Source organism: Poeciliopsis prolifica, unplaced genomic scaffold (assembly GCF_027474105.1).
Source record: "Poeciliopsis prolifica strain line A6 unplaced genomic scaffold, Auburn_PproV2 SCAFFOLD057, whole genome shotgun sequence".
NCBI classification, from domain to species: domain Eukaryota; kingdom Metazoa; phylum Chordata; class Actinopteri; order Cyprinodontiformes; family Poeciliidae; genus Poeciliopsis; species Poeciliopsis prolifica.
The window spans coordinates 2,135,939-2,280,117 of NW_026562432.1; the positions used below are offsets into that span (position 1 = coordinate 2,135,939).

The following is a 144,179-nucleotide window of genomic DNA, read 5'->3' on the forward strand; positions in this document are numbered from 1 at the left end:
ACAGGTATGAGTTTACATTATGGCTGAAATGATCAATCAAATTAATTGACGACTGAAGTAACGATCAATTAATTTAGTGACCAATTAATTATTAACTGGAGTATACAGAGTTTAAAATATTCCACTTTATGAAACTACAAAACAAAACCCTCAGAACAGTAACTGCCAGTTAATTGATTTATTTAGCAGTTTTGCAAAATTTTCGGCAAAAAAGTTAAGAAATTTAAAAAACAAGAAAAAGCACCATAGCTGTTTATCAAATTTATTTTCAAAATGTCATTTATTCAATTATTTCTCTTGTCTCACTGCGTTCTGCTGCTCCGTGCTGCACTAACAGCGTCTCGTCACATTTTGTGTCTCCAGAACGCCTACGACATGGCGGAGCTGCAGAAGTCCCTTCAGCCAAGCCCCGCCCAGTCGGTCCAGTACTGCCGCTCCAGAGCGCTGCACCACCCGCCGCCCGCCCACCACCTGCACCACCACCTGCTCCACCAGGCTCCGCCCGTCCCGGCCTCCACCGCGCCGCTGGACCCCCTCAGCCGGACGTCCAGCTCCACCACCCTGCCTCCCTCGGCCGCCTCCACGTCCTCCACGGCCACCACCACCACCAGCCTCCGTAGGGACGTGCCCCCCACCCGGCCCCCCGCCCAGGGCCAGGCGCGCCCCTCTCAGCTGGCGCGGCGCTCCCTCTCCTTCTCCAGCCAGGACCTGGCCCGTTACCTGTGTGAGATCATCCGTGACGCAGACCAGCACCCGGACACGGGGCCCTTCGACTCCCTGCAGGTGTTCTCCACCGAGGGCGGGGGGTCGCCCGCCGGCTCCCTCAGCTCCTTCAGTTCGGCGGGGCTGGACGGGGGGAGCACAGGGGAAGGGGCTGGGGAGGCTCGGCGGGAGGAGACGCTTGGGGAGTGGGGCCCCCGCTTTGAGAAACTGAGAGCTCTGTACGAGCGAGCCGAGGCCAGCGACCTCTGAGCGACGGGACGCTAATAACAGAACGCCTTATAAACCTTTCAGACGGGGAGGGAGCCGAGTCCGGTCTGTCTCATAACCCGCCGTCCAGGTTGATGTGGCCCTGCAGCAGGCGACTGCTTTCTGAGGACAGACATCATCTCCAGGTGAGATTAAGACTTCAGAGCGTCCTGAACACACAGACGTCACTCTGCAGTCGAGTCCTTCTGAAGACGTTTTTATTTCAAATCAGCACCAGTGAAAATGTATTTTGTATCTTGTTGCTGCTGAATGAGAGCCGTGTAAATAAGGGACGTGTTGCACACTGCACTAAAACATCATCAGTTTCTCATACAGACATAGAGCCTTGTTTTTTTTGTTTTGTTTTTGTTTTTTTATATATACTGTGTTATGTTTTGCCACTTGTCTCCACACAGTTTCTGAAGTTTGGTTTAAGGTTTTTATGAGGGGAAAACCTGAAGACGTGTTTCAATGATGAGACCAGGGAAGTTTTTCCTCTGGAAATACTTTTTCTGGATCCTTCCACACTTTACTGGCTGAAACTCAACCTGAATCTTGACCAATTCTTAACTCACAGAGGGCAAGAGGAAGTTTCTAAAGCCACAAAGTCAGATTTTCAGCTTTCAGTCTTTATAATTTACATATTGAGACGTTGACAGTATGACAGGATTATCTACAGGGGAGAGAGTTGCCCAGATTTAAAATAACTTCAAAGTCACATAAGTGTAGTAATAGTTGGATTTATAATAAATAAATCATAAAAGATGTTACTTAACGTAGCATTGACCACACACACACACACACACACACACACACACACACACACACACACACACACACACACACACACACACACACACACACACACACACACACCAACAGCATCTCCTGTCTTAAGTTATTGACAAATTTTGAATATGAATTGATTTATTATGAGGCAGCACATATTAACATGAGTGTAGTGAAATACACTCATTTTCATCTGTAGTTTCCAGACGGGTTGATGGTCAAAATGTAAAGACACACACACCCTCAAACACACTGTAATTATTTTAAAAAATCACAGGAACTGTTTAATATACTGAAATATGGAGCTCAGACTGAAGACACTGTTGGATTCATAAAACCAAACTCTCCAATAAGACAGTTAAAGGTTCTTACCAGAACCTTCTGGATGAACTTCCTGCCCTGCTGCTCAGGTTGGACCTGCTGGTCACCATGGAGAAAAGGCTCCTGCAGGTAATACGCCTCCAGGTGTCAAGGGTTGGACTTTTTTTCTTTTTATTGTTGTTGTTTTTTTTGCTCTTTTAGTTCAGTCGAGTGCTTCAGTGTTGGTGAAGTGTTTGGGGTTCCAGCTCTCTGTGGGTTGTAAGACATCAAGCCGTCTCTACTGCGCCCGCGTCCTCATTTCATTTCCTATTCTCATCCGCTCCGCCGCCGCCGCTCATTGTAGCTCACCCAAGGGGGCCGGCGGGGGCCGCACCAAAATTCAAACAGATCTCTAACAAAGAGGCGCGAGTGGACGAGTGGCCCGCGGGCCGGGATGGGGGTTGGGAGCGGCAGCTGCTGCAGACTGTTTAAACAGGCGATCGCTCAGCGGAATACAAACTACGCAGAGCGGCTTCCCAAGGTGACAGCTCGAGAAATTCAAATAAATGGAGGAGCGGATCGGAGGAGATTTAACGGATTATTCATACAGACGCCATAGCAGAAGCACCTGTGCATTGAAATCATTCAGAAATATCTGCACCGTCTTTCCCACATCGCAAGGGGATGACTGATCTAAGTCCCCCCCTCCCGACTCCTTTTTCTTAAACTACACAATCCTCCTCCTGATGCTTTTGACCCAGTGAGAAGCATTTATCTGGAAAAGAACAAAGAGGAGAAATAAAGCACCAGAAAGGAAACAGGGTGCAGGGAGACGGAAGGCCCAGCTGCTCTCACCTTTGATAAGAGAGATGATTACATGGTGGAGGGTTGGATCAGAGGGGCAGAGAGCGCTCGGCTCTGTGACAACAGGAAGGAGGTGTGGATGGAAATGTAGGCAGGAAGTGACACAGCAAACAGCCTGACCTCTGCTGTGGCCAGCAGGAAGCAGGCCTACTGGGACGACTGGTCACTCTGGCTGGCTTGAGGACACATTGTTCATCCTTGCAATAATTGTAGCAAAACATCATCGACTTTATATCTCAATTATAAAAAAATGCACAATAAAGCAAATCCAACCAATACAACACAACCGTCCACATAATAAATTTGGAAATGTTATGTGAGATTTATATCATATGTTTTGTACATATTTGTTAAAACTATCACCAAGTCGTGACAGTTTACTGTGAGACAGATCATCTGTGAAGGTCAATGTCCTCCACCACTTCCCTGAGCTGCTTCAGTCATCTGATGCACAACCAATCACAGCCAGGAGGAGGGGCTTAGCGCTGTCAGTCAATTTAGTAATTTTTCTAATGTGCTAATTCGCAACTTATTACATGTTCAATTGTCATCAGTGGCTAATTAGCATTAGCATTCACATCAGGCTCTGCTGACAGGGAGAAGCAGCAGCATAGCAAAGAAGGGTGAGTGGTGCATGTATGCGCAAGATGGACAGCGATAAGTCCCTCCTCCAGGCTCTGATTGGTTGTTTCTAGATAGCACTGGGAGAACTGGCAAAAGGCAGACTATCACCACAGTTTCAACAAATATGTAATAAAATATTTTAATAAAAGTTACATACTGCAGCTTTAATCAGAATTCTCCAGTAAATGGTCTAGTTAAAGAGTTTAACATCATGATGGAGTTGAAACATCACTACCAATAGTTTAAATGTAACAAATCACATCAGTGTTGAATTTATCAAGCACTAGTGTAGTGTCAGATGTTCGGAGCATCAATGGGTTAATTTAACACTGAATAAAATACACTTACTCTATGGAAAGTTTTAAACGTAGCTTAAAATAGAAATCTGATTTTTTTTATTGTAAATTTATAATCCCAGAATTTTCTTACCAAATCATTAGATGCCACTTGAACTGAAACTGAAAGTTAAAGTTTGAATCCAGCAGAATTTCAAAAACAAACATTATATAAAGCAGCACCAGGCGTCTTCAATCTTGACAATCCAAAGAGCCATTTTGACTCTTTACGGCTCTGTTAGAACCGTAAAGAGTCAAAATGTTACATAATTAAAAAAAATATATGTATTGGAATTTTTGTTAAATTCCAATTATTATTATCCAATTATTATAAGATTAGTGTTGACATTTTTAACGGATATATAATTTATTTCTATTTTTAGGTGTTGAAAACATAAAATATTTTCACAGAGCAGATCTATACACTTCTATAGAGTATTGATATTACAGAAAAATGAAGTGAAAAAATCAGCCTCGCTTTGACAAGAAAACAAATGACACCTTTTCATTTTGTTGTAAAAACAGAAAAGTGCAAATATTCTATTAAAATCTGTAAAACAAATAAAATCTCCATTTGTTTTTCTATCTATATTTGAAAACAGTTTGTTCTTTATCATTTTTAGCCAAAGCTATTAAAGACCATTGAAGGTTTAAAATGGCCACTTGCTGATATAAAAAAAAGTATAAATTTAATGACACACAGTTCGATCTCATGCTCAGTCTAAAACATAATGATAAGCTGGTGTTGTCAACTGGTCAACATAGGGTCACATCTGAAAGTTGCAGGACTCTGGACCTCGACCCCAAATCTGACCTCAGATAACATGAGGAAATGGATGGAAGAATTAAAGCAACTAGTTCCAGGAATGAAATATGAAATTAAAGAATTTTAAGAACTGAAACCCTTCTAGACCAAAATGTTTGATATATACGCCACCAATACCTGTTGATGTATATTCAACACAAACTGAGTCATTCTGGAAGCACTTTGGTTCAATCTGGTGATGTTCTGCCCAATCACCACTAATTTAGCTAACTTATAAAAAGATGTTATGTTTCTGACTGCTGGTGAAAAATCACCATATTCTTAAAAATGTCATTTTTAAACGGCCTATTTTTCTGCGCTTATTTATTTTTTTTCTGTCCTGCTGCACAAAAATGACAAAATACATCCTCACCTCATGGTTTTATACAGTAGGTTCCTACAAAATGACCGCCGCTAAGTGGTCAGGTCAAATGTGACAACAACAGAATTTTCCAGTAACAAGCGAAGTGTTGGATTCTGGTCCGGTTCCACCAGGAACTCAGCCACAGCAGTTTTCTTTCCTTCATGGCGGCAGAGCGGTGATGGTCAAGAAGTCGCTCTAATGAGACCGGCTCAGGTCGGCTCAGCTAACGGGAGCTGACGGGTCGCGGTCGAGCTGGACAAACCAAAGCGCCGTGTGAACTTTCACACGGCGGTCAAATCCCAGATCACAGCTTTCCAGAAATGTTCCGATAAGTCATGTTTTTGGTTTTTATTATCGTTTTTATCTTGCATTTGATTTCCTGTCAGACTGTAGGGACTTTGGGATGTCTGTGAATTAGTTTTTCTTCAGCGGACTGAGCCTGAGACAGGAAGGACTGGGTCGCCTTCCTTTCCATGTCTCCCCGACGATCCTCTGAACTAAGAACAGTTTCCTTGGTGTTGTGTTCCGGGTGTAAGCAAATGTAATGTTTTTACCTCATTTGTAAATAACAGAAAGAGAATTATGGCTTTTTGTCAAGAAAAGCAGCATCGGCTTGCAATGTGCAGGGTAAAAAGAAATAAAATAAATAAAAGTGAACATATTTTCTAGCGATATGATGGTGATGAGCTTTTAACAGTTATGTAAGTGTTTTGTATTTGCTTTCATCTCTTTTTCTCAATAAATCCATTTATTTGCACCAGAGACTGAGTGTGAACAAAACAGCTGGATATTTGGATACACACACACACACACAACACACACACACTGCCAGAGTAAAGTTTGCATCCCTGCATCGTCCTAACGGAGGACCTGTTCTTCTTTTCAGTGTAGAAAGATTATAAAAACTAGAACTGAATGCACAAGTTAGAAATGATGGTCAATTTTCTTGAGTGGACATGATGTCAGAGTTGTAGATATAGCCTCAAAAACGTACACAAGCCTCCATTAATATTTGGAGTGTTGCTCCAGGGGAAGTTGCGCCTCAATCACAAGCCTTTCGTTGCTGTCAGCTCGCTTCAGGCTGGACTCTGGATGTTGGACCACTCTTCTCATCTCTGGTGTTAGTAGGTCAAAACAATCTCATGTTGTAAGTCAACCTATAATATTCAAATTTAAAAAAATAAACACTGCTTTTCACATCACAGGCCCCAAAAATCTGGATCTGGAGCGAATAACGGAGGCTGACGGCGCTTCTGGAATGATCTTGATGCCAACCCTACTGAAAATATTTGGATTATAGTTTTTGAAAAAGTGTGTTTTTTCTGACTCTTGTACTTGAATCTTGCTGAAGACAAAATCATCGCCATTAAATTCAAACTTCAGCTTTAAATTTTTGTTTTTAGAACTGACAGAAGCTCTATATTGTAAGTCTATTCCACCCTGAAAAGAGAACTGTTCAAATTTGCCCAAAAACCCAGATTCAGACATTCATGACTATGAATGCAGGGAAGCTTCTGACCGGCACCGTGGAACACAGTAAAATCTGTTTCCAGAGTTTGGTTTTATCACTTTGTTTTTCTGATCATAATAAAGATTAATGCCCAGTTTTTCTGGGTTGTCATGTGAACCAGTAGGAGGAACCACGGAGGAACCACGGGGCCCCCGCTTCCTGGGGTCCCATCACATGTTGAGGGTTAAGAAGTGGCGCTCGGGGTCCTGACTGAGCGTCTGGACAAGACGGAAGCGATGGGCGACACCGGACTCCCTGCTGTGAGGGTCCAACATGCAACAGGAGGGAAAAGAAGAGAAACAGATTTCACCATAACAGACAAGGAAACGACACGGCGGGGGCGGAGAGGACTTTTATTGAGCAAAGTTTTTTGGAACATAGATGTGTTTAATATAGCGTACAAAATAACAGAGTTCTCCTATAACAATAGGTTTGGCACAAGAACCGAAAGTCAACTGACCCACTTCTGCAGGACTGGCTTCATGTGAGCTGAGTGGATCCAGGAATCAACATTCACAGAAACAGACGCCATGTTGTCATTACAGTCCTTACATTCTGAGGATGTCCTGAGTTATATTTCCTTAAAGTTTCCTGCAGGCGGATGTGTTTGTACTAAATGTATCCAAGAGACAAAGACCAACGTCTTACACATGCTCCTTTTTTACACTTTCATATTTGGCACAACACTGCATGATCACACCACAGGGAAATCACCACACAAATGTAGTGAAGGTGAAGGGCTCTGTCGCTCCTTGGAGATTCATCAGTTCATTTTTTTCAAAGCCTGTTATAACAGAGATCATTTATTTTATCAAGATTGTGTGTCACACCGACACAAAGTCGTGATGCAGCATATAGAAAACAATATTTGATGGCCATTTTGTCTCGACTCATTCAATTAAAAGAAAAGCTTTTATTTCTCCCAAAGGAAACTTAATTGTTGCCAGAACTCACATCAAATATTTGATATTTGGTGATGATGTGGACAGGAAGGATCTCCAGTAGCAGTCAGTCATTCAACATCTCTCTAGAAGCCTCTGACTAAAGACCACCTCATGACTGTCATGACATGCTAGAAGCTCAACAGGATAACATGCTAGCAGCTCAATAACGTCTAGTCAAATCCAGACATAAATCAATATGAAAATCTGTATCTAATCTCTTATGAGAGACCTGGAGTTAAATTGTTTCTTTACAAAATGTTGAAACCCATTTTGTTTACAGTCCATCTCTGAATTATACACGACTTTGTGTTGGCATTAACTTTTATGATTTAAACCAGGGGTCTCCAAAGTGGGTCCTGGAGGGCCGGCATCCTGCATGTGTTAGTTCTCTCCTTGGTGGTAGTGACAACCTTTTCAGAATGTCAAGGTTCTTCTGAGGCCTCTAACGAGCGTCATTTGATCCAGGTGCATTAAATCAGGGAGAGAACTAAAACATGCAGGACGCCGGCCCTCCAGGAACCACTTTGGGGACCCCTGATTTCAACAGAAAAATGTTTGTTTAAATTGAATAAATAGCTTAGCAAAGCCCTGATCCATTTGGCCAATGAGATGCTAGAACATCTGACAGTACGTATCTGTACTCGTGTTTAGATAGATGAAAACATCACCAGTGAACTTTATGCTTGATGCTCCAAACAAACTCAGAATATAATTAATTCTGGAGCAGCAACGCTTCCCAAATCATTCAGAAAAAAACAAAACAAAAAAACACTCCAGCTGAAAATTAAAATAGCCGTTTCAGAAATATATTCTAGTGTTTCATGAGTTTCTGCCCCCGACATGTCAGCCATGCTGAGCATCATCATCCAGCAGCTCATTGACCTTGTTGCTGTTTTCAGATCCACATCCAACACCTGATTCTGGAGCGAACAGCCAGGAAACTGTCTGAGCTTCTCTGTTGTTCTTCAGCAGGAATCATCCTGTTTGTTAACGATCACCATGGACCCCGACAGAGAACCACCAATCCCAATATGTATGGAAATGACTAATGCTGCAAAAATATCACATTAGTATACTCCTATTAAGCAAACATAATGGAATCACTTTCCTCTCAAATAAAGTGATCCGACATCTACTTAATTAAACATCCAGCATGAAGGCAGGACAGACGAAGAACAAGCGCCGCTGATCCGATTGGTATGCATTACAACGGGAGTTAATGAACGACACGTTTTCAAAAGCAGGAGAGTGTAAATTATCAAAGAGCGACGTTCCTATTAACATGCACACAAATACTGGAAAGCTGGTGTGTGAGGAGATACACACACACACACGCACACACACACACACACCAGCTTGTCTGACTGGCATCTACATCTCAGTTTCAATCAGAGCCTTTCCTTAAACCAAGAGGATAAAGGAAACAAGGTTTAAGATCATTATGGATCCGAGTTGTGATCTGCTCTCATCTCTACACTTTTCTTTAACATGAGTCTGTTTTTCCACCCTCCTCCTCCTGGGTTTCATCTGAGAGTGTTACCATACCTTGCAACCCTCCGAATTATTTGGAAATTGGAGGGAGGAATCAGTGAGGTTGTCAGCCTGCTGCAATTTCCTCACAGCTTCCATTATTCATGCGTGTTTGTATGCAGGAGCGACGGCAGTGGAAAGGTTGAGGCGGCCGCTGACGAGTCACACAGAGAAACATGACAGCAATCACATCAACAAAGGCGACACAAATATCTCCAAGAAGATGCTCTGACCTCAGATGTGACCAGAAAAAAGAATAATTATCCTCAACGTTTACCTTTTTGACAAATATGTTGTTCACACAGATGTTCAGTCTTGGCCATAACTTTCTTTCTCCCACCAGACAGGAAGAAAAAATATTTTAGTCATTAAAATATTTTAGTGTCACAGCAGTTGCAATGTGTTGCTTAATGTATATATAATGATGTATTTAATTTGGGAATATCGCCCTTTCTGAACAAAAAGAAAACAATTAAAAATAAATGAAAGGCAATTTGTTCAAATTGTGCTATTGTACTATCAACAATCCAAAAAAACAAACAACACAAAGATAAATAGTTTGGTGGATTTTACCTTAAGAAATGTTTTTATGTAATCTTGATATATGTTGCTGTAGTATGTTATATCTGTGAGTATTGCTGCTGCTGCTGAAGTTTTGTCATCAGATGTCAAATGTGTTTTTAGGAGTTTCCAATTTTGCTGTGAAATATTTTAATCAATACTGTGATTGGCTGCCAGAGGCTGAGATTAAGAAAGTGTTTCAGTATTTAAAGAGTGAATCTGACTCTAGTGGTGATAAAACATTTTTCAGTTGTACTGTCGACATTTTCTAAATTGGAATTTGACAGAAGAGCTGGTGACATTTTTTGGGGGGTATTTTTTTACTTTTTAAGGCAAGAACTTTAAATGACATCTTTAAAGTAGCTAGCATGATCCCAGTTAGCTCAGCAATCAGAGTTAAAAGTCTGCCTTCATGTGTGTCGTTAATTTGTTTTGAAACGAATGTTGTCATGTCCCTTTTCAGTGGAACCCTGACCCAAAAATGCACCTGGTGAAATGTCCAAATTTAAGGGCTGCGACCTTTGAGGTCAGCCTCTGAAGGCTGTCCGAACTCCCAGGCTCCTCCAAGTCACTAATTGTTCCCCTGAATTTCATGGACGAGTCTGGAGTGTCTTTTTTTCTCCCCCGGCCAAACAGATTTTTATTGAAACAACGGCGGAACAGTGGAAGTGCAATAGTGGAGTACAGTTTTATATGACAGTAGATAAAAATCTGGTGATTTAAAATATGAAAGATTAAAGCGATTGTATTGTTAGGTTTAGGTCATTTGATTTTGCAAAAAAGGAAAATAATAAAAATGTAATTTAATGATTCAATTGAAAAGGAAAAACATTTTCCCAGTTTGAGTTAGCAATGTCATTGTTGCTAGGCGACAGGGGATAGGGATTTATACATGAAAACTCCTAGAAGCAGTACGATAGAGATTAGTCTCTATAAATAAATAATTCACAGAGCTGGTTGATGGTTTTGCTGATGTTAGGTGTGAGCAGGTCTGCTGTACACTGAGGCAGATTATTTAGATGAACCGATATGGTGAAGATTCATAATGTAAGCATTGACACTTTGTAGAACATGGCAACATCATCTGAGATGAGAGGCAGGCAGAGAATGGCCTGGAAGGATTCAGTTCTTGGTGGAAAAACTTTGCTGCCTTAGAAAAAATCTAAAATCTCAGCTCCACAAACCAAGAAACTAATAAACCAAAAGATTTCCTCTATCAATCTCTGAATAAGTAGCCAAATCTATCCTATCACCACAAAACTAATTGTTAAACCCTGCATTTTTTTAATTCTATTTCATATTGCTTGAACTATCTATCTTCAAATAAATCATAACTGCCATATGTTTTGACTTTCAGGGCTCTATTGTGGTCATATAGAAACTCTTCATTTGTTTTAATAATTTCTGTTTTCTTAGACAAACATGATCTCAGTAGCAAACAGCAGCATTTTTAAGAGTTGCTTCAGCTCTCCGCTAATAACAAAATGCAACTCTGGACTTCACCCGCCTGCTGCGTTGACGCCACATTCATGGGGTCATGCTTAGCGAAGAACAAAGCAACATCAAAGTAAAAGTCGGGAGGTTGTGTGTTTCTGGTCCCACTACTGCTTCACGCCGGGCTCGGAGGACGCTTTGCTGCTTTTCTTACGCTTCTTCTTGAGCCTGTAGACGTAGAAGGTTTTGTTCTGGAATGTCCTGGTGAACAGAGCGCTGTAAGCCGCGTCGTCCGTCTTGATGGCCTCACAGAAGCGAGGGTGGGAGGCGGGGACGAGGTCCGGCTCGTTCTCACCTGGTCCGTCCATGATCTGAAGGGAGGAAATGTGTTGACATCAGCGGCAGCAGCAGAATGTTAGTAACTGCTGGATATTCTTTGTTAAACACAACATGGACAAATGAAGATGAACTGTGTGAGTGGACAGACGGCTTCCTGCTTTGTGATCCCTCAGTCTGCCTGCAATGAGCCTGGGAAAGATGACTACACTGACTTTCAGTCCTTATTGAGGAATATCGACTGATCCATTGATAAACCCTTTACCTCAGAAAGCCGCACCTGGACACACAGATACCAAGTTTATTAAGTTGATTTCTTAGAAAGCCAGGAAACTGTCATTTTAGTTAAAAAATAAAGGGTTTTATCACAAACTCTGCCAGAGGAAGTCAGTTTTACCCCATCAAAGCCACTGTTCATATACAGGTATTTATAAAAATAAATATCTCCGCCACATTGTTTTTAAAAAGCATATCATACACACAGAACTGTTTTCAGAAAAGCTGTCATCTACATGAACCTGCACAAATCTGCAACTGAGCGCAGTTTTAAACATGCCAAACCCATAGGGGGCAGTGTAACACACAGCTAAAACCTGTCAGCCAATCAGAATCCTTCAAAACAACCATGACTTTATGTTAGGAATTAAACAAGGTGGCAGGAGGTTCATTTGCATGGATAGATCTAAAGTTGAACTACTTTTAAACAGTGTATTAAAAATTTAAGTTATTGAAACTAAACACTGTTGATTTGTGTCAAAGCAAATATGTGGACATACTGGCGCATTATTTGTCACACACTGCAATGTGCAGGACCCTACAGCTCTAAAGCTTGTGAAGGGGATATCATTAAATGCTCTTTGTAATGGCTGGATTAGTAACGATGACTAAAACAAATATAGGTGAGATGAAATGAAGAACTGAGGCAGAAAAAGGCTAGTGAGAAATTAACGACAGAATGAGAGCATGAAATGTTCAGACACAAAGACAGCATCACTTCAATAAAGCTGTCTACATGTCAGGTGGTGTGTGTGCTGTGTGACATTTACAGCAGCACAAACACACACTCCGGCTCTGAGCTTCTGCGTTTTAAGTGTCTTACAGCACACTGGGCCAGACCAAGGCTTGACTCGCCTCTGGTAATCCAAGCAAGCCACATCCAACAAGAGTGAAAAGGGAAAAGTGCATGTGTGTGTGTGCGTGTGTGTGTGGTGAGAGAAGAAAGCGCAGCGGCAAGAAAGTGAGAAGCAGCACCACGCTGATAAGAAGTGAGACTATTGATCTCTCTGCGGAGGCTGAGCGAATCCACTGAGCAATAAACGTTGACTGAGAAGGCACACCCAACAACAACACACACACACACACACACACACACACACACACACACACACACACACACACACACACACGCCCAAATACACAAGTCAACATGAGTCACGTAGAATAAATGCCACCCACATGTCCATTGGCCAGGTCCAGCAGGTCCCGCAGTCTGCATCCTCTCTGGTGCCTCCGCTCATAACAGATGCTGTTCTCCAGAACCACATAGTCGGCCCCCACCGCCCTCAGGATGTCATACACTTCCTCTGGGGACCGCCGAGCATACACCTGGTACACCTGCTCTCACACACACACACACACACACACACACACACACACACACACACACACACACACACACACACACACACACACACACACACACACACAGTAAACAGTGGATTTTATTCAGGTTTCTATGGATCGTTAATTCTCAGCAATATTTCTGGAGGGAGGAACCTCTTTCCTGGAACTGAATTAACAGGCACATTTAACTTTTAACTACCGTTGGTTCAGCTTCAATTACGAGTCCTTTATGAAAACAAGTGAAAAAAAATTAGTGAAAAACAGCAGGATAGGGAAAAAATAGAAGTATTGTAATTTGTCTGTTACAGATGACAAAGTTGATCCAAACAACATTCTGCAAAAACAGGAAATGTGTCAATAGGAATATTTAAAAGTGTCATGTTTAACCACGGCCCTAAATTCACACAAAGATGGCAGATTATGGAAGATGATGAATCCTGGCAGAAGCCAAGATTGGTCAACCAAAATTACTACAAATCAACAATACACCCAGGAAACAGGAACAACAAATCTCAAATCCTCAGTAGATTTTAGCCAGTAACTCAAATCCTTGTTTTCAAGCCAAAAATCAAGACGTCGTTGTTTTATGACTTGGGAGCTTGAATGCGACTAAATATTCCCTAAAGGAATTAAAATGAGCAATTCTGGGAAGAATATATTTTTGAGAATTTGCATGACACACAAAATGTTCAGCTTTAACTTTTGTCTGACTGGCTGCTCACTGCTTTGAGCTGCCGGCTTCAAGGTAACAAGAAAATCTACATCAAATTCCAGACATGTGTACTGCAAGACAGGACATCTTTAAACTTAAACTACAACCTGAGGAATGAACAAATTGCATTAGGGGATTTCTTTTTGGACAAACAAACATGACAAAGAAGAAAAGATAGAAAAAGAAAAAAGACAGAAAAAGTTGAAAGGAGAAAGAAACAATTTTTTTACTTTTAAAAACTAATTAATTCACTCAGTCGTGATCCACATAAACACAGCAAATAGAACACCTTCATAATCCCAGATATTTTGATCACTCTTGTTCTAGCCATACTCTTGAAAAATCAGTTTTCTGTTCATTATTAATTTTATATTTTTATCTCAAATAATTTGTTAACTTTGCTGGACCAAGACTAAAATTCAACATTTTTTTTTCCTTTTATTTTTTTGTCATATGAAAAGCCAAAAATAAAAGAGTGGTCTGTAAAACTTTCTCCAAATGATTCCCAAATATCCCTAAGTAGTCGCAATAATAATAGAAATAAAAAAAGAAAAAAGAAAAACAAGAAGGAAAAAAAGAAACAAAAGAAAGAGAAAGAATAAAAGAAAGAAAGAGTTGATGGAAGAAGCAAAAAAAAAAAAAACTGGAAATAAAGATATGCAAGTAATTTTAAAACTAGTGTAATTCAGACTAAAACTGAGATTATTCAAGCTGTTTGAACAGCTGTGGTGTCAGTCCACCAGTTAACACAAAGTGTGTTTTATTTGTGTGGCTGGGTATGACTCCATTTCCAAAGTCACACAGATAAAATAGTTTATGTGACATGACGGTGACCCTGAACCCACTGTCTGTCCATGCTCTGCTTTCATCAGTCACCAGGTCACCTGTAGAATGGAACCAGCGGATTTTACTTGCAGAAAAGGAGATTTAAATGTAAGAGCTCCTAACAAACACGCTGTGGGTTGAAAACGCTTAAAATATCCTGAGTTACTTGATGTCAGTCGGTCTTATGCTTGATGGAGTTGTGTCAAATGGCCATGGATCAAAGTGTTTAGACTTTTTGTGGTGTGTAGCCATTGACACGCTTCTGCTGACATCTCTATTCAGATACAGAAGAACTCAGCATCAACACATTTCTAACCATCAACAAAGACACAGTGTGTTCGGAGTCTGTTGAAAAAACATTTCATTACAAGCTGCAGGTGATGTTTACATGTAAGCAGATACGTGGTGAAACAAATACATTTTGATCTGTTTTGGCCTTCCGTCCAGCCAAACACTCTGTTTAATATCACTAAAATGATTATCTCTGAAACTTTGTCACAATTCACACATAACAGTCTTTAGTTTTAATAACTTTATATTTTAATACACCATTTAACCCTCTCAGACTCAAATTACTTGCAAAGACTCGCTAAGTTGTTGCAAATCTGCAACACCTGCTTGGAGAGGGTTGAAAGTGGTTCAACCTTTATATCCATCCACACGAATGAACCTCCTGCAGCCATGCTTAATTCTTAACAGGAAGCCATGCTAATTTTGATTGGCTGAGAGGTTTTAGCTTTGCACAACACTGCCCAGTGTAGGTTTGGTATGTTTGAAACAATGCTCTGTTGGGGATTTCTTGTTTCCTTTATTAAAAATACGCGAGAAGAGTCTGAAAAGTCAAAAAACAGAGCGACGAAGTGGCTAAGTTGACAACATCGATTCTTTTGTCCAGCCGCGCTCACCACCTCCACTCATCCTCACACTCAGCTGTTTCTTAGCTCCGCCCACTTTTCTCAACTTTTTCAGAATTTGCTAGGGCGGGGTTTAGCTTTCACAGGGCGGTAAGTTACACTTTAATGATCTCTTTGGTTTACTAGTCAAGGTTTGTAGCAAATCTCTATGGATAACATCACATATTATGTAGCCAAAGAACAAAACCACAATGACAAAGATGGACTGCAAAGAATTAAAAAAGCCATCGTCATCCAAGAGTGGTGCAGGAATCTGTGAGGAGGGAAGCACTTTGGCTCAGAACCATAAATCCACTAGAACCCGATTCACAACACATGCCTGTTTATTTATACATCACATTATTTCTGAGATTCACTTCAAATCCAATGAAAAAAAAAAAGAGTCAAGCAAATCATTAAATTACACCTATTTTCTTAAACACACACATTCACACACTTTGCAGGTTGAGTCTACAGCAGTGTTGTGGGTCATTAATGAGGCCCCATGCGGGGCCCCCGCCTCGCCAGCACCTCAGCATGGCTCACTTCCCGCTGGGATGCAGAACACAGGCTCAGCTGGCCAGGAGATGACTTACACATCACTTCCTGTTCACTGAGAGGCACTGAATGAAGGAGCAGTCAGATCAATGATCAGTTGTGCTATATAATCATGAGATCTGAACATTATGGCACACAGGTCAAAGACAAGATACTAAACAGCGATACAGGAAAAGCCTTCAGTCAGAAAATAAAACATATATTAATCATTTGTTTTTGTAAAGGTGTTAAACCTTCAGCAGCTTGTAGAGAAATCCTGATAGCATTTCTGATCAACACATTATTGAAGCAACAAACTCCCACTTCACTGGAGCGCAGCCCTTTCAGACTGCATTTTTCTGCCCTGTATTGATTCTTACTTAATGGAAACACATTGTACTGTGTGCATCTACAGATCCATGTCTTTTTCTCATGTTCAGTGAAGGCCTTTACATCTGCAGGTTGATCTCTAATGGGCCAAAGAGGGACTGGATGATGGTTTAGCTCAAAGCACATTTAATGGCCTAATCAAAGCACAGACCTAAATCTGATTAAAAATCTGTATCAAAACTATAAAATCAATGTTCATGGTTGCTCTCTGTCAAGTCTGATTAAAATGACTGATTCTGCAAAGATTTAATTGTGTACATTGGGAAACTTGAAAATAAAACTTATCATAAGCATGATAATTTAAACTAGGCACTGTATAATTTTATCAAAACTAAAAACAACATTACATGGTCCATTCTTTCTGAAACCTTTAAAAAGAAGAAAAAAAAAAGTCTTTTACCTTGACACTCTGGAGTAAATTTCCCATAACAGAACTCAGAGTCCCCCTGGAGTTTTCTGATCTGATTGCTTTAGTTAAGTTTCACAGTTGCTGTGTAAAATAAAGCCTGCAGGCAGTCAGGCGGGCAGCCGTACCTGTCTGGTCCGCTCCCGCAGGTCTTTATCTTCATAATGTGGGTGGTTGGTGAGAACTCTGCCTGTGCACAGCTTGATGCCGGCCAGGAGCTGCATGCTTCCAGCAAACACGGCCTGTTTCGGGGTCTTCGTGCTGTGGACAAACATAGTAGAACAACTCAACACTCACATCTAAAAGTATGATCTATCATCAATCTAAGATTGGGCTTTTACCCAGCTAAAGGAAGAGAGGAAAAGAGGAGAAATAAAACGATAAAAAAGGACAAAAATGAATACAGGGAGGAAAGGAGGAGATGAAACAGTCTGAAGGTTATTCACAGATGAATATAGCCAGCAAAAAAAAAAAAAAGATTGAATTGAATTTCACTTTGTTTTCAACGTTGGTATTCAGCCCATCGACTCTTTTATCTGCAGCTATAATCTAAACACACTAAGAGTTTTTTTTTTCTTTTTTCCATTCAGAGAAGTGACTTTGAAGACAGCAGCAACAACAACATGAAGAGCGAATATAAAAGTGTTCATTGTTCAGACAAATTAAGCAACTCAACAAGAGGAACAAATACCAAGGACAAACACAGGGAGGCCGTTGTGTATTAATAAGTCAGTTTCATAGCATGTCTGATTATAAAATGATTACTTCATGTAAGCTTTACAAGGCCCACATATAGACAGCAGCTGGTCTGAAAAATATATGCATATAGCTGCAGGCAAAATGATCTTCTGTCAGGTGTTGGGTGGATTAGCAGTGGGATCAGTGTGACTGGTGATCAGTCAATATGAAAGTAGAGAATAAAGAATACAGGAAATCCAGTTTTAGTCATGGAAGCTACTCTAAATCATAAATTAGTCTTTGTTCTAAATGTTAGTTTAAAAAAAACTATGTTTACAACAAACTGCTCTCTCACATGCAGATGTTGTCATGTGATTCCTTTGCTCCTACCATCACACATCAGTACACAAAGGCTAGTGGTGAATTCACTGCAGAAAAATGCTTTGGTCCACTTGTTTGGTCCAGACCAAGGACAACTTTTTTTTTCCCCATTTGGTGCTGTTTGCACTTTTTTCAAACGAATTATAATTAGTAAACATAGCCATGCCGGTGACGATCATTGGACACATATGACGGGGGGCGGGACAGAGCACCGAGCTGGAAAAAAAAAAGTTTGAATGTGAAGAGGAGCTCATTCAGCGCTGGTGAAATCTCTAATTTTGGAACTGTGTCAGGAAATGCTGCTGCAAGCTGAATGAGACTCACAAAATGGTGACAGCAGCATCACTAAACAGGAAACGGGTACGATTTCAGTACATGTAGTAGCAGCTTCATCAGCAATACTGAAAAGCCTCATTTTTACCACGATGCCCAGCAACAGTGTCTTGTGAAGTCAAAAAAGACGTAGATGTATTGTTGGTTCGGATAAAGGTTGGTCTGTATTCACACCAGAAGTAAAAACGCACCAGTCAAAAAGTAGGTCTCTGTCCGATTGTTTGGCTTTGCCTGAGTGTATTCACACCAGCACAAAAGGTCTGAACCGAAAGAGGAAGCAACAAACTCTGACACAGAAGGCATTAATACTCCATAGAAAAAAAACAAAAAAACAACTCAAATGCTATTTTTATATCTTCTTACATTGTAGCCCTCTGGGTGCATTTACACCAGACCTGTTGGCCCCAGCAGCAGGTCACTATGGAAGTCCGGTTTGTTTGGGGAGACGTGAGTGATCCGCTGAGAAACATACATTACATCTTGTTCTACTTCAAGTGAACCAAATCCAGGAAGTAGATTTCAGTGCAGGGGGTTGTGGGTAAACAGTCAAGGAGATACAAAGGACAAGTTTTCTTACTATGAAGTACTGAATGTTTTTCTTGTTATTTTCAGTTTGGTTTCAAAAGGTCTTCTTTGTCTGACTAGCACTATTGTGAAAGCAAACTTTGACCAAGTTGCAGCAACTGAAGAGTGTCCGTTCTGTGAAACGGCATCAAAAAGAAAACAGAATTGGTTAAGTGACTGACAGTCACTGTGTTACAGACTTGTGAACAGTCTGTAACACAGAGAAGAAGAGTATTATCAATGTTTTATTCCATCTATAAAGAACTCTAATTCCAGTTCAATGGCTCCTGCATGCACAAAGGTAAGAGCTCCTGAGTGCTAATCAGGACAGTGACTGATGGTGAGATTCAGAGTGATTAGGGGTGACCTTATTGGACTCCTATGCAGGACTAGATTACTGAAGTCCCACTTGAAAAGTGAGTACAGTAGTTCAATGAAGGAAACCACTCAGACTCTCCCAGAGAGTTGAGACACAAACACCACAGAACAGAGTGCAGATTGAGCCTTTCCTCAAAGGACCAATAGGGGCCAAATGTTGCTTATTTAGACCATTTAAAAACACTACACACTACAAGCAGAACGAAGGAAGCAGAGGAGGGAGTCAAACAAAAGAGAAGCAGAAGTTGCACACAAAAAAAACGATTTCCATTGAACGGTTGATAGACAAATGAGTAGCGGCGCATGTTTCCTGGATAGAAGCGATTGACTAATTTGTCTTAATTATGCTGACAGATGAACACAGACCCAGCAAACAGGAGAAGCTGGAAGACTGAAGCTACCTGAATTACCAGGAGGAACAGCATGAGTTACTAGGCTAACCTTTTTCTTCGACAGGGTGAAAAAGGGAGACTGCTCCTGTCATAAAAACGTCAGCTTTGGTTAAATGGGCTAGCACTTAAAATAAGTTGTCTTTATGACTTTTTAATAATCGCCCCTCTCTGAATAATGGTGGAAGGAGATCAAATCTGGTTGCTGGTCAGTTATAAAGAGCATGTAATATGACTTAAATTAGCCCTGTATATTATTACTGGATTTTCCTTCACATGATTTTTGTGATTAATGACTATAAAATAAAGTAAAATGAGGATAACTCACTCTGGCATCAGCATTGTATGAATGCAAATATATGTGCCAAATATAACTGTTTCTTGAGTGACCTTTGAAGAATGGATGAGTGAATGGACTTAAAAGTTTTATTGTGATATTTTGTGTGGTAATAAGTGTTTATTGTTGCTTGTGACTGCATGGTAGCAACCAGAGTCCCACAAACAGAAAGTATACTTTTAAAAAAGATCCTGTTTATATCACACTCCTTTACAACACCAGTCACATAAAGAACTAACAGTCCACATAACACTGTTTGGGGGGAACCTTGGGGAATGTAGTCTTCTATTTTTCAATTATGTTCTACACAGAAAATCACCCAAAGCCAATGAGTTTGAGCTTGAAAAACTAATTACTGCAATGATAAAAAGAAAATGCTTCCCATAAACCCAGACAGCTTACAAGAGTTAAACACAGTTGAATATAAACAACCAACATTTTCTCCCGCACTCCATCCTGAACGACAGCCTTCAAGGATTTTGTTTTTCCCATTGTTTCCACTGACAGCTCTGTTGACAGGGCCATGGTTCCCATCAATCAGCTGATAGCAACAAACTGTTGCAAGCATTCCCTTAAACTACCCCCATTAGCATATGTAGATTTGTGTAAATTATAAGGTAGTTCTATACGTACCTCCTGATGTATATGACAGGAAAACTGTTTGAAGTTTTAAAAGTCAGAATCATTATCTCTTAACTGAAACACTTTTTTTCCCCCACAATTGGAATTTTGTCTCTTTACAAAACGTAGCAACTATCTGAGCGTCTTTTATGCTTTACTGAGTTTTTATAACAGGGGAGGTACAACTAGCTACTACAAAGTCAGTGCTGCTGCATGTTTTATGAGAACACAAAGTAGCAATGGGTGAGTGATGACAGTGTCCCAGTGTGACAATATCTACCTCTTCATTTACTGAACTCCATTTTCACAAGCTTCGTAGATCCTACCATCAAATCATGTTTGACCATGATGGGCAATAAGGGTTGTTTTGATGTTGCCAAATATATCATTGGTATGTCAGCATCAGTATTATGGCTGAACTCATCAGTCAGCCAATGATGGGTAGTCAAACAAGAAAACATTATTTTCCTTATAAATGCATCTAAACAGAACTCACTTTTTGCGAGAGTCAGGAAGAAACCTATTTTTGTGCCTTTTTGAAAAAATTACTGGCAGTCTGCCCACTAGATGGCAGTGCTGTCAATACAGTCGATGGTATGTGTTGAAAATGCATCAATAGGCATTACTGCTACACATATGCAGGGTTTACCATAGAAAACTTGCTCAGCCGTATGGTCGACCCACAGTGTTTCTGTATTTTTAAAAAAATGGTAAGTTGACAAGACCCGTTAAAATATCAGTGAGTAATTATGTTTCTGGAAGAGATTGTTGACAATACTTCAACACAACAATTGTCTTAATGACAACAAAGAAATACAATTAAAATAAATAATATGAATTTTCTGCACTTCTGTTAAATCCCAATTAAGTAATCAGCCAGAGGGTCTTTACTGCAGTTATAGCTGAACCAAGGCATAAGTGAGATAAGCAGCTGCTTAAGGCCCCAAACCCAGATCCTCAGGGGCTGAATAAATGCTAACATTTTAACACAGACCATACAGTTCAAATTTTCACAATTGTTTATCAAAAATGACATTGCAATACAATTTGATTTAATGGTGTTAGAATAGATCAATTGAAAGATTTTAACATTTACATTTAAGATTTAACAGTGTTGGCAAGTTTACTTTGCAAAAGTGCAAAGAAAAATCTTCGCAGTTTTAGTTTGTTTTGTTACCATAGCAACAATCTAATGCTATATGATTAATCTTTGTGTTTGAACTTAGCCTGTTCACAAACTTCTCAGGAAGTTACAATTATCAGTGATTACTTTTCAGCTCTGCCGATTAATCTTATCTCCCTCTCACAGATTCCAATAAATCTATATTGAAATGCTGTGAGTGATGCTGATGGAAACGGGGCCCTTATATCATGTCCTACTCAAGGCCTCATGCAACCTTAGGCCAGCTCTGCATGATGAGCTAGAGTCGCTACACTGCACATCGAGAGACCCACAAGAAGACGTATGTGGTACTACAAGCAGAAGCTCCATAAAGATATATATATCGGTAGGGAGCGCGCTTTACCTTTTAGTGACTGTTGGGTTTTTAATAAGCTCCACTGAGGCTGTTTGTTTTGTTTGTCTGGGCTCACTGTTACAGGTTTTTTTCTGATCTCCGCTCCTGTCAGCTGGCAGGCCCTGTAGCGCTTGGTCACATGTTGCAGGTTGACTCCGCAGCCATACGCTCAGAAGTGCCTGACAGGAGCGGAGCAGAGGGGGCATTTGATATCACGCAGTTTGATGTAGTGTCGCGTAATCTCTCTCTCTCTATCTCTTTCTATCTATCTATCTATCTCTATCTCTATCTATCTATCTATCTATCTATCTATCTATCTATCTATCTATCTATCTATCTATCTATCTAAAAAAAAAAAAAATCCTCTGAGCTCGGGTCCTCTACCAGAGGCCTGGGAGCTTGAGGGTTCTGCGCAGTATCTTGGCTGTCCAAGGACTGCACATTTCTGGACTGAGATGTCTGATGTTGTTCCTGGGATCTGTTGTAGCCATTGATCCAGTTTGCTAACAGCGCAACAATATAGTTGCGATTTGCATTGAGCCGAGACAAGCACAGCAAGCGCTGTCGCTTTTAAACTTGTTGAAGTATTCGCCAAAGAAAAAAACAAGTCCTCACAAGGGCGACACAGATGAACCTGCTCTGCAAGAACACCTTCTAAATTGTCCAGCTTGAGTGGAAGGTGAGTGATCTGCGCCAAGTTGAACCTCAGTTTCTACTTCTCATTGTGTGCCTACATGTCGTTACCCTGCAGGAAGCGCCTGTAATGGTGACGCTGAGACAATAGTAATGGTTTCCTTCAAAAGAGAAAAAACATTCATGTCAAATTGCTAAATCACAGGGAAACAGAAGGATGTAAAGTGTTAAGTTCATCTAAAGACAGAAAAAAGCTGAACATACACAGCATTGAAAAGTATTCACACATTCATTATTTTTTATGAATGTGTGACACATATATAAATCTGACTCATGGGATAAAATGGCAACTTACATAATTTTGAGGTGAAAGAAACAGAATACACTTTTAACTGTACAAATACAGCTCTAAAACTTGTGTCATGCTTTTCTATTCAGGCTGTCTCAGCCAATATGTTTCACAGCCATCTTTCATTTTAACCTCAAGCTTTATCACATTAAATAAGAAAATCTCTGAAAATCTATTGTCAAACCTGGCCACAGACTTTTTCAGTGAATTTTTTTTTTCAGTTTTTGTAACTCTATTTAGGTTTACACAATTCAAAACAGAACATTATGAGAGACAGGTGATTAAATAAACATATAAGCCTTTCTATAACCTGTGTACTTTAAAGACACAGGTATATTTTAACCATGCTCTGGGTGAAAAGATCAATTTCCATTTGTGAAGATTCAGTTATTTTTTTCCATCAGTTATAGTTGATACATTGTCTGCATCAGTGTAGTTCTCTAAGAGGCCAAAGCTGAACTCTAGAATCTAGACAAAATGTCAATTAATAATAATAATAATAATAATAATAATAATAATAATAACAATAATAATAATAATAATAACAGTAATAATAATAATAATAATAATAATAATAATAATAATAGTATTCAAGATGTGTGAACACTTTTATAAGGCTTAACTGAACGACTTTTTTTTGTAAAAAAATAATCTTCCATGAGTAGTTGTTGCTGAAACATCACCACTGGTCCTGGGGCACTGTAGTTTTCACAACTACTTGGACTTTTTTTTTTAAAGCACTTGCTGTATAAACAACTAAGTGTTACAGTGAAATTTGCTGACTGGTCCACAGGAGCCTGTTCCTCCTCTGAATGGCTCTCCATGCTGAGTAGCCAGATGAGCCTCCTGAATCTGCAGCAAAACTGCTGTCAAAGCTCTCATTAATAATTTCCACTGCAGACTTCATAATTCTCCAATGCACACCATATATATCTCAGCTCAGAGTGTTGAAGAGGGGGGAGTGCAGAAAAAAAAACTAGCAAAAGAATCTTTTACAATTAAATTTAGTTCATAAGGCTGAGTTTTATGTATGTTGTCTGCTTTTTGGACTTGTGAAACTTGTCAAAACCAAAGTGAAATGCTGACTTTCACAATGTAACATCAATCTGATTGTGTTGTGCACACAGTGAGGTGTGCTGGGAGCTTTCTGGTTGTTTCTGGCAGCAGTGTGCAGGAACTGGCTCGGTGGCGACAGCCCAGAGCCCTGGGAGTCCTGCAATCAGCCGTTTGTGGGAAGCAAGCATCTCAGCTTGGGTTGCTCCTCTCTGCGCTGCACCTGTTAACAAACCCACTGCCTTGACTTTTCTGTGCCCCGTAGCAGTCAGAGAGCAGGACAGAGAACAGCTTTTCATTTTCTATGACTGTTTATTGGGAGCTTAGTATCAGTCTGCAGCTGGGCTGGGAAATTATTAAGAGGAAAAAGTTATGCTGTTGCTAAAATAACAACAGTTGCCATTTTATCCCATGAGTCAGATTTATATATGTGTTAAGATTGCGCGTACTCTCACAGAAGTGTTAATAATACCTCATGTCAACCTGCTTTGCCATGCAAATGAGAGCACAGGGTGTGAATTATTAGGCCCAATGAAGGTAGTTTTATCTCCTTCCTAATAACTTTATCCTAATCCAACACCTAATCCTAATTGTGATTTAAAGGGCCAGTGTTATGTGTTTTCTATGCAAATAGTGCAATTTTAAAGCACTAAAATTGCATTAGATCCACCCGGTGATTGGTTGTTTCCATGGGGACGTAACTCCCCAGCAGAACACAACCTCCCTCTGGAACAGGCAGTTAGTTCTCCACCAAAACAGCAACATTTGTCAATCTAGATAGACTGTCAGGAAAATATTTTGTGTCTTTAGTGAATCACTATGAAAATACAGATGTTGTGCTCTGAACTGGCTCTGGAGCCAACCAGTTGTTGGCTACCACTATGAAAGTGTTCTGGTTACGCCACTGCCTGAGTCAAGTTCAAGTCGAAGTCATTGTTCTTCTTCTGGTCTTAGACATTTTCGCTTTGCTTTTACATAAACTTGACTTTGAGAAAATCTAAGACCAAACTAGGAGTACTCTGTCATGTGTCCTCCCCACCTGACGGCGTACCCAGAAGTCACCACTGATCATCAACCAGAGACAAGTATGGACTTTGACTGGGCCATCATAACTTGTAAATATGCTGTAATCTCGACTCATTACTTGAGCTTTGGTTGCGTGTTCAGGGTCGCTGACCTGCTGGAAGGTGAAGCTGAGCCCAGGTTGGCAGATTCTGCAGCCTCTAACAAGTTTTCCTTCACAGATCATCCTGTGTTCAGCCTTTGCAGTTCCTGGTGAAGGAACAGAGTCCCCACAACATGAAGCTGCTGCCAACATGTTTCACTATTTACTAATTGAGTGAAGTCTAAATTTTCGCACTGAATGTTATCTGGGCATATCAGCCTAAAATACCTTGCAGCATTTTAAATTATCTATTTTATACTTTCTTCTCTACAGTTTTATGCCTGGTTGTTTGTCTATGATATTAAATTCTATTAAAAAACAAAGAAAGAAATCTGTAAACTGTTCCATTACAAAATGTAACAAAATTCAATGGGATGAACACTTTCTCAAATAATTGTAAGCAAAGACATGAAGAGAAGCATCTGATAGGGCAGATTTTGCTCATTGCTCTTGTGCAGATGCAGCTTTTTTTTTTCATAAACTGGATCTTATACAACAAGAGTGCACTTTACCTGAGTGTTCTTATTTACTGATTAATTGACAATCATTTTTTGAGTCAGAGAAAACAGCTTGAGACTCAGGGTACTTCAAGTCTTCAGTGTTTATTAAATGTCGATTGTACTTGACACAAGATGGAAAGATTGCACAAACTGATTAAAATCTGTTTAGAAATGTTCTTTGGCCTAAAAGCTCCATTATACACTCTGTATCCACTTTATTAGGTACACCTGATCACTCGCAAAGAGTGAATCAACCAATCGCATTGCAGCAATGCGTCTGAGCACAGGAGAGACAACTTGTGCAAGTTCAACAGAAATATCTGAATGGGACTTTAGTGACTTTAAACATGTTGTGTTTGTTAGAACCAGAGCGGTCAGTCTTCACAAACTGCTGACCTACTTGGATTTACTGGTACATACACAACCATTTTTGGAGAAAATTTTGAAAAGAGAAAGTATTCAGTCGGCAACAATTAAATCTGCAGCACGTAATTAAAATAAGTCAGGCTTTTGAGCTATTTTTAAATCAATATGTGACAGCTTTCACCAAGTCCTGACAGTACAGTATGAGACAGATAATTGAGCTCCTGTTCCTCCTCCTTATGGTCCTACTGCCAAGTGCAGAAATACACTGCTGCTGGTACAAAGCAACCAATCAGACCCAGGGGGAGGGTCTCACAGTGTCATTCTCATGTACACACCGTCGTGTTTGCTATATATTTCTCATATTTTTTCTTCTATTTGTAGACTCTGGGAGGGGATTCATGATGAAAGAATATAATAAGATTGCTTGCAAGTTTTCAAAAGTACAAACACAAAATGATCATTTGGATTACAAAAATAAAATAAAATAAAAAAATCACTGTGACGAAGGAGCCTTCACGATCGGAGAGTCCGTGTTAGCAAACATGCACAGTTATTAACTTACCTGTTTCTTTTCCTATTAGTTTGGATTGAGGCGATTCATCGTGGGTGCACACGCGGTGATTTCGTTTGACGTCCATTCTAATCGGTTATTTTCAGGTAGATGTTTTTCCGGTTTTCTTTTGGGGGAAGTTGTTTCCGGCTTGGAGCGCACCGGGAGCCAATTACGTGATGTGTAGTCATCACAGTGTGCTGGTTGTTTTTGTTCTTTTGTTTGGGTGTATTTTGATTATAAATTTATTTATTTTTTCTTCCTTATTATTATTTTGCATATTTCAAGGATTTGAGTTAGAAATAATTGCATAGTTTTTGTTTTGTTTAGTTTTTTTTTGTTTGATGGGACTTCCTCTGGGCGGAGCCTGTAGCTATAAAAGCAGGGCTCTGTTTCACAGAGGGCAGTCTGCACCTAGGCGTGAGAAGTGTCACATTGGAGGTGATGAGCTGCGACTTGAAGTAATCCCTGGCCTTGGCCCGTCATTTTTTTGTGGTGGCCCAAGTCATAAAAGAACCCCGTCACAATCACAAAAACAATTTATCAACTGTCAGAGACTCGGGGAACTGACTGCAAAACTAACACTACTTCTGCCTTCTGATGTCCGTTTTAGACAGGAGCATTTTGTAGATTAATTCAATTAATCCGTCACTGGTGGTCTGCATGCAGATCTAAATACATTTGAATCAGATCATTCCTTCCAACTGCTTATTCTACTGCCCACTCATTACTGCCATTTAATGTACAACCCCGTATTTCAGTCTGGTTGAACTGCAGGAACCTATATTGCGTTCCTCATCTCATATACAGCCACATTATACCCCCTGCAGCTACAATTACAGCAATGAGTTCCTAACAGCTTTCCATAAACACACCATCTGGTCATAAACCATGCTAGCTGCTGTTTGCACGAATCTGTCCTTGTTCTCGCTCATCATTATATGAACCTTTCGTGTAAAACTAAACAGCCTCAGTTCACTAGGAGAACACAGTTTAACTTGAGTCCCTTTTCGCCTCTCATCTGGAATGTAATTAGCACAACAGCAAGAAGCTTAGCGCTGCCCCCTGCTCTCAGCCCCCGCCGAGGTAACCATGAGGCAGCCTCAAATCCCCACAGCCTGACAGGATTATCTGAGAGGGAAGGGAACCCATGTCACACACACACATTTACATTCGCAGTGCAGACCTCTTCTTCTGCTGCCTTAATATCCATGTCCTTCAGTCACTGTGCCATTCCACTATTTGTCTAATTGGATTAGATCAAAATGATCTTTTTTTTTTTTGCCCACTGCCTGGGTGGACATAATACGCATCAATAACTCGGGAGTCTTGAAAAAAGCAAGTGATAATCTATTAGAAACACCTCAGCCTGGTCCAGTTTGATGGGTTCTGTTCAACAGGAGAGTGTTACCCTGAGCTAATGAAAAAAAACCTACCAGCTCACGAGGAAATTTCTCTACAGTTCAAAGGATTCTACAAAATCTGACACCTCCAAATCCTGTGCCATTGTCATTTCTCCAGCCACTATTTTATTCACATGGCTTGAAAGCGGCGATGTGGCTAACATATGGCTAAGTGTTTCGAAAGGCTGGACTGCTGCATGATGAAGAGGACGCCACAAGCTTGAGAGCGAGACGGAAGGATTATTAAGAGTACGGCTGAAACGATTAATCATGATGAATCAATAATTGAAGTAATTATCAACTAAATTAGTAATTCATATACAGACTCAATAAATGATAATTTTCTGAAAAACAGCATAAGGCGGTAATTAAGCCAAAACTATATAAAATATGTATACATTTTGAATTTAATTTATTACAATATGTTTCACACAAAACACTTCCAGTAACAGTTTTACTTTCACCCGGTTCAAATTCACAAATAGAATGCTTCATTATTGCATTTTAGGCAAAAAAAAAAATCTTATTTAAAAATAATTGAATTATTTGTTTATTTTCACCTTGGAATTCATTTCCAGTATTATATTCAGAAAGGCTGAAGTGGTTAAATGAAAATTCTGTAGGACATGATAATTTTTCTATCCAATTAATCATCGGAATAATCTAGTGCTAAAATAGTTTAGTTGCAGCCCTAATTGAGAAAAACAATGGAAGAAAGACAGGCAGAAATGCACAAAAAACATTTTATAGTTACTTGATTATGCCATAAAATGGCACTATTTGCATGGAAAATACATAACACTGCCTCTTTAAAAGATTTCTTACTTAGTTGAACTTCAACCCAGTTTTATGTTGTCGAGTTCCCAAGGGAAAAAAATGGACCAAATGAAGCTTGCAACAGTTTTCTGACACACCCTCTTGCCCAAATTCTTTCCCCGGCTTTGGTTTTACTAATTCTCTTCTTTGCCCATTGTTTCCTTGGCGCCACCTCTTAGTTAGGAGCTAATCATCACACATTTACACTCAAGAAAAGTTTGTGTAGTCTCAGAAACGTGGCCTACCTCTGGGTGACCGGGAGGACTGTACATACCCTCATGGTGTGGTAAAGATGGCCAAACGTACGTGACACGGGTTTGGAAGAGCACCGACTGTCCGGTGGACCATATTCTTATGAAAGCAACGAGGGAATTCAAGATGTGGATTTGCATTTTGGCCTGTTTTTTGTTAAATGAATAATTAAAAGTGTCATGAACAGAATAGTTGTTCATCTGAGTCCATATTTCAACCCAATTCAAGTCTTACATGGACCAGATGTTTTATTTTATTTTTATTATGTCCTGGTTTAAAAAACCTGAGAGCCGAAGGAGCGTGTGGTTTCTTTTAAATAACATGCTCACTGGGGAGGTATATGATTAGGAGCAGCTTAATAATTCAGGGCCCTGCCCTGCCGCCATCTCCAACAATATGACCCAAATTAAATTGACTGAAAAAAAGAGGTTTCATAGACAGACGTCTGCTAAATTATTTTTCTCAGTTCAATAATGTCCAAATTTGAAACAGGAGTAAAACTTACCTTTTCAAGCTCAGAAGATTTTGATACATCATCGAAAATAGTCAACAGACATTCACAACTAGTAAGAAATCCGATTTTAAGTTCAGATGTTTCATCTTTTCCTACGGCTTGCCAAAGTCAAGCTGTGAATGAATCAGTTTGTTTCTGTTCTCAGTTCATGTTTTCAGCAGCACTGACAAGTTTCTGACCTGTGGATAATCCATACCCACATACCCAATAAGTACTTCTTACTACTCTCCACAGCACCAGTTCAACGAGAATCCTCATCAATCCATCTAGCAGAACAGTAAGCAATAGAGATGTCCATTAAAACTTTGTGTTATTAATCTGCAGACCTTCAACCCAACACCCTTTGGGTGCTAAAAAAAAACAACTGCTAACCAATTTTCCATTTTAACACCACAGACTATAACCCAATATGCATTAATACCCACAGTTTTTAGCACTGCAGCAGAAGTAATTTGGTAAAAAGTAGCCTCCGGTTCAAGGCTTGGCTTCATGCCGAGGGTCCAAATCCATGGCGATTGAGAAACAGTTGCTTCCTGGATGCATGGACTCTGTTGAAGGTGTAATGATTGGATTTGATTTTTGTAATGAGACAGCAAAATCGAGACAGAGGCTACACTATATTGTGTGCCATATTTGGTTACTCTTAACTCACAATTGATCTTGAGAGTTTTTGCAAGATTTCCTGACATTTGATATGTGTGGGGTCTCTCAGGCTTTGAAAATCAACCAACAATTTTAAAAGCTAAGTATATGGACAAGTATATGGACTTTCTGACTAATCACCTTCTTTCATGGTTCAATAAGAAAAGCGGTACCATCCATAGCAAAATCATCTTCATGCATGACAATGCACCATCTTATGCTGCAAGGAATACCACTGTGTTACTGATAAATTTGATGGATACTGTAATAGTTCATGACTTGAAAATTATACTGAAGATTATCTCATCATTTGCATTGACCATTTAAGAAAGTCTGAGAAAATGTCACTTGCATAATAATTAGGAACACGGTGTAAGAGTTGGAGCTCCAAAATACAGAGCAACAGCATGGGGCTGTTCCAAATCAGAGCACAGCTTCTGCTCCCATCAGGCTGATCTTCTTCAAGCCCAGAGCCCCGGAGACCCTGAGGTGGGTTAGAGCTTCTCCAGCAGCTGGGCTCCTTCCAGCACTCCTATGTCTTATTCATGGCGACCCATCGTCTCTCATCACTCGTCAGCCAGACTCCCCCACAAACCGGCTCACACACTCACACACATGCACACACATGAACACGCACACTAATCAAGGACATCAGGCGAAGCGAAGCTTGATCTAGCGAAACAAGCTAATCAAATTTGCATCAATAAAATGGGTGCTCCAGATCTGTAAATTTGGGTGTATGTGTGAGCATGTGTGTAAGTACCTAATCCAGGTCATCAGCTCCACTGTGTCTGGATCATAGAACTCCCTCAGCTCTGATAGCTCCTCCATCAGCTTAGGCCAGAACTGCAGAGGGAGAGAAGGAGGAGAGATGGAAAGCCATGGGTTTAGCTTCATTAAGACACAAAGTACAACAAACCTATTCACACTTACAACTACACTGTTTGAAAGAGATGCATCTCAACTGACTAGAATATCCTCAAAAAGTTAATGGCACCAGCAATTAAATCCCAAACAGTAAAGCTTTAAAATACAGCTGTTATATCAGCTCGTTATACATTTTATGTTTTTATATCTGCTAATATCAGGGTGTTAGTGCAGTGCACCAGCTCCTCACCAGGTTTATGCATAAAAAAAGGTTAAAGTTGACAGGAAATTTAAAAATATGACTCGGTAACTATGTGTAACCGGATGACATTATTGAAAATACTTCAACACCAACTATAGAGTTGTAAAAAAACACCAAAGCTTACAAAGAAAATTAAAAAAAACATTACTTTTTACACTTTGGTTAAATCTTAATTAAGTAATCAAACTGTGGATCTTAAAACAAGCTAGGTAATGCTGGTCACACTTAAAAGCAAAATAAATACAATGGAATGTTATATAAATGGACAATATTGACTATTTGTATGCCTTAATAATATTGTTAGGGTTCTAAACCTAGGTTTGTATAATATTACGTTTTCTTGTGTTTTCTTAAATTCACCATTTTGTTCAATAATGTCTGCAGTTTGATGTGAGATTTTGATTTCCTGGTTGTGATTGGTTGTCACTTTGACTGGATGAAAAAGACCTGTCTGTGATTATGTGGTCCATTACATTGGTTTTATCAAGTTACAGTGCAGTCACACAGCCAAATGTAACGAAAGTATGTGAGATGTAAACACACACAGATCTACATTTATCTTTGTTCGCAGAAATATGCTCTCACATCACCCTCAATGTACGCTCAACGCCAACGTTGGGACATTATCCTCTGAAAAAGACAGCCTTCATAGAGGCCTTCAAATCTTCATAGAGAGATTTATATGATCTCTGAATTACAGCATATTGCATAAAAACATAGAATATCATAGAATTTGGTTATTTGTGAACATCATAAACCAAATCTCTAAAGATGGAAGTGTTGCATGGGTGTATCCTAACAATATCCACAGTGAAAGGAGAACTAAGGAGAGCATGACTTCTCCTTCACACATTACGGACTAGCAATCTGTCCATTCCGGAAAATGACACACTGACCATGGCCGTCCGCCTGGATGGGTCAATCCCCAATAAGTTACACTAAGGACCCTCCTGGCTCTTTGAAGGAGAGCAGGACAAGCAAGGATTAAGTTAGCTGACTGGAGTGATCATAAGTTGAAGATGCAACATTATGTAAAATCCACTTTTTTGAGATTTACATCATGTTATAATGTTTCTCCCTCATCAAAAACATACTTGAAACGTTGCCTTGATTCTTTCATGCGTGGTTGAGAAATCCTTTAATCTCCATGGCAACCATTTAGCTGTACAAAATGCCTGGTTGGCTTCCCTTCAAGAGCTCCTCCTCAAAGTGGCAATTTCCAAGCTTCCACCTCACAGAGTAGCCCTCTCCCATGACTCCACCACCCAAATTCTTCAGACTAGCCGGTAGCAATTAGCAAACATCTGGTGGGACTGCACCAGATGTTTGCAGCTGTGGAGCTCATTATATGAGTGGAGCTCATTATATGAGTTACTTCTCAAAAAATGGTAAACATGTTAAAGCGTCAAAAGAGGATAACTTCCTGAAGTTGGAGTTTCAGAAAGAGCAGGAGATTTTAGAGAAAGAGGCACAATTTCAAGGAGCTAAATTACAAAGTCAAATTTTATTTATGTCATATTTAATATATACATTATCTTTATATAACATACATTATATTGTGGCATAAAATGGCACTATGAGCCTGGCAAACACAAAAAATTGCCCCTTTTAGAAACAGACTCCTAAAATAGGAGCTGTGCTTTGTGGAGAGACCATGTCGAGTGTTGTCAAACCTTTGAAAGGAATGATCTCTGCCTGTGTTGACTATACTCTGAAGGAAATATTAAGAGAAAAAAGTAAAAATCTCAAAGCTTTTAGGCCTCCGTCGCAGAGGCATATTCCTAAAGATCAACCAAACCACTGACTGATACAGCAGGATAGGGGAGGATTCCCATAAGCTGGTAATGTTTAGGAACGGAGAGCAAAAGCGAACTTCTTCTAATTTTCAACCTGCAGTTACAGACAAGTAGTCAGGCAGTGGCAGAAAACCCTCTCTGACTTTATACTACACATAGACAGTAGGTAATCCTAAAGAAACATGGGAATCACAACACATTTACTACACTTTAGCTTCAGCAATTTATCTAACTTATTCTCGTCTTCAAAGTAAGGCACTTTACATTGCTAAAAGTTTAAATGTCTTATGAAGTTAGGCTTTTTATTTCTTCCTTCAGGTGATTCAGCCTTGCTCACAGTAAGGGTCTGTTGAAACTGATCAAGGATTAGAGATGGGTCTGCCAATATGACAACGATCATAAAGCAGCAGAAAACAGCCTACCTTATAATACAGCCAGCCAATCATCAGCACTGGAACTGCATATCTGATAAACCGCAGCTGCAAACAGAGAGGATAACAAAAAATACTGAGGTGTAAAGTTAGATGTACAAAATGTGAAGAGTCAGAAATGTAGGTGTCTCTTGGAAAACATGTAAGACAACATAAGACAAGGATTAGAGACAGAGCAGCTTTGTTTCCCAACTATCAATAATTTAATTCCTGCTGTGGTCATGTTAGGACCACACTGACACCTAGTGGTGAGGCGCAAAGGGCAGCAGTATGAGTCACACTCACATTAAACCAACAAATCATTTAAAACTTTCACATAGGAGCACATTCATTTATACAAATCAATCTGATCAAGGAGGTCCCATTTACTGGAAAATTAAAGAAATATGAAACTGGGAAATACTTAATCAAAATGAAAAATAAAAATATACAGAGCAAACTAGACTTAGACATGAAAGAGAGGTTTGTACCAGAACTTTAGAGTTGCAGCGGAGAGCTTTGAGAAGCAGAGTCCACAGGTCTGTCCCACACACACCATACGCCGCGACCGCACACATGTGGCCTGTCCAAATGTATTTCATTCTGTGGGAAAATAAACGAGTGGAGTCAAGTTTCTGATCTGAAAACAGAAAAACAGGCCGAGGTCCCATCATGGAGAGAAAAATAAAAACGTAGCATGGAAATTTGAACTCCAAGCTCTTTAGCAACAGAAGCTAGGTACTGGTGTTGAAAATGGGGAACTTAAAGTTAGTAGCAAAAAAAAAATAAAAATGTTGGTCCAGATCTTATTTTTCGGCAGCAGCCTTTGAAGCAAAGGGAATGATGAAACAGGAGAGTGAACAAGGTGAGATATCATGGGACAGAAATTCACTGGTATGTCGAGGATGAAGCTGAAAGGGGTGCAGAAATAAGTCTGTTTAATGCAAAGCAGCTGTCTGACAGACACTGCTTTCTGCTCTTTTGGCCTTTCGTTCTTAATCAGCATGTCTGAGAAAGTGCTGACATCAGACGTGGCGCTTTTCTCCAAATACAACTTGCATCGTGTTAAAAGCTGACTTAGTTCTCTGAGAACTAAGTCAGAAGCTAGGACTGCAACAGGAATCTGTTTTATAAACTTTTTGCTTTCACTAGATTTTTCAGTAATTGAAGCATCCTCGACTTCAGTCTCTGTGGTGTCTTGAGTTGCTGATGTTTTTCGGTGGATTAACTTTTGGGCAACAGTTTTTGTGCCTGATGAAGGCACACAAAAATAAAGTTTTGAACATCATTGTCGATGTTCAAACCTTAACATTGGCTCCTCCTCTAAAGGTGGAACAGAGGAGGAAAGCACAAACAGCTCCTCATCAAAGCAGCTTCATTCTTCCAGTGTGACCTGCTCAACTTGGTGACCACATTGAAAGAAGCAGAAGGTGAATTTTAGTTGGTGCTGACCCAAAGTGGAAGACTGTAAATCTCATCACAACACACTGCTTTTTTCCACAGCTACAAGATTTTTACTCTTCTCAAAACTGGAATCTTATTTTGTAAGTGCACTGATAAGAAACCTCTGAATGCAAAATCCCTTATTGTGATTAAACATCCCTGGAACGATTTTATAGTAAAGTTCATAAAGTGGTTTTAAATTACAATTTTTTAGAATTCAGTACCAAATCTTTTTTAAACTAAAATTTGATGTACAGAACCACATAAGCTTGTCATTATCATTGACATGATAATGATATGACAATAATTGTAAAGATATTATTCATTATCATCAATAATAATATTTTTGCTCTTTTCCAGCTTTTGCATTTGTAAAATTAAATTGGACTCTTTCTGCAAACTGTCTTTAATTAAATGAAGCAAATGAGCAAAATTGACAGACAATTGTCCAAACATCACTGCTAATTAGCTATAGTCGATGGCAGTTCTTCATCCAACACAACTGCAGACAATCAAAATATGATTTAGCAAGTAGATTAAAGAATGCATATACACTCAGGTGATTGGATCTGTTTCAGTATTCACATTTCTGTTCCTAACGTTTGTTTTGTAGTTGGACTGAACATCATTGTCACATCAAAGCTGCAAAAAGTTTTAAAATGATTCATCATGGTTTCATATTTTTACATCACAAAACCTGGCACTTTAAAAGAGCTTTTGACAGACACTGTCTGTTTGACAGCAGAGTGCTTTTGGTGTGCATTAAAAAATGGCTTATCATTTAATATCTAGACTTAGTTCAACCTAAAATAAAGCGGATGAAAGAGAAAAGTAATTGCGGTGCTAAGCAGAAACATGACAGCTCCAGGTGGCGAGTAAAACTGATCAGAGCATATTTTTTAAATAATTACAAAAAATAATAAGTTTCCTCTGCTTTCAGGCTTTCACATAACTAAAAAAATGATGATGAAAACACAAAACTTATCACTCGATCTCATAAGTATTACAGTCCAACAAATGCAAAGACAAGTATACACATACCTTGGCATTTTGTTACATTTTCATGATCTAATTAACAAAGAATCTGAAGGTACTTCTTCTGTATCAGAAGCTCAGATTCCTCATAGACTAATTGCTGGCTCAGATGTCAGCCTCACAGTGAAGGTTGTGAACAATCATCTCTCATTGGTTGTAGAACACAAAATATGGGGATGAGGACCAATGACCAGCTTTTCTGTTTTCTTTGATTCTGAACGTAAAATAAAACTTGGAGAAAGTGTCATTTAAATCACACCCTAACATACAACTACTGCCACTGTAGAAGTGTGTAAAAAACACAAAATAGGAACATCTAAATAGGAACAAAAATTTGGTGTGTTTAACACTGGACAGTATTGTGTAATATTTACCTAAAACCCTTTTTAAGAGAAAAAACCTGAACTCCCACCAGCACTTGTGTTTCAATTTTCAGCTCAGGCCTTCATAAAAAAGCTCAGGTTTTAGGAAGACCTGAGCTGAGTCTTCATGAAACAGCTCTTAATAACAAAGGAAAAAAAATGTTCAGACATTTTTGTAACACAAACAGAAATTCTTAAACATGATATGAGCAAAAGTGTTCACACCCAAGACTTAATATTTTGTTAATGCTCCTTTGGCAGCAATTTCAGACTCAAGTCACCTTGTCTTGACAAGCTTGGAACATCAGCTTTGGGATTTTCTTTATTCTTCTCTGCAGAGACTATTTATCTCAGTCTTGTTGGCTGGCAGAATTGGCTGAGAGGTTCAATTGCACTGAATTGGGCTCTGCATGGGCCACTCATGAACTTTCACAAACCATTGCTAAAGACACTCCTTTGTTATCTTGGCTGTGTGCATTGGATCATTGCTCAGGTTAGTTTCTCTACAATTGGCTGGGATCCCACACTTTATGCAAACTATGGCCCTTTTCTCCTCAATTATAAGGGTTTTTCTCTGGTAATGGCCACACGGTACCAGCCACTGTTCTAGGACTTGCTTCGCTGGGCTTCCAAGCATGTGGAGTTGAATTAAAAATACAATGTCAGAAGACCAGCGGTCACTGATTGGGTAAAGGGTGGAGCCACTGTTTGCGTCACAAAAGAGACTCGTTTTACAATAATCTGAGCCACCATTTGTAAAAACTGACAACAGTCTGACAAAAGACCCAAATAATTATGCTTGTATCATGTACGGCTTCAAACCTAGCACAACAGAAATACTATGGGATGGTTGATTCTTTCTATCCCGTTCAGAAAAAAACGAGTAAGAAGGCTTTCATTCACTATGCTTCTCACTATGTTTCTTTTATCTGTGTAGGTTTTTGTGTTGTGCTTATTGCTGCCTCTTGGCCAGGACTTTCTTGACAAAGAGCTTTTCAATGTCAATGAGTTTTTATCCTGGTAAAATAAAGGATAAAAAAGTTTAACAGAATATGAAAAGATCACTTTGCACAAATTTTCAGACTCAGCGACCGCACAACTGTATGATGAAGAATTGAAATGGAAAACTACCCAAACTGAATAGAGTTCAGTTGTGTTGCTAGGTCACTGTGAAAAAGGGCTTGTCTCCCCCAAAACCATCCCTAAAGCATAATGCTTTCACCACCATGTTCTACAGTAGAAACAGTCTAAGGCTGTTTCTACTGAAGGCGTCTAAGATGAGAAATGCCTACCAAACACATTGCTTTAATGTCACTCCATAGAGTTCCATTTAATTTCAGATTGGTATAATAATCAGTAAGGTGTTTTTCTGGCAAAACTGAAGCAAACCTTCATGTGCCTTTCAGTGACACAAGTGCCATTCCCTTGGCCATTGCATCAGAAAGGCCTGACAGGTGATATGCATTAGCAATACATGACCTTCTGGATGCTGCTCCCACCTCACAACTGAGCACTGGTGCTTCGCCTTAGTGACTGTTAGGTTCCTGGCCATATTTGTCCCTGCTTGCTTAGTTTGGTTAAGGAGCCAGACATAGGGAGGGTCCTGGTGCTTGCAAACTTCTTCCATTTCTGACACAAGGAGAACACAAAGCTTTTCCGCTTGTGACCTTCTTTGTGAGGCCTAGAGATGCACTGTAATCTGGGACACCTGAGTCAGGCAACACACCCAAAACCCATTAATATAAAATAAAACCACCACAGTGGGACTCCAGTTGAGTCGTAGGAGAATGCTTACATCATGTTTTCACTTTTTTCAGTATGTTATTCAATTTTGTGTTGTATTTTTTACAGAAAATCTTTAGATCTGCAATGCAACATAATGAGAAAAAAGTGAAGGAGGGTGAACAGTTGCTGCTGCCTCTCTTAACTGTTGTGTATCAAATCTAATATTAATGGACACAGAGCACAGACATTAAACATAACTATCCTTGAGGATCTTTAGTTTTGCTGTGTCTTTACTTACCATAAAAACCCCCCAAAAAACAGCACAAACTGAAAGTACTTAGAGGTGATCAAGGCTTCTGAAGGAACCAATTAACTGACTTAGTAAAATAGACTGAAGAGGTACTTGTGCATGACTAAGACTGATTAAGTTATGAAATAAAAATAAGACTTGAAGCGTGTCTGTGTGAGAGCGAGACTGAGGAACACATTTATGTTTCTGCTGGTGGCCAGTCACTAGCTAATCAACCACCTCTTGTCCAGGCAACTGCATACTAATAACTGCAAAATAAACATTAAGCTTGAAAATATGGAACCGTAATGAACTGAATCTTCAGTTTGTGTGAAAAATGTTGATGTTCCTGATACACTTGAACTTAATCTCTGCTCTGTCTTAGCTATTTATGAAGAACTAGACCACAGGTGATAGTGTGCCTGTGGTCTTGAGCTATTCTTCACCTGTTTTTAGTGCTATTTTTCCTTTGCTGTGGCGAAATTTCTAAAAATTCAACAAACAATAAAAACTGCTCTAACTTCCTCATTTGCTTGAAGACATTACAAATATTCATAATAGTCATCAAGTAAGATAATTTTTTTCATAAGGTATTTAACATACTGTTTCTTGCTGTGGTAATTATGTAAAAATAAATTAATTGTCTAGATTAAAACATAAATTTGTTCAGTCCTTGAAAGAACTGATAATAACCAAAGAGTTTATAAGTTATATCTAGGATTGATACATAGTTTGCATATCAAAACAATAATTTTCACAGCTTTATTTTAAGCCAAGTTTTATGAAAACTGAATAATACAGTTTTCATAATAAAGTAGAAGTCTAAGTCTAATAAAGAACATTATAAACATTTGTGTGACAGATTCCTGCTCATCCTCCATCGGAACTATGGATTTGTGGATATGTCTCCACCCCTAGTAAAAGTGCCTGCGGCTAGCTTTAGTGGCTACTAGGCACAGTGGTATATATCAGTGGTGCTAGCCACGCTTGCATGACTGGTGCTCGAGAGTCAGTGCCTATGCCTGGAAGTATGACCGTATACGTGTTCTGCTGCCTCAGCAATTCAGAGTTTACCTCATGGTGCTGAAAGCCAGGAGGCCGTAGAGCACAGAGTGCAGCAGGTTGTAGGCCACATCTGGCCGGAAAGCCTCCACCTGTTCCCTTGCAGCTGCTCTCTTCTCTTCCCCCAACCTAATGGGAAACAAAAACCAGACATTAAAGCAGAAAAGAAGCACGTTACCAAAAGCCAACGGTAAATACATAAAACATCACATCCAGACGCTAGAGAGGAGAGGCAGGACGGACGGTAGGTGGGCGGAATTGATATTGTTCTGATTATTCGGATTTCAGTTGCTCTTGTTCAGATTTCATTAGCAGCTTGCACACAAGTGGACATGTAACGATGCACACCCACGGCCGTTTCTGTCTGCAGGAGTCAACGTGCATACAAACAGAGAGAGGCCCCGAAGGCGATGATATTACTCCCACGATGTGGCCTCCTGCACTGAATCAGACGGACATTGGCTTCCATTTGAATATAAATCAAATCCGGCTCCCCTGACTGTGTGAGGTTGGCTATACTGGATTAAATTAATTCCTGAATTGGCAAATAGCCCTTTGTTCTGTGAGGTTAGTATTCCAGCCGTCCAGCGGCGCAGGGCGAGTTGAAATGCTAATTTGATTAGTTGAGAGCAGCCTATCACCTTGCACCACAGGGAAATGAAGCTGGGAGAGGCAGCTGGTGGATGATGCTGCTTTTTCAGAGCATGGAGGGACATGTAGAGAACAACATGGCGATCTCTGATTTCGGTTTTCCTTCTATAAACAAAAACCCTCATCTCATCTATCACGCTGTATGTCTTTTTTTATTTTACAAAGTGGTGTCTGAATCATTAATTAGAAACATAACTTCTTTTACCAGTGTTACCAGTAAAAACAATGGCACAAAGGTATGCTTTACAGATGAGGATTTATCAATTATCATTTATTGTGAAAAATTTCTTATCATAAGAATTTATCATTTATTCTCGATAAATTTCAATTAATAATATGAACAAAAAGCTTGACGGAAATGTTATTTTTATTATCTTCTCCACTGATTGTCCCATGAGACAATCAGTAGATTGTCTCAACTAGTAGATTGTCTCATGGCACAATCCACTAAAATTTGCTAAAATTTTAGAATTTTAGTAAATCCTAAAATTTGACTCAATGCAGTTATTACATGCAGTTCACTTCTTTAAGAATATGGAGACCTGAATAAGCCTATTTCAACTGGGAATCTTTTTCAAGAACAATAATTGTGCTTGAGCCACTATATATGCTGTGCTATGCATTCACAGCCATACAGCTGCCTAAAAAATAAGCAATAAATAGTCCTGGCAACATTTTATTTGAAGGGGCGTGCATAAGACTGATATGACTCGAACATAAATATGACATAACACTTGTCATGAATATGAAGGAATCTTTATGAATATTTCTGACTGTTATGAAGTGGCATTCAGTAAAAAGTAGTTTTAGTGTAAAGTTGCTTTAAAAGTTGCAGTAAAAGTCCATTAAAAATCTCAACTTTGCCTTATTTGGTAAATGATGACATGTTAATGCAAAGTTGGCACTTTTAAAGCAACTTTTAAAGCAGTTAAAGTGCCATTTTTACCAAATGGCATTTCATGACAACAGTCATAAATATTCATAAAGCCTCTTTCATGTTCATAAGAGGTGTTATATCATATTTATGACAGTGTCATATCAGTCTTATGTACACCCCTTCAAATAAAGTGTTACCATAGTTTTTCATTGTCATTTTTATAGTTTATCACAATAGTACCAGAAAATATTGCAGTACATTCCAAGTCCATATCGCTCACCTCTTGAATGCATCAACAATTGGAGTGAACCGAAAAATCGGCTTCAATTTCCTTCATTTTGGGAGATTGGTGATTGATAGATGTTTACATGAGAAGCCAAACTTATTCACTGATTTGGAAAACGGAGTTGCCACATTAGATCATCTTGGATGTTGTATCTCCTCAGCAGGAAACAGTTTAACCCATTGTATTTGTGACAGTCTGATTAACCTCTTCACCAAATTTTCTGTTTTTGCTTACCAGGGGGCAGTACCTATTCCTAATACGTAGATTATTCTTCTCTGATTAATCTAATTGATTATTCAAGTGCTCTATTACTGATGTTTATATTAGTTTTCTTTTATTAGTTTAAGCAACTATAATAGAACGGGACAATTTTTTTAAATTCAATTACTCGATTAATCGTCAGAATAATTAATAACGAGAAGCCACTGAAGCAACCTTTTACAACAGAAAATATTCTTTGGCCCAGAGAGACAAAATCAGAACTGTTTCACAGATTATCATACAGAGAGAATGGGTTACCAGATCATATTCAGGTAGTAAAAAACTGATGTATTATTCAGCACAAGTTTCTGATCATGGCCACATTGTAAGACGGTCCACACACCTAACAATGTGTGTTAGGTGTGCGGATCTGTGAGTGAGACTTTCTGTGTTCCAAGATGCTTCAAATTTAAGAACTATACTGCATGAATTGTTACCATTGGAGGCTCAATAGTCCCATATGAGGTTCAGTATAGTTCAGTTTATCCAGCTCAGTCAGCCATTGAAGACAATCAAAATTAACTTGTTTTCATGTTGAAACTTCTCCCGCTGAGCATCACGTACCTAAGGTTGTGCAGCACTGCCACTGCCAGCATGCCACTGAGCAGCAGGACAGTGGGGACGTATGGGTACAGCAGCAGGGTGCCTGCCAGGCGCTCTAGAGTGTCCAGTGGCAGCAGCCCAAAGGCCTCCTCACACAGATACAGACTCGCATCAAAGTCCCTGCAGGAGAGGTGATATTACCTGATGTTGTCAACAAAATGTATGATTGGCTATACATTTGACTTAAAGTGCATAAACTCTGCGGATATGAATGCAAGAAGAGTTTATCTCTCTGAGTGAACAAGTTTGCACCAGCAGAGTAACACATCTGACAAAGCTAAGTGGTGTTAGCATTGCATTTCTCACCAAGCATAAAATACATCTGGGGTTCAACATGTTTTCATTTGATTACTTTACGGTCCTACCGTGGGTAAGTACGCTAATTTTTTTTGCAAATAAAATATTTCAATTTTATTTGGCTCACTTTCTGCCTCACTCATTATAATTCTGTCATTTTGCTCTAGCTTCAAAATAAGAGGTTTGTCTTGGTCAGACAGTCACAGTCGCCAGCAAGTCTTTGATGCAAGTCAAGGTGACTTGCATCAAAGTCACCTTGACTTTGATGCAAGTCAAGGTGACTTGCATCAAAGTCAAGTCACCTTGACTTTGATGCATTCTAATTGCTGTCTACACAATCTGACTCCATTTTCCATAGGACCAGATGCTAAAACAAATCTGATTGGTTTTGGGTCTAAGTATTGATGCTGTATTTCATCTTTAAAATGACTGTCAGCTTTTTCTTTCAGAATACTCTACTCTGAAAGAAAGTACCAAGATAAATAAAGGCTTGGAAAAGTACCTCAAACTGAGAGCTGTGCTACCACAAATGCAAAGCAGGACTGAAAGGACAGGAGAACAAAACAGTGGGAGAGCAGAAAGAAGTCTGAGAGAAGCAGAGAGAGAGAGAGCAGCTGAGGGTGGAGCAGAGCACGGAGTGAGCCTCGCATTTTCTACAATCTCCTGAATAATTGAAGGGCCAGTTGTGCAGCATCGCATTGAGAGCCGAGTTATTTGCTGGCCCGGAGCAGCCGTCCCGACACGGCAACATACTGATCGATGAGAGGTCTAGTGGCTTTACCCCGCGATCTATTATTCACACACATTAACGCTGCAGGTGCTATGACACTAGTGCTTAGTGAATAATGTAGTCACTCTAGATCAAGTGGATGTTTTGTAACAAGCCCACAGCACACTGACTGTATATATTCTCTCAGCCTATGCGAGTCAAATAGGATTTCAGAGAACAGGTGTCCGCAAAAAACCAAGCATTGGATTGAGGTTTGTGTGTTTTATGTGTTCATACCTCGTTGGCCCCAAGGCAAACTTTGACTTGATGAATTTGAAAATGTGCTCGTCTGATCTGAGCTGAAGCGCTTTCTGTAAACATAAGCACAGATAAGGTCATCACGACTGGGCCGAGATCAGCCTTCAGGAGCGTAAACAGGAGCAGAAACCAGGCGGATAATGTTGCATCATTGCTCTGAAGGTCTGAGGAGAGGATGAGAGGAGGGGAAAGAGAACGGAAAGACAACAGAGGGGAGGGACACGAGGGGAGGCAGAGGAAGACGAGCACCTTAGTCAAGGAGTTGATGATGAAGGTAAGCAGGAGAACAAGGATGCTGTGGAGGAGAACTTTGGCCAGACGAACCAGCAGGCCTCCAGTCTTCAGATCAGGCTGCAAGACGAAACACATGGTGTTGATTTCAAACCTAATTGACCAGATAATAAAGCCTTCAGTTTTTACGCAGGCTTTAAATTACACTCCTCACATGTTTTATATTTGTCAGAAAATATGGCATTTATTATAAATCCACCTAGGGTTAACCAGGGAACTGCTAATGGCAGCAATTAGACCCGCAAGTCAGCCCAAGGGGAATGTTGCTCCCTTCACCATGCCTGGGAGCCTGAGGAGTTCTGACCTCTTGACTCCTAATTAAGGCTTGGATCCTTTTAAAACAACAGGTTGAGGAATATAAAACACTTCTATAGTTCATGTATGTTAGAATCAGCCCCCACAGCAGGCCACATCACTTCTAAACCTGCTCTTACACATTCCTCTAGATATCTTGTTCTTCTAAATTCATTGCTACAGCAAAAACATTTTCTTTGTAGTTTGGGCACAAAAACACATAAAATGAACAGCAGCAGATATAAAACAAATAATTTCACTTAAGGATGAAAACATTCAACATGCTATTAATCTGCTTTGTGTCAAGTGAACCAAACACTTTGAGTAACATGTTCCCTGACTGGCAGACCCGCCCATCAAGTCACATCTGCACATCTGCGGTAAACAACAGTCACCGCACTGTAGATATATTCAGCAACATTTCAGACAAACAATATCTGTATCTGCATCTCAGGCTTTTTAAAGCTCGGTGATCAGCCAGAAAACTCCAATGGGTGCATCTCAACATTTAACTTTTGTAACTTAAGAGCAACTCAAGTCGACATCTCCGGTCGTTCAGCACGAATGATGCTAAATCCTTATGAAGGTTTGCAAAACAATCCTGTTTATGCTACAGTGAGCAGTACAACTGTGTATATAGAGGCAGAGAGCACATTAGCTTTACTCGGTATGTATGCATGTCACTGAATAATAACCGAGAAGGAAGGAAATTCCACAAAATCCAATCTGAGAGGAGTCAGAAACTCAGCTGAGAAGTGTTGCAGTGTTTTGCTTTCTGGTTGTGATGAAAACTTAAACTGCTTTTGTTCATTAGCATATGCAAAGAAAAACAAACATCAGGATCTAATTAACTATTTAACTCATCATTAATTCAATCATCCTGACAGCCAGAGTAGATTCACACATGTACTAACCTGGCAGTGTCTGATGAAGAGCGCTGCAACAATGAAGCTGAGCACCAGCGATCCCAGGATCATGGAGTTACAGAACTGCAGCAGCCAAATGCTCAGCAGACTGCTCACCTGAATCAGGTATAGGGTGGTCACCTGGGCAAAACACAGCTGGGAATGAGCCACGCACTGCTAACAATCATGATGCGGTTTCACAATCACATGGAGGATTCAGTTTTCAGTTCATGCCACTCCACATTTACATCCACTGTCTTTCCTTTTTTTGTCAAGGTTTGCATCATTCCAGGTCAAAAGAGAGCTACTGGTCCAATGAAAAAATAACAAGTGGAAATCAAAGTTTGGCTTGGCTATGAATAATTTAGGGATTGCTACACATGTCAACACAGCTGCCAAACTGCTCTTACAGTGAAATGTAAATGAGGACGGATTTTATTGGGGAAATGTAAGGCCTGGAAAACCTCCATGGGAATGCTTATGGAACCTCAGCCAGACCTGGACTGGCTTCTATCCTGGAGTCGGTGTGAGGAACGAACACACCCGGCTTCCCTCAGAACATCTTCAGAAGACATATGGATCAGATTGCACAGGACAGCAGCAGACAACTAATAATATACTAATATTGACGCGTCACCATGGAGTGTGAATTTAGAACACTCACCATATATGTTATAACATGCATAATGCTAAATGAGTTGACTGATCAGGGATTGTGGCATTTGAGCTACTTTGACTTGGCCTATCTGTAAAAGTCAATGTAAAAATGCTAAATATTACATATTGGCTCTGAAATGCATAAACATATTTTTATGCTTCACTACATATTCTTAGGATACAAAATTCAATTGAGTTATACTTTTGTTTTTCCTAAATCTTTACATTTTGTTTTGTCTTTGATGCTTCTTGGTGCAGTATTTTGATTTTCATCGTGATTGCTTCTTTACCATCCAACGATTACTTTAATCAGCCAAAACCAACCATCTGTGGTTGGCTAGAGATGTGGTTCATTTACATAGAGTTTAAGTTGTGAACACTCTTTATTGCACATTAGAAACATACTTTGCATGTGAAGGACACGTTAAATGTGTTTTTTGGCCCTCCAGGCACTCCGTATCTGAGGAACAGAAGAACCAGAGTGGAGTGACAGACGAGGTGGAGCACGAGTTCATCAGAGTCGAGTGCGGGTTCAGCAGATTCGTGAAGATTTAAATGCACACGTCACAAATGATCGTTCACTCACAGATATTTGTGCTCAAATCAGTTTCACTCCATATTCAGATTAAGTTTTTAAGCAAAAATGGAGGTGAAGTGTGAGTGTTGAACCATCTCACTTGGAAGAGTGTGCACTTGGTGCCAATTACAGATGTTAACACATCAGCGTAGTGGCCTGAATACAGACAACCCAGAAACACATGGAAGAAGTCTCACTGAAACCCATCACTGCTGTTCAATGCAACAAAACAATTTTAAAATTTTCTTAAAGGGTTTTTTTTTTGTGAACTTTATGTTGCTTGTCACTTGTTACTGCAAACACATCGTTGTTTTGATATGATACTGATCAATGGGACTGTTTGTCTTATTTAACTTCTGTAACTGACTATGGAATCAGTGAAGTGTGAGACTTGAGGAATGGTTGGTTGGTTGGTTGGGTTGGTTGGTTGGTTGGTTGGTTGGTTGGTTGGTTGGTTGGTTGGTTGGTTGGTTGGTTGGTTGGTTGGGTTGGTTGGTTGGTTGGTTGGTTGGTTGGTTGGTTGGTTGGTTGGTTGGTTGGTTGGATGGGTGGAATGGATGGATGGATGGAATGATGATATCAGTTGGTGTTATGCTGGGTGCCACAGCAACTGTGTCCTGCGTACCTGCGTTGTCGTCAAGAGGTCGACGATGTCCAGGATGTAAACAATGAGAGCTTGAACTAGTAGGATGAACTGGTTGAACTGCCACGTCAGACAGAAGCAACATGTGGTCACGTATATCAGCCACGCCATCACTTTCTGGTGAGCAAACACACAAAAACACACTATTTAGTCTGTGCTGCTTCTGCTTCTACCTTTCTTAAATATTATTCGTCTAGACTCGGTTTGTGTGTGCTGAACCTGCTGCAAGGCGCTGAGCTGAGGCCTTAGGTAGCAAGTGACAGCAGTGACCTGCAGGGCAAAGAAGGGCAAAGACCAGTTCTCCCTGAGGGAGATGGTGAACTCCACCCGAGTGGTATCCACCCTGAAAAAAGGAAGCAGAAGAGCAGCCCTTAGGTGGAAAATGCTGATTGTTTCAATCATCTTTATTTGGTTTGTGTGTCTCATTTCTCAGAAAACAACCTGAGAAATGAGTTAGAGTAATCATGTGTGAACATTTGTTAAGTTTTCAAAACTCTGGAAGATGCATCCTAAAATGCTCCAAGCTATGCAGGCTTGTTTTTCAGCTCTAAGTTGTTTTCCTAGAGTTGGAGACCTATACTCCGACTCTAGAGTAGAGCTGGAGTAGAGCTGCTTTTATTTAATATAAATAAAAGCAAATATTTTATTAAAAACATCTGCTTTTAATGTTTACTGAAAAAAATCCAACCAAAGTATCAATCTGCACAAAAAGTCAAAATAATCCTGAAATTTCTTCTAACTTTATGCTTGTTTTTCCAAAAATGGCTCAAAGCAAAATAAAAAGTAATACAACCCATCAACATATCTACTCTGTCAGACAACTACATCTACAGGCTCCCTGTGTCTTTCTATTATAATATACCGTAAGCTGCCAGAATACATTTTTGTCAATATCAGTTTCTATCTACAGACTTATTTACTGAAGTATACGCTATTATCCAAGTCAATCACATGTTGTCATGTTTCGTCCAACAGCTTTTTAAGGATTTAAAGCTTTAATACTTCATAATCAAACATTGCATCCCCACAAACGTTCCCATTTTTATTACTTTTCTTTGGGAAACCAGTCACATAATAGGACATTACAGGAGCTGGCCAATGGCTGGCTGTTTAAAAAAAAGTGGTTAATTGAAATAAAATATTTTGATTAATCGACATTGACATAGACGTAAACCTCTCCAGGTCATGGTCCAAGCCTTTTATGTCAGAAAAAAATGCCATTAATTATGATAAAATTAAAAAACAAGGAGTTGAAATCTAGGTCATTAATAAATTGAAATTACCACGGTGAAGTCCTGGACCTCGTCTAAACACAAATACCTCATGTGATTTTCAGATGTTTATTTAAAAAATGTGAGAACAGTGAATAATTTTTTCATCCACTACATATTTATGCAATAGTTACTCTGTCTGTCGCAAAAAATTCTACAAACTTTATAGAATGATTGACATTTTCTCTACTCTGGGTGAAGGTTTGAATTCTATCAGATATGTGCAACACGACTTCTACAGAAACTCAGAGTCATTCTCTCTCCTCTCCAGTGAGCATGCAGAACATTCTTATTACTCACCTATTAAGAATGTACCAGACTCCAGTCAGTACACCAGCCAGCCAGGAACCAGCCAGGAGCCATGCTGTGAGGTACAGAGCGATCACATACACGGCTTGGAGCGAGAACACTGTGTAAATGTAGAAATACACGGGCTCCAGATACGCCTGGACCACACACACATACGCACACAAAAGAAAATGGCTTATTAGGCACTGATAGGTAGGCCAACAATGACAGCAGAGGAACTGGGCAGTTTGGAAAATTGCTAAAGTTTAAAAGTTGGGTCAGTTTTAAATATGTAACAACTTCCCCACAAACTTATTTTTTTTAATTTATGGCTCAAATTGGAAAAAAGAAGCTTTCCCAGAGTCACTTTTTGCCACCAATGAGTAGAGTGGGTGGTGTGTTACCTGTAAGGGCAGCAGTCTGTACAGAACACTCAGAAACACCTCTTGGTAGATATTCATCCGCTGTAAGAGATTGATGGTCCTCTTTGATTCTGTCAAGTTGTCATGGATCAGTTCTGACAGCCCTGAGAACACACACACGCATGCACACACACACACAAACGCACACACATTTACATTTAGACTTACAATTTGCACTTTCTGAACCAATGAAGGATGTTTTTTTTACATCTTTGACCAAGCTTATGGAGCTATTGGTGTATTTAAATGTGCTGTACTGTGCAGAGTTATCAAGTAAACTTATAATTCAGTACATTTATGTCTGTGTTTAGGAAAAGAACATTTTAAGTAAACTCAGAACCAATTTCTGTATCTAAACCGCAGATATACAAATATATACTTATAAATACACACCACTTATAAAGTATGCTCCTACTTCGTAACGTCTCCTGACTGATAATTTCACCTCTTTTAGAGGAGCAACTACTATTGACAACTCAGTCATATTGGTGGATTTTCTTGCGCTACTTAGCAACAATTCAGACGCTTTTTGTAAATTTAAAAAATAAAAATAAAATTAAAAAGGTGTTTTAGGATACTCTTAATAGTTTATATAATCAATTTCGATGAGCAGAGGGTGATGCTATGTGTCCCCTAAAGCAGCTTGATGTCTCTTGAACCGCTTTCTATTCATCCTTTAGTTTCAGGATCTACAAAATTTTATTCCAGCTTCACATTGCCCAACATGCCCAAAACAGACCAATAATATACTCCTGAACCAACCAGACAACAGCGCCCTCTAGAGGTGGCTACATAACCTTCCTTTGTCCTTACTGTTTGTAGAGAATATATATCTCAGACTCCAATGTGTTAACTAGTAGACCAAAAATTAGAATAAACAAAGATTATTTAGAAAAACAAAAACATAAACATTACAGCATCTCAGCTAACACTAAACTTAAAGCTTCACATTGAAATACACCAATGGCTTCATAAATTTGGTCAAACATGTAAAAACAACTTTAATGTGTTTAATCAGTGCACTGAGAAGTGGATGTAAAATAAATGATAAAAAAACTGAAACTGACAAAAGCAATAAGATGACTAACGTACTTTCGTCAAACGTGAAAAATATAAACTGCAACAAAGCTTCATTCAAATGGTTCAGAAAGTGCAATTAGGAATTCTAAATGTAATATAAAATAAACAATAAAGCATGATGTCAGTCAGAGCACAAAGCATAGAATTAGATCAAATAGATCTGATGGGAACATTGTCACCAATACTCAAACTAGAATTTTTTTTTTGACATCAGGACCAATACATATGTTCATAGAGGACCGGTGCTTCTCTAACTACAATTTGTTACAGCTGTAAATAACTAATTAATAAAAGAGAGAATTTAGTAAGGAAATAATGAGCTGAACTGCAGATGATGATGAAGACTTGAGTGCTTCACAGTGAGCATACCTTCCTGTATGGATGGAGCCTGCAACATTTGCTTGTAGTATGAATAGTACAGTCCACATTCTGTCCGGAAGGAGATCTCCCTCTCCACTTCCTGAAAACAGAAATGGGGAATGTGGTAATATAAATCCAAGCTCTTTTGTTCTGCATGATGTGGAAAACAGATTTTCTGGCAAGACAAGACAGATCCGAGAAGGACCTGAGCAAAGCGGCTGATATACTGGCAGCCCTCTGAGGTAACAATCAGAGGGGTAACACAGACATCCCAGAAGAATCCCTTCCATATCTCCCACCGCCCGCCAAGCATGATTACTGTTCCTCTTCAGAAGGAGAGGAGACGGCACTGAGGACGTCCCACGCCACAATATTACATCAATTGTTGGTTTGCTACACTTAGTTTGGAAACATTTCCATTCAGTGTTTGATTAAAAGTGAAATCCTCTGACAACAGCAGCCTGTTTCCTTATTAAAATCCATTTTTATAATTCAGCAGGAGTCTGCCAAACTGTTCTCTGGCATTACCATTTGTTTAAAGATAAAAACAGTCCAAGAGTTCCTGCAATCCAGTCTGTAAAAAATGAAACCATATATCAAAGCATTACGACAATCTGGTTTCTGGTATTTTCCAGTAATAATGTCAGCTTTAGAACCATAAAAAGTCTGTAATAGGAACAGATTAGTTTTCCTTTCAATTTATCAGCAGATTAAGTAAGTACATGTGAGAGGGAAAGCCTGGAGCCATGTGGGTTTCAATTTAAAATATTACTAAGGTTTAAAATCCACCTTGAAACAAAAAACAGTCAAATGAACCCGAAATACAATGTTTTGTCATCATATTAGGATATTCCAAAGTAAAACAAAAGAATCCAGTGACTGTTGACCTCTTGGTCACTTCTCTGATTAATGTGGACAGCTGGGCTTTGAAGGTGAACAAACTAAAGAATCAAGTGAAGAACCAAAGTATAACCTAATTCTGAAAGAAAAATGGGAAAAGGGCTCCTGCTTTATCATCTGGCAGACATTTGGATTTTTGCAAGAAAGACATTAAATCCATCATTCAGGTTCCTCACTGCCCCCCGTCAAAGAATTTGTAGGCTGCTTTGCACTGAATGTTATTTTATTATTAATATTATGATCACTATTGTTGATGTTTTGATTTTTACAGTTGTTTTTGTATTTATCATCAAAAATAATCCCCCAGAGAACAAAAAAGTCATGGGAATAAAAATCTTTTTTAAATCGTAGACGCATTTTCGGCGTCTATAAAAAAATGCCATGAATGGACATTCAAGTTAAAATCGGTAGCCCTAACAGCAGCCAGAGTGGAAAAAATATTCTTGTTCTGTGCCATTTTCTGATGTTAGTTGTTAAATTTTGCACAAAATGACAAGATGTACACCAATGCCAGTTCAAAGTTGTATGTATTTGCATAAAGACTGAGCTCTGCAACATTAAAACATGTATAGAACTGCAACTATATTAATCATAACTCTTCTTCTCTTCAGTGTTTATGTCAGTTTCTTATGGTGCACTTATGTGCTGCCTTCAGAATGGGGCATTAGTTTATTATCCATAAAATGTCACCCACGTGGCATTCGCTGTCCAAACCAGAACTTTCAGTGGAAAACCAATGCTTCCAAATCCTTTCAATGCAAAGATTATTTAAAAAAAACAAAAACATAAATATTACAGCATCTCAGCTAATATTTGCTGCTAATTCTAGCAGCAAATATGGAACAGAAACATGGATTATATCTTTACATAGACCTGTCTATTGATCTATAGATTAACAGTTTTACTGGACAGAAATTACAAAGAAAAACCAGTCCTAAGAACTATTAGGACTGGTTTTTAATCAAGTCTTACTGAGTCAAATTGAAAGTGTCATGGAGTCACTTAACAGCCTAATTACATTAACACTGACATAAAAAATAAGCTCCTTGTTAGTGTTATTGTCTGTAAAATAGATTTATTCTTAGTAACAGATGTGGTCTCAATAAACAATTTGCTGATTAAACTTAAAAAATTATGTAGCTTTATGTTATTGAAGCTAAAGTTTTATCAGTAATACTTTTATCACAAATTTATGGAGTACAATTTCTTGGTTCATGTCAAGTTGTCATAACAAAGACATTTTCAATAATGTCAACTTTGTATTAAAAGTGTCCTTATTTACCAAATGACACTTTATGACAACAGTCCTAAATATTCATAAAGAGTTACTCATGTTTATGACAGGTGTTATGTCATGTTTATGATGGTGTCATGACAGTCTTATTCACAACCCGTCAAATAAAGTGGTCCCATTTTTCACTCAGTCACACCATTCAACATTCAGGTCTGAATGGTGTGGCTGAAAACACCATTCAGACCTGTGTCTGAATGGCTAATCTGGCCTCAGCACACCACATCTCACCGACATGTGGCAGGGCAGGATGCTGGAATCGAACCCACATCTTTCTAGCAGCAAGACAAGGACTCCGGTAAGTGAGCCACAGCTGCCCCAATGGGTCAGCTAGCAAATAAGATAGGAAGGTAGGAACTCCTGGTGGGAACTGTGATTGGCCAGCTGAGAGGTGTGACAGCTTTGTATGTCCACTTTATTACTGACCAAATCCACCCCAACCCCTTAGTGCTGCCGACTGTTCACAGCGACGCACGATGCGCCTCCCCTCATTTCATTTTCAAAGCGAGTCATTTTCTAGAATGCCAGCAGTGTCTCCTACCGTGAGCTGAGAGAACCACAGCAGATTCTCGTGTATGGCGTTGACACACCAAGCCTGAGCCACGGCCAGCAGCACCGCTAGAAACAGCCCTGCTGCCATGGAAACACGCCGTTGCCAAGGCCACCGGCGTGGAAGGTATAAACCTGATAAAGAACCGGATCGTCCAAGCGGGGAAACTCCTTCTCTAATCCTTGCTGGCTCCGTCCTCTTGCCACTGTTGCATCTCTCTCCAGATGATCCGGGTGGCAAAATTCCCAAACAGCTCCCTGCCTGGTTCACCTTCGCTCTTTTCCGAACATCCATTGCATGAGAAAAATGGAGATCATCTGTGTGTTCTCGGAACATTTGATGTGTTAGATCCAGGTAAATAAACAGGATGCTCCTGGTCCAAATCCATTACAGGGATAAATACCAACACGCATGTTTTTTTTTTTTTCTTTACTTGAAGTCGCTCCAAATAAATTAAAGAACGGTTTTTAATCGCTTCAAGTTCTTCGCCAGAGGAAATATGCAAAAGCTCTCTCAGAGGGAATGAGAAGCTAGTTTCCTTTCCAATCCTCTTTCGAGTCTACCCGAGGCAAAACAAGCACTGGCTTTTCACCAAAAACTATAAGGAATACGGCTAATCTCTGGTTTATATTGAGGTCAAAGAGAATAAGCTCAGTGAACAAGTTCAGAAGAGTGCCTTCCTTGTGAAAGCTACTTAATTTTTCTCCCCTTCATTTCTCTCTGTCAGCATGTCCTCTTGATGAATTTTGAATAACTTCTATCTCTGATGTGATTGCTTGAAGAATCCATGGATGAGCTAATTCGCGACTGGAACCGCTGACTCCTTCCTCAAGCAGAAAAATGCCCCGGCTTCTGGTTGAGGTGAAAATAAAAAGCTATCTTTAAACAGTTCAAAGTACAAAGAATAAAAATAAAAAGTGAGCTGCAGTAAGTGTGTGAACAACAGGACAGACTGTGGACAACTGCAGCCTCTGAAGGGAGGGAGAGGGGAAATAAAAAAAAGAGGGGACTACTACTGACCTCTTGTCTATAAAAACACACACAGGCGCAGGATAAGAGAGACGAGAGTGGGAGAGAGCGCCGAGGGGAACGTGTTGGAACATCGTTCGGAAAACGTGGGGAACATTTGTCAGAGAATTTGTGGCTTTGGAGCTGGTGTGAAGCTATGAGCGCATGCTCCAAATAAACCCCTGCCGGGTCCTGGAATCCATATGGACATGAGCTCACACCTGATGAATTCAAGAGGACAAACTGAGCCAACTGAGCTCTCTGTTCAGCAGCACTGGTGATAATCAGCAGCGTAGAACATATCTCAGGACCACACTGCCTCAGGAAAGCGGGATTGTTAAAATATGTTCTACTTCCTGTTATGGACAACAGCTTTCGTAAGCATCAGTCATAAACCTGATCACTGATACTGATCACTTTGTCTTTCCAGGTTCTACCAAGATCACAGGCTGGGAGTAACTTCAGAACATGCAGCTGGAACTAAGGGATCTCAGGTGTGTGGCTTATAATATGCAAAATCCACATCTTTAGCCCTTAAAATCATTGTTGTCTACTTTGAGTGTCAAGGAGTCCAACATTTTTAAATGTATTCTCTCCCAGTGATGCATAGATATCTTAATATTCTTTTTGGGTCATAATTTCAGTCTGATCATTTTTCTCTATTTGCTATATTGTTCTTCTATGACACTACTGTATTTGCTGTGGTTCTGCTAAACAAGCTCATGACTTTGGGCTAATCAGTTTCTGACATTTTTTTTTCTCGTAGTGATTTTGTAGTCCAAATTCAGTTATGCAGAAGTTGAAAGTAAACAAGTCAAAATATTTGGTTCTATCATGTATTGACTCACATGATTCCTTACATCATTCCCGGGTATCAGAGCCTCTTTGAAGTGTCTGGTTAAATTTGACTTTTCTCTGGAATATGCCCACATCAATGGAGAAAGTCAGTTTGCACCAAGCATTTAAGGATAAACGCTTCAGCAACCTCCAGCAGTATCAAGAGGGAGTTTCTGAAAGACTTCATCTGATTGAGGGTCAGTTCCTTCTCCTTTGATAAACAAGGTGCACAGCAAAGCAGTGAGCTGCTAATAACCCTGAAATGACAGCAAAGCTTATTTAGGCATGAATGTTGCATGTTCATAATCACATCCTGGTCATTGGTATGATAGTAGCATTGAGCCTTCTACTTCTGTTAGTGCTGTATGCTAGCTGTTAGCTGCCTTGAGGATATAGCTGTACTGCATGTCTTGAATATAATCATTTGGCTTTGTTTTTGCCATTTGTGCCTTGGAAATCACATAACCCAAATGTGTTCAGTGACGTTATTGGGACGTCATCTAACTGCTGAATTATGTCAAGGCCTTGTTTACTTTACTCATATTGTGGAAGCATTAATTGTTTTAATACGTATCTAATATGTTTAAGACTAGTTAAACTACACATAACAGTTGATTTGTATGGATGGAGGGGGTGTAAAAACTACAAAAATGGCTGAACGTAGTGGAGTGGAACACTGCGACCTGGAGGGGGACGTGGCATGAAATGTCTCATTCATATTTTAAAAGACTGCAGCAAAATGAGTTGCTCTGAAACAGAGACTGTGGAACAACAATAACCAGGAATTCAGAACAAAGCATTGCAGTCCCACTTTCTATAGACCATATGTGAATGATTTACATGTGAAAAGGAAGAATTTAAGTGAATATGTCCACTATAAATTACTTGGTGTCTATTCCTTCTGGTTCCATTGCCAGCACTTCTCAATGGCTGCGAAATCTGCTTTAGCATCTGAACTCAAAAATAAACAAACATTGTTGATGCTGTCTTAAGTATCAATGAGTACTAAAAACATATTAACTTGCCAAAATAATTTAGTGTATTGATTTCTTTTATGCACTTATGTATGTATTTTCAACTGAATAATAATAAATGGCCCTAATCCTTGGTGAAGGAGGCAGTCTGAGGACTCACTCAGAAGGTGGATGTTGCTAAAGCAAGTTAAAATCTTTTTCAACATTACCAGAACGTCAACAATATTTGTGCACATTTGTAAATGAAACCCAGAGACAGGTGTATGACCTGAAGTGTTTATAATATAATGTTAGCGATTTTGAAGATGATGTGGTTCTGTTGCCAGGACCTTCAGTCTGATGGTGGTAAACTGGGCAGACTGCAGTTCAACCAGCAGCCACCAGGCCTCGTCACGGTGAGCAAATCCTGAAACATCACCTCACACAGCTGAATGGTGCAATATGCTATTACACACATTCTGATGGTTGAGTAACATCAACAACAAACTAAAACCAATCAATATCTTTTCTGTTGAGCTGGTATGTCTCGTTCAATAGTTGAGCGACAAAAAAAGAGTTTTTGAATCCAGGATGTTGCTTATTTAGTCAATATGTAGTTAATTAATTAATTAATTAATTAATTAACGACAGATGCTGCAATTAACTTGATTAAAATTTGCAATGGAGTCCCACCACTACTTTTTACACATTCTTGGCAGGGTCTGTCCACCAAAACAAATGAAAACTAAATGAGTTACAAAATGAGAAAACCCACAGCAGGAGTTTTATTTTGTCAGCGTTTAATGCAGACTGTGAAATCAGATAATACTGCTTTGAGTCAGTCTAAAACAATGTTTTTCTGCAGTGCTACAAGGACCATTAAAAATGACATCATATTTGGCAATGTTGCCACACCACACAGTGCAAACTTTATCCCAGAGGAACGATGCTTCCATTTGGCTGAGTTCAGAAATCAGCACCGCACTACGCATGGAAAAACCATCATCCCTTTACACAATGAGGTGTTTATGATGCATTTCCAAGGCATTTGATGGAGATCGCAGCATAAGGGGAGGTGTGTCATTGTAACATGATGAAGAGATGTTTTTATTCGACAAAAAGCAGAAAATTAAACATTTTTGTAGCCAAGTTTTCATAACCTCACAACTGAGTACTAAAGCTAGGATTTGAATTTTAAAACTTGACCTGTAGATAAGTTTGTTACTCTGCTAGAGCCTAGCAGAAGCACAGTTACATGACAATAATTGATGATCAGTTTCAATGACTTCTTAGAGCCACTAGTTTGTACATGTCATTTTGAATTTAGGCAACTGCAATAAAAAATTAAGCATTATGTCAAAATTAAGTAAAACATCAATTTTGTTCTGTAGGTATTAAACCTATTGAAGACATGTTTCACTCTACAGAGAGAGTTTAACAGAAGCAGAACTCTGCCACACAATCACATTTTGACTTTAACTTCAAAAAGCTGCTGGCAGTTATTAGAAGAAAAGCTGTCAATCCTCCTGAACTTGTCATGGAGATGGTTAGGTTTCCAGCACAGGGTACCATGAATTAGCTTTGTGACAATAAAAATTCTGGATTAAACCCCAGATTGCCTTAATGCAGTGCTGTTGTGTGATGGGTCAGAATTCTGTGGACGTGTTTGTCAATGTGGAAAACGTCCACAACTAATTAACTTCTATCAGTTTTCTTTTCATTTTCTTCTCATTCTCCATGTTGTAGTTATTGTTGCGCTAATTGTTCTTTATCCTCAAGACCTGTGCTGAAATAAAATGTTTGTGTGCTTCTGTGAGATGACATTAAAGGCATGGTGATTCGTTCTGATTCTGATCGTTTCTGTTTTTTCTTGCTCGTGTTGTTGTCCTTTTTCACTGTTTTTATGTGTTTGTTTTTGCTCTTGTTTTGCCAATCTTGCCATTAGCTGCGTTTCCATTACACATATGCACAAAACTCATGTAAAAAAAGAAAGAAAAAACATTTTCTATATTAGTGTGTCCTTTAAATAGGAAGCCTGAACAAACTTGAGTAAGTTTGAACACATGATAAGTCATTTAAAAAACATGATGTGCCACAATCCTCCAACAACTTCCTGTCACCTTCTTCTTCGTGGTTTGCACCTGTGACATTCAGTTGTTCATCACATGACTTGTGCGATGCAAAAAAAGTCTACAGGGATTTCATTCTTTACCCGTACACCCTCACTCTGTCAGGAAAACAGCTGTGAATTCAGGGTCACTCATTTCATACATCAACATGAACAAACAGTTCCTATTCCACACCAACTGATGTGTGAAACCACAACTGCTGACTGATTCACACAAAAGCTCGACTTGAGTGTTGGCTTTGTTCTAACAAGTGCCCTTGTAAGCCTCAGTGGAGATATTGCGAGACAATATGTAACATAACACGAACCATCAAAACAAGATCTGAGTGCAATATTTCAGCATTTACACATGAGCTTCTCCAATTTTGACAAACCAAATGGCTTTCCAGCTTGTGACTGGTTCCAAGAGAACATGGTAGTTGGAACCAGACATTCACTTCCAGACTGGGAGGATTTGCAGAAATCTGAGCCTCCCTTTGCTCAGACTACAGAGTACATACAGACAGAAAGTTGGACTGAACAGAACCAGAGAATCACATTCATCATAAAGAACACTCAGCAGAAAGCAGGAGACTTATGGCCTTTACCTTGATATTGGAGAACCACAGGTCGTTCTCATGCAACATGGCCACGTAGATGGAGCACAGAAGGCCTAAGCCCACAGAAACAGACCAACCAATCGATGTCCAGATTATAGCGCCCCATGACCAATCGCCTGCAAGGACATGAATATGTTATGTCTTTTGCAGCTACAGCTTTTTAAAAACTTATTTTCTGTTTTTTGCTTTTTTGGTTATTATTGGTAAACAATCCTTTTTTCGCTTTTTAAGGATTTTTCATTCACTTATTTACAAAACGGGGAAAAAGATTAAAGTGTTCTAGAAACATTAAAGCAAAGAAGGTCCTAGTGTTGAGTCCTTCTGCATGGAGGTTAAATGTTGTCCAATAAATCTGTTGCCTGGCACAATAACTCATTTTACTGGACAATAAATTACCACAGATAAATGATAATATCTATAATTAAATGATATTATAAAATATGAATTAAATGATAATATAATTCTAGAGATCATTTTCAGCTCAAATAATAATAATAATAATAATAATGCCATACTAATTCAAATACACAATTTCACAGATAAAAAAAAACATTAATGTCTAAAGATTTAATGCTGGAATTGAAAAACATCCTAAATAAATGACCATAAAAAATAATTATAACGGGTGAAGAAGTCTCTGTAACAAGAAATGTGCTTCAAAAAATATTAATCATTCAGCTTAGACAGTGAAAACAAAATAAGGTGCAAGTTTTTGTGAAAAAAAAAAAACAAAAACAAAAAAAGAGACCATGCTAACTCAGTTCTTAGAATGTCGACTTTTGAACAATATTAAAGGGGAGCATATTTATAACTTCCATTGTCCAAAAGGAAATGATCAAGCTCTTTTTAATTTATCACACAATTAATTGGTTTTCTCCCAAAGGCCAGAAACATGGCTGCAGTTTGGTCACTCGAGGCTTGGGTGCAGCAGGTGACCACCATCAAACTACAAGAAAACTTCCTTGTAAAAGGCTCAGCTATGACTGAAGAGTTGGCTGCAGAGTGGTGTTACCACCAGTGCAGAGTTTGTTCAACACTGGCAGCAGGAGTGCTGATTGGAACAAAACCTGTTTTAGTTATTTAATGACATCAGGTTTTCCTACTGACTGACAGCGTCCCAGGACGATTCATCTCTCTCTCTCTCTCTCTCTCTCTCTCTCTCTCTCACCATACAGGATCTTGTCTGGATGGTGATGGGTGCAACAGTTGGACTCCTGGGGCTGAACTTCGGCAGCCTGAGTCGCCTCTTTCCCCCTGTTTCCTTTCCTCTGGCGCAGGCTCGTCATTTTGCCAAACTGTCCAGCTTTCCACCGGCGGGTGCGCGTGTGGAAATCCACGCAGATACGATGAATTTTTAATGCGCGAATGTAAACAACGCTGAGCGCCGCTGTAACCCCCGGGATAGACGGGTCTGCTGCTCGGGATTTCCTGCTCACGTTACAGCCGGACTGAGAAATGTCAAAATCCGCTCGAGACCAGATTAACGGAGAGCCACATTCATTTCTACCATCTTTAAACCGGAGGGTTTGCTCACATATCATCAGCAGTTAGCTGACACATGGGTGATGCGGTCATTGACACTTAGAGGAGGATGAGGCAGGGTTAAAGTCCTGCTGTGCCGCTCGGACACACAGCTAGCGCCTCATTACAATCATTCTGCTTTTAACACAAAGGCGCGCTCGCGCTGCAGACGACGACGGAACGGTCTCCGTTAGGTTACAAGCGGTCCATGCCAGCCTCTCACCCTCCTCTGGGCTAAAGGAGCGGCTGGTAGGACGGTCCAACAGGCCCCCTGTCTCCCTGTTCTACTAACGTCCTGCTATATCACTTGCTAGTCCTAATTTATCCCTCTTTTTCTCCCAAAACTTGCTCAATCCTTCCCGTGTGTTCAATATATGCAGGTTGCGGCACTGCATTTCAGTACCGGAAGTCGGCAGTTCTATGCTTCAAAATAAAATCCTAAAATAGCCTAAGTTTACTTCTTTATGGGTGATTTTATTGTGATCTGCTACCATCAAAATACATGAATAAGACTTACAAGTTTGATCAAATTGGATAAATGAAGTGTTTAAAATAGAACTTGAATTTTAAGAAAATTGTACACACTTGCTTAATCTTTTAAGATGGTACTTGATTTCAACTTGCCTACATTTCCAGCTTTATCAAGTCTGTTCTTGTTTAGACTGCCTGCATCCCACTGTCAGAGATTTTCCTGCCCATCAGATCCTGTAAAGTACTAGAGATCGAGTGAAAAAAAATTAGAATGAAAATAAACGGAAGACTAATTAGAAATAACAGACCGTCTTGTGGTGAAATAAAATATTAGTTTAAGAAATATAACAGAAATAGTCTTATAATAATATTGTTCTCACATCAATATTTTTTTTATTTGAGTGATAGATCTGGATGGGGCGTTTACAATTTTAGCTGATAAGTTTTTCCTACAAAACTGCCCCACTTTCCACAACCTAACTCTGACCCTCTCCTGTGTTCTGCTGTTAGTCTGCTTTTGTCTTCATCCAGACAGTGATTCCTGCTAATGGAAAAAAGCAAAGATTCTGTCCTTCATGTATAACCTCTTCCTTGGGCAAAGACCCCAAGTCTGTGTGAGTGGACAAGTATGACATAAAAGTAATAGTTCTCAAAGGCACATAATGATTTTCTCACTATTATTAAGTCATCACTGGGTCACTTTAAAATATTATGGTTTCAAGCTACATCTTCTTTTAGATTTTTTTCTATCTCTAATTTATATATAAAACAAGAAAAACCTTACATTCCATTTTCCGAAATGGTCGTTATTACTCTCCAGCTGGCTTGCTGCTCACCTTGGTGATGAAATGATGTGAAGAAGTGATATTAGACTTATTGGACTGGATATTGTGGCATTGTTATTGGCCTTTTCCTCCTGCAGCTTCATGCATCAGTGAAGATGAAAGCTCTTTGTAATGAGTGAAAAACTGTTGACATTGTGGTTGTCCAAACCAAAAAACCCAAATAGAAAACAGAAAAATATAAAGTTTTCAGTTGCTGGAAAATATAATAATAAATGTTTTAATAAACTGTTGTACTCATTTCTATTTTTTAGTTTTTTAGTTAGATTGATATTTTTGATATTGTTTATGAGAACAAATTTTAAAAATCCTATTTAATAAGTGATGATAAATAAAAGCTTGATAAAAGCAACAAATCAACTTAAAACAATAAAGGTAATAACACTCACAGGTTTCTATGGCTTGTGTAAATTATCGAAAAAGAATCTGATCAACGTTTTTCTGAAGGTATTTTAAGTTTGTGAATCAAAGGAAGAAAAACTGGAGCAATTTTGTTGGAAACATCTGGTGACTGCTGTAACCTGATTATTGCAGGGTGTCCAACAGAGACCTGCATTGAAAGGTAACAATGATTTTGTGTTGAAGAGTTAATAAACAATAAAGATGATCTGGTGCCTGTCATGGTTTACAATTTTAAATCCAAACACACTCTGTGGAAAACAGTGGCTAAGCTAAAGCATGTTGGATCACATTATAATCCAGGAATGATAGAAATGTTTCCTCAATCAGCTTTTATACTAAAGGAAAATTCTATTATAATAACACTATAGTTGTCCTAATATCCTCATTATATTTTTGTAAACTGATTAAAGATAATGTCACGCAATTTCTTTTCTTTTTTTTGTCTTTGATAATTGCCACTAAGGTTGTTCCATAAAGCTACTAGTTCTGTTTATTATTGTATTCTTCAACTTTGTGCTTTAGTTTAGATTCATATTTTAGCATTAGAGCCCTTTGTATTTCTTTCTCTTTATAGAGCAAGAGGAAGGATCTCCACTAACGCTTCTTTGTGCACTTTAAAGCTGGTCAGTTTCATTTCCCAGATTATTCTGCACTATGTCTTTACTCTGTTGTTCCTTGCACTTGTGCAATCAATTCCTGTTTTTAAGACCATTGCAATTGTGTAATCTCGGCTAGAAAATTTGATCAGTTCAACATTACAAGTCTATTTACGGCCCTTGGCGAGCATATGTAAACTTCTCACCAGCATCTGGCTTCCCTACAAGTCTTTATTTTGGAAGGATATTAGTTCAGATCATTTGATACATCAGTTCAGATCATTTGATACATCACTTTCTAGTGCTGCTCATTTGCTCTTATAACCTAAATATTACTCAGCTTTACATGTGTGTGATTTAGTTGCCATGTGAACATGGAGGGGAATGGGTCTGCTTTGCTCTGACTACTGGTGACAAAGTGGATAAGGTGGCATCATCACTTCTTTTGTCCTGGTCAGTCCCCACGTCCCCCCCTTCCCGTTACACTTTAAAATGTTTTAAAGATGAACTTTAAAGAGACAAAAGCCCCATTTCAAGGCACTAAATTACAAAGCCAAAATTATTTGAAGTCATATGTGACACATGTACCATTCTCATACCTGAAGTGTTATAAGTGTCCTTGTGTTGTAAAATGGTACAATCAAGTAACTGATTGTGTTGCGCGTCTGGAAGACACATAATACTGCACCTTTAAATAATTTCAGTTTGGACAAAAATATGTCCAAATATTTTCTTTATCTCATGTACGTCCTGTCATCCCTACCCTGACTGTTAATCTACTTTATGAAGGATAACCTACTGAAGATAACTCTCATCTTTCTCTCTGTTCTCCCAGTTGAACTCTTCAGACAGCATGGAGTTGAAAATCCTCTTTCCTCTCTACCCACTGCAACATGAAGCAATGTTTCTGAAGCAAGAAATCCCAGAATTAGCAATTAATCTCAATAGGAATAGCTCCCACCCCTCCACCCCCTGCTTTTCTTTGCCTCTCCCTCCCTTCTTTCACCTTGATCTTCACTTTCATAGTGATATTATTAACCAGTTTAGGTAGAAAATGTGATCCTCTACAGAAATCAATAGACATGAAGGTTTTATTATGCTCGGGATTTTGGGAAAACGTGATGAGAATGCAGAAAAGGACACTTTTTTTTTCTTTGATAAGGAGATATTGTGCATGTCAAGTAATGGAAAGGCTGAACTGAGAGAGATTAGATTTAATTTATTTTTTCAAAAACAGAAAATGTAAAACCCAATTGATCCTCAACCAGCATGAAAAAATAAGATTATAAAAGAACCTGGACTGCATTTTCATTGGTTTCCTTGCCTGTCCTCAAGACAAAATGAAATGTTCACCTTGGAAACAGCCTGGCAGCACAGTGTAATGAGAAACATTCAATCAAGATGTAAAGGAGTTGTCAGAAAAACAAAGACGAGCCTCGTCTCCCCTGGAAACAAATAACAAGACTGTCCCACCCGTCTCCATAAAAGCAGTGGTTCAGACGGGTCCAAAGCACATCACAGCTCCAACAACCTGAGGGGGTGGAGCAGCATCACACTGTGCTCAAGTACAAGTAGAACTACTTTAATATATTCTCACTGAAGTAAATGTATTTGTTAAAATGTCTATTCAAGTAGAGTACCTGATCTAAACATCAATCTTTTAATATTTAAAAATTACATCTTCAAATAGACCAAAATGTGATGTTATGTGGACGTTTTGATGTTTTAAAGATGAAAATAATTCATATTAATAGCAAATGAATAAAATCAGGCAACATAAAAATATTTTCCAAAATGTTGCTTAAACAAATAAAAAATGAATAAAGCCACATTATGGAGGAAGGGCTTTTGGTTGACAGATTCCAGAGTAAACACAAAGGCAGAATCTGGAAAGAAGAGAGCTTTACCTTCACACTTATGGAATTGTACAGTTGACATGCCGGGTTAAATGATACTAGAGGCTTTGGAAAAAAAAAAAAAAATAGGATTACCCAAAACTGAGAAATGATGTCAAACACCTGGGTTATCAACCTTTTTTTTTAATTTTCAGGAATGGAAATTGATCAATTCCATTGTTGAAATTCTTAAGTGTCTTGAAATTGTACAACTCTGAGAGTTAGTCTGGTAGCAGTTCAAATACTGCTGTTCAAAGTGGTATTTGAACATTGACAGATGGACAGACCATTAAATGACAGCAGCTGCGTTTCCATTACAAATGAGCGCAAAACTCTGTCAATATTCTGATAGTGTCAAATATACACAATTGCAAAATTGTGTATATTTGACACAATTTTCACAAAGTAATTTCTTATTGAATTACATTTCAATAAGAAATGTAATTAAAATCACAGATGAAAAAGTTTGTTCATGTGACAAATCGTTTCCTGTCATCTTCTTCTTGGTTTGCTCCAGTGGTCAACATCTGCTTGTTGGTCATGTGACTGTGTTTACCTGTTTAGGGTATTCTGGCATTCAGATTCCTCAGCCTCTTTTCACTGAAACATTTTGACCAAAATCATTTCACATTCTCTTTATTAGCAAAAGATACAATGACAAAGTGATGAAATACTTTGTAGGATGTTTAAAAATAAATACAAAGAAAGTGTCACATTACAGTCCGATACATCTTTATGTTGAATCTGTTACAAAATTTGATATGAGCATAAAAATACAGAGTAGACGTTGTGTCCTTTGGTTCAAATAGACATAACTCGTCTTGCTATGCTGAACTTCAAACCAAGATTTTTTCTAAACAGTTCAAAAGTTAGCAAAAAAAAAAAAAAGATCTGAAAACCTTTTATAACATAATGAACTTGTAAAAATATTTCATATTTTATAGAAATGTCAGTTTTTGAGGTTGTTAAAGTTAAAGTAGCTCTGGCTAGTGATACATCAGGGGTGCCTTATGTACTTGGTGGGTTTGGATTATTTGACCTGAATAATGTTAAAACATAGGGGTTTCAGACATTCAGGGACATTTAATATTCTACAAATGCTTTTCGTCACAAATATATTAAAAGGCACACAAAAAAAAAAAAAACAGACAGGAGATCATTGCTTTTTAACAGAAATATGGCACACAATAAAGGCCATGTTGTTGAAGCGTTTAACAGCAAGAAAAAAGGAGAGAATTTCCATGTGCTCCATCACGCATAAAATATACCACATATTATATATAAATATATCTTTCATAATAATTAGAAATTCTACACACAGGTCTCAAAAAGTTTGCTTAAAGGTCATGTCAGTTCTTCGCAGATAAAGTATCATCGCAGAAAGGAGTCCAATATTTTGTTCCTCCTGAAATATTTTAATTTTGAGGCAAGGTGTTTGAAACATGAATAGAAAGTTGAGGTCTTCATGCCCGAGAGCTTCCCGTCTGGTAAAAGTCTAAAAATAAATTGGATTTAACTGAGAACAAGACAAAAAGCAACAGATATAACAAGTGCTAAAGTTCTCTGGTGCTATTCAGTAAAATGGAGAAAGTTTTGTTGGAACGATACAGAATAGTTTAGAGGTAACGCATTCGACTGGTTTTCTTCAGCTCTCAGGTTACATCCTCAAACCCACTAGTAGTGGCTACTTTTAACATTCCATGCTAGAATTTTTAAATCATAATAATAAAAAAGACTGGAGTGAATATTTGTATACACTATGGTGGAATAATTCAGACTCACAGGTTTTGGTATGGTTGGGTATAGTGAAGAGTGGCTGTAGAAAACCAGTTTGTCCAATCAGGAGTCATGCATGCAAAAAAACTGCACTGATTGTTGTGAGTTCCTCTCACAGAGGTTATGAAACCTGGACTTGCTTTTATCTTCTATCAGTCAGACAAAATGTAAAAATAATTACAGATTTGAACACTGTTTTAAGTTATTTTCTACTCATGTTATCTAGTTTGTTGACCATGTTATCTGTAAATGGAACTAGACTTGCGTGTCTATTTTACCTGCTGATTCTTGCATGTTGTTCAAAACACGCGTTACTTTAAAATTATCGAGATGCAGAGTTTGTCTCGTATTCCAGGAGTCCCTGTTCGTCTTTTTAACTACAGTTAAAGTTTCCATAAAGCCATCTTCACCTCGTTTCAAAAGAGGGGAAACGTTTCAAAACAGGTGGATTATAAATTATGTGCAACACATCACAGTTTGGTTACTAACTGTGCAAAGTTAACAGAAATTTAGCCTTTCAGGAAGCAGCATAAGAAAAATCTGCCTTCAGAAGAAATGATCAAATGTTTAAACTTGTGGCCATTTATCCAACAAAGGTAATTATTGTTCTGGTATGTTGAAAGATAATCTAGAACAGCTTTGAATAATTTGAATTGACTGGTGTAACATTACAGTTCAGATAACCTTCATCTACAAAACAAAAGCGAAACTCAAACCCACTAGTAGACTTGCGTGCAGAATTTGATAATTTTGCCTGTTTAAAGGTGATGGAAGGTTTTCTTTGGCAACTTGAAACTGGCTAACTGGGAGTTCAAGGCATTTATTTCCAAATTTTCTGTGAATTCAGTCTTTGAGGTTTCTTAGATGTTCAAATTTCTATATTTTACAAGTTTTTACCAGAGGTTGAAATCCCACTTTATGGAAGACTACTAAATAAAACAAAAACAACCTGGTTGGATTGAACTAAAACATGAGCAAAAATCTATGAACATGCAGAGCTGTCACTTCATGCTAACTAGCAGCTGAGCAAGGAGAACAAGTTCATACAAAAATATATGATCTGGGTTATTTTTTTATGTTTATGTAAAAATGTTTCATGAGTATTTATGCTGACATTCCTAATACTAAGTGCAACTAACAGATTTGAGTAAATGTACGACCGCTTTCAGCTAATCTCTACATACACTCTTCGAAGCAATATATTTATCAAATGTTCATGCAATCATTTTTAGTGTAGCTTTGTTGTGAGCCAACCTGGAATAACCAATCTGTTTTAGTCCAAACTACTTATCCACCTTATTCCTGGTGATGCTGCTGTAGGATTCAGTGTCTACGGCTTCCTGCAAGACAGCAGCAGCAGCACTAAGAGTTTCGTTTTGGGAAGATAATCATATGAGCTGTACTGCTTGGATGGAATACTTAGTGGAATGCAATATTTTAAGTGCCAGGATCCACATATTGATGATACATTTGGCCAAATGGATAGATTCAAAACTTCAAGATCAGTATGGTTGAGGTGACAAGGTATAGTAGGAAAAGGTTTAGAAGAAATTGTGCTCATCTTCTACATTGTCACTGCGATATTCAGGAGTAGTACTGCGATATTCAGGAGTAGTACTCCTGATTTCATGATCTCCTGACCTGGATTTGTTTTGGACACTTTTACCAGACCAAACTGAGCTTCAGGAGGTTTGTGTTAAACAGGCACCCGAAGTGAAACAGGATGACTCCTGAACACGCAGTTCATGCACAGCATCATGGTTACAGAAATAAGGTGGATAATACAACTGCTTTCATTCAAAAACGTTTCACTGTATTGTCTCAACCATGACATGAAACAAAATGTTCAACTGCATAGGCAATTACAGTGAGCCCTCAGTGATCTGTGAAACCTGCCACCCCATCTAAAAAGGCTTACAACTGCCTATATTAATAGCTGAAATACTAGATATATCTTAATATGCATTAAAACACACAGTGGAAAGCATCTTAGCGCTATCGCCGTAGCCAACATCTACAGTCTTCCTCATCTCTCTTGAAAACGAATGCCGCTTCTGGATTGACTGGTTTGCTAACGCCAGCTAATGGTGTGTCAGGTAGCATTGCTTTTAAGTAGCTTCACTTCCCAAGTGGAATTTTCTTGGAGAATATTTACAAAAACTATTAATAAATGGGTGGATTTTTTGCAAATAACATGAAATCATGTCCACAGGATAATTTGTAAATGCTGAACCATGAGTGGCGGGGGTCCGCTGTGTTTACAAATGTTCTGATCAGAAGATGATTTGTACTTTTTGAGAATGTTAAAATATAATAAAAGCTTCACTAAACACACACACTCACACCAACAACATAAACAGCAGGAGATATAAAAATACATACAAATTTTTGCTTTCAAATGAACATAGCACCACAAACATGAGATAACCGTATCTCCTTTAAGGAAACATTTTCCTACATCCTAACCTTGGCACTGGCAGATTCAAATAATGGCTCTACTAACAACAGACTTCCCTTTTTGTCATTCCTTTTGTCTACAGGCATTTACAACAACCCCTCAGTCAATGTACATTACTTCTACTTCCTTCTCTACTTTACAAACCATACAGCAAACTTAAAGAAACTGGCAGCTAACGGAAAAACAAACGGATAAATACTCCTTCTGTTTGAGCAGCGATGCGAGTCTTTAGGCTCTGATGAAGGTATGCTGCTAACTCTTTACAGGATGAGAACCTCAGACATGTCATGCTAAACATGGTAAATACTACAGTAGCAATGAAAGAGCTGCCATCATAAAAAAGTGATCAAATTAGGGAAGAAAATAAGTCAATGTTTTGTGATTTAATAAAGGTTGAGCTTATTACTGTTCGAACTTGGGCCAAAGCTTTGAATGGTGAAATGCTTTGACATGAATATTAACGAATTAAAATCACATTTCTCTTCTGAAGCCTGTAATAGGTGCCTGTGTGACACAGCAGCCATTGCAGTGACCTCTGACCTCTCATCACCTCCGGATGTGTGTCATTCTGCTGTCTGCAGGCCGGCCTGGGCCTCTGCCTCCTGCTGCTGCTCCTTGTTAAGGATGATGCTGATGATGTCGCCCTCATGCTCCTTCATGTGCTCCATCAGACGCTGTTTGCTGGTGGACTCGAAGCCGCAGATGCAGCAGCAGAACAGCAGAACGCAGTACTCCATGGGGGGCCCCGACATGGCAGGTCCTGTGTGTGGAGGGCCCTGGGATGCGGCCGGGTTCTTCCCCTGGGCGGGGCACTGGGTGGAGTCTGGCGGGGGGCTGGGGGGTCCAGCAGGGCTGTCGGAAGGCAGAAAGGCTTTTGTTACTGATGTGTGTGTTGGGTGAGGGTCCACCTGGGTACTGGCCGTCTCCTATAAAGGCAGGGCCACCACTGGACACTCGGCCCCAGACTCCGGGCCACCAGGGACTCTGAGACTCTCTGAAGGGAACACAAGTCAGCTTCAGGGAGGAATCCACAGCATGTGGCAGGGTTTCACAAAAATCTAACTTTTCCATAAGCTCACATATCCAAACATTCAAATAATCATCATGGATATTTTTGACCTGTGCTGAGTGGTCCACCAACAACTCATTCTGCAGTCATACAGCAGATCTGGATGCTCATTTCTGATTTTTTGCTGAAATGTGATTTTTAGGGGATTTTTTTGGCCTGTTTCCTTGATGATAAATTAACCCAATAATTATTGTTATAAATGATATTTTCGTTTTTTAGACCTTATTCAAGTTGACATAAAAATCCAAGTTTGCTCCCTCAATGATCAACACACTTTACTTATGTACAGAAAACTTATCACTGGAAGATACTTTAAATATTCAAAATAAGAAAACAAAACAGCCAAAAGCAATAAATAACATGTATTATTAAGTCTCAAAACTAATTTGGAGTTCAAAAAATATCAATCACGAGAACAGAAATTATTGAGCTCATTTTAATTTATCATCCAATTAATTGAGTGATTACTTATTGCAACAGGCCGAGTTGTTCATGCCAATTAGATAAAGGTTCTATGACCCCAAAGCAATCCACAGGTACATATAAACATGGAGGTCAATGTCCAAAAAAGCAACAGTCGCCTTGGTCCATAGATCCATTTTAAAATTATCCACAATTGCCAAATAAAAGAAATGATCCACACTGGGAACAACTTTCTTCTTCTGTTTATGAGTTTATTATTTAGATTTGCTATTAACACTGTGTTTGGTGCCTATAATTATTCCTGCCAAAGCACTCATTAAACAAAATGATGCTCAGAACGTCCACAGAGACCCCTAGTGGACAGCTATAGATGACATCTAGTGTCATCATTTGTGTGACACACAAGTATGAATAAGGCCATTTCAGCTGCATCCACACAGCATGATGCAGTTATTGATTTAAAAAGGGATCAATAATACTGTATGCTACACATTTCAGATCTTTATTTGTGGAAAACGTTGAAAATCGGACAACATGGAGTCGAAGAAGGTCTGGGGTTGGAATCCCATTGTTGATTTTTATCTGCATGGAGTTTAAATGCTCTTCCTGCCACAGGAAGTGAGGATTCTCTCAGGGTGCTCCGACTTCCTCCCACAGTCCAACAACACAACTGATATTAACTCAGCGTTTTAAGACTTTTTACTAAGGCCTTTATGAATCAATTCACATAAAAGACTTTTATGTGAATTTTCAAATGCCAATAAATTTACACTGATCCATAATAAGTGCAAAAAAACTAGCTAGCAAGGTTATGATAGAAGAGCATTGCTGGTAAACTCTGAACAGTGAACAGTGCTTACCGGCTGCTCTGGGAGATGGCCTCGTTGATGGCCTTATTGACCTGCTCATAGTTGTAGTTCTGGTCCCCGGCGTGCTTCCACATGTGGGATTTGAGCGACGGCGGATGGCTGCACACGTAGCCGCACAGGGAGCACCTGGCAAGGAGAGGAAGTGTGACGGAGGAGAAGATGAACGACAGAGCAAAAGCGGATCCAGTGGTAGATGATTTAATACGCGAGCTGAGGTTCTGCTAATCCTCCTCCTCCTTTCTATCAGGAGGAATCATCCCGACTCAAACGGAATGAAGACGGCGAGCTCTGGAGACAAAGAGCTCACAGGGGATTTACAGCAAACTGCTGGAGTCATTTGTCAAATTTGATAGAATTATAGGTAATTCTGTTAAGCACTATTTAAAGGTTCAAAGCTCCAAATGTTAAGAGCGAAGAAAGTCAACCTCCCTCAACCAGCTGACAAAGCAAACTCACTCTGCAAAATTTGATGGTGACACACAAATATTGGAATAAAAATTTTGATTTCATTTTATTATTTGTGTTTATTTTAATTTCTACTAATTTTTGAACAATTGAAAATACAGCAAAGAAAATTAGCTGTCAATGCCAGTGAAATACAATGAAAAATGTGTTGGTAATTATCTCAATAAACAAATCTCTTTAGGATGAGTTTGTACACAAATTATTCTTCTAAATACCCTGACGGTGCCGTCAACAAAAAGTCATAAGTTGATACTGACACATATAAATTGTTATTATCTGGTAGAATTTCCTTCTGTACTCAAAAACATGGATCAAATGTTTTGGTTCTTCTTTCAGAAGCTTCTCAATACGGTCTGCAGGAAGTTTGATCCATTCCTGCACACAGGTTTGTAGGTCGCTCTGCTCTCACACCACCATCATCTCTGCAAAACAAGGCTCTAAGGACAGAAATCAGAACTTTGCTGTCTTTAGGACCCTTCAGGTTTAAGGTTAGGGTCATTGTCCATTTGCAAGTTTCCAATCTCTTACAAACTTCAGCCACCACCTTCTGAAGTGTTTGTTAATTTTGTGCATCAAAACTAAAACTCTCACTCTTTCAGGCAGTAAGTTCATCAACAGTCTGCTCTGTTATGCACTTTTTTTGAGAAAAAAAACAAACAAACTGAAAACTAAAATTATCTAAAAACAATGCTTATTGTTGTGAATTATGTAATTAAGAAGGTTATTATAATTAGAACAAAACTAAATAATACAAACTGAAACTGAGAAAACATTTTTGTTTACTGAAATAATATTGGTAATAATTAAAAACTAAAACAAACTGGAACTATGTCATGCATTTATAAAACTAACTAAAACCTACTAAGATGATAGATTTAATGTCCTTTGTATTGTGTTTTGAATCTATCCATTAGTCTTTCAAACTGAAAATTACAGTACACCACACTCCCCCTGGTGGCACTTATGCTAGTCTGCAAAATGTCGAGAACAAAAGTTGGGGAAAAACTCCAGTTAGCTGTTGCTCAAGAATAATCATATTTTGAAAATGGTGTCTTCTGTTGAGTATTCATTACTCAACCGACGTAAAGATAATCATAATACAAGAGATGGACCTTTTTGAGTTCTACCTATGGATAAACAAACTAGGACAATAATTAATAAAAGCCAAACTAAACAATATTTAAACATGAATAACTAATACAAGCTATTTAACATACTTTAATCAAAATGAACTGAATCAGACAAAGAAAAAGTGATGACAAAATAAAACTGAGCTCTAATTAAAATTCCAAAACTACCTAGCAGTTTTGAGATTTGGGATAACCTTGGTGATCAATTCATCTCAACATTAATTCATTTTTTTTAAAATTGAATTTAAAGTTGCTACTTCTAATAGAAAACCTGCACCATATCTTTATTTTATGGTTAGTTATTTTTATTGAATTAATACAGGTTAAGGTGTAAAATCATTATGGTGCAAACTTGAACCACCCAAAATCGACATTAGCAGAAAACAAGGAATCATCAGCAGCCAGGAAAAGTTTGTCACTTCTTCATCTCAATTCTGTGATTCTTTCCAGGTTGGCTGATGATGCCAACAGAGTTCACTGAGAGATCATAATGTGAAATTTGGTGCAAATTGAAGCTTAATATATCATCAATCATCCCAGTATTACCCAAATGTGTCAAACAAGGGAACATGATGTCACAGTGAACTGCTGTTTGACCACAGAAAGCTGTTCATCCACTGAGTAATTACACAGAGTCAGTTTAGAGAAATTCCCCGGAGCTGTTGGAGAGACGTTGTGTTAACAACGTCCAAATGGAGAACCTAACAACCTGGGCCGCAGCCACAGCTGCTACAGCAGCAGAACCAAACCACACATTCAACTGATTCCAGTTGGCACCAGCACTTTCTATTAGTAGAACATGTTCACATGTTGCCTTAAGTTGATTCCGGTTTATAGTCACTAATCGTCACTAATGAGACAACCTGGAGACTTTATTTCCTTGTGAGATTTTGTGATGTACATGTAAGTGTGGGTAAAACAGACATTTACCGTAAGAAAATCACTGCCAAAACTTTACAAGTCAGGCACTGAGCAAAGTGAAGCTTGTCTGGTAAAAACCAGCCTCTTGTTCTTCCCTTTGATTCGTCCAGAGGGTCTGGGTCTTAAAAAAAAAGGGTCTTAAAAAAAAGGTCCAATACACACCCAGTGTAAGAGCTGCAAGTACGCTGACGTAAAACCAAGCAGTAAGTGCACGGTCAAGACTTCCCAATGCTGACCAATGGGATAACTGGAAGTATAAAAAGGGATTGATGATAAGGAACGTGGAGATTTTGGGGAAAGACTTTTTGGAACAATGATTTTGTATTGATGCATCTGTGGTAGAAGTGATAATAAATCTCCCAACCTGTCGTGGCTGGCAGTAAAGGACTCGTCTCTAAGTATTATTGGTTTACTTATATAACCAAGAGTTTTGCACCTTCTGATTCTCCAACAAAAATTATATAAATACAGGGGATTACAGTCAAGCATCGCAAAAGCAGAAATTTCTCATTTTACATAAAAAAAAAATTTAATTAAAAACATTTTAAGGCATTCATTTAAGGCATACATGAATTTAAGGGTAAGTAGACACCCTGCTGAACTTGATTAAGCATAAAAAGTTTAGCTTTTTAAAAGTGAAGTCTGGACTTGACTCAATTTAAAAATTAATTTGAAGCTTTTGGAGTTTTTCTTCATTGTCAATCGGTCACCCAATAATGTCTTCAGAGGAACTAAAGACAGAATATCGAGCGTCTCCTAAATGAACTGTCCTTCCCTAATATTCTTCTTCACTCTCTAACCTAATTTGCTTTATTTGTGGCCTGTTTTACTTGAATTAAGAGCTCTGAGTGCTTGTTGGCTCGGCAGCAGCAGTTTCCCATTTAACTACTTTTCTTGCTTATCTGATGAAGAAATAATGAAGGCACAGCCCACACCTGGACATTAAAACGCAGCACAAACAGTGCATTTACATTTTAACCAATAACAACAATGATTTAACAAATTAAGGAGCAGTCATTTTAAATATTAGGAGGTGGAAGGCAAAGTTGCACTAATTGTCTTTTCAATGTTTTATGTAATCATGTGACCACACATCGACTGCTCAGTTTCAGGAAACATTGTTGTTTTTGTGTTACCTTTGAAGATCAGGAAACGTTCAAGTCTTTCGCTGCAATTTATGTTTTTCCTTCTAAAATGTTTACCTAATTTAAGACTATTTATAAATCAGTTGACCTCTGAGCTTTAATCTCATCAAAAGCTTCATTGATCTGCTGCTTCATTTTTGAAACTGTCTCTGGAGTCCTGCTGTCAATAAAAGGCTCTCTAAACCACTTCAGGCAAAAGAGAAAAAAACAGCAAAACTTTATTATTATATGAGGCTAGAGCTGAATGATATGGCATTATGATATAAAAACACATGATGTCAGTGTTTTATATCAGTTGATATTGAAAATTGTTGATTTGTTTTTGTTTTGAATATCTGAAATACTGACAAACTTGTGTCGTGATCATTCCTGTTTTATCCAAAGTTGTCGCTCCACGGAGAATTAAAACCTCCTTAAGAACAAGGAAACACAGTGACAAAACCTGAAACTACTGTTGCACAAGAACAGGTTGTTGCTCAGTCACCAAAGAGGGAGTGATTTAATTGATGTCAAGGTTAAGTTGCTAAAGTCTTTCCTTTGCCTATGTTCCCCAGAATGTTGTGGATTGCAGTTCAGTGAATATTCAGTCTTCACCTTCCAAATACAAAGACTTTTAGTGATTTTAACCATTCAAATGAGTCCCATTTTTGTAGTTTTATACTTTTTTCTTTAGCTTTTTTCTTTGGTTTGTTGTTTTTTTGAATTTTCTTCTACTTCATGTATAGCATTTTGAACTGCCTTGCTGCTGTAAATCTGCTCTACGAATAAAATTACCTTACCTTTATTGCCAAAAGATGATTTAGAGAAAAAAAAAATCCTTTTGGAAAAAATGTTTTTTTTTTGGAGGGGGGGACTGGAGGGTTCCTTTAATTTAGGAAGGTGACAGAACATTGAATATTCTGCCAGACATATTATTTATTATATCAACATATGCTCCAAGCAGGAATGAACAATTTCATGCAAATCCAGGAGGATTATGCAAATATGGATGTGTGTTTTTTGCTCTGGGAGGGGTAACATTTGATTTTTACTGCTAAAAACAATCTTTGAAAATACAACATGATTATTATTGTAATTGACAGGGCTCCAATTTTTTTTCTTTTTTTTAAATTTCTATGAACAAAAAATATTATAAATTGTGGAGGACCCCTTTTGGTCAGGGGCCCATAGAATTGTTATAACTTTTTCTCCGTGTACGGTGCCCCTGAATTCATAGACTCATAAAATTCAGCTAATTTTGAAACCAGATGTAGTTTCCACCTCTGCATCTCACCTGTACTGCTCCAGCAGCTGCACAGCCTGGTGCTCCTGAGGATGCCTCCTCATGTGGCTCTTCAGGCTGTTCATGTTGGTGGTAGCAAAATCACAGCTACAGCAGCTAGAAGACGGAAGAAAGGAAAGAAAAAGGAAGAAGAAACAAGAAGATGAGCTGTCAGTTTAACGAGTTGCGTACCGAGGTCATTGTGCTGCTTCTTTACACTTGTAGCCTGAAGGGAGATGAGAAGGATTTACAGCAAAAAACAGAGAGGAAATTGCTACTTTAGGAATAAATCGTGACATGTTCTGCTGCTCTGCTCTCTGGACGTTCTGCTTGGAAGATGAGGCTGACTTTGGCTGTTGCTCAGGGGCAAATACCCTTCTGCTCAAGGTCTGGAGATGGGAGCAGCGCCCGTGGCCATGTGGATGCCATTAAAACTAAGCAAGAACTTTCTGAGTCAACACAAGCAAACTCTTACTAACCTGATTAGAAAACACATGCATCACAATTTATCTCCCTCTTCTTTTCCATAACTGCTTCAGGTAGTTCCTGAATTGCATTTTGGGTTTTTTTTTTTTTTAGCTGCTCTGCAACTAACAGTGATAAGGATAATGGAGAAACCCCAACTGACATTTTTTTTTTGTTGTTGTTGTTTTAAATTGAGTATTTAGGAAAAATAAAGGATCTAAGGAAACAGTTTGTGTTATTAGAACAATGCATTAAATGAAATTCAAGCAGCTTTCAAGATTAGAAGAGGGAGGGCATTGCAGTTTGATTAAAAATGTATGTGGTGGATCCACTGTTCATAGAAGTGTGGAGTACAGAAAGGTAGCAACTGCAAAAGTTTTGTTCTATTTCAAAATGACTACTGGACTTCATTATACACAGCTGAACCCTTTTGACCTCTACACAGCTATAGATAAATAATAAATATCACACTCTTCGTTTACCTGCTAAGATCCTCCAACACTCTTACATAGAGAACATGAACATGTCAACGATAAGACAAAAAAAAAATATTCTGAAAGATTTGCAGTGGAAGTGGCTGATAAACGCTCTGTTCAAAAATTATGAAGAAGTCATCCAACACTGTGAAAATGTGCTGCAGCCTTTCTGGACTCAACATGGGAACGATTAACAGGCACTGAGAATGAGCTCATGACCGTAAGCTGCAAACTATGGTGATGTTAGCATCTGCTTTTGATTGGAGCAAAAACTAAAAGGGCTATTTACAGTTTTGTTTTCAACAAATCATATCAAAATCAAAATTGAAAATATTCCAGTAAACACAGATCAATTGGGGATTAAAGTTGCAACATTTGTAACATTTTTAGCTCGTGAGGTTGACTTTCACACTGCTTTGTGTAAATGAAGAAACAGCATGCCGACCTCTGAAGACGACACTGAACACAACTCTCTTCTTTACGAAATGTAAACAAAACTGGAGCGGCGTGAGATTTTAGCAGTTGGATGGTTTCTTTTTTGTCTTTGGCAAACGACGAGTCAGTTCTTATGCTGGTGCTAAATTGGCATGTTTGATTGTATTTACCCAGAATGCTACAGTCCACTTCCTGTTTTTGGAGCAGTCTATCGTCTAAGTTCACTTAAACTGAGCTGAGACCTAGTTTTTTGGTGGACCAGAGTTTTTTTGGGTTTTTTTTTGCTCCAACGCAGAGTTTGAATACACATTCACACTTCCTCAAACCAACTGGACTTTCTAGAGAAACAAACTAGAGTGTAATTAAAGTGGACTAAGCAGGGCTGGTGTGAATGTCCAGAGAGTAGATTCTTGTAAACAGCACCAGATTGATGAAAACTTGATTGGATGTTTAATAAAACAGAACTTTTCAAAGGTTTTCATGCCACCCAAATATTTTTGTCAGTAATATTTTCCCACTAAAATATTATAGCAATTATATTGTGATATATTAAATTATAATGATATTATATTGTAGCAGTATTAGGGCCAAAACAAATATACCACTCCTATGTTCAGATCAGAGTTATTATAGGCCATTGTCAGACAGATTCTGACAAATGAGAAGAAAAATTATGTTAGCACTGGAGAGGCTAACAGCTAGCATGCCAAGGCTAGGCACCCACTGGATTTCACACTACAGTAACTACAGTAAGTTCAGCCTAAAGAGCAGGCAGTGAGGAAAACCAACCTTCAGTTTGAAGAAAACCAGAGCTAGAGCTTAAATGCAAATAACATTTTGATGAAATAAAAGGAACATCTCCCTCCTAACCTCTCAACAGTAAATGCCTGCATTTATGTCATTGGTGGTGATTAATTTTAATAGCATAAAAACAAGATAATAGAGGATATCTCCACAGTCTGTCCGTTACACTGATCCAGAGGGGGAAATTGTTCAGTATTACGGCACAAATATAATCAGATCACTCTATTGGCTCTTCAAGCTCAATTAATTGTCACTCCTTAATTAAAGTAGTTGTTCCAACAGTTGCAGAGATTTCTCAGCAAGGGAGACGGCAGACATGATGCATCACAAGCAACATGTTCGCACCACATGTAGTGCATTTACATGTAGTGTGTAAAGAATGTACTGCAGTCTTTACACATTTTGTCTGACAATTTTGGAGTGAATTGGAGTAACTTGCACCTTTCATCTGAGGGTTTGATTGAAGCTGCAGAACAGAGTAGAACCGTGGCTGTCATTCTACTGAAGCAAATGTGATCCAACTCCAAGTTCCCAGCCAGGGATTTGACTTTGACGATATTTTCTGTGTAAGACCACAATAGACTTAGATATCAAATAAAAAAGTTACATCTATTTTTTTATTTATTTTTTGCTGACATTTTTAAATAGTTTGTAAAAAACGAAAAGTGAGGATTCCAACTTTTTCCTAAAATATTCTCAAATTCTAATTAAATATTGATGAGATAAAAAATTTTTACTGCTGAAATAAAGAAAATCCGACTTTATAGGTTTATCTTTTTGCAAATGTCATGTCTGTGAGGCAGCTTTGCAAGCTAATTGTGTGTTTTCTTTCCTCTGTGGGAAAGAAAATATAAAGAATTTTTTTTTTAATAGGTGGCTAGTTGCAGTACTACATTGTGCTTGCATTCCCTCTCAATATGTTGCCTAAAACTACTGGCAAGCAAGTGGTAGTACACCACAAAACTGCCAGATTACACAGCCTCAAGAGAAAATATACATACCATATACGTAGAGGAACTTTGGACCACACCTTTTAAAAAAGAAGTATGGTAAATTTCCACAAAACACAGACCAAAAGCAGGAAAACCCAGCTATAGGTAGGACATTGTTTTATTTTGTTATTATTTCCTGGATTTGCTGAAAAGCTTCTTGCTCTGGCCATTTACCCTTTCATACAGTGGGAAAGATGATTCTCTGCATGAGAAACAGTCCTCACAGCACCTTCATGTGTCCAACACAGAAGACTTGATTTGAATCAGAAAGTTGCACATGTGACCTCAGCAAGGTAGTAGCAAGATTGCTGCCCTCTCCTTCTCCTCGTTGAAATGTTTGTATCTAGAACTGCTTGAGTTCTTGTGTGTGCTCACAGAAACAGCACACACAACCTTTCTGAGTAGATTTTTCATTTTTAGAGTGACATAAACACATATATGTGCTTATGTCAACACAACACGTCCAATCACAAACAGTGTATGTGATAAACGCAGTGAAAGCTCTGAGTGGGGACGCTTTCATCCTGATTAGCAAACTTTTACTGCCATCTAAAGGTTCCTTGGAGCATTGCAACTAACAGACATTTAAACTGGACTTTCATAGAAAAAGACAGAAATGTCAGCAATAAAACACAATGTCTTTTCTGCTAAAACTGGCTAGAAACTTACAGGTTTCTGACCTCACAATGTCAGATAATGTCCTAGGTTTAATATTATAAATTTGCACCTTTTGTAGTGGAAGACTGTTTTGTTTTTCCTTGCATATTTGCCACTTTTTTTTTACATCAAATAACTTTTTTTTTTTGTAAATATGTGCATTTGTAGAAATATTTCAGTTTTTTTTAGCAGAAATTTACTCCTGAGCCATTGTACTTTTTGTTTGTAATCTAAAAAAAGCCCTAAAATCTAAGGGCATGATAGAACACGTAAATAATAACGTCAAAATTACATTGGTGTTTAATGTCCATAGTCTTTCAAGCGCAAATAGAATTTGACCTGAAGTTAGCACTTTAGAATTAGCATCTGTTAAATAAAGTGTTTATCTAACGCTTTAGCGTTAGAGGAACTAATTATATGACCAGTGTTTTAGGTTTAGTGCAGCTGACCTTCTAGTTAGCTGCTCTTAACATTAAGAGATTAGCCTCACAGCAGCGTAGATAGATTTCTCCTTTACTTTCTACTATTCTGCCATTATTTTTTATGAAGAACTTACCGATACGGTTTGTCAGAGTTATGGATCCGCCTGTGGTTTCTCACCCCTACATATGTAGAGCTGGTATAGTTGCACACATCACATTTGTACATCTTTGGCACCCCACCTTCTGGAAGGAACAGACAAAAGCAGACAATACTTTTAGCCTCCTGAGGAATGATGCTCAAAGATTCAGCGATAGAGTTAGAAATCTGAGCTTTTCACTTTCTTACCTTCATCTGTTCCCCGTTCAGATTCTTCCATTGGGGTGATTGTGTCAGTCCCCATTGTGGGTGATGGCGTGTCGCTGCTGCAGCTGTGGTGCTCTCTTTCATGACTTCTTAACTGACTCTAGTTAGAAAAAAAACACTCACATGGAAACTAGGAAACTTGGCATGACAACAGATAAGTTAAATAAAATAGTTACCTACTGGTACACTAATCGGTTTAATAGGTCTAAATCCCATCTACAATATGAAGTGCAGATGTCACAGTAAGCATCAGTTACAATTATAACTTCTATTGCCTGAGTTCCCAAATCTGTGGAATTAATCTAATTAGCTTTTCTTCTAACTGTGGAAATTCATCCAAATCCTAGTATCTGAACAGCTATCCGGACTTTATTTAAAACAATCCAAAGAGCTTTAACAATTTCACTTTGTTCCACATGATAATAAGACCATTTATTTATTTAGTCAAAAAAATTACCTTAAGGAAGTCAGTGTGTGGTTAGGTTTATACACTCTATATTGTTTGAAAATCTCTATGAGCAACTCTGAGGCTCTTTCACACACATGAAAACAACATCCAACATTTCTGTTATTGATTTCTGATATTGCTACTGCTGATAACCAACATTTTATATATTTGCTATTTTATATATGTTCTATATCTCCCTACTCTTTCAACACAGAGTGAAAGCCGCCACTCTCTTCCCTTCTGAAACACAAATGGCAAAAAGATGGAAGTAAGCATCAGTCATTAATATTGGCCCAGTTTTACTTGTTGGATCAATTTGGACATGTTATTAAAAATCAGCCGATATTGATGTCGATGCTGATATATTGTACATCCCTGACTTTTGTCTTGTGAGCCAAAATAATAAAGCCAAAAATAATCGAATGTCAATTTAGATGGTTAACAATAAACTAAGTTTGCAATATTGCATTGAATAAATAAAGCAGTGTGATGTGTTAATTATTGTGCATGCAAAATCTTGAAAGGCTTTTACACATTGCTTGGCAAATTGAAAGAAACACTTCCAATTTAGAAATTAGATTTTTAATGGCCAGAAAACTGCAACAAGTGCCCTCCGAGCAACAGGCTATTTAAATCAAATCTGTTTTTTCTAAGTAGGCAAGTAGCTGTCCATTCAGGCTGCTACTTTTGAACAGTGACAGTTTCAAGAGAAAAAATGGTGTGTATTTTTATTCATTTATTTTAAATCAGTTTTTATCCTTTCATACCTTCAACCTCTGTAGGAACATACTACATTTGTAAATGTGTGTGGCATTTATTTAAAGGAAAACACACAAAGACTTCACTTCCTAATGCTATCCATGCTAAGCACACTTGTTTTCATGTTATCTCAATTTAAAGCCCTGTTGTACAGCGTCTGCTCTCACACATTCAGTGTGATGTTACATTCAGTCCCAGTATAAATGACCATAAAACAATCTAATTCTTAAATAGAAACTTAAGTCTGCTAAAACTCACACTTGCTGCTCAAAGCTTCACTAATAAGAGTTACAAAATCAGCCACTTGGATCAGTGCCTCTGGAACTGGGAATGTTTTACTGTGCTTTTAAGGAACGCAGCACTAAACGTGACATGTTTGCAGTACAATAATATGTGCAACTCTGAGATACAGTGAATATTCTGTTACAACACCAGGGATTTCTGAATAATTTCCACCTTTCATGTGATGTCTAACAACTCAACTGTAAAAATAACCTGAAGCCTTTAAGAGGGAAAAGAAACTCTGAGAAACTGTAACGTGATTGCACAAGTGTGACTGCAAGGGTCTGCACAGATCTTCCGGGTCATCAGAGGAATCGCATTACTGGGTACAAATTGGGAGAAGATTACAAATGAACTAAGACTTCAGACTTCAGACTTCATTGAACAAAGTAAAGCCAGTCCTTATCAGAAAAAATATGGTGCAACAGCAACAAGAGTGAGAACATCCTTCCAAAACTGACAAAAAGATAAGAAAACCAAAAGGTTGCAAAGTCACCTACAGCAACACTAGAGGAGATGCAGGAATGTCTGTCTGTGTAGGACATGTAGCAGAAATTACCCAAAATCTTTAGATGTCTGAGTTATGTGGCTGGAGGAAACTTTTTCTTACAAAGAAAAACATTTGAGTCAGCCTAAATGTAGCAATAAACACATTTTTGTTTAAAAAAAAAAAACAGTGAAGAATGGTGGTGGCATCATGCTTTGGGAATGTTATTTTTCCAGCTGTAACTGCTGACTTACTAGGAAAGCATGCTCAGCTCTAACTATTAGTCAATTCGCTCTTGTTTTTTATGCTGTCACATACAGGTGAAAAAAAGTTTTGAAAATATTTATCTCGTCTCATTTTTGATGTCATTAAAACTTGACATGTCAACAGGGATGTGAAGACTTTCTAAATCCAGTGCAACTGTTTCACTGAAAGACAACCCAAATAAAAAAAATCACAGCATCCGATAATATTAAATGTATGTAGTGCCTGCACATGAAGATAGAAAGGAGGCACACTGGAAGTATGAAAATCTGCTGTAACTGATTTTAATTATTTAAAAAAGTAAGTTTTATTGCAAGCCCATCAGCTGGACATGTCTAAATCTGGTTTCTGAGCAGGGTCAGTGAACAGCTGTCAGTGAGCTTCTGAAACAGAAGCAGGAAGTTCTTCTCACCTTGTAGTGGAAGGCATCCGGACAGTATTTGCACTGGTGCATTCTGCTCTTGCAGTGGTAGATCATGTGGTTTTCCAGGTCCTTACTGTCTGAGGCTTTGTGCTCACAGATGGGACACTGGTATGGCGCCCTCTGTCTGTGAACACGCAGGTGCTGCTTAATGTAGCCCTTGTTGCCGCTGCTGTAGTGACACAGCCGGCACCGGTACGGCCGCTCACTGCCCGGGTTGTAATCCACCAGCCCGCCATCGGCTGGGCCGACCAACCCATCAATGCCTGGAATGTTACACACGTAACTCTCGGTTCTGTTGCCAGTGATTGCTGCGGCAACAGCCCCATTCTGGAACTGTGCGTTATCCTGAAGCTCTTTCAAGATATCTTCATCTGAGGTGTTCTGGTCTGAGCGCTCTCTGAGTCTTTCGATGACGGTAAGAAGTGAAAGGCTGATTCCGGCTTTAGTGGTGGGACCTTCCTCATCACCCTCTCCAAGGCCCAGGGGTCCTAATTCCTCCTGTTTGGCCTGGCAAAGCTCCAGGTCCAACAGGGCTGCAGTGTTCTCTACGTCTGACGCCCTCTGTCTACTCTGAGTTCCATCCGAAATCCTTTGATTCTGAAACTGGGGTAAAGCGCTTTTCAGGGTCACCTTAGGACTGGAGGTGGGCAGCTCTGGCATCCTCATCGGCATAGCAACAAGAGCCTCTGCAGCCAGAGAGTGGAGGCGGAGCGACTCGGAATGCGTTCGCTTGCGGCTAGTTGGGGGGATGTTTTCATCCCTTAGGGAGGAGTCACCTTTAGGGAGGGGAGACTTACAGTCACCATCTACTGAAGGATTGTTGGTGGAGTTATCCACACAGCCACCACTTCCTACAGGGTTCTGCTCCTCCTCCTCTTTCACAGCCAGCAAACCCTGGTCCCTATCAATATCTGGGTTGAGGAGAAGAGGCTTTGTGACCATGACGGTGTCTTCGGCTGACGGAAGGCGCTCTACGATCACGTTTATGTGTCCGGCGCTGTTCGGACTGCTGTTAATGATCTTCTGGGCTGACGACAGCAGACTGTCAGGAATGGAGCTGCTCTCTTGGGTCCCGTCCACCTCCATGTCGCCATCTCCTTCCGTAGTCACCTGCACCTCCACCACAGGCTCCTCGGAGCTGACATCTTTGTTGGTGTACCCCTTCTCCTCGACTTCATCTGGAGCCGTTTCAGAACCTTCACTGGAATGCAAGACTGGTGGATTGCAATGATCCTGCTGGTTCTCGGTACTGACAGGCACGCAGAGTTGCAACTTAATGGCAGCAGGCAGCTTCTGTAAATTTTGATCATGAAGACCTGGAGACAGGATCACTAGATCCTCTGGGGGTATGATGTTATTGGTAGCTGCTTGAGTCTCTTGCCTTGCTGGACCACCTTCCTCTTCCTCGAAGATGGGGTAGGAACAGTCGACAAGGCCGGCGTGCTTCCAGGCATGGGTCTTGAGCATTCGCTGCTGGCTGCACACGTAGCTGCAGATCAAGCAACGGTACAAACCATACTCCTCGTAACTATACCACTTTTTCTTTGGTGGGTCACTTGACTTATCTGGTGAACCTTTTCTCGCCTCACTGTCCCGCTCCCCTTCCCCACCCTGTTTCAGAACTCCTTCCTCTTCCGTGGAGGTTCTCATCGTGCCACCCCGGTCGTCGAAGTGCAGTTTGACGTGTGCCTCCAACTGCTCCTGGTCTCTGGACGTGAAGTGACACTCAGAGCACATGAGGATGAGGTCGCTGTGCTGCTCATTGTGCTGCTTCAGGTGCTCTCTGAGCTGGGCCAGCGTCTGGGAGAGGTAGGGACAAAGGCTGCACTGGTAGCACGTTACTGTCCGTTTGAGGTCGATGTGGCCTGAACCGCCAGCAACTTCGCTCGGTGCAGGAGTGATGTTGTTACTGTCGCCCAGAGCAAGAGAAAAAGAACTGCCGTCTGTTTCACTACCATCTGCTTTTGCCTCGTCGTCGCAGCTGTTCTTCATCCTCTTGTTAGGAGAGCTTCCAGGATTCAACCTCACCTCGGAGGAGTCCAGATGTTTCCCTCTTTTCTGCCCCCCCGAAGGGCAATGCCTCTGCGGATGCTGCTCCACTATCTTGCTGAGTTTCTCGATGACCTTGATGAGGGACTCATCCACCTGCTTTGGTTGGACACTCCCTGGGACACCCTGAGCTATGACCCTGTGAGGCTGGGGTTCAAAGGGAGATCCAGGTACTGGAGCAGGGGAAGAAGCATCAGACGTAGGGGAGGACTTTGAGATGATGACAGCAACGCTGCAATTCCCATCCATCACCTAGAAGACAGAGAAAAACATAGCAGTTCAGTCTCTGTGGTTACTGCATATGGTACTCACACAATGATGTAGAATTTGTTCTTAAATTAATTTATGTTGACATGCCTGACGTATGTTTTGTTTGTACTTTTGCACAATAATCACTAGGGTTAGTATGTCCCAAATTTATCATTTTACAAAGAAAAATTATAAACTACAATAATTATTTGTTTTTGCAGATGTATACATAATCATCAGTTTTGGTTTTTAAAAGATCAACTCACACTTGTGTTATTTTTTATTAACTGTGTGGTATGGTAAAAAAATAAAAACTAGTAATCTCATGCCCAGCATGGTCAATTTAAGATTTTAGCTTTAGGCTTCTTGGACCAAACTATAAGGATTTTATATATCATTAATACATTTACAGATAAATTAGAAGAAGTGGATTTTCTATAAAGAATGAACCACAAATGAATAAAAAAAAAAAAACGATAAAAATGAAGTATTTAGTAGTAAACCGCTACATCCAAAAAAACTAGAACATAGTTCAAATTTCACTTCAGGAATGAAGTTAAATAGATGTATAATTGAACTCTAAATCATTGCTTACAGTCAGAGTGATACATTTCTAGCATTTATGTTCATTTTAATTACTAATATTTCAGGTCACCAGTAAATTTGTTGCTTAATAAGCTTCTTGGAGCTGCACTTGTCTGTACTGCTTGCACTCCTCCTGGATTACTGCCAGGTTGGCAGTCTTCCTATGGTCATGTAGGCCACAATATGTTTGTATTACAATTAATATGAAACAACTAAGAACATAAATATTCACTATTCAGTTAGATAAGTTAAATAAATAACCTTTAACAGTATATTCTAACTTATTACTGTAGAACTGTGTTACTCATGGTGGCAGCTCTGTCACCATGCTCTGTCTTTATATTAACTTTGTTCATACTATTTTTGGTCAAGGCACAGAGTGTTTGGTTGATTATTCCTTCTTATTTTAGCTATTTTAGTTGCCCTGCAACTGGAAGGATTTATGCTCTTACTCCCTCCTCACCTTTGGACAGTTGTGATTCCTGACAACTTCAGACTGTGACAACAAGATATTGTCTTTAGCAGCGTAACTATCCACAGTGACTCTCTGGAGGCTAAACTGAAATTGGGTATGTCAATAAGTTGCCAACTACATGGCTACGAAAATCATCTCTGTTGTTTTTTTTTCCATTCGTGTCAGTGATCTTCTAATTTGTCAGCTGTTAACAGTTATCTTTAAATGAACCTAAATAAACACTTGAAAACATCCCGAATTAAACACATTTACCTATTAATTGAAAGGCATCTTAACATCTTACATACTGCTTTAACAGAGAAACAAACAGCATCTCCAGATGTTTCTCTATAAATATAACGTGGTGTACAGATAACACCCGATCTGTCTAATGCAAGAGTGAGTTTGCAAACGATTCCTTCGATAAGCAAGGCTCAGCTTAATCAATTCACGATAAGGCCTCCGCACTTAGCCATGTGCTTCTGTTTACAAACTGAACTCTGAGGAAATGATCACCACTAAAGCGGATCAAATTCCTTTCATCTCTCCAAATCCTCACTTCCCATCTTCCGACCGCAGCTCTCTCTTCCTCTTTCTCCCACTTCTGCTACTATACCAGCCGCTCACAACGTGGGACAGTTTTGGGAAGTGTTTCATAAAAAGATAGTGAGTGAGAGTTTAGTGAAGCCACAGTGGAAACAGCAACTCCACATAAAAGCTTTAAAGTCAGTTTAGTAGCGATTGTTTATGATCCTGATAAAGTTGAGCTCAGTCTCCATCACCATGTCCTTTGACCCGTGTGAGAGGGGCACCTGTTATGTCAGGGTCTAAAAATATTTTCTCCTCTACCCTGTGAAATGAAGTTGAGCACAATCTCCAAACTCACACAGACCCATATTAGCTAACAAGCTAAACCGACTCAGGCAAGTCAGTTTTCTTGTGTTCTTTCAATAAATAGCCAACAAAAGTGCAGACAGTGTTAGCTTCACAGCTTACTGTATGCTATTTAAACACACACACACACACAGTGCTAATAGTTCCACACATGAATATACAACAAGGGCATATGTATTCTCTTTTCGGCTAACTAGTGACGGAGAGCACGTGGAGACGCATGAACGGAAACGCACTCACCAACAAAATGACGCGCGATGCTCTTTGTCCTTAACGCATAAAACTCGGGAGTTTTTATTCGTTAGCTATAAAAAGTGGCCTCTCTGTCTCCACCACATTGCAAAATGGCGAGGATGGAATATCAGTCACGTGACTTTGAGTTAGGGTCAGGTGACCAACGCCGTCTTCAGGTGCCGCTCGTAAACCGCGACGCTGTCTGAAACAATAGAGTTCGATAGAGAACCGTCTTCTTCTTCTTCTCTTCTCACACTTTATCAACAATGAACAGTATCTGCCACGCAGTAGGAAGTGTAAACGAGCTATAAATATAACATATCATTCGTATGAAAAGACTCATAGAAGCTGACTGGTTTTGTCAAGGCCAAGGTCAGCCTCGCTGTTTTCTGCAAGGAAGGAGAGTGAGACACCGGAGCCAACAAGAGCGACTGCCATTACTGGACTTCAGAACCACAGACTGACCCCTTCAGAACCACAGACTGACCCCTTCACCTCTACACTGATATAAGTTCATCCAAAAGGGGTCATGAGAATCAAATGCATAAATTACACTACTAATTTTACATTTGACCATCTTTCTTATTAAAAACAAACAAACAAAAATAACTTTTTCATTGATATTACAATATTCAGATATTCTGAGAAACTGAATGTTGGGTTTTTATTATCCATAAGTGACAATTAGCTAAATGTTTTAAATAAATGACAGTGTGTTGAGTTATAAGTTAAATTTTTTAAGACCAAATTATTAACATAAATTAGTTTTTACTAATGCTGCAGCTTGACAATAGTCGTATCACTCCATCAAGTTGAAATAGAAAATGAATTAGATAAATGTGTCAATTAAAGCCCCAATTATTCTATACTTTTTATTATGTACTTTTGATCTTGTGTAATATTTACATTTTCTGAAAGATTTAATTTCTGGGTTTTTATTATAAGCCATCATGGTTTTGTATGTTTTATATATGTGTGACACAAATGACAAAAATTCTAAACTTTTTTTTTATTTTTATGGCATTCTAATTTCTTGAGCTGTATTTGTATTGCTCCAGCATTGGTGGAACAAGTTGTTTTTGAATTTCTTTTTTATCCGACAGGAAAGCCCAGACCGTTACATAAAAATTAAACATTTCCTGGTCCCTCCGAAAATTCCATCATTTTTAATAATATTTTCATTGTTGTTTTTCTTCATGGGAATTTGCAAAAGATCATGACATGAGAAATAAGAACCACAAAGAAAGAAGGTCAAAAAAGCGAGACAAAAACAGACTGACAAAGTCGAAGTGAATGTTTGTTCAACACTGTTTGTTTTGCCCTCAGTCTCAGGAGTGTCCCGAGGGGAAAACAATTGTCAGCAGCTGAGAGAAGAAACACTGTGTCTTCATCACAGCTTCTGTCTCCATAAATGGGCAGCAAAGAAGAGCCCCGCAGGTTGAAACCCCTGGATAAGGGATAGTTTAGGCCAGGACAGAACAAGCTGCTTGCAAGTTTCGCCAAAACTAAACACTGCCATCTACTGGCTTTATGAAGGTAATGGCGGATGATTTGTAGAAGGAAATGGAAATATCCTTTATTGTCCCTCAGTAGGAAAATTCATGCGTACCAGCAGCAAAGTAACAGACAAAATGGAGTCATGTAGATTCACACAAATAACATTAAAACAATAAATGAGAAATAAGAGATTGGACAGTAGGGAAAATTAACAACATAAATAAAAATACTGTGGTCATTCCAAAAGTATAATCAGAGTCGAAGGAATGTGTAGCTGAGAAAGATAATTAGAATTTTTTTTTTACAAAATATGCATGTGACTGGAAATCACATGAAGGAATGCTCCATCATACGAGCTGAAACAAAACTGTGTTTCTATGTTTTCAAATATAGAGGATATTTGAAAAATGTTTTTCAAAAACTGAAGAAAATATCCACAACTAGATGAGTTTCTTTTGTCCCTGCATTGTATAAACAAAACAAAGCAAAATCAACAAAATTCTAATGGTGGTTTCCTGTTCATCAATGTGGAGTCTGAAATCATTTGTTGCCATTTTTGATAAGGTAAATCAACTCTACTTTAACATCTGTAAGTGAAACAAACCCTGGACTGAAACATACAACACTAAATGCAGTTACATTTCTTATTTATACCATTAATGTGTTTGTAAAAGTTCAAGATTTTGAAATATGACTGCTTGAGTGTTTGATGCACAGACCAGATTAATTCTTACCTAAAAGCCTCAATGCCAAACAAATATCAGTGTTTTATAACCGTTTCTCTCAGTTAGTAACTCTAAAAGTAACAACCTATAAAATAAATTTATTTTATTAATTTTTGGTACATATATTCAGTTAAAGGATATTGAACATGTTTTAAAGTGCTAACATTTTTAAATGCACTCCAACGTAAATTCACATGAAGTGCCGTCCTTGATCCATTACTAAAGAGGCTTTTAAATCCAAATAAGAAGCAATGGAAATTTGCTCTAATATGCTTAAACCAAAACACAAAATAGTAAGAATTTAACGCAGGACCAGTTGATAGAAAAACAAGCCAGAGTGAAAAAAAAAAGAAAAGAAATCGCTCCTTGTTTCCCCATCGCCACTCACATGTGATTTTTATGAAGTGTAATTCCTTCCACCTCCTATTACCCCTGTTGCCTCTCCATCACAGGCACAGCGAGGCTGTTCTCTAATCTGAAGTGACAGCCCATAGACTTTCAATCACACATTACAGTGTAGCCCCGGGCAACGGAGGCTGCTTCTTTCAAAATGTTCAAACCAGGTTATTTCTATTGAGGTATTAAAGTAATACTTCAGTTTAAGCTATTATTCCACAGTCTGTTATTTTTATTCCAGCTGAGAGGCTGAGGGCAGATTGAAGAAGGGATGACGGAACAAAGGAAGGAAGGAAGGAGCCATGACGTGTTTTATAAAGAGAAACATGCTTTTTCAGTTTAGGTTTCTTGTGAGGAAAAAAGGCGTCTAACACATAACATGGAACGGCGAGTGACACCAGAAGTTCCTCATTGAAACCCCAAAATGATGTTGGATTGAAAATTGTTAAATGTTTGAGAATCAAGCAGGTTGCTGGAATTTTATTGTGATGTTTTCAAGCTTTTACAGGTGCCTGGATGTTTTGAAGTAAAATTCATAGTGTTTGACCATTGCAAACTTTAGAAAAAAAATCCTCAATCCCCTTCTAATCTACTACAGAAACAATGCTTCACAGTAAGGTTAAGTTTTTTTAAATTATTGTTATTATTAAAAATTTACAAATAACTGTTTTGATCAATTAATTAATTTGCAGCAACTTCACATAAAATTATCAGTTTTAGACATTTTGGTAGTTTACTTATTTTTTTGTCATACTTTTACTGTTTATCACAGTTAAATTTACAGATTTTTTTTCCTAAATGTTTTAGATCTTTAGTGGTGATCAGACAGGAAGGGAGGAGTGAACACATGTGGCAAAGGTCATCAGGTTGGGACTCTAATGTCTGCATCAAAGACTGAAGTCTCTATACGTTGGTTGTGTTTTACCTCTGTTCCACACTGCAGCACCACAAATACACAGATAGGTTTTGCAGGGCAGTACCACTAGCATTAACAGATGCTACATGTTTTATATCAAACTCTAGACTCATCCAACTAAAGCACGCTGATCCAGTTTATATCCCAAAAAAGCAAAATTCCCTTGTTCGTGTTTGTGATGGTAGGACAGAAACGGCTTTTTTTTTTACCAATGAGGTTTGAAGATTTGTTTATTTTAATCAAACACATTCATTTTATTATTTCATCAAAAAAAAAAATTTTTTTAAACCTCCTTTGCCATTTTGTTTACTGAGCCACTGACTGCAGGCATCGGCCCCCAAGGCCCTGCAGGATATCAGGTAAGAGATAATGGATGGATCATGTTTAGAGATTTGTTTATTATTCTTTTCAAATTTAAAAGCTTAGATACACCATGCCTTTAAAAATTACAATAACATTTATGCACAACATTTGAGACTCACCTGAGCTGAAAATGTACTTTTAAATGCACTGAAACCTCCTTGTGTGACATGATGGACAAATACAAAGAGACCAGTGACGATATCAGGAGGAGATTCGTGAACCTACACAAGTCCTGCTTTATTCATATTGATGTGTTTAAATAATTATATCCAAGAATAAACAACATGGAGTGTCCACTATGTGCTATCATAAACATGCAGCCTTCCAATGTTTGAAAAATACATAAAAGATGTAAAAAAGAAAAGAAAACACAAAAAAACACAGCAACCCTGTTTTACAAAACTCCTGTTTCTGTTTCTGTATAGAACCAGAAAAATTCTGTTTCTATACGGAATCCATCCAGTCAAATGATCTTTTGCCAAAGATCATTTTGCCAACAATTCAGTAATAAATTGGGTGCATTCTGCGTAATAAATGTTAATCCCCTTAATGTTTTCAGATGTACTGAATAGATACAACAGGATAAACACATTCAAAACTTTGGACACTTCCTGATCCAAAAAGTGGCAAAAAATTTTTTGCATGACAACATTTTTATTATTATTATTAATAATAATAGTATTTGTATCATATTATTATATTATAATAACTTTATTATAATATAATATTATATAATATAAAATCCTACGACAGACTGGCAATCTGTCCAGGGTGACCCCGCCTCTTGCCCAAAACGTTCGCTGGAGATAGGCACCAGCACCTCCTGACCCCACTAGGGACAAGGGTGTACAGAAAATGGATGGATAATAATTTAGTATTTTTTAAATTCTTTTTGAAATTTCAAATTCACCCCCAAAAAGAAAAAGAAATTGGTAAAAATGTTTTCTTGTTAATTCCTCTGAGACAAAAATTAAACATCAAGTAAAGGAAGTTACTTATTATTTTGACCATATTTCAAAACCCCTTGCATTTTTTTTTACAAAATGCCTCATAATACCAATTACACTCAGGTATAATTTTAATTCTCAGAATGCTTACACAGTAAATTTAATATGTTTTTCAATCAAATTAAACAGCCGATTGCATATATTATCAAATTGCTTTACATTTACAGCATGTTTTTTCTAGTATTTCCCATGGACCAGTTTTACAGCATAATATGCAACTCTGACGCTACTCCAACAACAACCACAGGGTGGCAGTAGTGGTCTTCAGCTCCAGACTGTAGAAACTCACAGCAGTGGCATTTAGGGAGATCCAGACAAGCTCAGTATTTAAATGGAATCCACATTGCGTCATGTCAGTGGACGACAGTGGGGACTGATACTTTTTAATTATTTACCTTCCAACTTCAAGACCAACAACTGCGAGAAAGACAAAGTTTAAAAAGTGAGGAAAAATCCAAAGGAAAGAAAGAAGATGTAGAAAATGATGTTTCTGTGCGGGCTTGGCCCTTATGAGAAAGTGAAGAAAAGCCTGCACAGTTGGTGAGGAAACAATCTGAGAAAGGAAAAGCAGACTCAGGAAAGAAGTGTGGATTGGGTTCTTCTATATGGTGATGATGGACTGATGGCTTAGAAGTGAAATAAGAAGGACTATATGAAGGAGGGATGAATAGGCGGGGGTATATTGTTTTTGTAGCAAATTGATGTGATCCATCTGAACCATGTGACTCCCACAGCACACTCCCAGAGTGACCAGGACCACACCACACCCAAGGGCAACTGATATTGCATTGCAGCACCGCCCTAACGGCACAATTTCCCCCAGTTTTTAAGCAATAAGAGACGATGTATGCCCCCTATTTCACCACGGGAGTGAGCAAACAAAACGGCAGCCTGTAGTTATATGTATCGCAGTCCTTCTTCCCTTAAATATATATTTTGGTAATGCATACACACAGAGGCACAGACATTCAGAGAGTTTGCTGTGTGGCTTGCTTTCCTAGGTCATTTTCCTTGGAGCTGCCGCTTTATTGTGTTCGCTGATCCGATTTTCCTTCCTCTCCGCTGTGATTTCTCTTTCTATTGCCCCGGCCAATCTCACGGCCATGGTTCACGTGGAAAAAAAGAAAAAAGAAAAGAAAAGAAAAATAGTGTGACCGCTACACCAACACACCGGTGCTAACAACAACAACAACATGGTATAATAACACTTTCACCTGAAGAATGGGAAGCACTGCATCTTCATGATCCATCTGGGCCACATCAAATATATGGATCATGATATTCTGGAGGAATTGGAGGACACCGGGGTATGGGAAGAGGAGGGGGCCCGAGGTGGGGTTGCTAGGTGCCGGGAGAAGCGGCAATGTGTGTTTTGCCAAAGGGCTTTGTCTGTGCATGGCGGGGTTAGTGTGTGAATGAAGAAATGTGTCTCTGCGTGGCGACTTCTCTGGGCGACTTGCTTTAAGTGCTGATCACGCACATCGATGAGGAAGATAGAGTCACAGGGCTTTTATCGCAACAAAACCAACACAGAACTTTATTGTCTCTTCAGTGCCTAATTTATCTCTTCTGTATGTGCCACAAAGTTCCAACAAATATGAAAGCAAACGGCTGCGTCAGTCACACACAACCAGTGTAGGTTTTGCTTGGTTTCTGAGTGAATCATTCTGATGTTAAAATGAAGACATTTATAACACCAAACAGAAAATCCAACAGCAATCTTTATAATTTTCAAAAAAAAAAAAAACCAAAAAACAACAACTATTTGCTTGTTTTTTTTCTCGGAATCAATCAGAATCTGGGATCACTTGACAATCTCAACAAGCTCTGGTGATTTACATCGTTTTTGGTATTTTGAAGGAGGTCAAATAAAATTTTTGTATACAAGCTGGGGACAAAATGGTTTTATTGAAAGCAATGTGGAAGCAAAGTCAAATTCCTCGTTCGTATGCACAAACTTATTCTGATTTAAAGGTGTTCTGTCCGTGCAGTGCTGAGGACTCCATGCAAGACAGATTTTGGAAGACATGTCTTTGGAGAAAGTCTCAGGAAATTATGAATAGATACCTGAATATACGTCAATGTTTCATCTCTTCAGTTTTATTATGTTCATTGGTAGTTTGTCTGTTAAACCAAGACAACTTGACTGAACAATAGAAGTAAGAGTTGCAACTACTGTCTCCCAAGTGAATAACATGCAGGCATCGTTTTAAACCTGAGACGAAAGTCAAATCAAATCCCAAATTATTTCTTTGAGATTCAAAGTTTGTGGAGAGTAAAAGGAAACAATAAATTAAGAAGAAAAGACCAAATAAAACTCAAAGGAACAAACTCTCCACTTTTGGATAAATCGGGGTGCTGCTCCTCTGTTTATGCCTTTTACTCTTTTGCTCTAAGTTAGATGTGAAGTTTTCAAACAAAAAAATAAGAGAAGAAAATGAAAGACTGTAGCAAAGTGGATGTTAGAGACAATATAAGTCCTGTTTTCCCTCAGCCAGGGAAATTAATTACTTATTGATCAAGAGAGCGAGTGAATAAAATGAAGTGAATTAATAAATAAGTGAACAGATAGAGGAGAAAGGACTGTAGATTCTGCTAGCTTACATTTGCAAACATCATGGTTGGCAGATTCCATTCGTTTTCCATTTCATTAAACAAAAGCAAAGGCGTGCGCACTGAGAGCTTATTTGATAAAATCTGATAAAAGAATTTGAAAAAACGAGCTGAAGACAGCGTTTCCTGTGAGGTCACCTCTCTGATGGCTTCTGTGTTTCTGATGCTTGACGCCTAAAAAACATCAAATTTGATCAGAAAAGAACCTGAACAAGTGGTTCCTTTAATGTTGCAACTTCTGAAAATAGTGCCATTCTTTTAGTCTTTTTAATTACCAACCTAGCTGCTGGAAAGTTGCCTGCTGATTGGAGCCTTCCTCCAAACTTGCTAAGTGTGGATCATTAGGCCTCGTTGTAAGACGGCCCGCTAATAAACAATTATTTATACCAAATTATTGCCTAATGCATCAAATTAACAACATGTGGCATGGGAGATTTATTCAGCATGCTTGCCACGTTTATTACATTTACTTAAGGTATTCAGTGATGCACATTTGGTGTAAAACACTTGCTTTATTGGTGCTGCTTTACGGTGGAATATGTGAGATTAACAGTGCGGAGTGTGTTTTTGTTTGCTTGATTTATGGACGCCATAAAGTCATATTTATTGGGCTGGTGCAAATAATGAAATGGTGGAGTTTTTAAGTGCAGTATGCACCTAATGCAGGAAAAGAACGGGTGGAAATATGATCCCATAAAAGCCGGAATTATCTCCAAAGTCAAGGAGTCAAAATATTTACAGTGATAAATCTGTCCTTAACTCCTCACAGCCAACAGGATGGGGGATCAGGGTTGCTGTGGGGGCCAGTGGGCTTTTGTAGCAGCAGGACGGAGATGGATGTTGCCGGGAGACCCCGCTGTTGTTTTTCACTACTTCTAATTGCCTTTTTACCCTCCCAATGGGAGAGTTGAGGACGAAGATGAGAAGTTTTCTGACTTCGTAAAGAAATCACAGCAGAGTCAAATCCACCATCATGACTGACAGGGCCAGAGCAGAGCGGGGGCTGTGCAGGGTGGTTTGGTGATTCTCCACCTGAGGATCATTAGGAGGACCGTGGAGACAAGTCAGGGGCCCGGAGAGTGATCTCTGGATTGATTCTGGAGCAATGATACCTCCGATACCAGACTATTGTGCTTTAAAATAAATTCTCAAATCGAAGTGTCAAAACTTTAAATACTTGAGTCCTTTGGCATAATGTGTCTCAACAAGAACACATTGAAAAGTAACAAAATTATTGAGAGCTTCCCTGAAAGAGACTGGTTGATGGGAACTACTTTTTCTTCCGAATAGTGTGTAATACCCAAATGCAGTGTTCTGTTGCTCGGTCACACAATCACTAGATTGTAACAGAAGTCACAATCTTCTGTTACAAAATGAAGGCTATTTCAGCCTTCAGTTTACAGTAGTTCTTCATAATTAAACAAAGATTTATTTCAGTGGAGTTATTACTTTATTCGATTTTTCTCTTTTTTTGTTGTTGCTTGCAACACCATTTGAACATATTTTGAATGACTGTCTGCTGTTGTTAACATAGCCTGGCTGTAGTAAATGAGACTGCTGTCTCAAAGTACTTGAGTGATTCTTGTATTTTTTTTAACAAAGATTTGTATTACACCACTTTTTTAGATTTACCAGCACATTATGTGTTTTTGCACAAAGTATTTTTTACTAGATTGCTATTTCTGATTCCATCTTGAATTTTACTCAGTTTTGGGTTGGAAAGGTGGGATCGAGTGTCACTGTGCCCGGAAGCTCTGACTCCAACCTTCATCTATTCAGACAGAAACTGGATTATACCATCGATGTCAGAGTTCTGAACCGATTCAGTCATTTGGTGTTTGTTTGGGCATGTGGCAGTGATCCAACACTCAAAAACACAAACCCACAAACAGTTGTGTGCTTATAGCACACACACACACACACACCCTTGGACAAACCTTCACCCTCATAGTGACCCTGAGATTCCTGATATTCATAGTCAATATTAAATTGCTCCACGTTGGGTAAAAAAGCCACTTCACTGTCTAACTGTATGTATAAGTCTTGAACAAAACAAAAAAAAAAATGGTGCAGCTTGATCCCCATAAAAACCATTTCCTGATTAGGGCAAAGTATGGCGTGGTCATGGGTCCACCGCTTAGGAAAAGAACTGAAGAGATGGAAGGACAGGATCAGAGGACAGATATATTTGCCAGTGCACAGCTTGTGTGTGTGTGGAACTGTTTTCTTTTTAGCATTTCTCCTTCCAGTCTAGACAGAAACCCGCCGAGGAAGATAAAAATGTCTCCCTTCCAGAAATCCAGTAAACTTTCAACATGGATTCAAATTATAACATCCCCACAAACATATTGTGACCTTCGAAGTGAAGCAAATAGAGGGAGAATTTTGAGTTTCTAATGGCTGCATATCGAACCAAACAACTTGGTTCAATAGAAAAAAACAGAAGAAAATTGTTGGTGAACATACTTTGCCACATCACTGCATGCAAATATTGTAGATATTTCTGACTGTTCACACATGATTTATACTTTTGATTCATTTTGCAAATATTTCAGGGAACCAATGAAAATGGTGAAGGAATCAGGAATCTTTCCTGCAACCAAATATATCAATTCCTGACTGTTTAGACAGTAGAACCGGCCACCACACGCATGTTCCACAAAACACACCTAGAGTGTGTCCAGTGATCATTTTGCTCCCAAACCTGCACATATTTGTGCTAACTCTAACTTATGTTTCTATATCTTGTGAAAATGACCTCCTTCTAATTCCTTTCTGAATTGCATTAAATTTTGACTTTGTTTTAACTCCTCATTTAACTTGTTCATGTTAATTTTACACCAAAGAGCTTTCTTTACAAAGAAAAGGTCTTTCTTGTCTTTAAGTCTTAGAAACCCCCTAACTTATATCCACCTTCTCTTTCAAGATGCAGTTTATTTAATGCTTCAAACTTGTATCTCCAAATTTGAACATGCACCCATGATCATGTTTCCTGCTTTCTGTCCACAAACCCTCTACTGCAGTCGTAGGTTGTCATCTAAAAAGGTCTAAAACTGTCCGGTGATCATAAAAACCCCCAAAACAACAGCTTACCACTCCAATCCAAACAATTTTTAATTTATGTTTGGAAATTTGATCTGATAACATTTGCTGACCACTTTCAATTTGAAATCAGAATCCAAATTCCCCGAGTCAGCTGCTGAAACAGAACCAAGGTGTGCATGTTGTCGTGGGTCAGCCGTTGAGCAGGCAGACTGCCAGGAAACTTTGTGCTTTTCTCTGAGCGCCACAGACAGACAGGAAGAAAAATGATCGGAGCTACAGCAGACAGACTGTAATGTGCAATCAATGGAAGAACTAGATGTGATTTATATTATTTATAACATACACCATATTAAAACTAACTGGCCCAACAGCAGTGGGCTATTGGAAAGCTACATTATATTTTTTTATTCGTTAAGTGTGTGTGTAGGTGTGCTTGTGTGTGTGTAGGTGTGTGTGTGTGCGTGTGTACGTTAGTGTGTGTGTGTGCTTTAGCATTTCTCATCTAGTAAGGCCCTTTTTTTTTTTTTTTTTTTTTTTTTACAACAAATGCTTTGTTGTGAGGACCCTGTGCTCATTTTGTTTCCCAAAGCCTGAGCCTGAGAAGAATTAGTGCTGTTGTGGGTTAGGGTTCAGCTTTAGAGCTGAATTAAGTTTAGATAAAGCTTGGGTCAGGACCAGGCCATAGAAATGAATGTAAAATGAATGGAAGTCAATGCAAAGTTCTTGTGAAGATAGAAAGATGCTCTACATGCATGCGTGTGTGTGTGCGTGTGTGTGTGGGTGTGTGTGTTTGTGTTTATTTGTGGGCATACAGGTTCTAAACTACGTGCATGTGTTTGCACTCCCACCAGCCAGACTGCCTGAGCTATGGCCTAATAGGATAATGAATTTGGTGTGTGTAGTGGCAGTGTGAGGACTGATAGTGTGTGTGTTTGGGTCTGTGTGCAGGGCCAGTGGTGGGGGTTAATACAACATGATAAATATTTGATTTCTGCTGGGGCAGGTCCCCACCTACAGAATGGGAAATGGCTGTAATGCGATTCAGAACAGATTGTCCTATGGGAGGGCCCTCTTTGTGCTTCTGCTTGTTCCGTGTGTGCGAGTGTGTTTCTGGAAGTGTAAGGTCCCTGGGCCTGCGTGTGTACAGCCAGGGGAAATAAAGGAACAAATCGGCTTACAAATCACCAAAGCAGCGCAGCACTGCAGCGAGCAATGCCCCCTGTCTGGCTATCACCACCTGCAATGACCCTGAGCACCGCAATCAACTCGATACAGGCTCTGACACATCATTATAAACAGTCTCAGCACAGGTAGAGCATTCAGCTGGCCATGATGGACATTTTTCTGATTATTTAAAAATAAATAAATAAATGAGATATTGATATATCTAAAAATCCTTTTAGATAAATCAATAGACCAAATGGACAAATAATTTCCTGATGTCTCTCTAAGTCTAATAGTTAATGTTTTGGAGAGGCCGACATGAAGCCCTGACCTCAGGTCAATAGAAATATGTGTTCTGTCAGGAGGAATTAGCCAGAATTTCTGCAAACTATTGTGAAAAGTTTGTGGAAGGAGATCCAAAACATTTACAGACACATTCAACATTATCTGTAAGCTCTTTGTTTCAAATTTATACCAACAGAATTACTCCATGAGTAAGAAGTTGTGGCCATGTCCCATTATGGCTACGTTTAAAAGTCACACATTGAGATGGCACCACCAAGACACCTTAAATCTTCTGTAGTTGTTATAATATATATATTTTTTATCAGATGTTGTGTTGAATTAAGCAGATCTAGCACAGTGCTCTCAGCCATTGTTTTTGATGTTATCTGCCTGAACATGTGTAGAACACACCATGCAGTCGTCCGTTTTACACATATAAGCTTTCACACCTGCAAAGGCTGCTTCAGAAATGTTTCACTCTAAGACATGGTTTCAAAAAGTGAGAGACTCTGATCAGGGGAGAGACATGTAAACAAGCTGCTTACTATACAACAAAAATATTACAGTTCTGGGTCACATTGGGAATCCTATTTGAGAAGCTGAGTAGAGGGAAGGGCTCCTCTGTTGACTCAGTCCTGAAACAAGGGAAACCTGAAGGATGGATGATCTTGGGTGCTTGTTCATAAATTTGGGCAAAATGGAGAGGGAGATCGATAGGCATGCTGTTGCAATGTCTACAGTGAAGCGGGTGATGTGCTGGTCTGTTATGATGAGAAGAGAGCTGAACCAAAGGCAAAACTCTCAATGTACCAGTTGTTCTACATCCTTACCCCCACAAACTTTGGGTCATGACTCAAAGAACAAAGTCACTGAAGCAAGTGGCTGAAACTTATTTCAGTTGCTTGTCTGGCCTCTCCATTAGAAATAGAGTGAGAAGCTCATTCATCTGGGAGGAACTCAGAGTACATATGTTGCTCTTCCAGATTGAGAGCCAGTTTAGGTGGCTTGGGTATCTGGCTAGGACGGGCGCCTCAGACCCAGAGGAAGACCCACAACTTGTTGGAGGGACCTTCAGATTCCCTTGGAGGAGCTGGAACAAGTGGATGGGCAGAGGGAGGAAGTCTTATACTTAATATTATGGGTCTCTCTGGTGCCTCCATGACCCGACCCCAGATAAGTGGAAGAAAATGAATGGATGGATGGATTAACATCCTAATATCTGTATGACAGTATGACATGCTTCCATTCTAATCTCGGAGCTTTTTTTAGACAAGGGGTCTTGTTTTCCAAGGTAGATTCATAATTGAAAGAACCTTTTAGTATAAATAGACAATGTTATGTTTAGACATTATGCTAGAGGAGAATGATTACATCTCTTCTTTTCCAGTGGCCTTTCAAGCTCTCAATTGAGGCTATTTAAAAGCAAAGACAAACCGCATGAATGAAACGGACTGAACGTTCTTTGAACAACGTGCGAAAACATCTTCTTACATCAGAGCATTCATGTCTCCAATCTGTCCCGGGAACGGTGCTAGTGAGCATTTATTCTTTCAAATCAATAAAGTAAAAATCCTTTGTGAGACACACACACACACCCACACACACACCCCCACCTACACACACACACACACACACACACACACACACACACACACACCCCACACACACACACACACACACACACACACACACACACACATGCACATGTACACCCCCAGCCCCCCCACACAAACACACAATAATGTTGGGAATGTTGTGAAAAAAGGGGGAAAAAAAGACCTCAAACTCAATATTGCCCAGCACAACCAGCCCCTGTGATATATTTATAGACAAGTGTGCTACACAATCAAGAAGCATTTTGTCTTCAAGTGGGGGAAATATGGTTTTGGTGATATTGGGTGGCATGGGAGTGAGGGTAATGATTGATTATAGCTAGACAGAACTCTTGTTGCTAATTCAATCATCGCTGAAAAATGACAAAAACTGTTGGGCAACAACAGCCTGGCCTCATACACACACACACTCCCACTGCCTTTTCTTTTTCATGTTGTGAGATTGTCAGAGCAAATTATTACAATTAACATGGCCCTGGGCAGAAAGCGAGGAGTTTTGAGTTTGTCACACCACAATTCTGTTATCTGCAGATGAAAAAGAAGAAAAAAAAGACACTCTCACAATCAGTTTTTTTTTCTTAGCGTACCATTTTTTAAATCTTTCTGAGGCGCTATCCCTGTCTTATGTGTGTGTATATGCTGTCATGATGATTGGAGATCAGACAGAGGTGTCAGCCCCAATGAAAACTCTGTTAATGTGTCCTAATGAGTCAGGCACACCAATGTACATGTTGGCCATACAAACAAACAAACAAATGAAAAAAATCACATCCATGATCACAATGGTATGCATTTTTTGCATGCCATTGTAACTCCAGAATAATTCCAATTTGATTCCAATCTTTGAAAGATTTCCAATCTTCATTTCTCCAGCTCCGTTTTCTTCCCGGTTTGAGTTCACACTGTAGCAGTGAATCCAGCAGCTGTCTGAAGCCTGACCCTGGATCTAAGCTGCAGTGCGACAGTGGTGCGTCCATACTCATAATTGTCCTTGTAAATGTCAGTATTTGACATTTACCAGGTGACACCCAGTCAATATGTTCCACTTCGCAGTTTATGCTATAAAGGAAATACGATACGTTCGTAGCTTAAACTGTGGATGATGAGTGCGTCCTCTCCAGAGATGTGATGACACCGAGCAGAGATTCTCCTCTTTGTCTGCTGTTTGCAGTGACCTCCTACATGCAAAGCTGACCCTATTAGCGTTGTTTATGACATGTTTAAAACTAGTAAACATGGTTGTAAACCCTCCATTAGGCCCCTCTGCACCTCTGCAGCTGCATCGTACAGGCTTATTAACTTGTGTGTAGCTAAACACCCCCTTGTGTTACCTGTTTAAACACTGAGGGAATCATCTCTAGTCTATTTCAATCTCAAAGTCCAGCCAGTTTATCAACACAATAGTCTATGATTTAGTAAAAGCAATAACATTTTTAGATTGAGTGCGTTACTGCTTTTTTTCTTGGTCAATAGAGAAATATAAAACATGCATTTGATATGGAAGTGTATTGAGAGGAGGGGGGGATGAGGCCATAGGTTTAAGGGGTCAGGGGCCTGAGCTTTTATGTTGCAAGAGAGAAGACAATTTTTTGAGTGAATGGCCCAATAAAAACAAATGATTAGTTGTATTTATTATGTCTCGCCCTAATCCTTCAGTCATGTTGCTTTAACTTTATATCATGTGTTATTGCTTGTGGTAATCATCTCTATATTCATGGCAGACTTTTTAATTTTTGTGGCTATGAGCTCAGCAAGCATAAAATGGTACATTTCTGGACTTTTCCCCCCTCACTTCGCAGGTGAGGTGAGGGACGCACTGATCCAATTTTCTCAATTCTGATATCAATATAGATATGTGAGGTCTAGTGTCAGTCAATATAATCTGATCCAGAAAAACTGTGCTGAGTTGATTGAAAACATCAATTTTATTAAACACAGACATAAATGGTCTGAATTATACATTTATTTGATAACTCTGAACTGGTACAGCACACTGAAATACACCAATAACTTCTCAACTTTGGTCAAATATGAAAAAAACAACTTATTAGTAGTAGAACAGCCAAAGTGAAATAAATAACAAAGAACCTGAAATTGTTTCAAAAACAACATGTTGACTATCTTGGTCAAGCATGTAAAAATAAAACTGCAACAAACCTTCAAATGTTTCAGACAGTGCAATGAGAAATGGTAAAAATATTGCAACATAAATAATAAAGCTTGATGTCGTTTCAAGCACAAAGCCTAGAATTAGACATAATAGATTTGCCCGTGTTTTCACAAGAGCTTACTTACTGGACATCCTGCCACTGTGAACACAAGCCGCTCCGGCAGTAAACTCAAAACTGCTCAATCAAGGTCACCATTTCATTCTTCTTTTCTCTGCACTTCTGAGGTCCCAACATGGGTAAACATTCTACTGTTTTGAGTAAAAGATTTTAGTTTCCATCCATCCATCCATCCATCCATCCATCCATCCATCCATCCATCATCCATCCATCCATCCATCCATCCATCCATCCATCCATCCATCCATCCATCCATCCATCCATCCATCCATCCATCCATCCATCCATCCATCCATCTATCCATCCATCCATCCATTCATCCATCCTTCTCTCTGCAGAGTTATGGGAGCCTGGTTCCTATCTCCATCAGTCATTGCGTGAGTATTGGCCTGGTTTCTAGTCTACTAGGTGGTCATGTCAGTTTCAATGGATGAAATACAATAATATTAATTTTATCAGTCTCAGGTCATAAAAAAATCGTTTCAAGTATAAATTCTCTTTGCAGTGTGCCAAAAAGGAAGCACGAATTGGATGAGTGTCAATTTCACATATCCCTTTCTACTGCTACAACTTAGAAATATGAGCTTAGTTTTAATTTTATATTCACTTTTACTAGATTTCCAAGCAGAATAGTTAATTTTGTGAAAAACTGGTTGCCAGGCAATAAAATTTTTGCCATTGCCCTTATTATGACTGTATTTTGTGCATTTTTATTGTTAATAAAAATGCCCCTCCAAAACTGTTAAAGGTGGAGTATAATCTAAAATGTACTTTTTTGAGCTTTCCATCGTGTTATAATGTTATTCACTCATCATAAACACTCCTGAAGTGTTGCTTTTATTCTTTCATGCATATTTGAAAAAAAATCCCTTGATCTCCCTAGCAACCATTCAGCAGTGCAAAACACATAGGTGGACCTAGCCCCACCTTCAAGACACAATTCCTCCTCAAAGCTGCAGTTTCCCAGCTTTCAAGCTTTGGTTTCACAGACCAGCCCTTCTTTCTGACTCCTCCACTCTGCTCCTTCAGACTAGCCAGCAGCAATTCGCAAACATGTAAAATGTCTTAAGTGATGTTTGATATATATACAGAATTTTTATAACAACCGAAGGGAACATAGTTACTTGATTGTGTGATAAAATCCATAGTACTTCCCCTTTAATCCTTTCCTGGGTTGTCGTCTGAGTTCATACTTTACACATAACTTTTAAATCAGAATATTCATTTACCGATCACAAAAGCATCCATCCGTCTGTCCATCCTTCCTGTATCGTATGAAAATGAGCAAAGGTATAAATCAATCGATTGCTACAATTAACTTTCTTTCTATTTGTCTTAATTTCTTTTCCTCCCACAACATGTTAAGAATGTGGACATTGACTAACAGCTGCCCTCATTCAGAAGGAGCAGATTGACAGAACAACGTAGGATAAATCTACCCTGCTGCAGTTTAAAATATGTTTTAAGAGAACAGACCCTACAAATATGTAAAGGCAGCAGATCTGAATGTCAGCCAGGTAATAATACAGACAAATTAGCCTGAACCAAATCAGTCTGGAGATTCAGGCTTCCTGCTAATTAGAGCTAGGGTTATTGCTCGCTGGAAGAACAGTTAAGAAGAGAGAGGGTGGAGTGGGCTGGTTGAACGGCAGTCGAGAGAAAGAGTCTTTCAATTCAATCTTTAGCTTTAATGGTAATGTTTAATTTGTCATGAGGGAAGTGATGTTTCATAAAGGGCACGCAGAGCTCCTGTTTAATTGGGGTGAACTTGGAGGCTGGTAACGAGTGGGAGGAACAGTAGCAGAGTGGCAAAATCTGATTTTTATTTACCATGAAATAGGAAGGCATCGTGTGTGTTCAAAGAGGAAGTAAATAATCAGCTTTTGAAAGGGAGACACAGCCAAAAACGTCAAGGTTTATGACACTTTTCTTTCCCTTATTATATTATATTGAGTACAGAGACAAGCCAAGGTAGAGCTAATTACAGCCGTTGCCCTGGCATCGCCCAAAGTTTTTCACACTTAGCTGAAAGTCTGACTCTGGCACAGTCTAATGGCAACATCAGTTGCCATTAGACTGGCGCTTTAGATCTTCCATTTATTACTTCTTTGATCTCCAAACACAAGAACAAGAAAAAAAATTATGAGAAATGTAAAGATTTGTCCCTTTCTTGTTTAAATATTATCGCAGCAATTATAAATAGAAGCGCAATTACAAAACTTCACTTCTCTGTGTGGCAAAATGTGGTATTTAACCCAGGTCAGTTATATTTTCTATTTATTTCTCTTTTTCATTTGCATCTGCCAAACAAACAGGATCAGATCCAAAACAGTGCACCAGATGTTACATGTCTTTACTTTATTGTATTTGAATATTTTGGAGTTTATTGTCAATGGGAATCTGAGTAGTAGGATCCTAATTCTCTCTTTCTTTCAGCTGCGAACGTCTGTGTGAAGAGGGAAAATTGTAAATACTCAATATTGCACAATACTTTCACACTAATAGTCATTTTATCTTTTGTGAAAATAACCATTGAAAAACATCAAAGTAACAAAGTGAAGCTTAACGAAAAACTCAGCAAACAATTGTGCAAATTATTGTATGTAGATATGTAACTACATCTGCTCTTCACAATACTGCAGATATTTTATATTGAACTAAAAACATTTTTGAAAGACCAACACAGGACATTGTTGAGATTGTTACTCTGTGGCAATTTTAATAGGAGTATATAATTTCATATTTTAAATGAGCTAACATGAAATAACTGAAACATTTCCGTAAAGATGTTTGAAGATTGAAGTCTTTTGACATTTCCAAATATTTGGAACAGTTTGCTTTGAATCTGATTTTGGAACAGTGGATTTTACCCTCTACCAGGGTTGACGAGTCTCAGCTGATTTCTTTAAAGCAGAAGTCTGTCGGCCCCAGTCAAAAACACACACAATCAAACGCCCAGATGCATGCACACACACTCTCATTTCTCATTAAATTCTGCACATTGTTGCAAAGGGGGATCCAGTGTTTTGTACTGGATGACTGTGTGTGTGGGTGTGTGTGCGTGCGTGTGTGTGTGTGTGTGTGTGCTCTGACACAGGAGGCTGCCTTGCTGGCTGCCTTAGGCTACAGCTCTAAAGTGTGTGAAATCAGGGAATAGCCAACAGTGGGCCCTTGGCGATGGAGCGCGATTGAAGTGTGTGTGCGTATTTTTGGATGTCCGTGTTAGTGTGTGGGAGACATACATATCAGACATATGTCAAACTCAGGGACACATTTGCTGATGTGAGTGACGCTGAGCCTGCAGGCTCTGTGCCTCTGTTCCTCCCTACCCCACACACGCAGATACACACACTCTCTCTGCCCGTTCCTGGTTTCTCTCTGACGGTGAACAGTCCTCGGTTTGCTCTGCAGGGTAATGAGGCAGGCCAATAGGAGGGTGTTGGGTTTCAGTCAGGTGTCAAACGTAGTGGAGGTCTTAAGCAGAGCAGCAGACACACAGCAGCATATTCACCTGCGCTAATGTGGACATGTGCTCTGCTTTGTACATAACTCATCATTTTTCTTAATCTGTTTATGGTTTTTCTTCCATAATTTTCCTTAATTTTATGTGTTTTTTTTTTCCTATTTCTGAAGTTCCTTATTTTTGTCTTCAAACTTTCTTTCTTTGCTCATCATCCTTTTATAAACTCTCCTCTCTACTTTCCTCCATTTTTCTTTCCTTCCTTCTTTACTTTTACTTTTTTCTGATCTTACCAACTTTCTTTTCCCTTATTTTATCGTTTATATCTCAGTTTGTTTCTTCGTTTCATATTTTCCTTCCGTTCCTTTGCTTCTCACTCGATACCAGCTTGCTTCATGTGCTGCTGTTTTATTTCCTCCACCTTCTTTCCCTTGTTATCTCTTCTACATTCTTATTTTCTCATCCTGCTCTATTTTTCATGTCTGTCTGCATCTCACCCCTTTTAGTCTGATGAGAGGTTTTTAATGATCAGCAAAGGGATTATTTCTCTGCTGGCTTCTCTTTCTTTGCGTCTTGACACATCCAACAGATGGCGCTGCTCCCCACAACTGAAACTTCCCTGCTCTTGTTCTCAACTGTTGAAAGAGAAATCTGTTCCTTTCATTTTCCTTTTATTTTTTATCATATCGCTCATTGCTGGACGAGCCTCAAACAAGGACTAAACTAATGATCTGACGCTACTGATGCTTTCTTCCATCACCCATAAAGCTCTAAAATATCCACCCTGTCTTTATGTGGAACTGAAGATCCAAAGGAATGAGGACGTCTTTGTGTGGAGTGAAGATGCAGCTTGATCTTCAACAGAGAGAGAAAAAAGAAAAGAATTGCAGATTTTATGTATATGTTTGAAACAAATGTCTGTCCATTTGTCTCACTTTGTGGAAGATAAAGTTTATAATTAAAGTTTTAAGTTAATAATAAAAATAAGCTTTACTTTAATGACGTTTAACATTTCTTTGTTTTGTATCTTACAATCCATCAAAAGTGCAAAAATATCTACAAAACACAATTATTCCTGCAAAAATGTGATATAATTGGGCAGAACTGCAGTAAAAACAAAAACTTAGCTAATTCAAAGGAAATAATTAAAGTAGCAACAACAAAAGATTTTTATTTACAATTGTATCCAAGACGTACTGTGTTCTCAGACTTATGTTTCAATTGTGAAATTCAGATTTCACAATTGAGATTAGGAAATCTCAATTTAATAACTGGAAAATTTGTGGGGAACATAAAATGGCAAATCACACACAAACAAACACAATTTTCTTTAATGAAACAGTTTATTCTCAATTCTGAATGCACTACAAAATAACACAGAATAATTAAAGTCCCAATAAAAGCTCTACAGTCATACAAAAAACAGAAATTAATACAGGTAATATCTCTTTTTATTTGGCAAAAATAACGCAGTGATTCTCCGAGCAGAGCAGAGATAACATGCTCAGGTGAGCAAAGGTATTTCCTGTTTGAGCCCCAAACAACAGAAGCATTTCTATGCGGTGCTCATTTCACCTGGTGCTCGGCGAAGGGATAAGAGCTTCCTACATATTCATAAGAGCAGATAAAAGCGAACCATCCGGCTTCTGTTTTAATTGAGAATGATGGAGAGGGATGGAGCGATGGAAGGGCGCCATTGCGCACGAGTGGAGGGGGGTAAGGGAGATGCGGGGAGTGATAACCCCGCGTTGCCGCGCTGCATTAATTGAGGGTATTAGAGGGATGGAGTTGGACAGACTGGGAGGTGGCGTGAGTGTGGTGGTGGGGGTGTACCACAGAAATGCCAGCAGTGCCAATAAAAACCCACTGACTGACTCTGTGGATGGAAGTTGGAAGGAATCAACTTCCTGAGAACTTTCTCTCAGCGCTGGCAGTTAAAAGGTCATCTATAGAAGCTGGCAGGACAGGACAAGATCCTCCAGACGTAACACAACTGTTATCTCCATCATCGAAGCTTAAAGTGCAATGTTTAAAAGAAAAAATCCAAGGAGCAACTGAGAAGTGATACCAGGCAGTGGAGATGTACAGGTATTTATTTACATCTGTATTGCTCAAATACTGACACAAAAATAAAAATCAATCTAGGGAATCAGTAACAATGTGCCCAATCCATAATGACCAATCTATTCAGTCTAATTCTATGCTTTGTGCTCTGACTGACATCATGCTTTATTTATTTTATATTATAATTAGAATTCCTAATTGCATTTACTGAACTGTTGGAAAGATTTGTTGCAGTTTATTTTTATATGTTTGACCAAAGCTATTGTTTTTGTCCATTTATGTATTTTACACCAGCTGTTATCATCCTAATTTAACTGACTGAACAAATGAAAGTTGTGTTGTTTTTCCATCTTTCACCAAGTTTGTGAGGCTGTTGGTGTAGTTAATCATTCTGTACTGATGCAAAGTTATAAATTTATTTTTGTTTTAAAATATTTTATGTCAATTCGCCTGTTTTTCTGTATCGTATCAGGCGATATACTAAACCTCAGATATTGGTATTTGAAGTGAAAAACGTGGATCCCTACTTCTGATCCTCCCCTGTAATCTGAAATTGATTTAGCAGAGGAAGGCTTGCAAAATTAGGACGGATAACATCCGTTTGTTTTATGAATCTGGCCCTAAAGATGGGATCATTTTGATGGAGCAACAAAAAATCAGAAACCAGGGCTCTGTCTTTTTGACCTGCTTTAGCAGAAGTGGCCGCAGTATGCCTGACTCAGTCTCAATCAGCAGCACCTCTGCTGCTCTGACCAGTGTGTGTGTGTTTGTGTTTGTGTGTGTGTTTGTGAATATGCTCGTAAGGAGCCGTTTCTGGTTGCGTTCCTCTGCTGCGGTGCATGTGAGCGTGCGGCACACACAGCGGCTGATTGTGCGAGTCGCTGGTGTTTGGCCTCTGGAGGTTTCATTAAGGGCCAGTGTCCAGAGGTAAAAAGTCATTCATCTCCCTGGTGGGGAAGTGGCAGCTCTGGGTCTCACCCTCCACTCCCTCCCCTTCTCTTCCTCTCTTCTCACCTCCCATCTCTTCTTTTCATTTTTCTTCTGTTCCCAGTCATTTTCCCCCTATCTCTCTTTCTCTCTCTTTTCATTTCCTCCTTTTCTACTTCCTTCTATCCCTTCCTCCCCCCCAACCCAAATATCAAGTGAATGGAGTCAGTGGTCGGAATGAGGGGAGTATTTGAAGTCTTTCAGATGGACCGGCCTGTCTAATGAATCCTTCACCAGTCCTCTATGAGATCATCTCATCTTCTCCTACTTTTTCAATTTTTCCTTTTTTTTCTTGGTCTCCATGCACATTAATTAGAGCTGTCAAAACTTAAGTCTCAGCTTTTTTTCTCTTTCTTCCCCCCCTTTTCTTTTATTTTGTTCCTTCAAGTGCTTGAATGGGATACCGTTAATTAAAAAGATATCAGATCACAGCGGCCCCCAGAGCTCTGGAACCGTCTGGGCCCTCGCTTTCCGACACGTCCCCGCGTCATGTTCTTTTTCCTTTCTGACCGCGTGCGCTCGCAAAGGGATTCTGGCTCTCTTTTGTCCACAACTTAGAGCGATGGATTGAAGTTCACTGGGGAGGAAGACTGGAGGATGTATGCGTGTGTGTGTGTGTGTGTGTGTGTGTGTGTGTGTGTTTGTGTGTGTAAAAGAGACTTTTTTTTCCTGTTTAATTGCATCTCAGCTTTATGAAAGTCTAGCCGTCTCTTGTGATGAGAACTTCAGAAGGTCCACTTTTTCATGTGACATATCTGCACTTACAGAGCAAAGTGCAGAACGAGGTTCACTGATAGCTTCCACCCTGTGTGTGTGCATACGCCTCTACAGGTGGAAAAATCACCTACAACCAAGTTGGATTTTTTTAGCGACGGCAACCAGGTTGAGCAATTTAATCAGGAGCATACCAAAAAAATATCCAAATTATGATTTTCATTTAATGCAATTCAGAATTAATTTTAAGAAATAACTTCAAAAAAGAGTTGCGCTTTCTGTCGGAGTCCGTTTTGCAACTACATGGAGCATTCTGACATCGCCATGGAGACAACACGGGAACATGTAAAAGTACAGAGGAAACTACAATAATGAAGGAAAGTCTTTGGTAATAGCAAACATTTGGGCTCATTTTGGTTTTTACCGAATCACCCCAGAAGACGGGGCTGGACGGGAGCTTCTTCTAGTGCAAAGTTCACAAAATGAAGACTAAGAACTTCAGCCAAACCCTTAAACTGGTTTCTCAAACATGAAGAAGAGTTGACCGTTCTCCAGTGACCTCCACAGACATCTGATCTGAATCCAGTGGAGCACTCCACATCCTGACTGAGCAGAAGACAAATGAAAAGAAAGCATCTGACACAGTAACGCCACAGTATAAAGTTTCTAACATGAATCTGTTTTCAAGAATTAAGCCGCTTGCAAACTGGTAAAAACAAACCTGTTATCACTCTAAAATATGCAAATCTGGAAAACTCATCCTAAATCTGATAGTTGAGGAAATGTAATTTGAACACTAATACAATTCAAACCTGACCTATTGTATTTCTGAGAGGTGAACGGTGGAGAACAATTCAAAAGCTCAACCATTTTACAGAATGAAACTCTCTTATGGTAATTCTGATCCAGAATTTAAACTATATTTAAATTACTCTCTGTCTTTTAAGCAAAATGTGTCTGCCTTGAGAAATGAATGAAATGAAGTAATCTGATTTCAGCTTTGACTATTATGAATCATAATTTCCTGTTTTTAATCACTGCAGCAGGACGGCTAAGCCTAAGGGCCATGCTTAATTCTTTTGTTATGAGCTAATGCAAAAAAATAAATAAATAAAGCTAAAGAAGACTAATAATTGTTTTGCTAAGAACCAATAATGCGCAATAAGAACCAGCCAACCATAATGCTGCCACCAAGGAGCTTCTTTTTGAAACTTTCCTTGTTTCATTTTTCTTTTTGAAGGAAGTAATTTTGGTTCGGCGCTGATAATATTTAACGGTTTCCACCAGCTGATAAATATTTCAGCTGGCTTATGAAAGAGCCTAATGTTGTCAAATGAATAGAGAATGATCCGCTCTTCATGCTTCATTATGATTTCTCACTTCTAGCCAATGACAGGCAGGCTTATGGAATATTCACAGCCTCCTGAGGTGGCATTTAGTGGGAACACGTCACGGCTGATGTGCACCTGCTCTCTCAGACCTTGTGCGTGCGCATATGGACAAGTTGGAAAGTGCAAGTGCATGTGCGTGTTGAAAGGCTCGACATGTCTGCGGCTGAGTGTCTGCAGCGTGACATGACACCACACCGGAGCTGACGTCCTGCAGCAACACAGTCAGGAAAGCTCTCAGTCTTCCTCGTGACCCACTTCTCAGTTTTTTTCAAACTGAACTCGCTTACGAGGAATAAAAAGAAGCTTTTCCGCCATATCTAAATGTAAAAATACGTTTTTGTGCACTTTACTCTTAGTAGGTTCTCATGCTTCCATAAATAGTTAAGAGTTAATCTAAAAACTTGAAAATTTTCTCATCTTCTTTTCTGTCTTAACCCATGTATGTTAGACAATTCTGTTTGTGTTGCTACAAAACTTGGCTATGTTCTGTATTAGCAAGCAGACATCGGCTAGCTAACATGTTTATTAGCAGGCCGTTGCCTGTTGGCATGTTGAAGAATTAACTCAACGATTAGGCCCAGTTGTGATGAAGTCTAAAACCTGATGAAAAGGATGACCATAGGAAACAGGAAGGACCAGAGGAAACAGGGAGGTCCGGAGGAAACAGGAAGGACCAGAGGAAACAGGAAGGACCATAGGAAACAGGAAGGACCAGAGGAAACAGGAAAGATCAGAGGAAACAGGAAGGATTTGAGGAAACAGGAAGGACCAGAGGAAACAGAAGGGACCAGAGGAAACAGGAAAGATCAGAGGAAACAGGAAGGATCAGAGGAAACAGGAAGGACCAAAGAAAATAGGAAGGATCAGGGGAAACAGGAAGGATCAGAGTGACAGTGATATGGACATTTTTATATTTTTTTGTATGTTTCCAAGCATTTCTGTGATTTTTCACACTGTCAAAAATGAATTCAATTAACTTTGGAAAATTTAATGTTGCACTTAAAAAAATTAATAAAATGGTCAAATTTATCTGGATAGACTGGTGCATTACAGTAATTGATCTTCACTGTCTCAAATTTTATCCTCTGATAGCAAAAAAAAGAAGAAGCTACTTTTAGTTTGAAATCACTTTTTCTTTGAGTTTTGTTTCTTTCCATCTCAAGAAAATGAGATAAAAAAGGCCAAATTAATTTGTCATGAGATAGAAATTTCATCTGCTACAAATATACATTTACAGTTCTGGCAAAAATGAAGAATCCACTGCACTGAACCCCATTGAAGACTTCATGGTTGTTCCATCAAATATTAATTTCTGAATTCTCTTCCTGAGTTAAAACATTGGTATTGTTGTTTCTAAATGGCAGAAAATAATGACACTTGTTCTCGTCTTATTTTAGACGTTTAAAAATCAAAGTTTTGACCAAAAGGTTTTTCAGTATTTTTAACGTTGGTATTCTGTAACTCTTTGATCTGACTGACAGAGTGAAAAGCAGTGAGAATTGGAGAATAAGAATCTGTTTTCCACCTTTACCATCACCTCCAGCCAGCTTAAAGACAAAGCGTGCTATAATTACGAGTCTGAAGTACAATGCATAGAATCGGCGGAACTGCAGGGAGAACTGAGCGGTAGCTATCACAGTGGCAGATAAATTCAACACACAATTATTCATCCGAGGACTATGGCATGTAGATTAATGAGTTTGATAACCCGGAGCTTTGTGCTCGGCTCCAGTCCGCTGTCGTCATCATCCATGCGCTGCCTTCCATTTCTCTTCCTCTCAGCTGGTAGGAAAAAAAAATGGTGAGAAACTAATCGGTGTCACACACGTCCACAAGAACAGATGTGTAAAGGTAACAGAAGTTTCGTGACAAACCAGTGTCATGGTTAGCAGTGTTGTCTTCAAGGAAGAAGGTCTTTGTTGATTTAAAGGTTAAAATGTTGATTTAAAGGAATTATCAGTAATTTCTTCAAATTATTCACAAGTTCACATACACCAAAACTCCTACTTCCTGCCTTCCTCCTTCCTATGGCATTCCAAGTAATTCTCATCTCCTGCAGCGCTCCATCTGGGGTTTCTCCCATTGAGCTGAGGTTGCAGACCTCTGGTCTAAAGTAACAAAGACCTGTCAGTGGCCAAGTGAACGTTTCTTAAATCCAATTGAAATGTTTGAGCTTGACATTAAGCATTCTATTAATACTTAAAAATCCTGCAGTGAAGCAACGTTAGAAAGAAAAGCAGGCTAAAATTCCCCCACAGTGATGAAAAAGACTCACTGTCAGTTAAAGCAAACACCTGATGGTAGTTATGGAACAAGCAGGTTGGAAGATCAGGCTGGGTTGGAAAGTCTGTTTCCGTTAAAGGGGCAGAATTATGTGTTTTCCAACCACATAGTTTTTTGAAAGTGTTATAAAATAATTCTGTGTTCCCTTCAGTTGACATAAATATGCTGAATATGTCAAATATGACTTAAAAGAACTTTAACTTTGTGATTTCGTACCTTGAAATTGGGCCACTGTCTCTTTAAAAACTTCCCCTCTTTCTGAAACTCCGCCTTCAGGAAGTCATCACAACATGGCTCCTCTGTTGACAACATTTTTACCAGTGTTGCTCTGGGAAGTAGATCCTACAATCAGCTCAGCTGATGTGGAATTCCACCAGGTCTTTGCTAATTGCTGCTGGCTAGTCTGAAGGAGCTGAGTGGGCGAGACTTCCTATGGAGGGCTGCTCTGTGAGGCAGAAACTTTCAGTCGAGAATCTGCACCTCGAAGGTGGAGCTAGGTCCCTTATGTGTTTTGCACATGAATGGTTTGGGTAATTTCAAAGATTACCCAAAGTGCACCAGAAAAATTTTAGAGAAATTGAGAGAAATACGGTAAACAATATGTTCTTAAAATTTTCAATGATCTTGAACTTAGACCTTCATAGGAAAACATTGACAAAAGTCTTTTTCTTTTGTAGTTTATTTGTTGACCTTCAATCTAAAAAAGATAAATTTTTCTCCTTGTCTTCACCAGTGTTACTAAAATATTTTGTCTCTGTTTTAAAAGAACACTTAATAAAGTAAAAAAAAAATATGCTGGGCAAAACGTGACAGCGATTGTGCAGCAAATTATTTTAAAAGCGGTTGTAAGTTTAAAACTACTGTGGTGCTAATGGGTTCAACGGATCCTTAATTTGTGACAGCTTTGTTTAAACCAAAAACACACATGAAGCATTCTGCAGGTACTCACATTCATTCATACACACACACACACACACACACACACACACACACACACACCATTTAAAGAGGTAAAGTGCATTCCCATCAGAGTGGCAGGCAGACGTCCTGAATAAAACGGAGTGGCATTAATATTAATATCAGTAAAGTGCCTTTTTAATCAGACAGTGGGCTGTCAGCTGGCAGGGCCGACAGGAGAGTCAAAAACACACTTAAAAAAATGTTCCTGACTTAGAAACACGTGAATTTAGCCACACATTAAAAGAACACAATGTAAACAAATGTTGGTATCAAGCTGTATTCAGAAAGACTCACATGTAAATACTTTCACATATACTCCTTGCAGATCTTATGATATTGAACCTGTAGCGTGAACTGAAATCCAAAAAGTAAAACTTAGAAAATGAATGTATCCAATTTCATTTTGATATATGAACAACAATCAGAGGTTCAAAGAAGGGGGGGGGCCAGGGGGGGGAGGATTCTGTAGTCGATCACAATCAAAACCTGGTGTCTGATTTTTATATTCAGGAAGGTTTAACAGAAATCATTTTGTTTATTTTGTTCATTTAAAAATGTCCCTCTTTATTCATTTTCTGGATGATGCGACAGTCGCTTTGTCCTCATCTAGCCGAGCAACCGGAATAATTCGTACATGTGAAATTTTGAGCTCGTTCACAGAAATGGGCAAAAGTGTGTGTTAACATTGACAAACCCAACATAAACACACACAGGCTTGTATCCTGTCCTTATTAGGACTTTGTCTTGACTTTCATTCATTTCAGTAACTGTATTTATGCCTAACCCAGATATTTTCCCTCACACTAACTTGAACTAAAACTTCATCTGCACCTTAAACCTCAACCTAAATCACCTTAAACCTCAACCTCACCTATAATTTATTTACAAAGTCAACTATCAGTGCATCAGACATTTGTTTAGCATTTTATACATAATTTGTATGGAAGATGTGAATCTAAGCCATTGAATTACAGCTTAAATCATAACATTAGATGACACTTGCATTATTTATTTTGCCAAAGTAACACAGAATGCTCCCATCTGAATTTTAAATTTCACTGCTAGTTTCTAAAATGTAAATTTTAAGCCATATGTCATGTGACGTACAAATGTCAAAAGTTGCAAATAAATCTGTGGTTCCATTTGTTATTGGTTCAGCTGCCTAGAATTCTAAAAATGAAAAGAAACTCTTGCATGCTAGTCCTTGCCATGTGTGAACATTTTTGATCTTCACCACTTAAAGCTTTGCATTTAATCATCATTTTTTCATCTCATTTCGACACATTTTAAAAACCAGCAACAGCTTCTCAAGATGTCTTAAAAAATGTTTGTCTTGGAGAAAAACAACTCCCCCAAAAAACTCACCCATTCTGCTGCTCTGCTCTGGGCGTTGGTGTTTGTTGCAGACTGTTGGTGAGGTCCATCTGGAAATGCTCAGAAAGTCGTGTCTCTGAGCTGCTGCCATCACCTTTCACAGTATTTCACTACTTTATGGAGACAACCAGCTCCAGAGCCTTCGGAGATCCTCTGGAAACATCAGCCAGGATTATATTTACAGCCTCAGAGCCGGACCCCGTCCCAACTCAGGGTGGTGGGTTCTTGGTAAATGTGAGATGATTTAGGATATCAGCTCACAGATTTCAAGGAAAGTAGGACTGCATGTGTGGTTGTTCTCGTAAAAGTTCTACCAGCACAGCGTGGGTCTGTCATAAGTGTCTGTATTTCTAAAGCTTTAGGCTTTTCCCTGCCAAATCCTTCACTGTCTGCTGAGATCAACGTTTCTTTTTTCTTTTGTTTTTTTCAGAAACAATTTGAAGGAGACATTGCCAACATTTACTGGAATAATATAAAACATGTATGCAGTGATTAAAAGGAAAAATATTTGACATCACTTAAAAGGAGCTAAATATGTTGTCAGCCTACAGATGTTCTTCCCCTGTGGTGAATATTTAACACACTTCATTTGTCGCCATATGCAAGAATTAGTGGTGGGACTCCATTCAAATATATTACCGAGTTAATTGGAGGGCCAGTAGTTAATTAACCACAATTAATTCATATGTTTATTGAAAACTATATGTGGACAGACAAAGCAACATTCTCATTTCGAAAAAGTTTTGAAAAAAATGTCTGGATTAGGCATCAATAAAAATCCTCAGACCCATAGAGAGACAAGAATACATGTGTGCATGTGTGTTTGAGCCTGTATTTCTTAACTGCAACACAGCAGATTTTATTAATAAAGGGAAAAAAATCCCAAGTATATAATCTGCATCACTATATGTGTCTTTTTTTCAGAATGACTTGTCATTTCCTGTGAAATTTGACACCAAAATTATAATTGTAGTAGCAATACTTTCATCCTGATGGCTTAACAAAATTCCTGGGGTGTAAATTTTCATTACTGGACTCAGGAACTCAATGAAACTGCAAGCTATTTTGTCATGATTCAAACAATCAAACAGTTTTTATTTTATTACACCACACAATGATCAAATACACTTTTGACAGTGTTAACAGAGACAGGGCTAAAAATGTTGCAAAAAATATAAATTAGGCATATTTCCATCAGTACTTTTGAAGTGAATCTACCAGGCTGCGTTAAGCGTGATTTCATCACATGTTGATGTTCCGTATGGCTGTTATAAACGAGATGCAAGTTTGCAAACTGGCATGAGCCCCATAGAGAGATAGAAAAAATAGAGAGATATTTTCTGTCAGTGCAGAATGTTTGGATCTAGAAATTTTTCCGAGTTTCATGCCTGTGTTACCAGCAGTGGTTGGGAAAGTTCGCTGTGTCAGAACAAATGTTTCCATCTTCCCTTCCGCACATTAACTTTGTTTCAGAAAAGCCAAAATCCATCTCAGGGGAGAGTAAAAGTTCTTTTAGTGAAATTGAGTAAGATATTTTGAATTGTGCAGTTCCCTCAACCTTTTGGTTAAATCTTAAACGGACATCCTGCTGCTTCACATTGTGCTTTGTGTTGCACTATTTATTTTTCAAATGCAATAATGCATTTATAGAGACATGCATGTTTGTCACATCACTTTTTTAATTTGCATTTGCAGAAATTTGCTCTAATTTTAGCTAATGTGCACAATCCTAAATGTCAATATTTAAAAATTTATTTGGATCACCAAAAATTTTCATTCATCTGTTTCATGTCATGGTAGCAGCAGTTTAACAACAAACATTTTTGTTTTAAAAAATGCACAAAAGTAAAACAGCACTCTAGGGCTGCTGTAAATAGGAAAGTAAATTTTTGGCCAGTACATTTTTTGTAGAAAAAAGTCAAAAATATCTGAATTTCAACAGCTTATCACAGAATATTTTTTATTCTCAAAATTTCAAATTTTTTTGAAAAAATATTTCAACTGTTCATGCTCATAAAATTTTATTTTGTTTTTTTTCTAATCTGAAATTTCCTCTGCTTTCTTTTTTTTTTTTAAATCTATAATGGCCCTAATACACTGTTGAATAAAAGAACTACATGAACTCTTCAGAAGACACGGTCATAGCATAACACTAGCTTGAACTGTTATGAAGTAACTGAATGCTTCTGCAATAATCTTGCATTCATTTTTCTCTCATAAAATTCATTAGCAGATCTGGTGTTTTGGAACTTGAGACGTGTTTGGATCTTGTAAAATTTACAGGCTAATGTTGGAACTTTCTTAACTTTTCAGTTCTGCATTTTGCATCAAAAATGTGTTTTATTTGCAGCAGCTTCAGAATCTTTGGATAGAGTGTGTGGTTGGAGGCTGGCTTCGTTGTGCTTGTGTGTGTTGGGGAGGTGGGTGTGAATTGGGGGATTATGTACAACAGCCTGAAGCCAGCTTGTCCTTGAGACAACCTCTGCTTGCAGATCAGACTTAAAGACACCATGTGTGTTGTAATTTGTTTTTACCTGCTGGAAGGTCATCAAGCCCATAACAAGTTTAGTGGAAGGTTTGAGAGGGAGAGGGTAAAGAATTGCCTCTGATTGTTAAAAAAAAAAAAAGAGAGAAACAGATTCTCTTTCAATGTCACATTTATCATTTTCAAGCAGCTAATACGTTTGCAGGAAACAGAAAAAGAGGGTGACCCTCCCCTGCTGTTCCAATGAAGAAGAAGGGAATGGAGGGGTGTGGGGGGGGGCATGGGTCAACCTTCAGACGGCCCCAACAACGTCTACAAGCAGAAAGCAGAGGAAGGTGATGTTTTTTAAAAAGATCTCCTGACCTGTTGGAACTGACTGCTGGTTTAAATGGACACCTCGCCGCTTCACAATGTGCTTTGTGTGCAATGTGCTGCATTTTTTTCTTTTTTCAAATACAATAATGCATTTCAAGAGACACACATGTTCATCACGTCACTTTTTTTCCACCGTCACACACATAAATGGCTCTGCAAAAAAGAAAAGAAAACAAACAAACAAAAAAAAAACACACTTCCTGTAGCCACACAGGGCATCGGTGTCAGCGTGAAGGACTCCTGCAAGGTCTCCCAGATAATTCCTATTCACCTTGTCCGGATGGGCTGCGCCAAAGGAGGCCATTATGGATGTATGCATTTTCTCCTTTTGCTGCATGTGAAACGTAAAAACGTAAAAAGTTCTGAAGGTCACGAACAAATTACAGTTAGTTTGTGATTCAGTCCTCATACTGTAGGACCGACTGGATTTGTTGGTGTAGGTGTTTGTTTAACTCGGTGTCATGGTAAATTGAGGTCATCACGCAGTTGGGACTACAGGGACTTATTGAGACTGTCTTTATGCAAATAATGAGAGGATGTTAATATAACGACCCCCGCACTGAGAAAAGCAGCAGCTGCTGATTTGCTCAGGATCTGGTCTGCACTAAAAAAAGGAAGAACTTCGATCAACTTAATTGGATTGCTTCAATTGGTAACCAGTAATTCAGTCAAGTTTATCCAACTTGCACCACCACCACAGCACTAGGGTTGATCCAGGATCTGCCCCTGGTGAAGCCTCAGTCATGACGTCAGACGTAGGACATGAACGGGGCGTCGAACTAAACGGTCTCAAGTAAAGTCAACATAAAAAGTTCATTTCAGTTGAAAATGTTTAACGTTTAACTTCATTCAAGACAAAAAAGTAAGTTGTCATCATTAAACCAAAACAATTAAGTGAGATTAATGTGAATACGTCCATAACATGAACTGCAGCCCACATATATTTTTTAGAGTCTGGGAAATCTGAAACCAGATGTAGAAAAATGACTGGAAGGAACTGGTCAAATAACAGAACACTTTATCATCGCAAGGGAAAAGTAAAGTTAGGAAAGGAGTTAGAAAAGTAACAGTGGACTGAGGCATCAGCACAGAAATCACACACTTCACCGCAGCGCCGCCGAAAAGCAGCAATTAATAAAGGGGCAGTGTCATGTTTTTGAGCTTTTCGTCATGTCAAAATGTTACTTACTACCTCATAGAAACAAACCTGAAGTGTTTCTTTGATTATTTCAAGCATATCTGACAAGTCCTTTATCTAAATGGCAACCATTCAGCTGTTTAAAACACCTGGTTGGACCCAGCTACTGCTTTGAGATGCTGGTCTCCTCAGAGTTGCAGTTTCTGAGCTTCCGCCTCACAGATCTTCCCTCCCCCACGGTGTCCCCAGTCAGCTCCTTCAGACTAGCAAGCGCCAATTAGCAAACACCTGGTGGAACTGCTCACAGCAACACTCAAACTCTGCTGTTTTGATGAAAGCAGAGTTTGAGAAAGAGCAGGAGTTTTTAACTCCTTTAGGCCCAATTTCAAGGAGTTAAATTACAAAGTCTAATTTCTTTTCAATTAATATTTGATATGTACAGTATTTTAATAACAACTGAAGTGAACATAGTGACTTGACTGTGCTATAAAATGGCACTCTGTGCCTGGAAAACACATAAATCTGCCCCTCTAATGTCCTCTGGTTTTGGTAAGCAGTCCAATGATTTATTTTATTTATTTATTTTTAGGATTATTTATTTTGTTTGTTTACAATTTAAAATGAACATGTCACATGTTGCTTTAAACAAAATCTTTGAATAAAAAGGAGTCGTTGGAGAAATGAAGTCTGCAGTGTTGTCATGTAAAACACAAGGATTCCTTGTTTGTTCTGTGTTGATTTTCTTTTCAAATAAAGCAATTTGATTCAAACAGCCTCTCCTTCCTGTGAGTGATACGTTCTAACTGCTCTGACTCTGACATCCATCTCATCTCCTGTTGTGATTATTTGTCACCATATTTTAATCTTTGAAGATGTGGCAAGAAACTAATGGCTGGCCTCAGGGTTGAGAACAGATCTACAAGTTTATGCCACCTTCTGTCTTGGGAATGATTAGCTTGAGAAAAGTATTGGCAATTATAAATAATTATCTGTTAATAAGCCAACATATTGAGGTTGTGAGTGCTGAACTTTTTTTTTCTTCAATACAAGCAATTATAATTTGGATCAATTCACCCAGCAGAACAGACGTCAGACCAAACTACTGAATAACGACTTCTGCACATCTAGCCACATGTGAGTTTAATAGCCAGACACAGATGCTTCTGGTCTGGTTTAGACTTCTTCCAGATGTAAACCCATCTGGATTCATGATGTATTCTGCTGCTTGGGGTGCTCAGGGCTCCTGGTGCAGGTTAAACGCTTTCCCTCCTTCAGCTTTGAAAAGTTTGCCTTCCAAATGGTCATAAATAACTATTCTGCTTGACACGCCTCTAATACTTAGGAGTGAGGGGCTGTGAAACATGGAAAATTGGCCTGACTTGCAACATATTACAGCGGTGGGAATCTTGTCAGACGTCTGTCTTTCTTCTCATCAGTGCAAATTTTAGACCAGCTTTGTTGTTTCACTCCAACACAAATTGCAGATATATTGCGGTTCCTAAATCAACCAACCTGTTATCTTCTGTGACATCATGATATATAACCTTTGTGTGAGAAGAATCTTAGGGTACAAATATCCAAAGTATTAAACATGGTTCGGATAGCGTATTTACTTTGAATAATGGTGGACTCATACACAAACGGTTCAGCTTGCTTTAGTCAATTTGTTTTGGGAGGCGTGAATGTGTAATCAAACTCTGGTCCACCTAAAAACCTACGTTTCAATTGAGCTGATGGAAATTTTGGCGCAGATCAAATGCCTGTATGAACGTCAAGTGGACCAGAGAAGCAGGAAGTGGTTTATAGTAGGTGGCCTTCTGGGTAAATGCTAGCAGGAGAAATGGGGCATGGCTTTTTACCAAAGACAAAAGAGAAATCCTCCTAACAGTAAATATGACGCCACTCTTTATTTTATAAAAGAAGGAAGGAAGTTGCTTTTGATGTCTTTTTCAGAGGGTTTTATGTCATTTCCTTTGTGGCTCTTGGTCTGGTTGGTTTGACAGTGCAATGAAAACCGCTGCAGCTGAAAAGTGTTGCAATTTTGGACCCCAGTCGAACCAAGTCTAAGTGTTCGATTGACAGAATTATCACTGTCTTTCTATTACAAGTTTTTTGTCTGACAAATAATTGCTTGATATTATGAAGTATTTCAATATGATTAAAAAGCCAAAACAGACACAATTAAAAAAAATTTTTTGCACTCCTGTGACAAACTTTTAGACTAAAAATGAGGTTTTCCTTCTTAAAAAATCCAACAAGACTTCTGTTAATTAACTCCTGGGAGGCTGCTACATAATTTCATGGTATGCCACCACTTAATGCTCTGACTATTTATTTGAGAAGGTGTTTACAAATTGCATATTGCAAAAAAACCAAATACAAAACACAACAAAACAAAAAAAACAGGGTTTAATTGTTCAACCATGTGGAAGCTTCTTCCTTGTCTGTGAATGAAAAGTGCTGCTGTCTGTATTGATTTGTTACTCGGTGTGTTTGCTCTGTGTTTTGCATTCCTGTTTTTTCTCTCCACAGTGTGCGCACATGTCTGTGTGCCTGTCAGTGAGGCTCCTTGCATCAGCATGGAGGACCTGAACAGGCTCATCATTGCAGCATAAAAAGGACATGGTGGTGGAGATAGTGGGGAATGGCAGAGGGAGCAGAGAACAGAGAAAAGGGATACAGTCTTAAGTGTTAGTGATGTACTAGACAATGAAAGGTGATGTAGGATTTAAATCAACTCTTTCCCCCTCTGAGCAGAAGAGGCTGAAGGCTGAGGAAATGGCTCTGTGATGCCATCCTCTGCAATTCTGCAGGGGATCTTCTTTCTTTGCCTACTTAACGAATTTTTTCCCCTCCTGTCTGGAAGCTGTTGGGATGGAAGCCTTCATCAGATTGCTTGCAACTAGTGATGTGGGTAAAATTTTACTCTTTCATAACTGGTCTAAATACGTTTCAGCACAAAAAACCCACAAACAAACAAAAAAAAGCAGGACCCAACTAAACTAAAGTGGACCCGAATGAGATTCTGACACAAGATGAGAAAACACTGGTCCACTAGAAAGACAAGAATATTTTCACAGTAGAAACAAAGATGAGAAAGAACAGTACAGAGACAGATGTCAAATAGATCAATGAGCACATGAGAGGTGTTGACCTTAAGGTACAGAATCATGATCAGGTCCAAGAAGTGGTGATGGCCCAGCTCAAACATGCATCTGTAAGCAGGATGACTGTATTATGAGGAGGTTGGAGTTTATCTTGTAACTGGTGGGTTACTTTGTCTGAGTCAGTCATTGTGGTCTTGATCAAGAGCACAATTTACCCACCTTGCCTGCTGGTGGGAGTCAGAGGACCTGACATCACTTCAGTATGTGATGTCCTTGTTAAAGAACATACTGTCACTTTAACAAATATGTAAAAAACATAAAGTTTTTGATAAAAGTTACGCGCTGTAGCCTTAAAGGTTTTTAACAAGTTTCATTGTTATTACGAAAACTCTTATTGTTTTAGTGAGCTGCTGCTCCTGACTTCGTCTTTTTTTCTCATATATTTGACATGAAAATAAAACTAACTGGCAAATATATGTTTTGCTGCTGAGAGGAACAGATGTGGAAACAAAAAACACTAAATGTGATGGTTGAATGATGAGTGAGTAGAGGACCGAATCAAAGACGAGTGTGGAAGTCACGTGATAATTAAAAGTCCAAAACACTAACAGGACAACTCAGCAGAACTAGGAACACCTGAGGACAGTGTGAAAATCTGGCGGCGAACAAGGACACAGGTGAGAATACACACACACACACACCCATGCACACACACCCCCTCACACACACACACTCTTGATTACGCACACAGGGTAATCAAGAGGACGAGGAACAGCTGTGAGGAGACGCATGAGAAAATAATCAAACACAAACACAGATGAAACCCAATCACACAGCAGAACGGTGACATTCAGCAGCTGAGAGTCGGGGCATGGATGGTCCTGTCATGTTCTTCAAAAGAAAATTTGCTGCAACACTGACTGGTAGCTGGAATGTGGATCCTGTGTTTGTCTGAGAGGTCAGTAGAGAGGAGATGATGTGCAGCAGAGCTGGCTGTAATATTGCCGCTCCAGACTGGGGGGTCCATGTAATATTAAATATAGTTACATATACTTATAAGGTAGGGATGATGGAAGCAATTAAAAAGAAAAAATCAGCTTCAGTTTCTTGTTTAGGTCCTATGTAAACACAGGTCTTAACATCATCCAACATGTTGACTCTGCTCTTCTCCACCACCATTTTGTGACATCACAGCCAGTCTTTCATGCATGAAACAGCCTGAGACTCTGAGCAGAAAAAAAAAATCTGCTATTATGTGCACATCTACACATTTTTATTGTCACTAATTGGAAATTGTCTATTGTTTAAAGCTCAAAAACACACTCATATTTTCTATGTTTTTTTAATCAAACATGCATGAAAGAATCAAAGCAATACTGCAGGTATGTTTTCAATGAGGACATAACATTATAACATGATGTAACACTCAAAAACACTGATTTTACAGAATACTGAGCTTTAAATATTGTTAGTACAGAGTTGGAAAATAATAGTGATCAACTTGTTCAGTGGTTCTGTCCATTCTTTCCCAGTGAAAGTTCAAACATCCATATGTCCCAGCCTGTCCACTACTTATGGACAGGTATGTGGTGGGCTGCATGTAGGATAAGACTAAAGCTCTAAACACTCAACAAGGCTTAAGAAAAGGAGATAAATTAATTTACCATAACATTTTGTTTTTGAATATTTTACGAAATTACCATTTACATTTAAGAGAGTGCCTGCATTCATTCCCCCCAACACACACACACACGCATGCACACGCCCCCACACACACACTGCCTTAGAGCCACAGGCTGAGCCGAGCCACTGCTGTATGTACTGAAGCACATAGATCCAAGTAACGCTTGCTGTGCCTTGATCCTCTTTCCGTCTTAGAACTTGTCTAGCTTCAGCCTCAGCTGCTCACATGAGAAGACACACGTGGCTCAGAACTCGTTTGCTGATAGACGTACACCCAAACGCCTAAGCACCTCTTTGTCTGTGTGTGTGTGTGGAGCTGCTCAGAGTTGTGCCAGGGTTGGGTTGTGACAAGCGAGTCTCAGGAGAGGTTGTTGAGATCAGGGCTGAGCTGAGAACCAGGGCCTGACTGCATTAGAGGAGCAGCTGCACGACAGCAGCCCTACGTGAGAGCCTTATCTTGTGGCTGGTGCTTCTCCAACGGCATCTTACCACTGGAGCCCTGAGGGGAGGATCCACGTCCTTCTGACTTACCCTGAACTGTCGGCCCGACTCTTACCTACTAACGGTGTCTGTTTGATTTACCCCCTGCTTGTTTCCCGTATATCTTCATGATATACCCTCTGATAAGCTGTTTCCAGAAGGCTACACTGTCTGTCTCCAACTTACTGACTTAATACTTAAGTGATTGTGGATTTGTTTTTGAATATTAGTCTTTCTAAATGTGACTCTTTTTTCAGGTTTTACTTCAGAAATCAGCCTCCCGACATTCCTGCTGCATTTCAGCTCGGTCAGACCTGAGTTATGATTTTATGGGCTATATTAGAAGGATACAGGCAATGTAAAAATTGATTCAGAATAAAATATTGATTCTGTTGAAGCTGTTGAAAAAAAGTGTGCTCAGTTGAAAATATTTTATAATGCTAATTGAGAGGAATACAGTACTCTCTCAAAGAAAACAGATTGTGTGATTATTCTGCGTCGGTAAAGTCTAACATTGAGGGGAATGGATAAAATGGAATAGGACTCAACGTTGCCTTGGTAAATTATAAGAGTGGGAGGATTCTCAAAATCCTAAAGAAGTTGGATTTGGGTCATGATCCTGTGGTCACAGTTTTTGGGTCAGTTTTGTCAACACATCAGGAATACCATAGGTGAGCAATGGCAAATGGTGAATGGTTTGGGGTCATCAGGTACAGATGACCCCAAAGTGCTTTACAATACAATCAACATGTTGTGACAGTATAACATAAGACAGATAATCTGTCAAAAATCTAATTCCTCTGCCTTCTCCCAGCACTAACTAGAATCAACCAATCAGAGGCAGGAGGAGGGTCTTAGCGTTGTCAATCATAAGCTGGTGTGGTGCTGCTCATTCCCCCCTCCTGCTCCCTTTTCTTGCTCTCTGATATGTTGCAGCTAGCATAACCTGTGTTCTTAATGTTGTCTACTTTAATACGATTTTAAGTTCTCTGTAAAAATCTTACACCCAAAACCTTTGTGTCAATTTGTAACATTCAGCAATGTTTGCCATATTTATACAGTTCTTCATTTTTAGTTGCATGTTGAATAAAATGCCACTCTTTGGATTCCCATGGGTTGGCCTGTTTTTCATCAAACACAAACTAAAGCAACAACATTTCAGGAATATTATGAGAAACAATATAAATGAAGAAAGCTCCAATCAGTCATCCGGGTTAGAAATCCTCTGAATTGAACGAGCTCCTTCAGACTCGTCATGGTCTTCTACAAGCATGTTGTGGAATAACTATAGTGGAACTACTCCTTTAGAAGTTTCCCATTTGTAGGAGAAAAATCGTGGAGGAATTTAGGTGGTAAAGACTTACCATATGTCTCCATTTCCCAGGCAGAGGATGGAGTTGAGCAATATTCAATAGGTGCCTTCGATATCAACAGTGTTGCCTGCTGCTCAGGGTCAGCGATGATATGAGCTATCTCTGACATGATAAATGTGTTTTTCTCCCCCTGCTTACACCTTCTCAAAGAGAAACATAATAACAAAAGTTTTCTCATGAACTTAGAAAAACTCTTCCCTCTCTACAACCACCACCACCCAGCCACCACCTTGTTTCCCTTCACATACACACACACACACCCACACACACACGCACGCACACACAGAGTGGGACGATGGGATGCTTAGAGGTGGGGTTTTGGGTGGGGGGAGTGGGAGCATGATTGCTATGCATTGTTTAGTTTCTTTCATTAATACTGGGTGCCAGTTGAGGGCTACAGATGAACAATAGCAACGGCCCCAGGCGCGGATCAATAGCAGATTGCTGATAGTGCCCCGTCCATTCTCCCCACCAGATTACATGATAAATGGGTCGGTCCATACGCAGTGACAGGCCTTGGGCTAGCAAGACTCAGGTAAGGCTGTGTGCCTTCTGGATATCACATCTGCCGTGTCTGTGAGCTGGTTTTGTGTGACAGAGTGCTTGTGTAGGTCAGGATACAAGGGTGCCGTTTTTCATAATTGTGTGTTAAGGCAGAAGAGAGTGTGAGATCATATGTGAAGTGATAAAATCTATGATGTTGATTTGTCTAATGATTAGGTTTCACACACAAACAACTCAAATGCCTCCAATAGCTTCACAAATATCACACATTAACATATAATTGCATTTCCCATCTTATCAAGTTTCATGGGTTTAGTTTTAGCATTTTGTCAGACTATTCAAATTCTTCTTTTGTTTTATCCTAATACTTCAGAAACAAAAGATTTGTTTCTGAAGTATTTTTTTTTTTTGCTCACTCTTCTAAAAATGTGTTATGGATGAAAACTTTGGGTTCTCCTGTTCTGTCCAACGTAGCAGGAGTGTGATGGAAATGTCTGGTCACCTTGCTGCTGTATCCTGCTTCCTGTGTTGTTCCCTAAACGTCCTCATTCTTTTCAAGTCTTCCTTCTGATGTGCCCCAACATTATGTGACAGTTTGTAGGTTTATGTCTGCTTCCCACTAACCAATGATTGACTCTGTTACCTCCAACTGAAAGAACACACCCTCAGAGACTCACTCCAAGATGTTGGTAGACCCAAAGGCTCTTTTTGGTCCGGTTCAAGTATCAAAATCGGTTCTCATTGTTGGGTGATGAAAATTGTGTCAATTCACTGTGGTGTGACTGGTCAGACTTTTGTGAGCATTCGTTCATAAGCAAGAGCTCTGTGTCTAGCTCCAATTACTCTGCTAATAACTTAGCTCTGCTGGAAAACCAGCCAGAGATAAAATTACAGAGATACTGTAATTTTGAGGAGCAATTGACCCCAATTGCGAGAAAGTACGTGCTGTTGGACAAAAACTGAACTCTTTGCTCAGTTCTGATACAGCAGGCTCAGGTTCAACCGACACCTTCCATTCTTTTTCTTTTTTTTTTGGTAATAACTTTGAAAATAAAATGAGACGTTGCAGCGCGTAAGTCATCATTTCTTCCTGTGAAGAAATTTTATTAAATGCTACATGGCTTGTACTTGTATGGCACTTTATCTGCCCTGATTGGCAGAGGTGTGTGTGTGTGCATGTGTGTGAGGACTAACGTCCCTTAACCTCATCACCTTGTGTCGACACTTTGAGACATGCTGCTTCCCAATTTCTGCAAGTATGCAATTTTCCTTTGAAAGTTTTTAGTGATAATCATTCATTTGCAGAATATGGATGCATAGTTTATCAGTTTGTGTTGTGGTAAATATTCATTCAAAGGTTCAAGAGCAATACTGTAAGAAATCCCTGTATATGCGTGTCAATTGGTCAATTGATAATAAAGAACAATGTCTTAATGCCTTTTATATTTCAACTACTATAAATAACTCAAGTAATAATTCGTCAAACAAAGAAGACAGCTTTAAATTCTGAGTATAACATATCATGTCATATGACACTATGTTATACACTATACATATAATATAAAATATACTATACATATCATTCTGTGTTCATCCAAACTCCAATTCAATGTATTTCCTGTCCTTCGGGTAGCTTGAGCTCCTTTTAAAGAGAAGTTGTTGTCATGTTTTCCCTAAAGCCACACACATCAGTCTTAGCATTTGTGTGAAAAGGTCCATAAAGTGGATGAGAGTGAAACAAAGTGAAAGTTGCTATAATTCAAGGTCCTTCACTAAAGCAAGAGAACACCAGTGGCTAGTTAATCTACTCATTGACACGTAGTCCTCTGGTGCGGCTGAAGGACGCTCTTTAGACTAATGACCACACATATGGCGTGTCGCCCATTTAAAAGAGAAACAAACACCTCCTGGCAATTGTGAATGAGTGTGTTGTACAAACGGCGTGTGGGGCACGTGAAAATAATACGGGTGTGCCAAACCAAACGGTTGGAAAATTTTTTGTTGTTATTATTATTTTATGTTCTCTGCAAAGAATCAGGTTTCAGAATAAATGGGACATATAGATGATTGAAGTGAAAACGGCACATGGTATGTGTAAAGGGGAAGTTTATAAGTTTATTTTCTGCAGCACACAAGGATTCAGTAAAGATAAGAAACACCATTGTTCTATCCATGGGGTCTTTGTAGATCTGGGAAACGCTCCACTAATACCTGCTACTATCACATATATAATGAGATGAATTCTTTTCTTGTGTTCTGACCAGTGGGCTGTGTAGCTCTCTGCATTCTCTCCTTGCTGCCAAATAAGTAATAAACCTAAAGGAACTAATTGTTGACTTGGCGATTTTTCTAACACAAACACATATGCAAGAAAGTTTTCTTGCATATGAAAGTTTTCTTGCAAAAATCGCTGTTTGCAACAGTGATTTTTCTAACACAAACACATATGCAAGAAAACTTTCTTGCATATGAAAGTTTTCTTGCAAAAATCGCTGTTTGCAACAGTGATTTTTCTAACACAAACACATATGCAAGAAAGTTTTCTTGCATATGAAAGTTTTCTTGCAAAAATCGCTGTTTGCAACAGTGATTTTTCTAACACAAACACATATGCAAGAAAGTTTTCTGTCTTTCGGACATGCAGCCATACAAATGTTGAAAACAAGAATCAGTCCAAAGATGTTAACTAAATAGACTTTTTATTGCAAATATGTGTTTGAAAGAAAGCTGTCACTCATACTTGAGTGATCTGTCACCTTTGTTCTTTATGTAATTTGACAATACCACTGAAATATTACAGAAAATAGACTAGCATCACCCAGTCACATGGGTGATTTTTCTTGTCTGTTTGGTTGTTTCTCCCCCAGGATTTATTCCATGGGGGAGTAGAGAATGTAACTGGTAGAGAATGTAACTGGTACAGAGCGTAACTGATCAAAGTCTGGGGTTTTGACAGAAAAAAATACACTTTTATGACATCAGGTTTTTGTAAAATCATGTCCTATACATCAATTCATTCACTTCCTTGGAGGCCACAGGAAGGCTGGTTCCGATCGGCCAATAGACGGCTTGCAAAAAGCAGGTTTTATACATCAGGTGACACTTCCTGTGCAGGCAGCATGTCGCAGTGTCACTGTCTGCTTTATTGCATCAAACTGTAATCTTAAGAGTATTTAACTAGAGTCTGTCCACTCCCTGCTGTGCATGCTGTTTGCATCCTTGACACGTTTTTTTACACCTTCAGCACAATTAAACAAACCCCACTTTACCTACACTCACAGCTCTGATTTCTGTCAGTGTTTATTATGACTGTGCAAAAAGACGTATGCAGAAACCTCATTTGAGAGAAAAAAGAAAAACTCTTTATATGCGCCATTATGGTTAAAATACAGTATACTCCTTTTATGTTATAGCTTTTGTAAAATGTGTGCATATTTATATAAATTTTTAAAGTGCAATTTTGGCTCCATCTTTGTTTAATACATATGTTAGGATGTGGTTTTCTGCTCTAGAAATTACATCATAAGAAAAACCAGTATGAGGGACGTTTCTGGCTTCAGACATTCATTGAATATTTTTTTGAAAATCAAAAAAAGAAAAAAAGTTTAATGTTCTTTTTTTTTAATGTTCATATCCAAAGTTGGAATTAAACTTTTAAAGCAAGTTTTACAACCTCTAGAAAGTATGATAAAAGTGAAAAAAAAAAAAAATCCAAACACTGATTATGTTGAATCAGAATCATTGTCCATCAGCTACCACAACAATCACTATGTCTATGGAAAATTTACACCTCTATCCTGACAAAAATAATAAAAAGATTAAACACAATCTTGTATTTTCCACTAAAAAAAGCTATCTATCTATCTATCTATCTATCTATCTATCTATCTATCTATCTATCTATCTATCTATCTATCTATCTATCTATCTATCTATCTATCTATCTATCTATCTATCTATCTATCTATCTATCTATCTATCTATCTATCTATCTATCTATCTATCTATCTATCTATCTATCTATCTATCTATCTATCTATCTATCTATCTATCTATCTATCTATCTATCGTTCTATCTATCTATCTATCGTTCTATCGTTCTATCTATCTATCTATCTATCTATCTATCTATCTATCTATATCTATCTATCTATCTATATCTATCTATCTATCTATCTATCTATCTATCTATCTATCTCTATCTATCTGTCTATCTGTCTATCTATCTATCTATCTATCTATCTGTCTGTCTGTCTGTCTGTCTGTCTGTCTGTCTGTCTGTCTGTCTGTCTGTCTGTTTCGGATCAATTATTACTGTCTGATCAGTAAAATCAAGAATCTCTTCAACAGAAATAGGCCAATAACCAAAATACAGTGGCCTATTACAAGAACTCAAATTACAAAGTAGAATTTCTAAGTTGCTTTTGACATTTACAGCATTTTTGAAAAAACTGAAAGCTACATAGTTGTGTTTTAAAATGACACGATGTATTTGGGAAATAAATAATACCCATCACCCCATTAAATACTTTTTATGGTACTGTTACTGTCAGTTTAAGAGACCAATAAGATGTTTTAGCAAACCACTGGATCCTGGCTGTGTTCAGTCTTGGTCAAAATTGATACAACTCCACAGCATGTCGGAGACTTATGAAATCTGTTTCCCACTGAGAAGGAACGAGTCAAAGATCCCTCACCCTGTAGGTAAAAAGGTTTGATCCCTCTCTCTGAAATACTAAAACCCTTAACCTGACGAGCCATCGAACACGGAGGAAATGAGAGTAAAGGTCTTGGAAATAATGATGAGAGAAGGTGAAAGACTGCTGGTCTCTGGAATAATCCTCTAGTCTTTAATTAAATCTTCCATGTGGTCACAGGTGGAATGGCAAAGTGGGGGTGGCAGGGTGTTTCATCAAGAAATAAAGAGCAAAAGAATGATCAGTCATTTTTAAAATTCATTTAATCATTGTCAGTGTCCTTATGTGTTCAGCTCTATTCCTGTATCAACTAAAGTATCTGTCACTTGACACTAAGCTGATGAAACACAAGTGTTGGAACATGGTTTTAAAAACGTCACAGGACCTTCATCCAGTTCACAGCAGGAACCACAGAACCCGTCTGAAAGGACTTTCTGTCAGTGTGTGGAGTTCCCTCTCCTTCTCCTCTCACACAAACTATCAAAAAAGGTGCAACATATAGTTTGCAAAATATGGTTTGAAAAACAAATGAACTGTATGTGTAACAAAAGGTTACAGACCACAATTACAGTAACTTTCTACAAGGGGGATAGAAATGGCACCCACTAAACACAAAAAGAAACATAAATATGTTCATAGAAATTGTATTTACAGGCAAAATAATGGCTGGATATTCTAGAACATATCTTGAACTATATTCAGTCTGGTTTGCAACAGCAAATGAAGTATTTACAAAGAACGTGTTGAAAAAGAACCAGCAACATTTCCAGAGATAAACAACCCTCAAAACGCTCAGCAGCAATGGGAGGGAAGAGTAAGTCATGTACGCCAAGTATCAAGGTGCACACAATACTGGACCATCAAAACACAGACGCAATATTTACATTTTGAACTCTGTTACATAAGCAACAGTTTCAACAGCTCAGCAGTCTGAGATGCTCTAACTGGTAAAGGATCTGTTCCACAGATCTGGGTCGAGGTGAAGCTCTGGTTTCATTGCTGGATCAAGGAATGCTCAGCTCCAGCTGAACCTCGGGTGAATTGCTATGGTGTAATACTTCTGTAGAGGAAGGTGGTGCCATTTTTCAACCTTGATCCTAAGAAGCTGGTGTAGAACAAGAGTCCAAGGCGGAGCTGCTGCATTTTGGACAGTTTGTTGAACCCTTGAGAGACTATCCTAAAGTCTAATAATCTGAACGAGAGAAAGGACTTTGTGGACAATTCTAGAGGTGAACCTGATACATGCATCAGATGTAGCCTTGCAGCATGACTTAAGACAACAGGAAGATTTTAAACAGTTGGATCTGTGTATAAATCTGAGCCAACAGTTTGAAGTAATTTCAGAGGTGGAGAAGTAGCCGAGAAACACAAAGCTCATATCCCACGAGGAAAAAAAAAATATTAGAAAGCCTTGATTCTTTTTCATTTTGTAAAGGCTTTTCCAGAGGCAGACATTACTTTTATTCTTCTGACACACAACATAGGGATATGAGCCTGCATCTGTGTCTGTGTGTGTATGTGTGTGACAAAGATATACAGAGAGAGAGAGGAAGCAAGGACGAGCGAGAAAATGTTCAGACACTCAATATTCAGCCTGCAGATGAGTCCTGTTTTGCTCTTAGATTAAACATGGGGGTGTCTCAGGTCAGTTACTTATGACACCTGCTGTTCCATCCCTCAAGATTTGAGCACACTAACACACATACACACCTACACACGCACACACACAGAGATGCTTGAAAGCAGTGGGGGAACAATCTCCGTTCCCTGGATACAGCTTTTCATAAATATCAAAACAGAGGAGTTGAGTGTCTTGCTATCAAACCCATGATAGCATGCAAAGGTGATATGTTTTCAAATGGCACATGAGGAATGTGCTTGGAACAATGAGGAAACAAGATAGCAGCGGTGATGGAACAGCCACGTCCCCTGAGTGGTTTGTCTCCTCAGATTGTAAGCATGTTTAGCCTGCACTGTGGACTGATATCAAAAACATTTATGCCAATATCAGATCTTTACTCTTTCAACAGAAATCAGAAAACCAAAAACATTCTCATGAACATGGTCAGAGTTTTCACAGCTTATTTCTTTCCACCTCTCTTTTTTTCTCCACTTTGTTGTTAATCTCTAATTAATGCTAAAGAAAAGTTATGACCTCGTAAAGATGTGGACAGTGGAAGGTGATGACACGCATAACTGCAGGAGTCAAACACTTTGTCCTTAAACACTTATGTACTTTTTAGCAAAAAAGTACATAACTTAACTGGATCATTTTGGCTACCTTTACCCTTTAACTAAGTTAACTTTTCCATAGCACAGTTATGATTAGTAGGCAAGTCGCTGACCTGATTATCTCGCACATTTATCCTTGTACACATTAAGGACTATTTCCATAAAGATGGAGTATGTGAGCTAAAGATAGAATTGCAAAAAAGACTGTGAGCAGTTGAAATAGAAATTATTGTATAAAAAGAATATTGCAAGTTTATCAAGAGTTAAGATTATTATTATTTTTTTTTACTTTACGGAAGCCTGAACTGCAGAAAACACTATGACTGTTAGTAGAAAACCTTATTCACAGCGCAAGTACAGCTTTCACAGGATTCACAGCATTTCACTTTTTCCACATTGTTGATGTTGCAGCCTTAAATTAATTAAATTAATCTCTAATATTTTTTGTGAAGGGCCTTGAGACAAATTATGTTGTAAATTGGCACAGTTTAAATAAAATGAATTGAAGTTTGCCGGCGACTCAGAAGCTCTTATCAACTGAGTAGATCCAAAATGAAGTGACGTCTTTTAATTCTTTTTAATATAATACACCAGAAGGTTCATTTAACACTCTTGGAACCTTAACCTAACAATTTGTATTTAGAAGAAAAAGATGTACGTTCTGAGGATAAAAAAAGCAAAACAAAAACAAACATTGTTTTCCTATGTTTTTATCTTTCCGGGGATGTAAACCCCACCCACCCTGCGTTTTCATGTATTTTCACGATTGGACATTATCAACATAAATTTAACAGCTTTGGTGCTCGGAGGAGGCAGCATCAAAGTTGGTTTAATTGGCAAAACTTTAATGAAAACACTTTTTTCACATCATATCAGTCACATATCAGCAACCGGATGTTGTCACTAGCTCAAACCACGAAGAAGAAGACGACTTTGGCTTCACCAGAGTTAAGCTGTCCAGGGCACCATTAAAGGTTCCCCACTTTCATGTTAACTGGAGGCAGGATACACAGTTTGCCATCCTGCTGTTTACTGACTCCTTTGACGACAGCTGACATTTAGTGGCAGGAGAAAACCAATGAATATGGCCGTGTGTGTGTCCATGTGACAAATCTGGTGTATTCCCAGCCAGTTGGGTCATTCAGAGTATTACATGTGGCCTGCAGGGCCAATGGGTAGAGAAAATGAAAGGCTATTAGACAGAGAGCGGGGAGAGGGAAAAGAGAGGCAGGACAGATAGACGGATAGAAAGACGGCGACATTTAAACCGGAGGCTATGTGACAGTGGAAACTGCCCAGTAATGATGATGTGCTCCTATCAATCGAACCAGTGCTGCACCACCGTTCACAGCTGATATTATATAAATACAGTTAAACCCAAAACAATTAGGGATGAGAGACATGTTGATAGGAAAGGACAGGTTTGCATTCAGAGAAGGAGTTGAATCCTTTGGTAATGTGTAATCTTTCTTTGTAATGCTGTAAATAGTTCTCCCCAGAGAAAAGAGAGAGAGGAAAAGAGTTTTTTTTCCCTCTGTGCAGCCACATTTGCATGATGAGAAAGCGCCGCTCATATTCATCTTAGTAAAGTCACAGTAAATGACTCCAACAGCATTATCATCTGTTTTACGCAGGTGTGCGGCCGGGAAAAATCACTCACTTCAATCAAAAAGCTGCAGCTTGCAGTGTAAGGAGTCTCATTTTTTACCATCATACTGGAGGACGCGGGAATTAGAGGAGAAAGCCAGGGAGGCCAGGAGAGAGAGAGACATCATAACTTTGTTTTGCCTGTCGTTTACAGGGGCAATCTCGCCAACATGGCTCTGGAACTATTTGTTAAACGGTATACATGAATTTAACAAATGGAAAAGTAAGTAAGCTTGCTGACAGGGTTTTTTCAACTTGAAATGACTTATTTTTCAGGATATTTCTTTCTTTTCGTCAATTATTTTTACATTTTTCGTTTTTACAATTATGATGTATACATTATTTGAGTGTGGTGAGGGAACAGTTAACCTTTTCTGTACATTTTTTTTTTTTGATTATCAGATTATAGAATGAGACAATCTAGAGCCACACAGTTACACTTAAAGGATCTTTAGAATGTTAAATTAAACAACCATGTATGTTTTTGCATTGTCGTAGGAACATGGAATACCTGGGGAAAACACCCAGATAGAACCCAGGCCAGTGTTTGACCGTAGAGCCTTCCTGTTGTGAACTGCAGCCTCAGCCTCTGTTTCACCCTCATGAAATGTCATTAATAGGAAATAATTTCATTTGTGACATTCCTGAACAAACAAGGAAATTGATTTGCAGTTGTTAGCCATCCTTCTTTCTTTTTCCATTGTGTTTTCATCCATATTCTGATTTTACAGGTCAACAAAGACAAACCACATCAAGGCAAGGACTGACATATTCTGCACCAGGATTTATAGAACTCTGTCACACTTCTGTCCTGTAATGGGAATATGGTGTTGGGCCGTACCATGGTGCATTCACAGCAGCCCTGTCTGGTTCACTTTAACATACCACAGGTTTGTTAAAGTGGTATGTTAAAGTCTGGTTGTTTTAGGGAGGTGTGACTGGGTAGATGTGTAACAGGGTAGAGTTCGCTATTTTCCAGTTCGGTTGAAGTGAAGCCTCTTGTGCTTTGAATGCATATGTGAACTCATATAGTGCAGGGAATTCTGGGTAAATGCAACCAAAACAAATGCTTTGTTTGGGGCTAGTGGAAAAATTATGGTCTTTTACTTCTAAAATCTGATGAATGGAGCTCTCCATAGCGTGTCCCATTGTATCTTATAGGTATACGCTGAACACTCACTGTTACTTGTTGAGGTTCTGTATCTTTGGACTGTATTTCAGAATAGCCAGTTCTTTCACATAAAGCAGAAACTTTGAGTTTTATATTATTTTGAATTATATATTAATATATTCTCTTGATGCTAAGTTATATACAATTTTATTTTTTTTTTATTTCATTTGTTGTCAACAAATGTATAAAAAGGTTAAGCTGCCTGACTGCGCTGCTGGGATCTGAGTGTGAATGCCGCTGCCTAAGAGTCTTATAGGAATAATCTCCTGCAGATCCTGATTCCAGTGTGACCTTATTGGGCTTTTTAACAACTGTTACACTTCTTGCAGAGGTTCTTGGAGCAGCGCCACCAAAGGCCAGGAGGGGAACAGGTTTTTCAAAAGGACCGTTCTCAAAGACCATTGGAAACTCTGGAAAATTAGCTGTATTGATTCCGTCACTTCTATCTAATTTAAATGTATCTTCTTATTCCTGAGACAATCATTTACATATCTATGGTCATTTACATGCAAACAGTATCCAAATTGGACAAGACTTTCTGAAGGCTTAATGTTATTTTCTCAAAAAGTGTGCATAATACTAAGTTCTTATCCTACTGTGTCTATTTTGTTTAAGCTTTTTGATTTGTCAGCTTAGTTGGAAGCTGGTCCGAAGCTGAACATAATATATTTATGTTGTGTTTCAGAAAAGCTCTTGGTTATACATATCCCATGCTGGTATACTGAGTACCAGGGTGTGCGGGTGTGAGTGTGTGTGTGTGTGTGTCTCAACACCTGAGGTTTGCCTGTGTCTCTCTTGTTAAAAGCTACTGAACTAAGAGAGACAGGGCCAAATCACACTCGCCCCTGTTTTAGCTGGAAAGCCAAAGAATAATGCATTTCATAAATATTTATACCCGTTACCGATTTCATATTCATCTCCAATATAGGAGGAAGGCACATCCCTTGTATGTATGTGTATGCATGTTAGTAATGGTGGCTTGAAGATTGGGGTGAGTGTGGGTAGACACAGTTTTAATCTCAGCAGGACACTTCTCACATCTGCAGCATTTGAAACTGTGTAGTAAATATGGCCTCACTTTTTTTGCAGTCTCCAAGCTTTTTTTTTTTATTGCCATAGTGCAATTTGCATTTTTTTTCACTACATGTTTTACATTTAAACCAAATACAGTATATGTTTTTCTATTACTATCCAATCTCTGATTGTCCTCATGGTCACACACCTCTGCTTTAACGTAGAAGTGAACATAAAAACATGATTTTTTATTTTCATAAAGCAATGTTTTATTAAATAAGTTGCTGAATTAGAAAGCAATAATCTTTTGGATAAATGACTTGGAATATATTAACCAGTCAAATCAGTTCATTTCGATCTGGAGCACCAAGATGGCTGGTGCTCCAGCCATCATTTTAAACACCAGCGTTTAAAATGGGTGTACCCTCACAACATGATGACTTAAGAGGGAAAATAAAAAATACATATCCATTGATAACAATAGCAGTTATTTGTCAGAGTCATCTGTCTGCTACAGATGTTTGCAAAAAAAAAAAAAAAAACTATTTTGTAAACACTGCGAAACCAACAGCATTTGCAGAGCTTTAGTATTAGCAGCAGGCTTAGCTTAGACAGAATGTTGCACTTCTTTTGAGGCTAATTTTGCAGGTTGGTGTGAAAAGTGGAAAGAAAGACAGATAAGCTTCAGTTCCCAGACTATCAGCGCTCAAAGCACTTATTGGAATAAAGCATAACTTATTATACAGCCCTTTTTTTGTCAGTTCATGATCCTGCCAAGATTATGCTGTCAGGTTTTGAGAGTAGCAGCTGAATTGAAGGAATCTCCGTGTGTGTCTCCTCTAATCGAGCTCCATTATGGCCCAACTTTGCTCAACAGTTTCACTTTTTACTCAGAGATGTTGCACCAAACAAAGCACAAAGCCCAAGCTATTGGAAGTGTGCGGCGGAATGGTCCTGATGAAACATAATTGCGTTGTAACGCAATAGAACAGCATCTCTGCCCGTAACTCTGTTTAACTCTCCCTTTTGACATGTCGCTGAAAACACATTACAGCATGAGCCGTGAGTCACCATCAGTCCTACTCTCCTGCTTCTTTTGCACTATAAAAAGTTGAATTTAAGCTTTTCTCCGTTATCTCTCAGTCTTCGTCTCTCCTTTATTCTCTCTGTTGCACCTCCTCCTCCTCTTCGTAGCAGAGGGGAAGGAAGGAAGAAGTGGTAGCACATAGCATGTCTTCATTAAAGTGTCACTCCCCATTATTTTCGTCCTATCTCAATTAGTAGCAGGTTTAATAAAGGGCCTCTTCTCTCTCTCGCTCTCTTCCTGCAACTCTCTCCATCTCCAGCTCTTCTTGTTTAGCTGCAATCAAACTGAATGATGGAGTTGCTGCTCATAAAGTGATGAACAGAGTAGGGGGAAGAGTATCATTGGGCAAGAAACTGAAAAAGGAAAAAAAAAAGAGTGCTGAGTACAAGAGAGGGGAAAAACGTCCAGAGGAGGTAGGGTTCATGCCAGTTTTCTTCAACGCATCCGTTTCTCCTCTGAGATCAATTAGACACTGCTATGTGTTTCTGCTTCTGTGTGCATGTGTGTGTGTGTGTGTGTGTGTGTGTGTGTGTGTGTGTGTGTGTGTGTGTGTGTGTGTGTGTGTGTGTGTGTGTGTGTGTGTGTGTCTGAGGTGAGGGGAGAGAGTGTAAAACTCCTAATATCGCTCCAGGATGTCCAAGAGTTCTTTGTAAGTTCAGCAGAAAGAAGGAGACGTGTAGGTAAGGCCTGAGAAGCCACAGCATAGCTTTCCACCAAAATATACTCCCAACCACATTATCAACACACAATGACATATTATGTTCATGACTACAGAAACATTTGGCGAACCAATAATGGCAAACAATTTGTACCTCAGATCACTTCTCTGTACAAAGGTGGAAAATTATTCTGATTTTTTGAGGAGAATTCTGAGAGGACAAAACAGTTCCTGACATGGATACGGCTGAGTCTCTCAACTCTCTCAAGTTAAGACATCCACTGCAGAGAAATCACCCCAGAACTTTCTGAAAGCTTTCTAAAAGCTGTGAAGTTTTTGTGCATCGTGAAACCTCTGAAGGAACGCCCGTCCTCTGTTAAAATGTATTCACAACTGACACATTTGGTCCACTTTCAATGGACCAGAGTTCGTTTCCTCTGTTGGTTCGGAGTTTCTGTACTGGTGTTAATACACTCAACCAAATCCCGCTGTGGATCAAACAACCGAACAGAGACACACTTTTAGAGGCCTTCTCAGCCCGCTTCCAAACAGACTCTGACGGAGTTCACTTCTGGTGTGAATACAGACCAGTCTCGATCCGAACCAACAGGAAATCTACATCTTGTTGGACTTCAGGAGACATTGTCGCTGGTAATTGCGGTAAAATTTAGCCTTTCATTGTTGCTGATGTTGTTACTGCATTTACTGAAATCACATAGAGCATCGTCTCGTTCAGATCGGCAGCTACGTATGCAGATGTTGTTTTAACAATTCATATCCCATTACAAAACCAGCCTCTTATGACCTGCTCTTGGCAATCATAATGGTACTGAAATTGTAAAAGCAGCACAAATGTTTCAATACAAATGAAACACTTTCAAAGGTCCTTTTTTCCACTGTCCAATGAAAATGATCATCACACACCTGACTTTGTTTACAAATTATAGTCTACTATGACTAAACTAGGAAGCTCTAGGTTTAAATGTGGTATACAGCAGGAAAGGAGGAGGTAGAGGAGACCAGGAGGTCAAGCCCAGACCAGAGTGGATGCTGCAGAATATGCAGAAGAAGATGCAGCAGCAGGAGAGAGACAACAGGAGCAGTGGCATCAGTCTTAGGAAAGGGAAAGCAGTGGACCTCAGGGAGCAGTCAAAGTCTGTGGCCCCGCCCTCTGAGTGAGGCCTCAAAATGGCTGGGCCATTTCTTCCTCCACAGCTGGAACAAGCACAGCTGGAATACTATGGTTTAAGGGACGTTATGTTGGGCTTCCTTTTAGATTCTTAGGACACTGTATTTTGACCTCTGGTGGAAATAAACTTAAGGTATTTTTTGCTGATTCCTAAAAGAAGTACACACTCTTCCTAAAGATTACTTCATGATGTAAATGAAACTGGATGTTCATTTACATCCTGTTGGTTGTAAATGAACAAACAGGATGCTCAGAACTTTAGGACAATAAGTCAGATTCATTTATTTTTTTCTCTCTCATAAGAACGGAGGCTTTGTGTAAGTTTACCTTGAAGAAGACCTGCTTAGACAGATTGACTGAGCTATTTTCTGTTCACTGTTCACAACTTAAACTGTGATCTTTACTACTACACATCAATCCTTCTGCACAAATTTCTCTGATTTAAGAGATTTCTCTGCACAAACGTTCATTTTGTAACCCAGTTTATATGGTGGCATCTGTGACATAATCTCAGACACTTTAGTTACATTATTTTGCTTCACTTTACATATATTTAGATATTTATGCGAATACGGTTAGTTCATGTAACTCTCCCCAGCCACTTAACAAAACAACGGCTTCTTTTAAAGAATAGACATTTTAATGCTCCTTAATGTTGCAGTTTTCCCCATAGATTTGAACATATTGTTTAAACAGAAAAAATCAGACAGGAATCCATCTACTGGCTTTTTATGTTCTTTTTTTTCTTCTTCACAAACTTACTGAGAAATAACATAATAATAATAATAATAATAATAATAATAATAATAATAATAATAATAATAATAATAATAATAATAATAATAAAATAAGTCCTAAATACTCCAAAATATAGAATATTGATATTTTAATGGTTTCAGATTTTGTGTACAGGTTTTGCATTTAACCAAGTTCTGGGGTACAGAACGAATCATCATTCAGGGAGTGATGTGTTCCTGCCAATAAGCTTTATTGTTTTTAAATAATGCTTGATTTTTTTGTGTGTTTTTGTTACAATCACACTAACTATCCCAGATAGCACTCCAGTCTAATATTAGGATTTTAATTGCAACTTGTTTTTCCTTCTAGATATAGTTAGTACAAAATCATCTCCTTAGCTTCATATAATTTTTATTATTATTTTTTTATGTGCTGCAAACATTTAGACACCTTTAAAATTATGAACAGGGGCAAATATTCACACACCTACAGGCGTACTAACAAACAAATTTAAAGTCAGATACACACAGTGGCAGGTAAATACAAGGGAACTGATTAGCATGGGAGGCTAAATCAGTGCTGTCATCTTATATTTTGCAATCTGAGACTTTGTTCTAAACAAGCACACTAAAAATGCAAACATTTGAACATTCTATCCCCAAAGCCATGAACACACATGCACACACACAGACACGCGTTCACACAAACACACACACACATGGTTACTTGATGACCAGCTACAGGACTGGTTGGCTGAACTGAGCGTAATGGGGGGATATTAGAGCAACAATCTCACTTAGCTTCTAGGAGACTGATCCGTATTCACTCTACATCTGATGTCCCCCCACACACACACTCTCACGCACACACACACACTTTTACAGCATTCTTTTACACAGCATTTGCAGAGCCGGTAGAGGTAACATCATCGCCGGATCACCAGTGACAATTATGCTGCTGGATAAATAAACAGAACAGCATCAGGACAGAAACTTGTTATAGCACATTTGCTGTTTGAAATTAGGCTGATTGGAAAAGTTTTTATGCTGATGTGTGTAACTTATAAAAAATAAGTAATAACAAGTAAATATTTGTTATCATCATGTTGTGACAGTTTTTGTGGAATGGTCGATCTCCCCCTTCCTCCTTCAGTTATTATTGTCATCTGAAGAAATGCAACCAGGAGCCAGGAGGAGGGTCTTAACGCTGTTATTCATCCTCATGTATTTGCTGCTCTGTGTGCTAATGGTGGAGAAACAACTTACCATAATAGGAATATCATTTATCTGCTGTCATCGTCCTAACTCACATAGCAGGCGGAAGAAAAAGTAGTTCCAACCAATCTGTCTCTTTAACTTGTCTCAATGATTTAATCATGCTCTGATATGCTTTTGCCAAGACACAATACCCCAAATGACTGAAATATTCAAAGTTTTGACACTTGGATTCTAGAATTGATCTTAAATCATAAAGGTCTGGTATAAGAAGTGTTGGTGCTCCAGTATGTATCACTTGTTGCCAGCTCTTGGCCCGAGGATGAGACACTGGTCCCTCCGGTCCAAGTGTTGGCTCTCTGGTTGGATGGACCTCACTACGCAGTTACTATTCAGACTGCTGGACAGTTTAGAGTTTTACAGACATGCTGTTAGAAAAGCTTTTAGTCATCATTTACTGGACAGTTTTTAGGATTTCTTTTATTATTTTATTGTAATAAACTTGTTAAACTTTAAATCTTGTTTGGTTTTAATATTGAACCTGCTTTTTGTATTTCCTATAGTTCTACTACATGGAACAACAGTTTCATTTTCCATCTAAAACAGAAATAGCCACACTTGACCAATGGAAAGAGCCACACATTGTTATTTTGGCTCCAATATAATTACACCTTTTGTCAATAATATGAAACAATGTGGTGATATGCAAACAGCTGCAGTGATTGGCTGAAGGTTAGCATGCTCACAGCTCTATA

The 144,179-nt window shown here is 38.9% G+C and overlaps 3 protein-coding genes and 1 long non-coding RNA gene across 5 annotated transcripts in view; 2 read left to right on the forward strand and 2 right to left on the reverse strand.

The window, feature by feature from the left end:
- Positions 1 to 5,812, forward strand: part of si:ch211-186j3.6 (neural-cadherin) — a 295,346-nt gene extending 289,534 nt beyond the window's left edge. Inside the window, exon 37 of the mRNA XM_055060057.1 lies at positions 364 to 5,812. Within this exon, the coding sequence (XP_054916032.1) occupies positions 364 to 972 (609 nt within the window). The 3' untranslated portion in view covers positions 973 to 5,812. The remainder of the gene's footprint in view (positions 1 to 363) is intronic.
- Positions 5,813 to 6,899: 1,087 nt separating this feature from the next.
- dpy19l3 (dpy-19 like C-mannosyltransferase 3) lies at positions 6,900 to 60,943 on the reverse strand. Of its 2 annotated transcripts, XM_055060060.1 has the most exons (18): positions 59,668 to 60,943; positions 58,488 to 58,615; positions 50,243 to 50,333; positions 48,776 to 48,897; positions 48,384 to 48,529; positions 47,032 to 47,155; positions 46,795 to 46,929; positions 44,945 to 45,076; positions 43,695 to 43,796; positions 43,425 to 43,498; positions 42,083 to 42,241; positions 39,456 to 39,572; positions 34,019 to 34,130; positions 33,540 to 33,596; positions 30,956 to 31,038; positions 16,880 to 17,012; positions 12,821 to 12,979; positions 6,900 to 11,400 (listed from the first exon to the last, which is right to left on the reverse strand). In XM_055060060.1, the coding sequence occupies exons 1-18, from the start codon at positions 60,038 to 60,040 to the stop codon at positions 11,197 to 11,199; spliced, it is 2,451 nt and encodes an 816-aa protein (XP_054916035.1). In that variant the 5' UTR covers positions 60,041 to 60,943; the 3' UTR covers positions 6,900 to 11,196. The 2 variants fall into 2 exon arrangements, with proteins under 2 accessions (XP_054916035.1, XP_054916036.1); XM_055060061.1 differs by lacking the exons at positions 58,488 to 58,615; positions 59,668 to 60,943 and adding an exon at positions 52,966 to 53,896.
- Positions 54,048 to 59,774, forward strand: LOC129379335 (uncharacterized). Its single transcript, XR_008608164.1, has 3 exons — positions 54,048 to 54,476; positions 56,120 to 56,188; positions 59,675 to 59,774. It is a non-coding gene; the product is annotated as an uncharacterized LOC129379335 (long non-coding RNA).
- Positions 60,944 to 67,604: 6,661 nt separating the features above from the next.
- On the reverse strand, positions 67,605 to 87,581 carry znf507 (zinc finger protein 507). Its single transcript, XM_055060079.1, has 7 exons — positions 87,494 to 87,581; positions 83,011 to 85,323; positions 80,341 to 80,458; positions 80,129 to 80,237; positions 75,756 to 75,860; positions 70,813 to 70,947; positions 67,605 to 69,312 (listed from the first exon to the last, which is right to left on the reverse strand). The coding sequence occupies exons 2-7, from the start codon at positions 85,318 to 85,320 to the stop codon at positions 69,024 to 69,026; spliced, it is 3,066 nt and encodes a 1,021-aa protein (XP_054916054.1). The 5' UTR covers positions 85,321 to 85,323; positions 87,494 to 87,581; the 3' UTR covers positions 67,605 to 69,023.
- Positions 87,582 to 144,179: the final 56,598 nt, after the last annotated feature.

Coding starts and splice junctions, on each gene's coding strand:
- dpy19l3 (XM_055060060.1), bottom strand. CDS start 60,040: ATGATATGTGAGCAAACCCTCCGGTTTAAAGATGGTAGAAATGAATGT. Junction 45,077..46,794: donor ACCTCTTGACGACAACGCAG/GTACGCAGGACA, acceptor TGTTTTGCCCAG/GTGACCACCCTATACCTGAT. Junction 43,499..43,694: donor TCATCAACTCCTTGACTAAG/GTGCTCGTCTTC, acceptor TTATGTTTACAG/AAAGCGCTTCAGCTCAGATC.
- znf507 (XM_055060079.1), bottom strand. CDS start 85,320: ATGGATGGGAATTGCAGCGTTGCTGTCATCATCTCAAAGTCCTCCCCT. Junction 80,459..83,010: donor CGGATGCCTTCCACTACAAG/GTGAGAAGAACT, acceptor TTTTCTAACTAG/AGTCAGTTAAGAAGTCATGA. Junction 80,238..80,340: donor TGAACGGGGAACAGATGAAG/GTAAGAAAGTGA, acceptor TGTTCCTTCCAG/AAGGTGGGGTGCCAAAGATG.